A 144,179-nucleotide genomic window follows, 5' to 3' on the forward strand; every position below is an offset into this window, starting at 1 on the left:
CATAGTTTAAGTGTTGCTCTCTTCAGTAGGGATTATATTGTGTATAATGTGTATATGTACATATACATACAAGGGGTTATTGCAGAACTGGGGTTATGCTCTTGTAAGACCTTCATTTAGCAGTGCTGGGAAGCAGCATGGCCTAGTGGAAAAAACATGGGCTTGGGAGTCAGAGGACCTGGATTTTTTCCTGACTTTTCCTCTTGCCTGCTCTGTGACACTGAATAAGTCACTTAACTTTTCTGGGGCTCAGTTTCTTCATCTGTAAGATGGGGATTCAATACCTGTTGTCCTTTCCCCTTAAACTCTGAGTCCCTGTGGGACAGGGACTGTGTCTTGATTATCTTGTATCTACCCCAGAGCTTAGTACAGTGCTTGGCATATAGTAAGTGCTTAACAAATACTGCAGTTATTATTATTATCATTAATATTTGTGTTGCAGTACTCATTTCATGTCTGACACTCTGTGCAGGTACACAACAGTTTCTTCTGATACCACACTGCACTGTACCTAAACAGATTGTGCTGTTAGAAGAATGTTCCCTAATTGTGTCTCTATGTTTGAACCAGAAAAAGCATTCTCACAGCACTGAGCGTATTTGCACATGTATTTACATGAATATTATATATACATATGATTTTAATAGTATTTGTTAAGTGTTACTCTGTGCCAATCACTGTTCTAAGCATTGGGATAGATACAAAGCAATCAGGTTGGACACAGTCCATGGCCTTAATGGGGCTCATAGTCTTAAACCCCATTTTACAGATGAGGTGACTGACACCCAGAGAAGTTAAGTGACTTGCCCAAGATTACACAGCGGGCAAGTGGCGGAGGTGGGATTAGAACACAGGTCCTCTGACTTCCAGGCTTGTCCTCTTTCCACTAGGCCATGTTGTTTCTAACTTATCCTTGTTCCAACTCCATGGGTCTACCTGGGGCACAGAGAGCATGTATTCAGGTAGATTCAGTATATAAGGGAGAGAGCTCACACAGCATAAGTAAACCATAGCAAACCAATTCAAATTATCTTTCAACTTTCCTAGGATCAAATTTTAAAATAAAAATGTTTCCTCTTTGACTTTCACACTTCTATCACAGTGTGGCCTAGTGGATAAAGCACAGGCCTGGGAGTCAGATGGACCTGAGTTCTAATCCTGCCTCTGCCACTTATTATTTTATTATTATTATATTTGTTAAGCACTTACTACATGCCAGGCACCATACTAAGTGTTGGAGTGGATACAAGCAAATAAGATTGGACACAGTCCCTGTTCCGCATAGGGCTCAAATTCTTAATCCCCATTTTGCAGATGAGGTAACTGAGCCCCAGAGAAGTGAAGTGACTTGCCCAGGGCCACCTTGAAGACAAGTGATGGATCTGGGATTAGAACCCATGACCTTTTGGCTCCCAGTTCCACGCTCTATCCACCATGCATGCTGCTCTGTGACCTTGGGGAAGTCACTTCACTTCTCTGGGCCTCAGTTCCCTCTCCAGAACTTAGTACAGGGTCTGACACATAGTAAGCATTTAGCAAATACCATAGTTATTATTACTTGCTTTATGTTTAGTTGCTTCCCTCTGCCCTTGGTCATAAGAGTCTGTACACTAACATGAGGTTGGGGCTCTCTAGGAGAAATAAGGCACAAGTAGAGTGCTCTGCCACTCTGTCAGAACCCAGTCTTCTCGGAGTATTTTAATAGGTGGGACAGTGGCCCCAGCAAGTCCACAACCAGAGCAGTTGTAGTCAAAGACAAGTAAGAGGAGAAACTCCAGCCACTGCTGCTTTTTTCTGCCTCTTGCCCTTCTTATCTTCTGATTCCGAGGAGTTCTCAGGCTCTCTGGAGTTCTTCGGCTCTGTGGATTTCTCAGACTTGGCGGGAGGTCTCAGGGCTCCCTGGAGTTCTCAGGCCCAGCTGAGTTCTCTGCTGTCTCCCAGGGGCCCTGTGCTAACGTCGTCCTTCAGGAGCTCTGGGGAGTCAGCATCTACAGTGGCGCTGGTCTCAGTAAAGTCTCTTTACACCTTGTTCAGCTGCCAGTCCATTCTGAGGACTCCCGCTCTGGTGAATGTGTTTGCGACTGCGTGTGGCAGAGGGAGTGATGTGAGTCTGTGTGATGCTGAGAGATGTCCTTGGTCTCCCTCTCTCTTTGCTTCCAGCGCTCTGTCTATTTCTTTTCAACCCCGGTTGAAACATGGGCATCCCATTAATAGTTACGTAGCTGTCCTTCAGAATTGAAATGATTCTCCCGTTAGTGGGATTTTGATGCATGTGTGCCTCTGTGATCGCAAAGACCGATGATCTACTGACAAGCCCCTCCTCCTGGCGCCCTTAAAGACAATCCTTTCTTGGGCTGTTGATTCTGTGGCCAAGGCAGCTTCCCAGTGGTCCTGATCTGGTCAACCTTTTCCCAAGGTATTCCTTTGGTGAATCCTCCCAACCTTGGGTCTGCATACTGCGCGCCCAAGACTTCAGCAGCCCACAGGTAATGTGCTTCTCTGGGAAACCCATTACAAGCGAGATGGGGAAGAAGGGGACAGTATTTTACTTTCCCAAGCACTTAGAACAGTGCTCTGCACACAGTAAGCACTTTATAAATACATTTGAATGAATGAATGAAGGAATGACAGGCTGGCAGAAAGCTCTCGCAATCTGAAGGAGAACTGGTGGAAAAAGAAGCCCAAGTGGGATCCAGGCATGTGATTCCCAACCCAAACCAGACTTTCCTTGGCCTCCGCTAATACATTTCTTTCCTTACTTTATTCCAGAGAGAACTCCAACCGATTCCCTCTGGCCTTTGCCAACAACATTACATAACCTAAGTACCGTTGACTTAATGGCATCATAAAGATGCACATGAAAAGGTTCTTTGAGGAAGATCTCAGAACTTATATAGCTGCTGAGCACGTTACCAGATAGGCCCTGATCCTCTCCATTGCTCCTGAGCTATTAAACCCTGTTCTTAGATCTTCCTGAACAGGAACACTGCTTCCAAGGTGCAGGATTTGGTGGTAGGAGGTGAAGCAGAGAGAGACTTGACATTTAAAATAAAAATACCAGACACAAAGGCAACAGATGCCATGTAAATGCCTGAGGGTCCAGACCAGCTGAAAACTGAAGCAGCCTGGCTTAGTGGAAAGAACAAGGGACGGGTAGTTAGAGGACCTGGGTTCTAAGCCCGGCTCTGCCATTTGCTGGTTGTGTGACCTTGGGCACATAACCTCACTTCTCCGGTCCTCATTTTCCCCATCTGTAAAATGTGGATTTAGTTCTCCCTCCTATCGAGACTGAGCCTCATGTTGGACAGGACTGTGTTTGACCTGTTTTTCTCATACCTACTCCAGGGCTTAGCATTGTACTTGACCCCTAGAAATCGCTCAACAGAAAAACACAATTATTATTATTAATGATTTGGGCTGTCAGGTATAAAACTGGATAAGTGGCTGTGCTATTCCCTGTTGTCCGTCAGACCGGTTACTTTTGTTTCTCAACCTCTTGTTGGAGCTTCTTGTTTACTGTTCTCTTTGAACTTTGCTCAGGTGTACATAGTCCATATCCACACATCACAACAGTTTGGCTTTTTTCTGTCCCCTTTAAACTCTTTGTCCAGGTGCCATCTTAGGAATTTCAATCAAGATATACTTCACATCCACCTCCACCTCCTCTCCTTCCCTACCCACCAAATCATTTTCTAATTTATGCTTTTGCAAACCCATGTTCTTTTACAAATAATTTTGTTGGGCCAAAAGAAATGGACAGTGAGTAGTGAAGAAGTAGTGAATATGAGAAACCATTATTTTGGCAAGTCCCAAAGAAAAGACGTACTAGAAACCAATGCTCGCCAGAAAGACAAATGGTTCTCATCTAACAGGACAGAACTTCAGGACAGGTCTTTATTTTCAAAATCACCAAAAGGTTTACCTCCTCTAGCTGGCTCAGGCTCTGACTAGCTTGAATTCCTATAGTGGCCAAATTAGCACTAGCAGTGACCATTTAGCAGACCCCAAATGGAAGCACTGAGATTTCCAAAGAAGTCAGAGGCAAAAAATTCTCATCAGGCTCATAGTAAGCGGTGGGGGGGGAGAAAGGAGGGAGGAACAGGGGAAGCAGCATGGCTTAGTGGGTAGAGTGTGGGCCTGGTAGTCAGAAGGACCTGGGTTCTAATCCTAGCTCTATCACCTGTCTGCTGTAGGACCTTGGGCAAGCCACTTAACTTTTCTGTGCCTCAGTTATCTCATCTGTAAAATGGGGATTAAGACTGTGAGCCCCCGTGGGACATGGACTGTGTCCAGCCTGTTTACCTTGTATCCACCCCCACTCTTAGAACAGTGCCTGGCACATAGTAAGTGCTTAACAAATACCATAAAACCTCTCCAACACCCCTCCCCGCCCCCCTGCAAACAGAGCCATTATCATCATTCTCATTGGTTGCCCAGAGCCCAGGTAGCAGCCCATTACCAGTCCAAGTCTACCCTATTGTTTATGAAAGGCAAATTTATCCTTCCCCATGTTTTGACATCTAGACCAGTGGAGTAGAATCTGCAGGACCAGGGTGGGAAGGGAGGGTAACATTCTGGGGTTTTCTTTGGTACGACTAGCCTTCTTATTATGTGGATTTTCACTAGCTGTTGGGGAATCAGGAAACATTCACCTTGCCTCATGCCCTTTCTAGATCGAATATGATGTGGTGTTAGAAGGAATAGACATGTTCTTGTGAGTGCTGTTGATCAATTGATCAATCAATCAATCAATACTATATGTTGAGCGCTTTCTGTGTACAGAGCACTGTACTAAGTGCTGTGAAAGCACAATACAACAGAATAGATGGGATCCTTGCCCATAGGGAACTTACAGTCTATGCAGTGTTGATCAAGGTACACATAAAGCAAATTTTCCTTAATTCATGGTTCATCAAGAATGTAATCACTTCACTGCAAGAGAACTGAGTGCATATTGTGATCGTTCTATGCTTTTCCCATTCTTTTCCCATCTGGAAGATGCCTGTAGGCCGTAAGCTTCTTATGGGCAGGGATCACATACCAACTCTGTTGTATTGTACTCTCCCAAGTCCTTACTGCAGTGCTCTGCACACAGTAAACATCCAGTAAATACCATTGATTGATTGAAGGCTGTCCTGAACACATTTGTTTCCATTTGGATGGCTGCTGGAAATCTGAAGACCTTCCTTTAGTAGGTAAACACCGTGGTGGCCCTTTGGCAGTTTGCAGGGAGTATGCAATAGCACTCTTTTAGATTACAGGGATATATTTGTAAATTCTCATGAGTTGTCTTGTTCCTAAATCAATCAATCATATTTACTGAGTACTTACTGTGCACAGAGCACTGTAATAAATTCCTGAGAGAGTACAGTATAACAGAGTTGGGAGACATGCTCCATGCCCAAAATGAGTTTACAGTCTAAAGAGGATTACAGACATTAATATAAATAAATTAATTCAATTACTGATATGTATGTAAGTGCTCTGAGGCTGAGGGAGGGGTGAAAAAGGGTGCAAATCCTAGTGGCAAGGGTGATGCAGAAGGGAGTGGGAGAAGAGGAAATGAGGACTTAGTCAAGGAAGGCCTCTTGGAGGAGGTGTGCTTTTAATAAGGCTGTGAAGTGGGGTGAGGGATAGTCTGTTGGATATGAAGAGGGAGCGCGATCCAGGCTGGAGGCAGGAGGTGGGTGAGAGGATGGTGGCTAGATAAACGTGATTAAAGTACAGCGAGTAGGTTACAGGCACCAAGTGTATGGACTGGGTCATAGTAGGAGAGCAGTGAGGTGAGGAAGGAGGAGGGCAAGGTGACTGAGCGCTTTAAAGCAGATGGCAAGGAGTTTCTGTGCAATGCAGAGGTGGATGGGAAACCATTGGAGGTTCCTGGGACAGAAAAAAACATTTGGGCATCAGTGAGAAGAATGGACTGAAGTGGGGATAGGCAGAAAGCAAGGAGGCTGATGCAGTAATCAAGGTGGTAGAGGAAAAGTGCTTCGTCCTAAGAATGCATATTATTCCCTTTGTAGGAAGTGAACTTCCCTGAGCAGATTTCCTCCTGTTGGTTAGAAAATGAGCCACTTCCAAGCCTCTTTATCCATTCCTATGCACCCTGAAGAAATCCTCTTCCAGATGAAAACCTCCCTCTGAGACAGAATAAAATATAGCTCTGAAGGTGGTTAATTAAACAAGATGCTGCTGTTACACAGACTTATTTGGAATCTATTGAATCATATTAGAATGTTTATTAGATTGTGTCATCCCACAGAGCAATTCAACTCATTATGAGGAAGCTTATCATATGATTATCAAGGGGGTACTTATCAAGAATGATCAAAGAGCTGGAGAGATAGGCTCCGTTTCCCCCCAGCAGAGTATTATTATGACAACTCTACTTGCCTGGAGTTGGCTGAATAGAAAGAGTCATTGATTGTGCATTGTTATCTGTATCGTTTCCATATTGGATTTACTTTAGAATTTATAAAGAGTTTTTCTCAATTTTTCTGAGTAACTCTATTTCACCAGCTGATCTACTAAAAATAACCAAGCTTTTAATCTCTCATTTGAAAATTTTATGAGAACTATTAAATGAAAGACTCTAGATTTCTGGATTTGGATTCTCTTCCTTTTTTTTAAAAAATGGGATTTGTTAAGCTCATACTATGAGCGAGACACTGTACTAACCTCCGGGGTAGGTACAAACTAATAAGGTTGGATACAGTCAATGTCCATCGTGGGGCTCACAGTCTTAATCTCCATTTTACAGATGAGGTAACCAAGGCACAGAGAAGTTAAGGGACTAGGACAAGGTCACAGAGCAGATATACTAAGTGCTGACTATATATCATAGATTATAGTCATAGTCATACATACATACATACATATATATCATAGACTATATATCATAGATTGAATTGTGGAGGGGAGGTCCACGGAGTCCATGAAAATGCTTAAGTAGCTGAATGGTTTGGATCAAGTAGATCTATTTTATTTTTGTGGCCAGGTCCTCTTTTTCCTGATTGATTTTCACTGCTGATAGATACATTTTTCTTGTGTTCCCTGGTTGTTTCTTCATTTCCTGACTACACATTCTTTGGCTTCTTCTACCTAGCTCTGCTTTCTATCACTTTGCTTTAATCACCCCAGACAGTAGCACAGCAAATTTCAAAGCCTTTTCCAGGCCATGATGGTCAAAATCCTTCTGAACTTTAATGCTTCTAATAATGCTTCTGGACTTAGAGGAAAGACAGAACAATGGTCATTTAATGGCTTGAAATAGTTGTCAGTCTCCAAAGGTGTTGACCGTATTACGGCCAATCATCCCATTTTACATGGACAGTCTAGTTTTCAGTTGGTTTGTCCCCTGTCCGGTATGGAAAAATGGCACCAGAGAGCTTTATGTCCAAACTTTTCATCTTTACACTGTCTCCCCACATCATGGATCTTCCCATGGGTTTTATCGGTTGAAAGTGGCAGCTGGCATGGTATTCCTCTACAAAATGGTATGTGGGACAGCAGCCAAGTTCTCCATCACCTTGACCCCTACCTCACTTCCCTTTTCGCCTTCTACAGCCCAGCCCGCACAGTCCGCTTCTCTGGTACTAACCTACTCACTGGGCCTCGTTTTCTCCTGTCCTGCAGCCAACATCTGGCCCATGTCCTACACCTGACCTATAATGTTGGTATTTGTTAAGCGCTTACTATGTGCCGAGCACTGTTCTAAGCGCTGGGGTAGACATAGGGGAATCAGGTTGTCCCACGTGGGGCTCACAGTCTTAATCCCCATTTTACAGATGAGGGAACTGAGGCACGGAGAGGTTAAGTGACTTGCCCACAGTCACACAGCCGACAAGTGGCAGAGCTGGGATTCGAACTCATGAGCCCTGACTCCAAAGCCCGAATGCCCTCCTTCCTCACATCCACCAAACTAGCACACTTCCCACTTCAAAGCCCTACTGGAAGCTCACCTCCTCCAGGAGGCCTTCCCAGACTAAGCCTCCCTTCTCCTCTGCTCCTCCTCCCTTCCCCATCGCCCTGACTTGCTCCCCCTGCTCTACCCCACTCCCTACCCCACAACACTTCTGTAAATATGTACATATTTATTATTCTATTAATTTTATTAATGATGAATATATATCTCTAATTTGATATATTTATATTGATTCTATTGATGCCTGTTTACTTATTTTGAAGTCTGTTTCCTCCCCCATCTAGACTGTGAACCCATTGTTGGGCAGAGATTGTCTGTATTTGTTGCCGAATTGTACTTTCCAAGCATTTAGTACAGTACTCTTTACACAATACGTGCTCAATAAATAGGATTTAATTAATGAATTCCTCTGTGTACCTGGCAAAACACGTGATGTCCTATGTGTTAAAATGTCTGGAACTCTTGAGTGCCATGAGAGCCACCAGAGCCATGGAAATTCTGTCATTCATTCATTCATTCACACAGGATTTATTAAGTATCCACTCTGTGCAAAACACTGTATTAAGCACAGGGAAAATATACTTATAAGAATTGCTACAATGTCTGGATGACATCCCCATTTCCCTGTACTCCCAAACTTATTCCTTAGTGATATGAAGCTTAGAGTTTTAATGAATTGGAAACATAAGGCCAGATTTTTTAACTGGTGGAACATTTCAGTAAGAAATCTTGAGAAAAATTCCAGGTCTTGCTATTCTTATTCTAATGTTTATCCAATAAATAGTCAGCAACAGCAGGGTGCTTCAGAAACAAGCTTAATATGATTATGTCTTATTTTATAAAATGCTGTTATTTACTGGAAAAAAGAGAAGAGAAATAAAAATAAGGAATGTAAGGGAAGGAAGTGGGAGGGATCCAAATAACTGAAGATCCTTGGACTACAATCTGGAAAAGGGCAGACGGAATTTGTTAGAACAAAAAAGTTATTAGAAAATTATGTATGAATGTTGTCAGATTGTGCTAGACTGAAAGCAATATTTTCCAGTACCCTCAGCAAGTATTGGAGGAGTGATGTCAAGAAGAAGCCATTGTTAATTTTATGCAGACTTTTTTAAGTTTTATCAGAATTGAAACTGGTCCCTGAATAACAAACCAAGACAGAAAAATAGAATTATTCAAAAAATAAGAGCCACTGAATAATAATATCCATTAGTGAAAAGACCCCCTAATAATATATAGCACATACTAAGTCTAGAGATGTAGAACAAATTCCATTTTTGGCACTACAAGACTTTAAAGATGAAGTTAGTTATGTTAAGAACTAATATTCAGAGAGCACTAGTCAGATAGGCCCCTAGCAAAATGCAAACATGCTATGACCCATTAATATTAAATCTTTGTGATTATGCTGTGAATTTCATTCATTTTCTGGTTTATCTTCAAAGGCCTTCTGTATCTAATAACGGTAATAATTATAATAATAGTGGTATTTGTTAAGGACTGACTGTGCACCAAGCACTGTACCAAGTGCTGGGTTAGATAACGGATAATCAGGTCCCACGTGGGGCTCCCCAGGGTAATAGGATGGAGACAGTACAATAAAAGTACTATTTAGAAATCCTCCAGAATTTTTATTTTAATTGTTTGGAGGACCTAAACTTTAAGTTTAGTAACTGAATTAAAAATTCATGTTCATTGAGAAACGTTTACAAATGTGACTTGTTGAGCAGTGGAAGACAGATTACATGGGATCACTGAAGCCACAGTTCCTAGCTTTCAGAGCAGAAAAGAACTCTGTTCTATCCTTCCAGTGGTCTTTTAACCCTATGCCCCGCAATCTAGAAGAAGATGGTGAAATTCACCTATAGGGATGTGATTGAAAGGTCAGTGTGGGACCTTCAGTCTTGGCCATGTTGTGGACAAAGAGTATCCTATTGTTATTTGCAGTGCCTTGTGCTTATTTTGCTTTTGTCTCCTAGTCAATAAGTAATTACCGTAATATATCTTAGAAGTACAACAGGTGCCTTGCTATCCATACTGGAACTTCTATTCCCTGTTAAATCGTTATCCTTTTAGCTTTCTACTTGTCTTACAGTATACTGTCTGTTCAGGTAAATTATACTCCCCCTGACATTACTGCATTTTTAAGTACAGGGATAGCATGGCAATAACAGACAAACCTTAAACCTCAATTTAGCCACATTGCCACTTCCTAGGGAAGACAAGTTGACTTAATAGAGTTTCTCCTCAACTATTTTCTACCAAGTGAGCTTTGAGATGGCCCAAAGATGGGAAGTAGGAAAGAGAAGCGAAGGGCCTGGAGACTCCAAAACTTGGATAATTTTGGGAGGCAACATGGCCTTGTGGAAAGAGTATGGAACTCTGGTTCATTGGACTTGGTCTCTAATCCTGGCTCCACCACTTGTCTGCCATGTGACCCTGGACAAATTATGTACCGCTCTGTGCCTCAGTTTCCTCATTTGCATAATGGGGGTAAAAAACTCTCTTAGACGTTGAGCCCCAAATGGGACAGGGACTATGTCCGAGCTGATTACCTTATAAACGTAACCCAGTGCTTGGCACATAGTAAGCACTTAAAGAAGAGTCATCATTATTACTATAATAAATCCTTCAGTAATCAAGGGCAGATTCCATTGATATTCACAACAGGGTTGTACCAGTCATTCACGATAACATTATCTCTGATTGCAGCTTGAGTGTTGGGTTGATGGAGAGCTGAAAATCATTCCTGACACTAGTCCAATAATAATATAATATTATTTGAGATGTTTGTAAAGCACTTGCTATTTGCCAGGCATTGTATTAAATCAGTGGGATAAATAACAGTCCAAACAGACACAGTCTCTGTCCATTTGGGGCTCACAGGCTAAGAGGGAGGAGCTGAGGTATTTAATCCCTATTTTGCAGATGAGGAAACTGAGGCATAGAAAAGTTAAGGGACTACCCCAAAGTCACACAGCCAGCAAGTCAAATGCTTCACTATCACTTGAGGTGGCTCTGAATGCTCACCGAATAGAAGAGAACCTACCAGAGTCTATTATTTTCTGAGTCTAATTTTTAGGGGATGAAACAGGCAATTGAAGGCAATTCCCCCCACTCTCAAAGCTGATATGAAATTGTCAGTAAAACTTGGAGATCAAAAGCAGCAAAGATACCTGGTAACTCCAACATTATCAGTTGTTTTCTGTGCTCTGAGATTAACTATAGATACCAAACGTAGTCTGTTTTTAGCTACAATCCACAGGCAGAAAGAAAGGAATCTGAGAAAACTGCATTCTAGATGATGATGAAAGTGGTAATGAGGATTAGGGATTGTTTCTTGGGAAAGAGAAATGAGTTGTAATGTTTCTGAAAATCTCTTCTTTTTGAAAGATAACAACTTCCTCAACAGTCCCTCTGAAGAATTTTCTGAACTACTAAGCGGGATAGTTCCATCCCAAAGTTATTAGCCAAATGTCAACTTGAAGCCCCAAGATAGGTGATGGATAACATCTGAAATCCAGTGGAAAAGCAGCCTGTTGGAAACCTATTTAGCAATTTTGGAAATGTCAATGTGATCCAAATCATCCTAATTTTTGTATCCAAAGTATAAGAAATTTCTTCATAGCCAGGAAATATCAACTTCCTCAGAAGTCTAGAAAGCTCAGAACACTCTCAGAAAATGAGATCTTACAGATGGTAGGGTGGAGACAATAATACATTTTCTGGTCTTTGCCTTAGTCATGGCTTGGATGTCATAAAGTCCTTACTGGACAGTTGTATCAGAATCACAAGGCTTTTGAGTTTCTTATCTACAAAGATATTGAAACTCCCTTCTTTTGTGAAAAATTACTAATACCTATTAAGAAACAAATGTGACCTTAAAGTAAGTTTATATAGCTCAGTGAACAGTGAAACAAAACCAGAATATCAAGTCAGTGCTGATAGAAATCATTTTAAAATTAAATAGGGGAAGAACCATGTGTTGTTGGTTGTGTGTTATGTACGGACCATTCTTTGTTATTTAATTCAGACACATATGCTGGTAAAACTCAAAATACAGGCATTTCAAAATATTACTTAGATTAAAAAAAAACTTGCCCACCTCTCTGATGTAAGTTAGAAGTAAAATCAGTCAATCAGTGCTATTTAATGAGTGCTTAGCGTGTGCAGAACATTGTACTAAGTGTGTGGGAGAGTACAATACAACGGAGTTGGTAGACTCATTCCCTGCCAACAAGTAGAAATAAAATCCACTGTGATAAAATGGGAGACAACCTGATAAAATTGGGATAAAATCGTACTTCCTCCTAGTTTGATTGTGAGCCCCATGTGGGACAGGGATTGTGTCCAACCTGATTATCTAGAAATACAATCCACTGTGCTAAAGTGCGAGACAACATTATAAAATGGGGACAAAATCCTCAGTTCAGCTCAGTTCAATGGTTGGCACATAGTAAGTGCTTAACAGATACCGGAAAAAATGAAAACAAAAACACAAAAACATCGTCTAGTGGAAAACATATGGGGTGGCAGTCATGAGACCTGGGCTCTAGTCCTAGCTCTACCACTGACCAAATGCATGATCTTGAGCAAGTCACAACTCTCTGGGCCTCAGCTTCCTCATCTGTAAAATGGGGATCATGATACCCTCCTCTTCCTATCTCACATGGATCTTGGGAGGATAAAAATTAAATGACTGATGTGGAAGCACTTTGGAAAAATAAAGAGTGCTATACAGAAAACAAGATATTATTATTATCATCATCATAATTATAATGTAGAACATGTAACGGTAGTGGGAAAGGTGTAAAGGTGCTGCTAATTAGTAGAAATCTGGAGCACATTGCCTCAAAGCAATCAAGGCAGCCGATTGAATATTCGGATGCCCAATGGGATTTAGCATATGTTGGTGAAGATAGTTGTACCTTTGAATTGTATTTGTGCAGCTTGAGTGATGGAGTCACACTAACAAGTGATACTGAATACAAAATTGAAAGGATGAAACGCAGGTCAAAACTATGTAACTAGCGATTAATTACACTTATAAGTGGAGACTAGCAATTGAATTATTTTTAAATTGCAGAGTGCAGGCATGAATTTATTACCACATATAATATTAGGACCTTAATATTGGAGTGTCTTTAAACTCCTTGTGGATCAGGCACTCATCTTGTGCTCCTTTAAACATTTTAGTGTGATGTATTGTGTTCTGTAGGCTGGGGTATTTTTGATATCGGTAGCATTTGCTGAGCACCTACTTGAAATGGTTCACTCTTCTAGTACAGAATGAAGCTCAGCAAAGCTACTCAACAACCCCTTTCTTTAATGAAACAATTGCAAGATCACTCTTTTGAAGTTCAGTCATTCAATTCATTCAATCGTATTTACTAAGCACTTACTGTGCACAGAGCATTGTGCTAAGCGCTTGGGAGAGTACATTACAACAATACACAGTCACATTCCCTGTGCACAGTGAGCTTACAGTCTAGAGGACTGTAGTCTAGAGGTCATACTTTAGAGACTGTGTACTCTTTACTATCTTGTATCTACCCCAGAATTTAGTATGGTGTTTAGTAAGTGCTTAAATAGTACTATTATTATTATTATTATTTTAATGTAGTCATAATAATTCTTCTAACGGTCCAATGATAATGAAGGGAAGAATCATGGCTACTAATTCTATCAATGCTTCCAGTGCTTACAACGTGGCTTAGTGGAAAATACATGGGCTTGGGAGTCAGAAGACATGGGTTCTAATCCCAGCTCCGTCACTTGCCTGCTGTGTGACCTTGGGACAAGTCACTTTACTTCTCCGAGCCTCAGTTCCCTCATCTATAAAATGAGGATTGAGACTGGGAGCCCTTTATGGGACAGGGACTGTGTCCAACCAAATTGACTTGTTTCTACCCCAGAGCTTAGTATGGGGCCTGGCACATAATAAGTGCTTAACAAATACCATAATTATTATATTATTATTACTCTTCCTTTCACCTTCTCTGACTTGGGACACTTAACAGAGAAACAGCGTGGCTTAGCAGCAAGAGCCCGGGCTTGGGAGTCAGTGGTCATGGGTTCTAATTCAGACTCTACCACTTGTCTGCTGTGTGACCTTGGGCCAGCTACTTCCCTTCTTTGGGTCTCAATATATAGCCCCCCGAATGTAGTTTGCCTACATAAAGGCTGCTGAAAAGGGTCTCTTCATGATACAAAAAAAGGAGGGACTCAGATCTTGGTCTGGAAAGTAGATGATGATGATGATGGTATTTGTTAAGCACTTACTATGTGCCAAGCACTGTTCTAAGCATTGGAGGGGGGATACAAGGTAATCAGGTTGTCCCACGTGGGGCTCACAGTCTTAATCCCCATTTTACATATGAGGGAACTGAGGCTCAGAGAAGTGAAGTGACTTGCCCAAAGTCACCCAGCTGACAAGTGACAAAGCCAGGATTAGAAACCATGACCTCTGACTCCCAAGCCCGGGCTCTTTCCACTGAGTCACGCTGCTTCTCTAGATTTGGGGAGGACATAATATGACTTCTTTGGGTCATGAAAGTTTTTATGTTTGTTACGCAATGTGTACATTACATTATTTACATGGTTTCACTCCATGACTGGCAGGTTTTTATGTGCACAGAAAGTTCTGTCTGCAATGGCACCCCAGACTCAAAGTAAAATAAAGCATGTTCTTTTCCGCCTTTTCCTGCCTGGGCAATACAAGAGTCCATATAGAATTTTTTTTGTTTTTTTCAAATTATATTCCCTTCCTCAAATTTTAATGGGAAAAAAGCCACCTGAGTTCTGGCTAAACTTAGACATCTTACATTACCAGAGTTTCCACTGTGTATTGCAAAACAAAACCCTGAGTAATAAAGACTCTGCAGTAGGAAACCTGCTGTTTATATAGTTACTGGGTTCTCTCTCCACCCTATCCTCTCTCTGAGGTAAGTGGATGGGTGGGGGGACTGAAAGTGTTTCTCCATTTGTTCGGCACACCCAAGGAAGGTGCAGATTGGTTTCTGAATTACTTCCCCTGGCAGGTACTACCAGCCTTCCCTTCGGCAAACTAGAGAAACAGGGTAGAGGTTTGTATTGATTATTTTATTAAAGGTCTGCTCTGGATAGCTGTCAGATGGTTTGGATACTAAACCTGGGGATTGAGTAGGGGGATTAGAAGGGCTTCTTCCTGGATTCTTTCCCTCCAGTCCCGATGAAAGGAGAAATGGGTAGAGTTGAGGGGAGGAATAGGCCTGCAGCTGCCACCGCAAGGCAGCAACCCCAAGGCAGTGCTTCTCTGTCCTGTCATTCAGTCAATTTTACTTACTGAGTGCTTATGGTGTGCAGAGCACTGTACTAAGCTCTTGGCAGAATACAATATGACAAGTTATCTCATCTGTAAAATGGGGATTGAGACTGTGAGCTCCACATGGGACAGGGACTGTGTCCAACTCCATTTGCTGGTATCCACCCTGGCGCTTAGTATGGTGAATGGCACAGAGTAAGCCCTTAAATACCATTATTATTATTATTATTAGCCAAGGGTAGACAGGCAGGCAAAGTCAGTCGTATTTATTGAGCCCTTACTGTGTGCAGACTGCTAAGTACTTGGGAGTGTACCACAATAAACAGACACATTCCCTGACCACATTGAACTTACAGTCTAGAGGGGGAGACAGTCATTAATAGAAATAAATAAATGACAGATATGGACATAAGGGCCATGGGGCTGGGAGGGGTGTGTGAATAAAGGGAGCAAGTCAGGGCGATGCAGAAGAGTGAGAGATGAGGAAACGGGGGTCTTAGTCAGGGAAGGCCTCTTGGAGGAGACGTTCCTTCAAATAAGTCTTTGAAGGCGGGAGAGTCATCGTCCGTAGGATCTGAGGAGGGGGAGCTTTCCAGGCCAGAAGCAGGACATGGGTCAGAGGTTGTCAGGGAGATAGATGAGATGGAGGCACAGTGAAAAGGTAGGCATTAGAGGAGCAAAGTGTGCCAGCTGGGTTGGAGTAGGAGACCAGAGAGCTGAGATAAGAGGGGGCCAGGTGATGGAGGGCTTTCCAGCTGATGGTGAGGAGTTTCTGTTTAATGTGGAGAACTCTTGAGAGAAGATCCCTCTCCTCCCCGTCACAACCCTCCTGGAATCTCGGGAGCCTTCTGCCCTGTCCCCCAAGATGAGTTACCTATATTTCTCAATAAAATATTTCCATTTCATGGGTGAAAAGAGCCTGGGCGTCAGAGATCTGAGTTCTAATTCTGACTCTGCCACTTGTCAGTTGGGTGATTTCGGGTAAGTCCCATCACTTCTTTGTGCCTCAGTTACTTCACCTGTAAAATGGGGATTAAGATTGTGAGCCCTACCTGATTACGTTCTATTTGCCCCAGTGGTTAGAGCAGTGCTTGGCACATTGTAAGTGTTTAACAAATACAGTCATTATTAAGTGTATATATATATATATACCTATAATTCTACTTGTTTCTATTGATGCCTGTTTGTCTTGATGTGTATGTAGCTACAATTCTACTTATTTCTATTAATGCCTGTTTACTTATCTTGATGGGTATATACCTAATTCTGATTATTTATATGATGCCTGTTGGCTTGTCTCGGTGCATATATATCTATAATTGTATTTATTTATATTGATGCCTCTTTACTTCTCTTGATGTGTATATGTCTTGATTCTATTTATTGCTATTGTTCTTGTCTGTCCGTCTCCCCGATTAGACTGTAAGCCCGTCAAAGGGCCGGGACTGTCTCTGTTACCGATTTATACATTCCAAGCACTTAGTACAGTGGCTCTGCACATAGTAATTGCTCAATAAATACTATTGAATGAATGACTATATCTATAATTCTGCTTATTTCTACTGATGCCTCTTTACTTGTCTTGATGTGTATATAACTTTAATTCTACTCATTTCTGTTGATACCCATTTACTTGTCTTGATGTCTCCCCCCTTCTAGCCTACAAGCCTGGCGTGGGCAGGGATGGTCTCTCTTTATTGCTCAATTGTACTTTCAAAGCACTTAGTCCAGTGCTCTGCACATAGTAAGTGCTCAATAAGTACAACTGAAAGAAGAATGAATAATAATAATAATTGTGTTGGTATTTGTTAAGAGCTTACTATGTGCAGAGCACTGTTTTAAGCACTGAGGTAGATAGAGGGTAATGAGGTTATCCCCCGTGAGGCTCACAGTCTTAATCCCCATTTTACAGATGAGGTAACTGAGGCACAGAGAAGTGAAGTGACTTGTCCACAGTCTGGGATCCCACAGATCTGGGATTCGAATCCATGACCTCTGACTCCCAATCCGGGGCCCTTTCCACCCAGTCACACAGTGCTTGGCACCCGGTAAGCCCTTAGCAAGTACCAACATCAGCATTATAAGAGAAGCAGCGCGGCTCAGTGGAAAGAGCCCGGGGCATGGGAGTCAGAGGTCAGGGGTTCCAATCCCCCCTCCGCTACTTGTCAGCTACGGGCAAGACACTTCTCTGCGCCTCAGTGACCTCATCCGTCAAATGGGGATTAAGCCTGTGAGCCCCACGTGGGACAACCTGATTCCCCTGTGTCTACCCCAGCGCTTAGAACAGTAAGCGCTTAACGAATACCAACATTATTATTATTATTATCTGCAAAATGGGGGTGAGGACTGTGAGCCCCACGTGGGACAACCTGATCACCCTGTCTCCTCCCCAGCGCTCAGAACAGTGCTCAGCGCCGAGCAGGCGCTTAACAAGTGTCATGGGCATCATCATCATTAGGGGCACAAGTTGGAGCAGGGCGTCGGGCGCAGACACACACCCCGTGTGCAACAGTCTCCGGACAAGAGGCGGGCGCGCGCATGCACGCCCCCCCCCCCCTCTCGGGCGCGCGCACACAGGTGTAGGTGCACGCGCATGGAGGGGGAAGGGAGCGGGCGGCGAGAGCGGCTCTGCGGCGGAGCGGGGCGGACAGACGAGCTGCGCGACACCCTCCGCGACACGCTCCCCATGGCCGACCAGGGCTTCATCGACGACTCCGCGCCCCTCCCGGGCAAGGCCGAGGAGCGGCCAGAGGAGGTGGTGGAGGAGCAGCAGGAGGAGGACGAGGGCCAGGAAGAAGAGGAGGGTCTCGAGTGGGGCTACGAGGAAGGTGAGCGCGGGGAGCAACGATAGCGCCGGCAGAGGCAGGGGAGCGCGGGGAGCAATGATGGTGCAGGGAGCGCGGGGAGCAATGATAGCGCCGGCCGAGGAAGGAGCACGGGGAGCAGTGATCGTGCGGGGAGCAATGATAGCGCTGGCCGAGGAAGGAGCAATGATAGCGCCGGCAGAGGAAGGGGAGCACGGGGAGCAATGACAGCGCAGGGAGCAATGATGGCGCTGGCCGAGGAAGGAGCAATGATAGCGCCGGCCGAGGAAGGAGCACGGGGAGCAGTGATAGCGCGGGGAGCAATGATAGCGCCGGCAGAAGAAGGGGAGCGCGGGGAGCAATGGTCGTGGAGGGAGCGCGGGGAGCAATGATAGCGCTGGCCGAGGAAGGAGCCCGGGGAGCAATGATTGCGCCGGCAGAGGAAGGGGAGCACGGGGAGCAATGATGGTGGAGGGAGCGAGGGGAGCAATGATAGCGCCGGCCGAGGAAGGAGCACGGGGAGCAATGATAGCCCGGGGAGCAATGATAGCGCCGGCAGAGGAAGAGGAGCACGGGGAGGAATGATAGCGCAGGGAGCAATGATAGCGCCGGCCGAGGAAGGAGCACGGGGAGCAGTGATAGCCCGGGGAGCAATGATAGCGCCGGCAGAGGAAGGGGAGCACGGAGAGCAATGATAGCGCAGGGAGCAATGATAGCGCCGGCCGAGGAAGGAGCCCGGGGAGCAATGATTGCGCCGGCAGAGGAAGGGGAGCACGGGGAGCAATGATGGTGGAGGGAGCGAGGGGTGCAATGATAGCGGCGGCCGAGGAAGGAGCACGGGGAGCAATGATAGCCCGGGGAGCAATGATAGCGCCGGCAGAGGCAGAGGAGCACGGGGAGCAATGATAGCGCAGGGAGCAATGATAGCGCCGGCCGAGGAAGGAGCACGGGGAGCAATGATTGCGCCGGCAGAGGAAGGGGAGCACGGGGAGCAATGATGGTGGAGGGAGCGCGGGGAGCAATGATAGCGCCGGTCGAGGAAGGATTAATGTTGGTATTTGTTAAGCGCTTACTATGTGCAAAGCACTGTTCTAAGCGCTGGGGGGATACAAGGTGATCAGGTTGTCCCACGTGGGGCTCACAGTCTTCATCCCCATTGGACAGATGAGGGAACTGAGGCCCAGAGAAGTGAAGTGACTTGCCCAAAGTCACCCAGCTGACAAGTGGCGGAGCCGGGATTAGAACCCAAGGAGCAGTGATAGCGCAGGTCGAGGAAGGAGCGAGGGGAGCAAAGATAGCGCCGGCAGAGGAATAATAATGACAGCATTTATTAAGCGCTTACCAGGTGCAAAGCACTGTTCTAAGCGCCAGGAGGGGGGTTTACAAGGTTGTCCCACGTGGGGCTTGACAGTCTTCCTCCCCATTTGACAGATGAGGGAACTGAGGCCCAGAGAAGTGACTTGCCCAAATGTCACCCAGCTGACAAGCGGAAGGAGTGCGGGAGCCCTCATAGCGCCGGCCGTGGAATAATAGTGAGGGTATTTATTCAGCGCGTACTATGTGCAAAGCACTGTTCTAAGCGGCTGGGGTGGATGCAAGGTGATCAGGTTGTCCCACGTGGGGCTCACAGTCTTCATCCCCATTTGACAGATGAGGGAACTGAGGCCCAGAGAAGTGAAGTGACCCGCCCAAAGTCACCCAGCTGACAAGCCGAAGGAGTGCGGGAGCCCTGATAGCGTCGGCCGCGGAATAATAATGATGACATTTATTAATAATAATAATAATGTTGGTATTAAGCGCTTACTATGTGCCAAGCACCGTTCTAAGCGCTGGGGTAGATACAAGGGGAATTAGGTTGTCCCATGTGAGGCTCACAGTCTTCATCCCCATTTGACAGACAAGGGAACTGAGGCTAAGTGAAGTGACTTGCCTAAGGTCACACGGCAGACAAGTTGCAGGGTCAGGATTAGAACCCACAACCCCTGACTCCCAAGCCCGGGCTCTTTCCACTGAACCATGCTGCTTTTCTATGAAGCGCTTACTATGTGCAAATCACTGTTCTAAGCGCTGGCAGGGGTGTTTACAAGGTGATCAGGTTGTCCTATGTGGAGCTGACAGTCTGAATTCCCACTACAGATGAGGGAACTGAGGCTCAGAGAAGTGAAGTGACTTGCCCAAAGTCACACAGCTGATAAGCGGAAGGAGCGTGGGAAGCACCAGGAGCAATGACAGCGCCAGGCATGAGGAAGTCCGTGCGGTAAGGGGTCTCTTTGTGCCCCCTGCCCGCCACCGCCCGGGTCTAGGGGTCAGACATTGACCCCTCACTGCCCCCCGCTAAGACCCCTTTTGCGCGGATTTTGTTGGGCAGGTGGGCAGATTGTTCCTCCAGCAGCAGCAGCCCCTAGTTTGCAGCCCCCCCAAGCAGCAGCCCCTAGGTTGCAGCCCCCCAAGCAGCAGCTCCTAGTTAGTAGCCCCTTAAGCAACAGCCCCCCAAGTAGCCCCTGGTTTGCAGCTTCCCAAAAGCAGCAACTTCTAGTTTGCAGCCCCCCAAACAGCAGCCCCTACCAAGCAGCAGCTCCTACATTGTAACCCCCCAAACAGCAGCTCCTACTTTGTAGCCCCCCAAGCAGCAGCTCCTACTTTGTAGCCCCCCCAAACAGCAGCCCCTAGTTTGCAGCCTCCCAAAAAGCAGCCCCTACTTTGCAGTCCCCCAAAAGCAGCACCCAGTTTGCAGCTTATCAACCAGGAGCTCCTAGTTTGTAGCTCCCCAAGCAGCAGCTCCCAGCCTGCAGCATCCCAAACAGCAGCTTCTAGTTTGCAGCCCCCGAAAGGCAACCCCTAGTTTACTGCCCCACAACCAACAACTTCCAGCCAGCAGCCCCCCAAATAGCAGTTCCCAGCCTGTAGCTCCCCAAATAGTAGCTCCCAGCCTGCAGCCCCCCAACAGCAGATCCTAAACAGCATCTCCCGGTCTGCAGACCCCCAGTCACCCTCTCCCATCCTGGGGGGCAGCCCCCAAACAGTCCTTCCAGCCCCTGAATGATGCAGTGGCTGGTCAGCGCGGCCCCCAACTAGTTGCAGGAGTGATTGAGTTGGGAGAGCTTGAACACCCAGCCAGGAAAGCCAAGGCAAAGACCTTTATGTAGGGGAAACCAAAACACATTTGTGGGTCTTTTGAGTTGCTCTTTCTTTTGACATTTCAGTATTGATGGTTGAAAGTATTCCAAGTTTTGCACTTTGAGTATAGTAGGCTCCAAGAGCTGGTAGGTATCAGGGATCAGAAACCATCTGGGCAAGCCTCCTGCCTTCAGGCCCATGAAATACCCAACCACTCAGGACTCATGGATTCTTTCCATAGTTTTCCCCTGATAGCCAGAAAACTCCCCTTTTATAGTACCCCTTTACCTTGCTTTTTTTCCCACAATTCCCCTAAATTTCAAATGGGAAAAAGTTGGTTTATCTGGATCCTTTCCGGAATTAACTTATTTCCCCCCCATACATGATTAGGTCATTAATGAAATTATCTTGTGACTGAAGTAAACACTCTCCAGAGTCTTTGTAATTTTATATCAGAGAAATCATAGATATCGAGTCCTCTGGAAGAAGTAGAATGCGTTGCATGTAATGAATACGTCTGGCCAGATGTTTATGAATAAATGTTTGTGAATTAGTGCATGGGGAATAGACCCTCTTAACCAGCTATAATCAATCAGTGGTATTTTTTTGAGTGATTGCTATTTGCAAAGCACTAGACGCAGTCCTTGTCAGAAAATAATAGTGTTGGCGGTTGCATTCCCTGCCTATCAGGACCTTACATTCTAGAGGGCTGTAATTAATGTGTATAGATATATTCATAATGATTGTAATTTGTAAACATTATAAATATATGTCATAAGGAAAGTTGGTTTATTGGAATTAGAGCTATTTGGCCATCTTGAGTTTCAAAAGGTATCTTTATCTGAGACCATAGATGTCATTCCAGTTTTCACTGAGTAAATATAATTATCCTGGGGGTTTGAGGGAAGTACTGTAGATAGATGGATTGATAGATGTTTCTCCAGTAATTTCAGTATTTTCTGTTCAGGCACTTCCAAATCATATCTACCTTTATGGCACAAATAAAAAAGAACAACTTGTGCAGGACATTCATCCAGTTATTTTATAATTAGTGCTTTCCTATAATATGAGATTATTTAGATAAACAATGATCAGGGTTATATGTATTTTTCAGAGTTTCATCTAAGGATCAAAGCATAAATTACAAGAAATGAAATTCAAGGATCGTTCTACTTTTATTGTTTAATGAAACCTGGTATTTATATAGCATTTACATTTTTTTCAAAATGTCTCCACATCAATTATTCCACGTTCCCATGTACATAGTACAGTGCTCTGCACACGGGTAAGTGCTCAGGGAATGCTGCCACTATTATTTCATCTGCATATGGTCGAAACTAGGTGTGCCCTAATCATGTCAGTTCCAAGATGATAAAGAAGAAAAGTTTGGCATACAGTCTTATGCCAGAATTATTTCTTAATTCACATACCTTTAGAGGAATTTGTGTTTTTATTAAAAGTCATTTTGCCTTAACCTAATCATAGTTTTTTTTTAAACCTTGTTCTTAGGAGTTGAGTGGGGATTGGTGTTTCCTGATGCTAATGGAGAATACCAGTCTCCCATTAACTTGAACTCAAGAGAAGCCAGATATGACCCCTCGCTGCTGGAAGTGCGCCTGTCTCCAAATTACGTAGTTTGTCGTGACTGTGAAGTAACAAATGATGGCCATACAATTCAAATAATCTTCAAGTCAAAATCAGGTATTTAAAATACTTTCCCTCCACCCAACTCCCTACCAATAAGTGAGCAGTTATATTTATTTGATGCTAAAAGTACGTACAAATATATCAGCGGTGCTAGAAAAAAATGTACTCACTGTATTTTGGAATTTGTCATAAATTGCTTTTTATGGTTTAGTTGTTTTTTTTAAGAAAACTAGGGGTTTTATAAATATATTGGTACCTGTTGTCTGCTTTGAAATTCCTTGAAGACAAAGTTCATGAAATTTATAACATAAATTTTGTGGAGTCTTATTTGTAGATGGGCCTACTGATATTTCCAACTCTATTCATGATGGGCTGGGTAGAGCTGGCCAAATTTTTTTTTATCAAGTTAGGAGAAAACATCACTTACAAAAGTAAACAGCTGACTGCACTTTGTCCATAAAGATGTATTTTTTGAGTATTTCTACATAATATCTGTCCCCCTCTAGACTTTAAGCTTGTTATGGTCAGGGAAGATGTCTACCAACTCTGTGTTGTACTCTCCCAAGTACTTATTACATTGCTTTGCACACAGTAAACACTCAATAAACACCACTGATGATGATTAATGTAGTCAAAGAATTGTCCGATGTAAGCCTCCTGAAGGCAGGAAAAGTGCCTTTTGCTCTTATTCTACTCTAAGTGCTTTGTACAGGGCTCTGCATTACATTAGTCAGTCAATCAAAGTTATTGGTGGATAATGGAAAGCAAAAAGAAAACACAGGCAAAAATTCAGAAGGCATTTTTTTTTCCCCTTCAAAGGATTTCTGCCCTTTGGCTATTCCAAGGCTTGAGTTGAGGGTGATACACATACCCATTCTCTTTCCAGAGGCCAGTTGGAGCGGGAGTTTTAAAAAATTGCAATGATTTACATGAAGTGCCTGCTAGCATAGTCCAAATGTGTTTAAATTAATTCAGAATCAATAATTATGACATTTTGAGTGGTGCAGTCTTTGGATGTGGCCATTATGTGGTGTTGGGATTGATTTTCAACCATAGATTTGTCATTAATCTAGAAGACTTTTGAACTTTAAGGTTTAATATTTTAGCAAAATCACAGATTGCTTTCTTTCATACCTGTCCAATTTGTCCAGGATCTTTGTACTCTACCAGGTATTTGATGGATCGCACATTTGTTCAGATGTGAACTGCTGTTTGTTCTTTATTACACACTGCATATTTCAGACTGGTTTTAATACGACAACCATTGGGACAAGGCCTGCTTGTTTTAACCTGATGTTTCATCTCAGTTGATTTGGCCTGGACACTACTACAACTTTTAGTAGCAAACTTTTTAGTTTGCTGTGAAGCATAAAGCCAACAACCTGTCTGTTTCCCAAAGGACAGGCTGATTTTAAAAATTTGAATATGTATTTCTCTGCCCATCTTTTCAACATTTGATTGCGCAGTACCTCCTTAGCTGAATTGGGTGACAGCATCTGCCTCTCTGTGGCAATGATGATCCTTGGGGTTTCTTTTGTGTGTGACTTGCCATGTGTAGATCAATGGATAGTTTGAATCTTTGGCAAGCTTATCTTGGTCTTTAGCTGCATTCTCTTTCCTCTAGATTGTAATCTCCCTGTGGACAAGGAGCATACCTACCAACAAATCATATTTAATGAGTGCTTACTGTGTGCAAAGCACTGTACTAAGCACTTGGGAGAGTACAACTCAACAGCAGACACATTCCCTGTCCACAATGAGCTTGCAGTCTAGAGGGGGAGACAGACATTAATATACATAAAGAAATTACGGATATATACATATGTGCTCTGGGGTTGGGAAGGAGGATCCAGGACGTCTCCACCTGGATGTCGGCCCGCCACCTAAAACTCAACATGAGCAAGACTGAGCTCCTCATCTTCCCTCCCAAACCCAGTCCTCTCCCAGACTTCTCTATCACCGTGAATGGGACGACCATCCTTCCCGTCTCTCAGGCCCGCAATCTCGGTGTCATCCTTGACTCGTCTCTCTCGTTCACCCCACACATCCTATCCGTTACCGAGACCTGCCGGTTTCACCTCTACAATATCGCCAAGATCCGCCCTTTCCTCTCCACCCAGACGGCTACCTTACTGTTACGGGCTCTCGTTATATCCCGGCTAGACTACTGTGTCGGCCTTCTCTCTGACCTCCCTTCCTCCTCTCTCGCCCCGCTCCGGTCTATTCTTCACTCCGCTGCCCGGCTCATCTTCCCGCAGAAACGATCTGGGCATGTCACTCCCCTTCTTAAACAACTCCAGTGGTTGCCTATCGACCTCCGCTCCAAACAAAAACTCCTCACTCTAGGCTTCAAGGCTCTCCATCACCTTGCCCCTTCCTACCTCTCCTCCCTTCTCTCTTTCTACCGCTCACCCCGCACGCTCCGCTCCTCCGCCGCCCACCTCCTCACTGTCCCTCGATCTCGCCTATCCCGCCGTCGACCCCTGGGTCACGTCCTCCCGCGGTCCTGGAACGCCCTCCCTCCTCACCTCCGCCAAACTGATTCTCTTTCCCTCTTCAAAACCCTACTTAAAACTCACCTCCTCCAAGAGGCCTTCCCAGACTGAGCTCCTCTTCTCCCTCTACTCCCTCTGCCATCCCCCCTTTACCTCTCTGCAGCTTAACCCTCTTTTTCCCCTTTTCCTCTGCTCCTCCACCTCTCCCTTCCCATCCCCACAGCACTGTACTCGTCCGCTCAACTGTATATATTTTCATTACCCTATTTATTTTGTTAATGAATTGTACATCGCCTTGATTCTATTTAGTCGCCATTGTTTTTACGAGATGTTCTTCCCCTCGACTCTATTTATTGCCATCGTTCTCGTCTGTCCGTCTCCCCCGATTAGACCGTAAGCTCGTCAAACGGCAGGGACTGTCTCTATCTGTTGCCGACTTGTTCATCCCAAGCGCTTAGTACAGTGCTCTGCACATAGTAAGCGCTCAATAAATACTATTGAATGAATGAATGAATGAAAGGATGAATGAAGGAAGCAAATCAGGGCGACACAGAAGGGAGTGTTTAGTACAGAGTTCTGCACACAGTAAATACCATCGATTGATTCAAAGGGGTTAATAGTAGGTCTTCAGGATGTTTCTTCAGATCACAGCATTCAGCATGGATGACAGCCATGAGGGCATCTAATGATGCCTATAACCTGTCACCTTGTCATATGCTGAACATGAAAACTTAGAATATTGTACTAAGAACAATTGTGCTGAACCAGAATGACTGTACTAAGATAGTAGCTGCCCAATTTTGATTCTACTTAGTTGCCATTGTTTTTACGAGATGTTCTTCCCCTTGACTCTATTTATTGCCATTGTTCTTGTCTGTCTGTCTCCCCCGATTAGACTGTAAGCCCGTCAAAGGGCAGGGACTGTCTCTATCTGTTGCCGACTTGTTCATTCCAAGCGCTTAGTACAGTGCTCTGCACATAGTAAGCGCTCAATAAATACTATTGAATGAATGAATTTTGGCATGTCTATGCTTCATGAGCCCTCTGAAAATGGTGGTCCCATTGACAGTCTTCAGTCGTACACTAGTGCTTATCAATCAATCAGTGGTATTTATTGAGTGCTTATTGCGTGCAGGACACTGCACTAAGCATTTGAGAAAGTACACTGCAATAAAATTGATAGATGCTATCCTTGTCTGCAAAGAGATTGCAGTCTACAAGGGGAGACAGCATTACATAGAGTGTACGAGTTCTGTATAATTTCCACAGTGTGGAGTCAAAGTCCTTGGCTTGATGATGGCTAGCAGAGACCTGTAACTCTTCAGCTTTGGCACCCCATCATGAGTCGTGTGTGATCTGCAGGAATCACTGCACATTTTGTTACAATCATGCAGCTCTGCAAGATGTTGCATTTCTTGCTTTGCTGTGAGTAACTTTTTAATCTGAGTCACTTTCATTGAGCCAATCTTGGCGATGCCATCTTGGCAAACCTACAGTCTTGACGATGCCTAGGAGACAATTTTAGAGATGTTCCCAATTTGCTCTTCACTTTGGCTCTCGTTGCTGGAATTTCTTGCTCCAGTAGGGCTGCCAGAATGCCATCACAGATCCCTTTGTAGGAGTCTTTGTTATTCTTGAGCTTGACATTGAGCTATCTCGACGACTTGGGTAGTACTTTCTGATCTATTAGTTGTGTACATGGAGCATAGAAGATGATGGTTAGGCCAACACTCAGCATCGTGTGTGGATGTAGTGACACATTTATCTGTTAAGTCCTGCTGCCAGGCTATTGCTATAATCAATGAAATGTCGTGGTGGAGATCTTGGGCCAAACCATGCTTTCTTTCTTTAATTGGGAAGGAGAAGAACATTGGGGTGATAAGATGTTGTTACTCTTACAGATTTATTTACTCACCTTAGTTTTTAATCACAGCTTTGCCCAGGTAGTTGCACTGTTCCCGAGTTGAATTATTTCCCCCTAAAGAATGTTGCAGTGTGTTTACATTAACCATTTTAGCCTGTGCCTGTCTCCATTACAGCCACTGCTCTGTTACATAGCCAAAACATTATGTTTTGTTATCATCACATGTACTTTTGGAAGAGTAATCACTTAGACCTACTATTAAGACTTTGGTTTTTCAGATGTGAATTTTTCCAAAAGGAATCTTTGTATTTTCAAATCACTTTCAGGTTAGAGTACTGGCGTAATTTATCAATCAATCAAACAGTAGCATTTGTTGAGCACTTACTGCGTGCAGACAATTGCTTAATGCTCTGTTATATTGTATAACAGAGTTGATAGACATGTTTCCTGCCCACAAGGAGCTTACAGTTTAGAGACTATGTTTAGAGTGTTGGCAGATTTTGGACAAATTCAGTGTTGCCAAGGTGAAAGACAGCTCATATTCCTGTCTCTTCTTACCATTTACCATCCCCAGTCGAACAGTCAATCCGTGATATTTCTTGAGTACTTGCTGTGTGCAGGGCACTGTACTAAGAACCTGGGCGAGTACAGTGTAGTGGAATTGTCAGACACAATCCGTGCTGTCAAAGAGCTTACATTTAGAGGGGGAGATAGACATTAAAATAATAGATAAAGGAAACGGGAGAGTATAAGTGTACATCCATAAATCTTGCGGGGCTGGGAGTGGGGTGAATTGTAGTTTGATACTCACTCCAGCCCCACAGCACTAATTGTACAAATCCTTATACTCTACTACTTCCCTTATTTGTAATTTATTATTATGTCTATCTCCTCTTGTAGACTGTAAGCTTCTTGTGAGCAAGGATCATATCTACCAACTCTATTGTATTGACTTTCCCAAGTACTTCATACAGTGCTCTGCACAAATGAAGAGCTCAAAAAATACCACTGATTGCTGTTAATCCAGAAGTGCATAAGAGATGGGTGACAGGAAGGTGGCATGACTGCAATATGTTTCTTAATCGTTTTAGGTAGAAACAATTTCAGAAAAAAAAATAATTGTGGTATTTGTTAAACACTATATGTCAGTCACTGTACATAGCACTGAGGTGGATACAGGCAAATCGGGTTGGACACAGTCCCTGTCCCACGCGGGGCTCACAATCTCAATCCCCATTTTATAGCTCAGGTAGCTGAGGCACGGAAAAGTGAAGCAACTTTACCAAGGTCACACAGTACACAAATGTCAGAGCCGGGATTTGAATCTACTACCTACTGATTTCCGGGGCCATGCTCTATCCACTACACCATGCTTTCAATATCAGAGACTGGTATTCCCCTGGATGAAATCAGAATTTTTGAAAGATCCAGTTCTATCATTTTAAGGAGGGGGATCTCTAAATTCCCATTTGATATTTTTACAAATTCACAAAAGCAAAAGCATTTTTAATAATACTGGAAAGAAATGCCATTGCTTACAAAACAGGATTTTAAAAAATGGAGGTGTTCTGAATGTCACTGTTTTTTTTTCTGATTTTGGCCCAAGTGGCTGATTTCAAACAAACCCAGTATATTGTCAGTACAGAATTTCAGGATTATTATATTGGACCACACTGTTCGGAATCTAATAATCCCAGAAGAGTGTGCCTGATAGATTACCACTTGTGAAATCTGAACAGTGGAAGATGCTGGAGAGTCGTATGTTTGGTTTGAACCGTATTAGACCATAATAGCTCCAAATGGTGATAATAATTATTGAGAAATATACCAGAAAGGAAATTTCTTCAAATGGGTGGAACATAGAACTACTGTTCAGTGTGGACAGGGAATGTATTTACCAATTTTGTTGTATTGTACTCTCCCAAGTGCTTAGTACAGTTCTCTGCATACAGTAAAGTGCTCAGTAAATACCATTGATAAACACATTCCCTCTCGGAAGGTGAGCAGGCAATGCTTTATCTAGCATGAATCTAGCTGACTCTGATGCCGTTTGTCAGGGTATGAGCCCTTCTAAACCACCTATCCCTGCCTCTGTCTGTGGGGTAAGGCCTTCTGCTGAGAGAAATATCACATCCTCCACACCACTAGCCACCCACCTCTCTCCCTGCTCCTATTTTCTCCCCTTATTTTCTTGCTCCCATATTCTGTCTGCTTCTTGGCCTCTTCCCCTTCTACCCCCCTAACCACCCCCCCACCCTCTGGCGTAAAATGATGATTCAGTATTCTGTCATTATCATAGCTTGGTTCAGGTGTGAATGGGTTGGGTGACTGTGGCGTATAAATAGAAAGTATTATTGAGGCCATTTTCCACCCTTGTCACAGCAGGGAGGGGGCTATCATAAATCTATTGTGAATGCAGCCAGATGGCTCAAACCTCTTTGGATTTTTTTTCAGTGGTATTTAAGTGCTTACTATGTATTAAATACTGTTGTAAGCACTGGGGTAGATTCAAATTAATCAAGTTGGAGTCAGTTCCTGCCCCGTATGGGTCTCTCAGCTTAAGGAGCAGAGAGAACAGGTATTGAATCCCCATTTTGCAGTTGAGGAAACTGAGGCACAGAGAAGTTAAGTGACTTAAGTGATTGGAATTTCAACTATGACCCTGACTGTAGCCCTTCTCATGCTAACATGGTAAGTTAATATGATAACCCCTGGGGAAGACTAGATATTATTATTATTCTTATATTAAGCACTTACTACTTGTCAAACACTGTTCTACATGCTGGGTAGTTACAAGTTAGACACAGCCCCAATCTCACATGGGGCTTCCAGTCTAAGGGGATAATAATAATGATAATAGTAATAATAATTGTAGTATTTTGTTAAGCACTTACTATGTACCAGGCACTGTACTAAGTGCCAGAATGAATATAAGCAAACTGTCACAGTCTTCTCCATTATACTAATGAAATAACTGGCACAGAGAAGTAAAGTGACTTGCCCAAGGTCACACAGTGGACAAAGGGAGGAGCCAGGTTTAGAACCCAGGTCCTCCTGTCTCCCAGGCCCCTACTTTATCCACTAGGCCCCACTTTCTCTCTGATTCATCCCCAAGTGGACCAGGCCAGCTTGACCATTGTGATTCTTTTGGAGGTTTCCCTCCGACTTCCACTTTTCCTCAACCCTTTTGGTGCTGTCTAGAAAAAACCTCACCAGGGGACAATGAAACCCCCAAGGACACTGAAAAGAGAAGCTTCACCCACTGCTTGTTTTTTCCCTAAAAGATGCTGCTCTTTGGGAAATTAAACAAGACAGTGAAAATTGTGGGTGACTCCATCTTCTGGCAATAAAGAAGCCTTGGAGGGTGGGTTGGAGGGCGAATCTTTGCCCTGACAGTGAGTACTGCAGGTAAAGCTCTTTTGGAGGGCGTCCAGAAGCAGTGCCGGGCCCATTCTCCAGGCTGTGATCAGTGGGAGCCTAGTAACGCTCTCCTAAGTGTCAAGGGGAGAAAAGTATAGCTGTCCTCCTTTTCTTCCCAAGGCCAGTCTAGCCATCCCAAGCAAAATGAAGTTGGACACATTTGTTGAATTAAGAACCAACAGTCAGTCAAGCCAAGTCAGACAGCAAAGATGACCAGCTTCATTTTCACTGTGCAAATGCTTTAGCCTGCTGCCTTGCTCTGGTTGCACGGACATAAGATATCTTATTAAAACCAATTTAGAGAAACTGATCTCCCTACTGCTCATGTCTACTGAGCAACGTGTTTATTGTTTGGTTTTTTTAACAAGGAGAAGCAGCATAGCCCTAGTGGAAAGAACGTGGGGCTGGAAGTCAGAGGACCTGGGTTCCAATTCTGGCTCTACCACTTACTGGCCTGCTATTGTGGGACCTTGGAAAGTCATTTAATTTCTCTGTGCCTCAGTTTCCTCATCTGTAAAATGGTGATTAATTGCCTGTTCTCCCTCCTTCTCCTTAGGCTGGCACACGAACTGGGTCTGACCTGATTTTCTTGTATCTATCTCAGGGCTTAGTACATTGTTTGGCACATAGTAAGCCCTAACAAATATAACTTTTATTAGTTATTAATATACAAAGGACTAAGTTTACAAAAAAAGTGTTATTTTTCAGTCCTAGCAGGTGGGCCGTTGCCTCGAGGGCACGAGTTTGAACTACATGAAGTTCGATTTCATTGGGGAAGAGAAAACCAACGAGGCTCTGAACACACTGTTAATTTCAAAGCTTTCCCTATGGAGGTAAGAACAATATTTTACCTTGTGGAAAACATTTTGGGAGAAGGTGTTAAGCAATTTACTGAGCGCAGTTTAGTTTATAAGAGCTCACTTCAACCTTATATTAATCTTAAAAATGTATCAAGGTTGTAACAGTAAATGGTGCTTCACATCTGTAATAATGGGCTTCTGTATGCATAATCTTGCTCCATAATTGGTCATAAAATTAAACTGAAGCATTACTGATTTTTGTTTTAATAATGCAGGGTTTTAAATATTTTGCCATTTCAGCAAAACCTGAGTCATTTTATTGGATAATGTGGGTAAGCAAAGGGTTGAGAAATGACAGAGCTACCAGAAAACTCTCAGTGGTCAGGAATAGCATTGTTTTGAGGTATGAAAAGCAGATGCACTTGGTCTTAAACAGCTTGGGTTTTGTATAAGTGAGAAAAACAGTATAGAGAAGCAGCATGGTTCAATGGAAAGAGCACAGGACTTTTAGTCAGGAGACCTGGGTTCTGATTGCAGCTCTGCCACTTGTCTGCTTTGTGACCTTGGGCAAGTCACTTGACCTCTTGGTGCCTCAGTTTCCTCATATGTAAAGTGAGGATTAAGTACTTCTCCCCTGTCTTCCCCCTTAGTCTGTGAGCCAGTGAAGGACAGAAACTCTGTGTGATGTGATTGTTTTTTATCTGTCCCAGGGCTTAGCCCAGAGTGTGGCACATAATAAAAATTTAATACATGCATTGGTTATTATTAACATTTAATTATCTCCAGGTTTAATGAAAAATGTATTTTCACAGCAACAGAGATGCTTTAGTAATCCTCATGCCAGATTTCTACCAATTGCCACCAGAATTGAAGGAAGTTAGAATAAACTCTGAGCTTTGGGTAGCTCAGAGGGTGGAATAGTTAGAGAAAGTGTAAGTCTGCACACACAGATGAGCAAGAGAGGAATTTCCAGGGGGTGGATGGTTTTGGAGGCAGCCGTAGCCTAATTTTTGCATCCTTTCCTTTAAGTTGCAAATTTAGTCTATAAAACAAAAAAATTTTGGAGAAGCAGCGTGGCCTAGTGAAAAGAGTGCAGGTCTGAGAGTTAGTGGGCCTAGGTTCTAATCCTGACTCATCCATATACCTGATATGTGACCTTGGGCAAGTCACTTAACTTTTCTTTGCCTCAGTTCTCTCATCTGCAAAATGGGGATTCAAGAACTGTTCTCCTTCCTACTTAGACTGTGAGCCCCATGTGGGATCTACTTATCCTATATTCAGTAGTATTTATTGAACGCTTACTATGTGCAGAGCACTGTAGTAAGCGCTTGGAATGTACAATTCGGCAACAGATAGAGACAATCCCTGCACATTGGTGGGCTTACAGTCTAATCACAGGCTTAAAGTCTAATCCTATGTCTACCCCAGTGCTTAGTACAGTGTTTGGCACATAGTAAGCACTTACCAAATACCAAAACTATTATCTGTTTGTCATATGCACCTCAGTTGCATTCATTTGTGAATTGCAATGATGTGTAGTTTATTCTAGACATAAATCATTTCAAAATGCTACTGCAGTTTTCACTTTTCATAAAAACCTTTCAGAAGCTGACACACTCTCCGGACTGTTCATTTTCTAAACTACGCTTGCAAAGTCAGGTTTTACAAAAGAGAGTAACATTACTCTTGTGTTCTGTTGGTTTTGCTAAATACCTGGGACCTGAGAGGAGAGCTGCAGATATCAGAACAGTCAGAAGGTGAATAGGGGTGAGTGAGAAAGGACATAATGTTGGTATTTGGTATTTAAGTGCTTACTATGTGCAGAACACTGTTCTAAGCGCTGGGGTAGATACAGGTAATTAGGTTGTCCCACGTGAGGCTCACAGTCTTCATCCCCATTTTACAGATGAGGTAACTGAGGCACAGAGAAGTTAAGTGACTTGCCCACAGTCACACAGCTGGCAAGTAGCAGAGTGGGGATTTGAACTCATGACCTCTGACTCCCAAGCCCATGTTCTTTCCACTGAGCCACACTGCTTCTCACAGAGAACCCCTGGTAGAGAGCCATGGGTAGCCTCTGCATTAATCTGACACCCACAAAATCCTGAAAATGCAGGCAGTTGCTTGGTTTCAAGGCACTTCATTCTGGTCGTGCTGTCTGTTTCTCTGGCCAGTTTATAATTAGGATAAAGTCAGAGTCAGTGGCTTTTCAGATAGGAGAACAATACCTCTCCTTCTCATTCTGGTCTCAATGTATCAATCAGTTAATAGTATTTATTGAGCTGCTACTATGTCCTTACATGGTACTGATAAGGGTAGAAGACACAATCTCTGCCAGCATCTTAATGCAGGGGTATTTTATGATTGAGTTTTCTGGCTTCAAGGCTCTCCATCACCTTGCCCCCTCCTACCTCTCCTCCCTTCTCTCTTTCTACTCCCCGCTCCGCATGCTCCGCTTCTCTGCTGCCCACCTCCTCACCGTCCCCCGTTCTCGCCCATCCCGCTGTCGACCCCTGGGCCATGTCCTTCCGCTGTCCTGGAATGCCCTCCCTCCTTACCTCTGCCAAACTAATTCTCTTCCCCTCTTCAAAACCCTACTTAGAGCTCACCTCCTCCAAGCGGCCTTCCCAGACTGAGCTTCCCCTTTTCCTTCTGCTCCCTCTGCTGCCCCTCTATGCCCCCCTTCACCTCCCCTCAGCTAAGCCCCCCTTCCCCCACTTTCCCTCTGCTACTCCCTCTCTCCCTTCCCCTCCCCTCAGCACTGTGCTTGTCCGCTCAATTGTATATATTTTTATTCCCTTATTTATTTTGTTAATGAGATGTACATCCCCTTGATTGTATTTATTGCTATTGTTTTTGTCTGTCTGTCTCCCCCAATTAGACTGTAAGCTCGTCAATGGGCAGGGACTGTTTCTATCTGTTGCCGATTTGTACATTCCAAGCACTTAGTACAGTGCTCTGCACATAGTAAGAACTCAATAAATACTATTGAATGAATGAATGAATGTCTTCGGAGTAAGTGAAGGATGCCTGTGTTAGAGTTTCCACATTGATGGATCCACAGTAGAGAATGAAGGGTACCCAAATGATCTTTTTGGATTGTTTATGGGGAATCATTGGTTAGGTCTAGATTAGTAGAGGAGGTGGAGAATTTAGCCATGTATCTGAAAATTTAAAGGAAAAAGCTTTTTTTCTGGGAGGGACTAATTTTTTTTTTTTAGTTTAAATCTGAATTTGTAGTTTACTTAAAGCAGAAAAACCCAACCCCAATAAGTGGTAGTTTCTTTCTTTCTTTTTTTTTTTTTAACAATTGTAAATATTTTATGAGTGTGTTCCAGTCCTTAACATCATCCTGGAAGATTATTGGCACAATTCCATTCCCATTTATTCATACATTTAAGATAATAGATTATTTAGATATTTACATTACTTAAATACGTAGTTGTTTTTGTGACCTTAGACTTTCAATGTGACTGCTGAGTTGTTTTTTTCCATCTTTGAGTATAAAATTTCACATCTTCAGGCTCTGCTGGTGAAGGTGACATAGTCACCATGGGGTTTTTGATTTGGACTTGAAGTCAGGGTCGAGGATTGATGCTTCGGCTAATAAAGAGCTGTCTTTACTTCAAGATGGTTAGCTAGGCATCTAATTTGCTCTGTACAACAATGTAGCTAAAATGAAAATTGCTACTGGAAATGTACTTGGGAGTAATATCCCACTCTAGTGTTGACATATTGAAGCTGAACTGTAGTGTTGAGTAATTATTAAATCTGATCAATGTAAGCAGCCTAAATAGACAATTAAGGCTTGAACCACCTATCTTTCTGTATTTGCAAGGTTTTTTTTTTTGAATGCCCTAGATATTCACTTTTACACTTCAATTTGTCTACAAAGATAGCCTTATAATTTCAGGAAATTAAGTAGAGAATTCAGGCGAAATCATCTTGAATGGTTTAAACAGACCAAATCCATCATGTAATTGCTCACATCTCTACTTTACTTTGTCCTTGTAAAGACAGTCCAATTTTCCTCTGGATGAATTTTCTGTTCTCATTTTTATTCCTTATCTGACAGGTGAGGTTCACATTGCAAGGATTGCCTATGTCCTGGCTTTATATTATTGATGCTGAATATAATAATCAAAGCAATGTCATCTCTATTGTTGCTGTTGTGCTTTCTCATAGGCGAATGACTATGAGTTCTTATTAGTTCGGTGCCATATCTCTTTACGCATTCTGTTCAGAGAACCTATTGTTATGTATTATGTACTGTAACATCAACTACTGATGACTCATCAGAACACCACCTGTCCACGAAAATAAGAAACAGCAGCGTGGCCTAGTGGCTAGAACATGGGCCTTGGAGTCAGAAGGATCTGGGTTCTAATCCTAGCCCCTCCACTTGTTGGCTTTGTGACCTTGGGCAAGTCATTTAACTTCTCTGGGCCTCAGTTACCTCATCTGTAGAAGAGGGATTAAGATTGTAAACCCCATGTGGGACATTGTCATTCAGTCATATTTATTGAGCACTTACTGTGTGCAAAGCAGTGTATTGAGTGCTTAGCACTATACTACATGGACTGTGTCCAACCTGATGGAGCGCGGGTTTGGGAGTCAGAGTTCACGGGTTCTAATCCCGGCTCCGCCGCTAGTCAGCTGTGTGACCTTGGGCAAGTCACTTAACTTCTCTGTGCCTCAGTTACCCCATCTGTCAAATGGGGATTAAAACTGTGAGCCCCACGTGGGACAAACTGATCACCTTGTATCCTCCAGCGCTTAGAACAGTGCTTTGCACATAGTAAGCGCTTAACAAATACCACAATTCATTTCCTTTTTATGTATATCTACCCCACACTTAGTAGAGTTCCTGGCACGTAGTAAGCACAAATGTCCGCTAATTCTGTTGTCCTCTCCCCAGTGCCTAGTACTAATAATTATGGTATTTAAGCACTTACTCTGTGCCAGGCACTGTACTAAGCATGGGCACTATATAGTGCTCTGTACGTAATAAGCACTCATTAAATACAATTGATGGATTAACACATGCCATTAAAAAAAAAGGTTTTTCTGAAGGGAAGGATCCTTAGTTGATGCATCATGACTGCCAAGGTCAAAATCCTCTGCTCTTGCTTTGCTGTTGGACATTGCACAAATAGGAAGGAGCCTCAGTGTTGTTGGAGCCCTGTTGCTTCTCTTCCTTTCTAGTGAAGAGTGGAATTTGTTAGTTCATGGTCATAACCACATTATCAGGGCTTGTTAGACATTTTTAGAGCAGATGTTAAGTGACTGGCCTTAAGTCAGAAATGCCAGAGCCAGAGTTATGGCCTGGCTTTGAGAAGCATTATGGCCTAGTGGACTGAGCACGGGTCTGGGAGTTGTAGGACCTGGGTTTTAGTCCCACCTTTGCCACTTGCCTGCTATAAGAGGCCTAAGTTCCTACATCTGTAAAATGGGGATTCAGTACCTGTTCTCCCTACAGTGTGAGCCCCATGAGGGACCTGATGATCTCATATCTATCCCAGCACTTAGTACGGCGTTTGGCGCATCGTAAGTGCTGAACAAATACAATTATTATAATTATTATTATGGCCATTCCCTAGCTGTGCGGCAATATAAAGGATGTCACAGATTTCACGTGCCATGTGATCACAGTGTGAATTTACCAGTCATTTAATGGTAGATGAACATCATGCAATATCAAGTTAGTCCTAAACAGATCATTCAGTCAATCAGTAGTATCTATCAAGTATCTACTGTTTTGTGCAGTCTACTAAGTACTCAGATACAGTAGAATGAGAATACAGATCTAGACCCAAAATAGAAGTTTTATCCCTGAAAAATCCTCTTGAAACAATGCACTTGTTCTGACCATCCAGACCCTAGTATTCTAAAACCTATCTTTTCAACCGTTTAGGATTCTGGAGAGCAGCTGTGCATAATAATAATAATTATGGTACTTATTCAGCGCTTACTAGGTGCCAAGCCTGTTCTGAGAGCTGGGGTTGATAGAAGGTAATCAGGTTGGACACAGTCCCTGCCCCACATGGGCCTCACATTCTTAATCCCCATTTTACTGATGAGGTTGGAATGTGAGCCCATCATTGGGCAGGGATTGTCTCTATCTGTTGCTGAATTGTATGTTCCAAGCACTTAGTACAGTGCTCTGCACATAGTTAGTGCTCAAGAAATACTATTGAATGAATGAATGAGGTAACTGAGGCCCAGAGAAGTGAAGTGACTTGCCCAAGGTCACACAGCAGACGTATAGCAGAGTATAGCTGTGCCCTCTCAACTAAGCCACGTTGTTTCTCACAGGTTCTCACACGCCGCCTTCTTATAAGGCCCTATGCTAAAACAGAAGGGAGTTAAAGTGGAATGTGTGACTTCAGGCAATGTTCCTACAACCTAAATGCCCATGTTCTTGGTTACAGGACAACATTTAGCCACTGTTTGTCTCTTGACTAATTGCATCCATTGTGAATTACTTTGTTGATCAAAGGTTTAGGGACATTCTGACCCATGCCCTTCCCATACGTTGAGGAAGGGAGGAGCCCACTCTTGTCAGGGCCCGCAATGACTTTAGGCAGGGGACAAAGTCACTTCCTTCACTGAGGGTGCAGGGCTGCTATGCAGTGGCCTGGTAGTTCATTCAATTGTATTTATTGAGCGCTTACTGTGTGCAGAGCTCTGTACTAAGCACTTAGAATGTACAATTTGGCTGGGCCCCCTGGTCTTGAAGTGGGTGTAGTTCAGGGAATGAGTGAGGCGGGCCTGTAGCTCACACAGAGTGGGTGTGTCGGAGGGGGGGTGCTTCTCTATGGCTGTTATGAGGGGCAGTTGCTCCGGGTTTGCCACTCTGGAGGACCACCACAGCCTCCCTCATCACTTTCCAGCTCTTACCTCAGTTGGGCCTTGCAGCGGGGCTTTAAAAAAGCCAGCAGTCGGTGAGGAGTCCCAAAGGCAGGATCCCTTCGAGCACTCTGAGTCAGGTAAGGAAGGGAATTTTGGCACAGAGGATCTGGATGGCCACTAAGATTTTAATGTGGCTTTGCCTATTAGGCCTCTACCTGGATCAGGCTCAGCCTGGAAGTCCAGAAGGACCCAGGGCCGGGTCAAGTCATCATGAAGTCCAACTTGGAGGGGCTTGAGTTATGTTCGTTTGTCCCAATGGTCCTCTGGTGCTGCCATTTCTGCTGGGTGTCCGGGTGCCACCCAAATGGAAGAGAAACCACAAGTGACTTGCAAACGTACTTCAGGTAGATGTTCAGTGTGGGGAAGTTACCCAGGGGCTGTCAGGTTGTTGGGATGACTGGGAACATGTGGTGGTCCCCCCAGCGGTGATTTTTGAGCAGCATTCCTCGGGTCACTTGCACTTTGGCAGGGCCTCCACTGCACACTGTGGCTGCTGTGGCCTGGCCGGTACCTGTTGGGACTGTATTGGGCCAGGACCAATATTGGCCTGGATAATGATGATGGTATTTGTTAAGTGCTTACTGTGTGCCAAGCATTCATTCATTCATTCAGTAGTATTTATTGAGCGCTTACTATGTGCAGAGCACTGTACTAAGCGCTTGGAATGAACAAGTCGGCAACAGATAGAGATGGTCCCTGCCGTTTGACGGGCTTACAGTCTAATCGGGGGAGACAGACAGATAAGAACAATGGCAATAAATAGAGTCAAGGGGAAGAACATCTCGTAAAAACAATGGCAACTAAATAGAATGAAGGCGATGTACATTTCATTAACAAAATGAAACAAGCACTGTTCTAAGTGCTGGGGTAGATACAAGGTATTCAGGTTGTCCCACGTGGGGCTCACAGTCTTAATCCCCATTTTACAAATGAGGTAACTGAGGCACAGAGAAGTTAAGTGATTTGCCCAAAGTCACATAGTGGACAAGTAGCCGAACTGGGATTAGAACCCATGACCTTTGACTCCCAAGCCCGTGATCTTTCCACTAAGCCATGCTGCTTCTCTGCTGGATGCTGAAGTTTTGACCTATGCAAGGCTCTATTGGTTGGAGCCTACATTACAGTGTAGATGCCATGACTTTTAACCTATCCAGTGGGAAAAACAACATTTCATACTGCTTAAGGAAAAATGTTTTCAATTAATAATCAGAACATAGGAAGATAGTATATTGCAAAAATATTAACCAACTGCATAAATTGTATTTTTTTTCCTTAAAGCAGACAGTAACTCCCCTAATCCATACATCCCATCCCACCCCATCCTCGGGGAAGACTTGTGTCCGTGTTTCCCAGGAAGACACTTCCTCGGGAGCCTTGAATTGTTGCTGCCAAATCCTACTGTGAGCTGAACTCCTTTTGGCTCTCTGTTACCTCACTCCACTCCTCTCCTGTTCTAGAAGGATGTTCATAGGCAGCCACACACATGTACTCAGCACATACACACACACACACACACACACACTCAAGGAGCAGATACTCCGATAAGCAGCAGGGCCATGTCAAAGAGACCCCTAGGCACATGAAAATGCATTTGGACAAGCATCTACAAAGTCATACAAGAACTGAGAGAAACACAGGGACACACACACACGAGCAGTCCCAGAATGACATAAAGGGACACACAAACAAATGGGGACAAAAACACATCCAAACAGTGACACATTTGCTCACGTAGAAGTACACACTCGGGGGATGCCCTGCGCACACAAACCTAACAATCAGGGCAAATAGGACCGAGGCCCCAGAAGGGGAAATGGAGGTTGGCGTGGCGCAGTGGAAAGAGCTCGGGCTTTGGAGTCAGGGCTCATGAGTTCGAATCCCAGCTCTGCCACTTGTCGGCTGTGTGACTGTGGGCAAGTCACTTAACCTCTCCGTGCCTCAGTTCCCTCATCTGTAAAATGGGGATTAAGACTGTGAGCCCCACGTGGGACAACCTGATTCCCCTCTGTTTACCCCAGCGCTTGAAACAGTGCTCTGCACATAGTAAGCGCTTAACAAATACCAACATTAATTAATTAGGTTGGGGAAGCCAAAATGTCAGAGGGACAAGGAGGAGGAGGTCACAAGGACAGAGAGTGGAAAACTGGAGGTTAACTGGGATGAGAAAAAGATTGAGGAGGGAAATGAAAAGAGTGAAGAGCCTGAAAAGAGGAAAAAACCAACAACAAAAAATCCTTTAGAATATATCAGGGATCTCATCTAGTTACAGTACAAACAGAATACATTACTTACAAAAGTTGGAAAGTTTGACTTCTTTGGGATTTCACCTTTGATATGACTATGTTGACTAGAATAAAGAAACATTCTGTATCTTAAAATGAAACCATTTATTACTTTTTATTTGACATTCTGGCATCTTCCACAAGGTTACTGTACTTAGGGTCATGGCTAATAGATTAGAGAAACCTTTAAGCTGGGACCTTTGCAACAGACACAGGGAAATGGCCTCGTTTCAGCAAATATGCTATCAAAAGCTAAAATTGTATTTATTGTTATAATCTGAATTTAGTGTATGCTTGCTTATCTTTTCCAGTTCCCCAAATCAGGAAATAACAATGCCTGAAGTCAGTTCAACTCCTATAGTCTTTCTTTCTATGAAACATCCATAATAGAGTAGCTTAGCATAGTTGGATAGGACTGTAAATGGTAATACTAGAGTCACAGTCCCTTAAATTACTGCAGGATGTTGAAAACTCACTTCTCAGAAAAGAACACAAATACAAATTTGTCTTTGGGCAAATAAATGAAAAAAATAATGTTACCAATTTTGGAACTTAACTTGTATGTCGTATAGTTCCAAATAGCTCTGTCAGTAACCTTTGTTTGTTTTAGTATGATGATAAATTAAACATCCTTTCAGTAATGAAAGTGTGTTTTAGAAAAACAGCATTTGAATGACAAATGAATGTTTACAGTTAAATGCTACTGTTGAGGGATAAAAATAGGGGAAAATAAAGAACTGACCTTTTTTAACATTAAGAAGTGATGGCCTAAAGATATAATTCCTTCAAAAGATGAGCTGGAACAGGTTTAATTGGCGATAAGATTAATTATAGAACCCTTTGCTAGAACATGCAGCTTATAAGTTACATGTCAAATATTGCAGTTTGGGTTGTTAGCCTACTTGTATTTGAAGGATGACTATAAATTGGGTACTACACATATTTCCATAGTAGACATATAGTCCACCAAAAGCTCCAACAGGGAGGCTGATCACCACGTCTTCAAGGGTTAAGCATTTGGATTTACCACCATAATTCATGTTTTTTTAAAAATGATATTTGTTAAGCACTTACTAAGTTCCAGGCACTGTACTAAACTCTGGGGTAAATGCAAGCTAATCATGTTGAACACAGTCCATGCCCCACATGGGACTCTGTCTTAATCCCCATTTTACAGATGGGGTAACAGGCACAGAGAAGTTAAGTGATTTTTCCAAGGTCACAGCAGGCAAGTGCTGGAGGCAGGATTAGAATCCAGGTCCTTCTGACAACCAGGCCCACTTTTTATCCACTGGCCCACATTGCTTCAGGGGCTGGGCACTCCCACTGTTCTGTTGATCTTCATTTTGGTTTGAAAAATCACCGAAAGGACATGGCACCCTCCCATTGTTTGCTTTTTTGTCAATTAGATTATCATTGAACATTAAGCCATGTAAAAAGTAAAATTTGGTGACAGCTTTCAGCTCTGCATTGCTGATGAAAATCCCTGGAGCAGGCAGGTACACATATCCATGGTTTTCCTTGGGTCTGTGATTAGATCGCAGTTTTCTACAAGTCATCTTCCTTGCCCTTTTGAAGACAGTAGTGTCTTGGAACTATGGTGTCAGTGCTTCTCATCTGTTGTATATGGATGCCCAGGCTTTTCAGAGCCATGAAGTGGTCTTTAGTTTGGTGGTGCTCTGCCTAGCATGAAGTTCATTTTAACTCAAGATGCTACTGACTGCATCTAGACTGTAAGCTCACTGTGGGTAGAGAACATGTTTGTCCACTCTCGTATCCTCCCAAGCTCTTAGTACAGTGCTCTGCACATAGTAAGTGCTCAATAGATGCCACCGATTGTGCATACTGCACAGTTTTGCTTTCATGTCCCAAAGCGGATCTCTCTTTGTCAATGTCTTTCTCCCCCTCTAGACTTGTAAGCTCACTGTGGGCAGGGAATGTGTCTGTTTTATTGTTATATTTTACTCTCCAAGCACTTAGTACAGTGCTCTGCAAACAGTAAGTGTTCGATAAGTACAATTTACTGACTGTAAGCATACTCTTTGCCAGTCCAAGGTGTTGACAAAGCTTTACTTGCTTGGTTCCAAGTCACACCATGATCTCTTGACTCTTTGTTGCCAAATTAGGCCTGGTAGTGTCTTCTAGCAGTGCCAGGATTGATGGCTCATTAGTAGACAGAATCTTAGAGAAACCTGTTAGAATGTAAACTCATTGTCGGCCCAGCGTGTCTTGTGCTTCCATTGTACTTTCCAAAGTGCTTTGTAGAGTAACCCGGTAAGTACAGTACAGTAAGTGCTTAATAAGTAACCATTTCTCCCGGACTTCCAGGTGCTTAATAAGTACCATTACTCCATACGCCCCTCCCCCCGACCATTCACTCTCCATAATGCTTCTGCAAGATTAGGATCCTGGCCCTTTGTTCAAGATGCTCCTTTTTTTATTCTTCAGAATTTTTAAAACTATCTTTCTTGATGAGACACCGACCAGCATTTTGAAGGGCGGCAAGCCATTCTGATCAACCCACAGCTTCTGGTTGGGGTGCTGATGTCTGGATTGATAGCCGGGCTGTATCTTCAGCCACTCAAGTTCTCTGTCGCAGCTGCTACCTCCAGGGTGAGATCACCAGTTGCGAGACCTGTGTGACAGGGCTGGGTCATCCTGCCCCTCCCCTAGTCTTGCATGAGCTGCACTTGAGCAGTAGAAATGCCATGGGGCTTCTGTGACAGTGGCATGGTTTCCCGAGTAACATCCTTCCTTAGTTCCTCTAGACTGTAAGCTCGTGGTGGGCAGGAAATGTGTCTGCTAACCCTGTTGTATGGTATTCTCCCAAGCACCTAGTGCAGTACTCTTTGCCCATAGTAAGTGCTCAATAAAAACCATCAGCGATGAAAAAGCTAATTGTGCCCCTGCTATTGCCTCCTACACCAAAGGAATTTGAAAAGAAAGCCAATTGGATATGTAATTCATTCATTCATTGTTGTATTTATTGAGTGCTTACTGTGTGCAAAGCACTGAAATAGATCAGGTGTGAGGTTTAATTTTTCTGGTTTGTGCCTTTCTAAAGGGGTGTCATAGTTTGATAGATAAGGATCAGAAAAGCACCCAACATTTGAATCAGCTCAACATTGGGTTACTTTTTGAAGATTCAATATCTTTTAAATCTAAGTTAGAGATAAATACCACCTGTCCTTAACAACTTCAAGAAGTGCTGGAGTGATTAATGAGATCATTTGGGAAGTGCTTTGAACTCCTCAGAAAATAATGTGATGATAATAATATTGAACAAAACCTGCTTCAATACAATTTACTACAATGAATTTCATTCAAATTATTCTCCAAGATGCTTAAAGGACATAATTGCATATTTAAAATTAAACTGTATAAATTCTGGCACTGCTGATGAATTCATCCAAAAGTATTGCTTGGCGTGATTGCCTCATACAGCCACTCCCTTGAGAAAATTCTGTTCGGTTTTGTACTTGGTGAATTTTGGAGTGCTCAGTGTAAATGTGATGTTAAACTGGTAACATTGATATTTATCACCATTAGGAGTTTTCCAACTACAGCACTTCATGGATAAAGCAGCATGGCCTAGTGGCAAGAGCACGGACTTGGGAATCAGAGGATGTGGGTTCTAATCCTGGTTCTGCCACGTGTCTGCTTTGTGACCTTGGGCAAGTCATTTCACTTCTTTGTGCCTCAGTTACTGCATCTGTAAAATGGGGATTGTGACTGTGAGCCCCATGTGGGACAGGGACTGTGTCCAACCTGATTACCTTGTATCTACTCCAGTGCTTAGAGCAGTGCTTGGCACATAGCAAGCACTTAACAAATACCATTATTATTGTTATTATAAAACTGCTCAAATTGGAAGCAAAGTAGCTACTTCCTTGTTAGTAGATCACTCTACCTGGAGGTAATAGATCCATCGCTATCATTTGTTGAGGTTCTGCCAGTGTTGCCATGTGAAATCCCTCCAGCAGGTTGAATTCTCTAGAACAGAAATCCTGAGAAATCCTGGGGACTTGATTCTCTAAGTAACTCCAAGTCACTTTTTCAATAATTTTTTTGCACTGTAAAAATGTTGCTTCTCTAATAGAAGATGCTCTAACTCGCCTCTCATTGTGAATTCAACAAGACATACTGAGATAGACAGACTATAACAGTATTTATTGAGTACAAAATACTGTAGAGCCACTCTGAGAGAAAATATGTAAGAATTAAAGGCATCATCCATGTCCTCAAGGGGCTTACAATCTGATGAATCAGACAATCAATCAGTGGTATTTATTGAGTGCTTACTCTGTACAGAGCACTGTACTAAGTGCCTGGGAGAGTACAACATAACAGAAATGGCAGACATGTTCCCTTCTCAAACAAGCTTACAGCCTAGAGGAACTAAGGAAGGATGCCATAATCAGGTTTGGCAATACTTTAGAGTGTTATTAAGATTTGTGCTTTACATGATTCAAATTATTTTCTGACTGGTAGCTTACTGAGGTTTAAGGGTTAAATAGTCCTACTGAGCTAAGGGTATATATTTACGGGTTAAATTGAGAGACTCCAGTGAGCATTTGGAAAATGTGGGGAGGATAATCTCTTCTCCCCTGTTTGCGGTGACAAATTTGCATATGTCATCGGTATTCATATCCTAGCATTATTCCTCGACTCCCAATGACTTTTCAAATCAAATGTGAAAACTATGGGTCAGAAGCCATCTATTTTTGTCTTGGAGGCTGCCACCTTTTCTTTTAGATGCAGGTCTCATTAATCCATGGTTTAATAACTTTTAATTAGATCACAGCAAAATGCTCTACTTGGGGATACCCTAGAAAAACCACCTCATTAGAGCTCGCCTGAAAATTAGCTAGTGCAGAATGCAGCAAGTGATTCCTTTGAGGACACTGGCTTCAGGAAAGATTTGTAGGCCTTCTAGACCATCATTTGCATTTGAAAGCAATTCCAGGTGTTAAATTGGGCCTTAAACTCAGGGTTTAAATTGTGAAAGATCTCATAGAATCTCTGCTTTTTTTTTTCTCCTCCTTCTCCTCCTCTTCCCCATCCCTCCCCCTCCCACCATTTCCACCTCCTGACGATGAGACTTGGAAATCTATCCTGGCCTGGTAAGGAGGAGGAAGGAATGCTTCACCCCTATTATTTAAACAATTAAATAACAGTAACAACGACCTCTTTGTCAAATCACCCTCATCACAACTGAAACAGCTAATCGTTTCCCCAGTCACTTTGAGGTGAAGTTCACTGGAGTTCTCTAGGGAAAGCTTTCCTGTTTTAAATTCACATTCCCTTCTTTTGTCCCGTGAGTCTTCTTTATTGAACTTCACAGAAGAGTGTATCTGTTTGCTCGCTGTTTCCTAGGCCTAGCAAAAGCTATTCCTTTAAGGCCTTCCAGTGGAATTTTTATTGCAGGACTGTTTCTCCTTGCTCCTGCTTCCCAGTCATTTCTCTGTTGGTTTTTCCATCTCTCCTCTCTTGTCACTCCCTTTTCTTTTCCCCATCTCTTTGTTTTTCCCCAATTCTTCTTGAAGTGCCCTGTCTTACAGTTTTTTAGACCCTATGCAATTGTAGAGTCTGTCTGTAGTTTTTTTTAGAATTTTGCAGTTTTTAAAAATCCAAGTAAATAATAACATATTCACAGGGAAAGCACAGCCCCCCTCGAGAGACAGAGAGGTTGTAAAATGGTAAGACACATATATCCATGAATTTCTCTAGTGCCACTTGCTGACATGTATTTTCTCTTTGGCACAAACAAAAATGTCTGCACGAACTTGACAGGATAGAAGCAATAGTCTGGATAAAAAATGAAAGTGTCTGTGAAGGGTTATGACTCTCCCTTCTCCCTGAATTTCAACTAGAGCAGATTACATTTTTTAGGTGCTGCTGGTAGAGAATGTAAGTAAACTAAATTGATTGTTAGATCCTAATGGTTGCAATTAGTCATTGCTTCACTTAACTGATGGTGCCTTTAGGCTGATGGTATTGTAGCAGAACAGGCAATTTTCCAATTCTCCACCTCTTCTTCTTCCTTTCCTCACTACTTCCCTTCATTCTCCACTCCCCTCCCCACATTCCTCCCCTTAACCCACTTTGCAGCCTTTGATTTGTAGGTGAAGCATTTATTATGTTGAGGTTGATTTGACTGGAAAGTAGTATTTTGGGAAGTCACTTTTTTTTTTTACTGGTATTTGTTAAAAGCTTACTAGGTGCCAGGCACTGTACTAATCGCTAGGGTAGATACAAGAAAATCAGATTGGACACATTTCCACATGTCACTAACAGTTTTAATCCCCATTTGACAGATTGGGCACTTGAGGCACAAAGAAGTGCCCAAGGTCATAGAGCAGACAAGTGACAGAGCTGAGATTAGAATTCAGGTTCTCTGATTCCCAGGCCCGTGATTTTTCTACTAGACCAAGCACTGCACATGAAAGTGAGAAAAGCACTATAAATAAACTGAAAACCAACTTTCACTCCATTACAGACACAAATAGATGAGATATGGATAAATGTTTTCCCAAACTTTAGGAGCATTGAGGAAAGGATTAAAATACCCTTTAGTCCCCTTCCCTCCCCAATAAAGTTCTTTAAAGAGCACATACATTTTGCTGTTTTTGTTAGTGATAGTAATGATTGTATTTCATTCACTCAGTAGTATTTACTGAGTGCTTACTGGGTGCAGAGCACTGTATTAAGCATACTAACAATAAACAGACACATTCTCTGCTTACAACGAGCTTACAGTTGTGAGGGGGAGACAGACATTAATATAAGTAAATTACAGATATGTACATAAGTGCAGCACTGTGTGGAGGACTAGGAAATATACAAGATAATTATCATTTACATTTGGATTTAAGTTTGTCAGAGAATAAGGGAGGTGGAAAGAATAAGAAATTTAAAGGTGCATATCCAGTGTGAAAATAAGTTGGAAATCTGGACAATGGATTTTTCCCTCCAGTGGGGAAAATATTGTGGTCACACCTCCACAATTCCTATTTATTGGTGAGTTGGAGTGGATATAAGGGATTTTAAGTGATTGTTGTAGCTCATTCATTATTCAGGTGAACCTTCAAAGAATTTTTGGAATATTGAAGATCATATTGGCTCCTTCTTTTTGACTTCTGTTCTGCTCTCTGATTTCTATGTCAGTCCAGCCTCTGCCCTGCTAGTTATTGTCAACCTCTCAGTGCTCTCTTCCCATGGTCCTTTCTTTCTCTCCTTTAGACCCTACCCCTTTGCCCCAGGGCATCACCACAGAGAAGGTTCTATATTAACCAGATTGTGTCCTACCTTCTGCTGGCATGCCCTATTTTGTCACACTAACAAAAACTCTAAGCTGCTTTTGTTTTCTCCAACTGGAGCAGAATTAAATTTCAGGGCCATGCTTACTTAAGTCTCTTCTTGTGGTAATATCATTACTTACTGGTGACAGTAAGTAAAGTCCTATAGAACTCTTCATGTTCCCTCCCAAACCCTGTCCTCTCCCCCGAGTTTCCCATCACTGTAGACAGCACCATCCTCCTCTCTACCTCACATGCCTCGACTCATCTCTCTCATTCAATGCACATATTCAGTCTGTCACCAAATCCTATCGGCTCTATCTATGTCACTAAAATCCACCCTTTCCTCTCCATCCCAATGGCTACCATGTTAATCCAAGAAATTATCCTAACCCACCTTGATTATGCCCCAGCCTCCCTGCTTCCTGTTGCTTTCCACTCTACTCCATTCTTCACTCAGCTGCCTGGATCGTTTTTCTACAAAACCATTCAGTCCATGTTTCCCCACTCCTCAGTGGTACCCACCCACATCTGCATCAAACAGAAACTTCTTACTGTAGGCTTTAAAGCACTCGGTCACCTTGCCCCTCATACCTTACCTCCCTGATTTTCAGTTACAACCCAGCCAGCACACTTCGCTCCTCTAATGCCAACCTATTACTGTACCTCAGTCTCAATCTTGACGCTGACCCCTCACCCATGTCCTGCCTCTGGCCTGGAACTCCCTCCCTCTTCAAATCCAACAGACGTTCACTGTCTGTTAAAGGTGCATTTCTTCTAAAAGGCCTTACCCAACTAAGCCTTTATTTCCTCTTCTCCCATTCCTTTCTCCATCGTAGTTGGATTTTCACCCTTTATTCACCCCCAGCCCGCAACCCAACAGCCCTATAGCACTTACATTCATATCTGTAATTTATATTAATGCCTGCCTCCTCCTCTAGACTGTGAGCTCATTATGAGTAGGGACTGTGTCTAGCAACTCTTAAATCGTACTCTCCCAGGTGCTTAGTACAGTGCTCTTTACACAGTAAGTGCTCAGTAAATATGATTGATCTGTTGGTCCTATAATCTTTTTGCAATCAGGATTATTTTATTCCCTTTTAGGTTGATTTGGCAAGTGCTTGCATTGATTCCTTGCTCTGGTTAACTGTACCCTCCAGATTAATCTGACATTCCCTTGACCACATGTACTGAGAAATTGATTGCCCAAAGCCTGGCAAAATAGATCTTCAATTTTTCAGATACTGGATAACTTAATAGAAGTTCATGAAGTTGCTAAATTTATAAAAAGCTCAAATTAAATTTTGATAATTTAACTAATATTGCCTCTACAGAAACACTCTCCTTAATTTGACCTAGTTTTATTTTACATCCATCAGTTGGAAGGTATAGGATGAGCCATCTTTAATGACCTTTTTAGGAAATGAGCTTGGATATAGTGTAACTCCTATTTGGAGCCTATGGATTCCCATAGGATACAATATATTTTCCACAAAGATGATGTCTTAGTATTTAGTTGCAGTAAGGTATTGATGGGAGGAAGTCACAAATCTCTGTTTGGTGGAAAATTTCACAGTCCAGTCATCCTGGAAACCATCCACTCTTCCTCACTAAGAAGCAGCGTGGTATAGTGGAAAAAGTACTGGCTTGAGAGTCTGAGGACCTTGGTTCTAATCCTGGCTCTGCCATCTCTCTGCTGGGTGACCCTGGGCAAATCACTTAACTTCTCTATCCTTCAGTGACTTCATCTGTAAAATGGGGATTGAAGCTGTGAGCCCCACTGGGACATGAACTGTGTGTTTAACCTGATTAGCTTGTTTCTACACTAATGCTTAGTACAAGTGCCTGGCAAATAGTAAGTTCATAACAAATACCAAAACCCAAAAAAGTTTAGGGAGGAGAGAAAGAGAGAGAGAGTAAGAATATGAGAATATATACATATATATATGATTGTCTGTCTATAGAAGGAAGCAGAAGGAAAGCAGAAAAAGCTACTTCCCTTCCTTTCCTCCCTTTTTTTGCCTTTCTCCAACTCTGATTGGGTGCCTTTTGCCCACTTGGCTCTCTTCTTCTGGCTCTCCTTCCTCTGCCAGTCTTCTCCCACTTTCCTTTCATGAAGAATCTTTCCCTGGCATCCAGCCACCTTCCCCAGTTCCCTTGGGCTGCCCTCTCCAAATCCCTGCCTTGGAGCTGGGGCTGGGGTCTTCAGTGAGGACGTGAAGATTGTCTCCCAGTCCCTCTTTTGGTTCCTAGGTGGGCCATGGTGCTTCTTGCCTCCTCTAATTCCCCACTCTGGTCTAGTTGGGCTGTGGCCCCTCTTCCCTCCTCTGCCAGGTTCTGGGATTGGGATTGGGCCTTACTCCCAGAAGCAGCATGGCATAGTGGAAAGAGCACAGGTCTTAGAGTCAGAGGACCTGGGTTCTAATCCTGACTCTGCCTCGTACCTACTTTTGTGAGCTTGGGCAAGTCATTTAACTTCTCTGTGCTTCAGGTACCTCATCTGTAAAATGCTTAGACTGTAAGCCACATATGTGACAGAGACTTTGTCTAACCTGATTAATTTGTTTCTACCGCAGCACTTAGAATAGTGCTTGACATACAATAAGTCCTTAACATGTGAAATAGTTTTTATCATTATTATTATTAATATTATACTTACCCACCATCAATCTGGCCACAAGACTGGTGAGCTGGTCCCTTCAGACTCGGTTTGTTGAGGTATGTTAGATTTCTGACCGTAATACTAAAAAGTACTTTTTTAACCTGGGTGATTGGCACTTCTATTTCCAAGTCATGATGAATGTTTCTTACTGAGGCAAGAAACAAAAATTACACTACTCAATCACAAAGCACACAAATATGTTTTTGGCACTGACCTTTTTTTTAGTTTTGTCCCACGGAACTAGGAGTTTCTGGTAGGATTTTAAAGTGCCATCTAGGTCTGAACTGTGCAAAAGCAATATGCATTTCTCCACAATGAACCCAATTGTGAAATAGTGCACCACAGGGAAAAATTATTTCCTGATTATAATCTGTGACTATTTTATGTCCTAAGTGTATGATTTTTAGTCATGGTATTTGAATATGTTTTCTTGTGCTCATAAATAACAAATCCATTTTTTGGACCTTGCGAAAGCATTCACTTGAGTAATAATCCATTGCTGGAAATTCACAGTTAATGGAGAGAAACAGGTCTAGTAATGGAGAGAAACAGGTCTAGTAATGAGAAAAAGATGACTATAAGATCTATTCTGCTAATGAACATATTGCATGAGTTCTTTCTATAGTAAAATCTCATTAATATGAATCACATTAATCCAGAATTAGTGATAATTCAGACACCATCATAATTACCTGTAGTTTTTTTTTGAAGGCCTGGGAATACAAAACACAGTAGGAAACACTTGGGTGAGCTCAACAGAAGCAACACACATTCCCTGCCCTCAAGGAGTTTACAACCTAATGTCAAACTTACCATTATCATTACTTTTGGCTTTCTTCCCTCTTCCTTATCTATTTTGCCTTAGGAAGGCAGACTTAGTTTAAAGAAAGAAATACTTTGTGTTGGCAATGGTAACTCTACATAGAATGTAAGGGCTAGATGGTGACAGGCATCTAATTCCATTTTCTCAGTAGGGGTCAGTTCTCTGTTGTCTTTGAGTTCCCAACAAAATACGCTGAGAAGCAGCATGGCCTAGTGGATAGAGCACGAGCCTGGAAGTCAGAAGGATCTGGCTTCTAATCCCAGCTCCTTCACCTGTCTGCTGTATGACCCGTAAATTTAGTCACGTAACTTTTCTGTGCCTCAGTTTCCACATCTGTAAAGTGAGGATTAAGATTGTGAGCCCCACATGGGACAGGGACTATGTCCATCCTGATTAAGTTATATCTACCCCAGCACTTAGTACAGCACCTGGCACATAGAAAGTGCTTGACATACACCATAAGAAAAGTCATCACAGACAGCAAGGCACAATTCACTGAAGGAAGTGCCCCTTTGTGGACAGCGATCCTCCTATCTGATAAATTCCTCTTAGGTTATTTGAATTCATGCTGCTTCTCTGAGCTGCCTCTGCTCTAGTTGGGCCTGGGATTCGAACAGGGGGTGATATAGAGGAAGAGGCAGGGTTGGGCTTCTGACACTTATAAGTCAGTGAGTGCTTACTGTGTATAGAACGCTGTACTAAGTGCTTGGGAGAGAACATGACAGAGTTGTTAGGCACATCCCTTGCCCACAAGAAGCTTATAGTCTAGAGGAATCTCCCCCGGCCAGCCCTTTCTCCCCAGTGCAGGCAGCTCAGCCCCACGTTTCCACCCCATCCCGAGGAGCCAAGAGCTGCAAGACATGTGACCATGGTAGCCACTGGGCTTATAGCTTATGGAGTGATCTCCCCTCTTCTGGCCACCTCCACCCGCTCTCCCCCATTGTACTTTCCCAAGTGCTTAGTACAGTGCCCTACACCCAGTAGGTGCTGAACAAATACCAATGATTGACTGTGTTCTATATGGCACTTCTGAAGTTAAGGGTCATGATGCTCCAGACAGTCTCTAAATCTCATGACTTTGGAAGCAATCCTATGAAATAAGTTAGAAAAAAGGAGGCAAAATTAAGGTCATTTTGCCTAAAAGACATTTAACTTTAAATTTGGTGTATTTTTGTTTGCACATTGCTAAGAGGGGGGAAAAAAGTAGCCATTTCTTACCTCAGACATATGTCATTGTAGACTTCTTTGTAAATGTTAAAGTTTTTTTTTTTTGAAAAATTCTCATTTTATGGAGCATTTTAAATCACTCCTTCCCTTTTCATCCTTTCTCCCATTCCTCTAATCAGTTTCATTGCTCTTCCCTAGACCTTTTGTACTTTTGACAATCTTTTGAAGGGATCAAAAGTAAATACCATGTGTTCTCAAACCAGAACAAGAGAGGACCAGAGCTTCAATTTAACATGAAAGTAAATCTATATTCTTTATTCTCTTTCAGTAAAACCTAGTTTTGGTTATCACTGCTCATTGCACAGATGTCTTCACTGTGGGCATGTAATAATGGTTTGATCTTTCTCCCAGAGAGATTTCAGCTAATTCCGAATCCACTGTGGTGCACAAACTCTGTTGGAATTGTTCAGAACAATCCAATATGTATTGCTTTTGCTACGTAGCTTTGAATTTATTAGTATGGTGCTTTTTTTTTGTCCCAAAAAAGTTCCCAATCACTAACTTCATTCCTTTTTTGTGGAGGTTTTCCGAAGCAGAGTGTTTGTGGACTGGTTTATATAAATTTATACCATTTGCCAAATTCTCTATTATGTGCAGTCCTCCAGAATCTAATCATTTCAGTCTTCTAATTCTTTTTCCCCTCTGATACCTTTTCTCTCTCCTTTTCTCTCCTACATCTTTGCCTTTTTTCCTCCCCTCTTCTTTTCAATATACTTTTTAAAATCTCATCCATGTCATGAATTTATATTTTTCCCAAACTCCCCAATATTGGAACCTTGTTGATGAAAACGATACTGGTTTTCATAGCCAGGTAACATGATATTTCTGTCATGAGTTTCTCCATGATGGTGGTCTTAAATGTCTTCTTAACTGTTTGCTAAATGGATTTAAGATCCTCCACTAGACCCTAATATCCTTGAGGGCTAGGATTTTTTTTACCATCTCTGTGGTAGTGTACTCTTGAAAATGCTTAGTCCAGTGTTTTACACACAGTAAGTGCTCAATAAATACTATTGACTGAGTGGGATGAACTCACCGGTGAACATCTGAAGTTCCACTAAAGGTAAAGCTGGGAAAGAACTGCAAAAGAAGTTTACTCCGTAAAACAGGGATTAACCACAAAAATCAGAAAGCCAGAAAGGGTCTCAAGAAGTTTTCTGGTCTGCTCCCTATTGTGGGGTAGGTGAATGACTTAAGCAGGAACAGCCTTACGCTTTACGTTTTTTAGACATGATTTGGTTAAGCCCTAGCTTTCTGGCTTGCTCTTCTGAATATTTAGGGTAAAAGGATTTTATTCTGCCTCTGTATTACTCTGCAACTGTGACTGTGGTTTTAGGCCACAACCAGAAAAGCTTTCATTTCACCTCCACAGAGGAGCAGAGGATGGTGATGAAAATCAGGCTCCTGTTCATCACTGGAGGGTTTGCTTTTTTTTAAAGGCTTAACCGCTTGAGTGCTTACTATACCAGACACTGAACTAAACACTGGGGTAGATGCAAGCTAATCAAGTTGGACCCAGTCCAAGACCCACATGGAGCATCTCAGTCTTAATCCCTATTTTACAGATGAGGTAACCGAGGCACAGAGAAGTGACATGTCCGAGGTGACACAGCAGACAAACGGTGGAGCCGGGATTAGAACCCAGTTTAGCAAGTGTCCGAAAACCTTGGGTTTTCAAATAATGATCCCTTGTGCAATCTTTCAAATGACTTGTTTTGCAGAGGAATCAAGGGTATTCAGTCAGTCAATCAATCACTGGTATTTATTGAGCTATTACTGCATACAGAGCACTGGACTGAGTGCTTGGTAGAATAAAATACAGTTGTTATCATCCCTACTCACAAGGACTAGTATCTAGAGGGTGTTTGTGTATTATGATTTTAAAGTAAATCATCAAACTTCTGTAAATAAGGAAGGGCTTAGTGGGAAACCACAGTGTATATTTTTCTCTTTTATTTTGCCTCTTTGGTAAGGATGACTTTTCAGTTTCACCAAGTAATATATGGGCAACAGCACACTAAGTGTGTCAAGGTTAGTGTTGAAATTTGGATTTTGTTTGGCAACACTCTTTCATTTCACAACATCTTAAAAATAGGGTATATTTTGCTTCCAATAATTTTTTGTAGGTGGTTTATCTAGATAAGATGTAATTCATGGTGTTTAAACAGTGTAATTCCAACTTTAAGGAGGCTCTGATTTTTGGGAAGCAGCGTGGCTCAGTGGAAAGAGCCCGGGCTTGGGAGTTGGAGGTCATGAGTTCGAATCCCAGCTCTGCCACTTGTCAGCTGTGTGACTGTGGGCAAGTCACTTCACTTCTCTGGGCCTCAGTTACCTCATCTGTAAAATGGGGATGAAGACTGTGAGCCCCACGTGGGACAACCTGATTACCTTGTATCTACCTAGCACTTAGAACAGTGCTCTGCACATAGTAAGCACTTAACAAATACCAACACTAATAATCACAATTCAAAAAGTGAAAATCACCTTCTGTTATGTATTATAAAGAGACAAGTCATTTTTTCTGCCTTGGAAAGGTTATAAATATATATAAAGTAGTTTTTCATCAGAAATGATACTTTAGCAGAACTCTTTGGTCTTCATTTGAGGTTTTTTCAGTGAAACTTATGTTTGATCAGAAAATGCAAACTACTAGTAATTAGACTATTAATACATCTAAAGTTAATTTGAGTATCCTCATAAGTGTGAAAATAGTAAGAATGTATTCCATAGTCTGAACTGTTTTTTCAGGTGTTTATGATGAGAAATGATATCAGAAGTTTTTTAAAAAGGTAATAAATATATCACTAATATTTTCCTCAATACCCAAATCATTGCTTCAGGAATAACCAAAGCATTTAGAAGCAAAAAGTCATTCTTTCAGCTCACTTGGGGACTGGGGATATGTTAAAAAGTAGCACAGCCTAGTGGTTGGAGCAGGGGCCTGGGAGTCAGGAGGACCTGGTTCTAATCCTGGCAAGACACTTAACTTCTTTGTGCCTCAGTTATCTCACCTGTAAAATGGGGATTAAGACTGTGAGCCCCTTGTAGGACCTGGACTATGTCTAACTTGACTAGCTCATATGTACCCCAGCATTTAATACAATGCCTGTCACGTAGTAAATGCTTAACAGATACCATTAAAAAAAAAATAATTTGTGAAATGCTGTCACTGTCATTTTTATCAACGAGTATCAACAACAATAGATATTGGGCTGTCCTCTGGTGGGGCCTAGCCCAGCCCATCCCAGTCCATTCTGAGGCAAGGTGGTCTGTTCCTGGTCTGGTTCTTAACGGGTCTGACTTCACTTTTCAGGGGTGAGAGTGGGGATTGGAGGTGGGAATGGTCCGGGTGGCTCACATATTTGGGCTGCTGGGACATTAGTTCTGTCACCTGCACAGTGACTCCTGTGACATGGGTCACTCAAGTCAATTCTCCTCCTCATCTCCACTATCCTCGCTCCCCTCCCACTAAACCCCGCTCATACACTTGGGTCTTCTCAAGACAGCATACTCACTGCCTTGTTCTTATCACTCTCACCTCTGACCTCTTCCTCACACCCTCTTTTCTGCAGGGAGCTTTTTCCCTGATTAAGATCTAGCTCCCCACACTATTTCCTCCCTACTGAGCTTCAGCCCCTCTTTGTCATCTAAGCACACAGGCACTCACCCACTGTCCAATGCACTTACCTACACATCTTTATACTCTATTGCTTCTCCCTACTGTAATTTATTTTAGTGTCTGTCTCCTCTGCTGGATGGTAGGTTCTTTGAGGGCAGGAATCATGTGGACTGTCTCCGTTATACTCTACCAAGTGCTCAGCAATCAATCAGTCAATCGATCGTGTTCATTGAGCGTTTACTGAGTGCAGAACACTCTACTTTGTGCTCTACATAACACTATAATAGGCACATTCTCTGCCCACAATGAACTTGCAGTCTAAAGGGGCAAACAGACATTATTATAAATAAATTACGGATATTCATTCAATAGTATATACTGAACGCTTAGTATGTGCAGAGCAGTATTCTAAGCACTTGGAATGTACAGTTTGGCAACAGATAGAGACAATCCCCACCCAATAATGGGCTCACATGTACATAAGTGTTGTGGGGCTGGGGGAACAGTGAATAAAGGGAGCAGGTCAGGGTGACACAGACGGGAGTGGGTAAAGAGGAAAAGAGAGCATAGTCAGGGAAGGCCTCTCGGAGGAGATGTGCCTTCAATAAGACTTTGAAGGTGCGGGAGAGTCACTGTATGTCAGATTTGAAGAGGGTAGGTGTTCCAGAGCAGCAGCAGGATGTGGGTGAGAAAGAGATGAGATAGTGGTTAGGTGAGAAAGCTAGCATTAGAGAAGTGAAGAGGGCGGTCTGAACTGCAGTAGGAGAGTAGTGAGATGAGGTAGGAGGGGACAAGGCAATTGAGTGCTTTAAAAAAGGTATGTCAAATGGCTTGCAAAGAATAAACGCTCTGTAATTACTATCAGTAATGATGATAACGGTGGCAGTGCCCAGCCGTAGGGCCCTCCGCACAGGGACAATGGGCCCCACAGCTACATGAGCTAGACCCCCAAATCTTCCTCATCCCAGGTCTCTAAATTTCCAATCTGAGTTGTTAAACACTCTTTTGGTCTAGTAGTCTTGTCTTATGCCGTTGAGTCGTTTCCGCCCCATAGCGACACCATGGACACATCTCTCCCAGAATGTCCCGCTCTCCATCTGCAATCGTTCTGGTAGTGGATCCAGAGAGTTTTCTTGGTAAAAATCTGGAAGTGGTTTACCACTGCCTTCTTCTGCCCAGTAAATGAGTCTGTGCCCTCGACTCTCTCCCATGACGCTGCTGCCCAACACGGGTGAGTTTTGACTTGTAGCAGATGGCCTGCCACTCACTAGCCACTGCCCAAGCTAGGAATGGAATGGACAGGCCTCTGCTTGACTGTCCCTCCTGTAGTTGAGACTGGCAGAGTACTGGAAACTCTCCAGGTGCCACCCTGAGAGGGTGGTCTAGTAGTAGTAGTAATAATAATAGAAGCAGTAAAATCTACTTCTAATAATAATTATGGTACTTGTTAAGCACTTACTATGTGCCAAGTACTGTTCTAAGTGCTGGGGTGGAAGCAAATTAATCAAGTTGGACACAGTCCCTGTCCCACAAGGGGCTCATACTCTTAATACCCATTTTACAGATGAGGGAACTGAGGCCCAGAGAAGTGAAGTAACTTGCCCGAGGTCACACAGCAGACATGTGGTGGAGCTGGGATTAGAATCCAGTTTCTTCTTACTCTCAGGTCCATGCTCTATCCACCTAGCCAACGGTGCTTACTACTACTTTAAAAAATAATTATGGTATTTGTTAAGCACTTATTATGTATCAAGCATTGTCCTAAACCCTGGGGAAGATGCAAGTTATGAGAGGCAGCACTGCCTTCTGGAAAGAGGACAAGTCAGGGAGTCAGAAGGACCTGGGTTCTAATCCTGATCCACTTGGGCAAGTCACTTCACTTCTCACTGTTCAGTTACTTCATCTGTAAAATGGGACTGTGAGCCCCCATGCAAGACAGGAACTGTGTCTAACTTGACAACTTTATCTCTACTACAGGGCTTAGTATCCTTCCTGGCTCATAGTAAATGCTTCACACATACCATTAAAAAAAAGTTAATCAGGTTGAACACAGTCTCTGTTCTACAGGGGGCTCACAATTTAAGTAGAAGGGAGGAACTCTGCCTATAGTAAGCACTCAATAAATTTGATTAAATGAAAGGTATTGAATCAACATTTTACAGGTGATGAAACTGAGGCACAGAAAACTTAAGTGACCTGCCCATAGTCACACAGCAGACAGTTTGCAGAGCCAGGAGTGGAACACTAGCCTTCTGACTCCCAGGACCATGTTTTTTCCACTAAGCCATGGTGCTTCTCTACTATGTGCACAGCACTATATTAAGCACTGTACACTGAACTAAGACTAAGGCCTATTAGATATTGAAATCCTATCCCCTTTCAGACCTCATTCCCCCTAAAATCCTTTCCTCCTTTTTGCCCCCAAACTCTAAATGAAAAGTTGGCCCCTATGAGTCCAGTGTTCCACTAAGCCTTAGATCTCATCTACCAACCTGTTATATTGTAGTCTCCCAAATGCTTAGTCCAGTCCTCTGCCCATAAGTGCTCAATAAGTACCATTGATTGATTGAAATGCACTTTAAACTTCAGGCACAGTCTCTGAAGTTAAGGGGAATCTTCTGGACTGTAAACTCATTATGGGCAGGGAATGTGGCTGCTAATTCTGTTGCATGGTACTCTCTCAAGCGCTTAGTATGGTGTTCATTCAGTCATATTTATTAACCACTTACTGTGTGCAGAGCACTGTATTAAGTGCTTGGGAGAGTACAATAACTAACAGACACATTCCCTGCCCACATTGTGGTGTTCTGCAAACAGTAAGCACTCAATACCATTGATTGACTATTGATCTCTTAGAAACTCAGGCAAAAAGATCTCAATCCCAATCAATGAGCATGGCCTTAAAGTTCCTGAATTTCTGAAATAAAGATGTTGCTATGGTTTAGATGCATACTAATGCCTCTGCTGTCCTGGCCCTGTTGGCTAAGGAGGGAAAGGAAGCCAGAACTATTGAGTGATAGACTGCCAAGGCTCTCACCCAGAGTTTTCTCAGCTGCTTCTCACTGTCCCTGGCCAAATCTCAAAAATTGGCTCTGCTTCCATAGGACACTTGGGCAGCAAATAATATCCGTGCCAGCTACCATCTTGTGTTGACAACCATTTGGCCAAGTTTACCATCACACCATTTTACTTTTAAAGGTCAAGAAGTTGAGACACAGGGAAATGAAATGACTTGTCCAAAGTAACACATCATTAGCTGCAGACAGTCAACTTAAGGGAGAGTCCAGCAAACGGATATCCATTCCTAGCTTGGGCAGTGGCTAGTGAATGGAAGGCAGTGCTGGGCAGCAGTGGCACGGGAGACAGTCGAGGGCAGAGACTCAAGTTTACTGTGCGGAAGGAGGCAGTGGTAAACCACTTCCATATTTTTACGAAGAAAACTCTATGGATATGCTACCAGAACAATTGCGGATGGAGGTGGGGTGTTCTGGGAGAGATGTGTCCACTGCATCGCTATGGGTCGAAGATGACTTGACAGCATAAGCCAAGTTACTCGATAGCAGTCGTCATCATATAAGTGATTTGTCTGCTATGTTCTTTCCCATCTACACTAGATTTTAAGCTCCTCAAACCCTAGGATTGTGTGTTCTAACTCCATTGTACTCTCTCAAGCCCTTAGTATATGTGATTAGTCTACTCTGTGCAAGCACAGGGAAAATACAATCATGGTGAGAATAACACAAAGCCACTGGTCCCAAAAGCTACACCATTTTAGTGTAAGTGGGAGAGGAGGAACTAGTGACAGCTCTGAGGAAAATTTGCCTTTTAAATGGTGACACCTGGCTGTAATGAGCTCATTCACTGTAATTCCTATGATGCTCCTCTATCTCCACATAAATCTGAATATCTCTGTTTCTTCCTTAACACTTAATGAGCACCGATCTTTTTTTAATGACATTAGTTAAAGCGTTTATTATGTGCCAGGCACTGTACTAAGCGCTGGAATACATACAAGTTAATTAAGTTGGAAACAGTCCATGTCCCACATGGGGCTCACAGTCTTAATCCCCATTTTATGGATAAAGTGAGTGAGGCACAGAGAAGTTAGGCGACTTGCCCAAGATAACGCAGCAGACAAGTGGTAGAGTTGGAGTTAGAACCCACATCCTTCTCGTTGTGAGCAGGGAATGTGCCCATTTACTGTTGTATTGTACTCTCTCAAGTGCTTAGTACAGTGCTTTGTACACGGTAAGCACTCAATAAGTACGATTGAATGAAAGGATGAATGACTTCCAGCCCCATCCTCTATCCCCTAGATCATGCTGTTTCTCTGAGCCAAGTGACCTGAAAAGCATTTAGTACAGTGCTCTGCACACGGTAAACATCCAATAAATGTGATTGATTGAAAATTAAAAGCCTTAAAAGTGTGCCATATTATTTAGAACATTTTCTTGAATGATGAGACTCTTTTTCTGGTCCATTTCAGAACATTTTCTCATTCAGTCTTCAGAGCTACACTGCTATGATACTATTTATGTTTTTAATAAGACGTCCCATTCACGTTTAAGATAACTGACTATTAAGCTGCCGGGAAGCCCTCACTAATTTTTTCAGTGAGAAAATAAATGATTGTAAGGTCAACAGTACAGCAGTCTCAGTTTCATAACATTAAAGATGTGTCCATAGTTCAGAGTTAAGCACATTAGGATTAATATCCTCCAAGCGCTAATAAAATATCTTTATCATCAGACGTGATATCTCAGTATTTGATATCCGCAGCATTGCTATGGCCCCAAAAGATTTTGGCTGAAAGATTTTTATATATAGAAACTTTAATAACACTAGATGATCCGATTATGTAATCACAAACAATTGTAGAGGTTTTGAAATATGTAATGGTTATTGCCATTTGAGAATGTTACATTGATTGCTTCCGGTTATTTTAGAAAGCATGAGCCTATATTCAGGGTTGATTAATTTCCCTGCTCTCCCGGTTTTATCCCTCCAAATATCATCCCAACACTTTGTGCCAATCACGATTTATGTATTCACAACTTCCCATAGCACTTTTGTACACACTCTATTATGCCCCCCCACTTTCCTTCTTCCTCTTTGTAAATTATTTTAATTTTGTCTGTCTCTCCTTCCCCACCCACACTAGTTTTTAAGCTCCTCAAAGCCCAGGATCATGTGTTCTGGCTTCACTGTACTCTCTCAAACTCTCAATAGAGTGCATTGCATGCAGGCACCTAATAAATATGACTGACTGAATGGAACTAAGGATAAGTGAAAGAGACCTGGCATATTTATCCCAGAGTCTTTCTGGTAATTGACAGTTGGGTTACTTATTTATAAAAAAAAATTACGAGATATTGTGTTTATGAGATACCATTATTAAATGCTGTTTACCTACTAGTTTACCTACTAGTGAGAGTAAGTAGCTACCATCAGTGGGAGAGGTCATGTGTATAGGAATTAGTGTGGCCTAGTGGATAGAACACGGGCCTGGGAGTCAGAAGGACCTGGGTTCTAGTCCCAGGTCCACCACTTGTCTGTTGTGTGACCATTGGCAAGTCACTTAACTTGTGTGCCACAGTTTTCTCATCTGTAAAGTGGGGATTAAGACTGTGAACCCTATGTGGGATATGGACTGTGTCCAACCTGATTATTGTATCTACTCCAGCACTTAGAACAGTGCTTGGCACATAGTAAGTGCTTAACAAATACCATTAAAAAAAAATCAGGCCTCAACAAAATAGTGCTGAAAGAAAACAACATTGTACTAATACCCAACCAGAACTTTTTGGCTGTCTCAGGGACTTAAACTTCAGAACGACACTGACTAATTCCAATTTGTGTTTGTAATTGTTTGGTCAACTTTCCTTCAACTCTTATTGCACTTTTGTTTTTATTTATGTCCATCCTCAACTCTTGTATATAGTTGCATATTCAATATCTTTATATCTCTCCAGTTTCAGGTCCTTGGGGCAGGGAGCATTTCTAACATGTCTGTATATCTCTCAAGTGCTTAATATAAAAATAATTGTGGTATTTGTTGCATGCTTACTATGTGCTAGGCACCGTGCTAGCCTCTGGGGGAGATACAACTCAATCAGATCAGATACAGTTCCTTGTCCCAGTGCCTGGTTCTCAGGAGATGCTCAGTAAATACCATTGCTATTGGCTTGTAATTAGGAAGATACAGATTAAGTATATTCAAGTTTCATGTCTACCAACTCTCTTATATTGTACTCTTCCAAGCGCTCTGTACAGTGCTCTGTGCACAATAAGTGCTCAATAAATACCACTGATTGGTTGATTTCTCTTCTCCCCATAGTGGCAGGTGACCCTTAGGTAAAACACATGCAGGACTTGGCCACCCTGGTATGGGAAGGACAGTTTCCCTTGCAACACAGTTCTTTTTAACGGGAACACCACGCATGTATTTACTTTGTTCAACTGTTGACCACAGGGAAGAATTAGTTCTGCCTCTGGAATCCGCCAACATTTCCACCCTAAGAAAAGTCACTAAAGTGTTCAGTGCCAGAATCAAAACTCCTGCTTTGATAAAACCAACAATCCTATCTTTAGTGAACCTTTTAGTTCACTCCTGACCACCAGGGTAGTACTTAGTTATTTCCAACTTACTGTTTTCAGTTCATATGTTAGTTCCCTGCTCTTCTGGTACCTTCACTAGCGTGTTCCGTTGGCCAGCAGTGTGCCATCCTGATAGCATCACAAAGCAAGAAAGTGTATGTCATAGAGCGATGTCTCTTACTTCTCTTTTAGAAGTAAGAAAAAGGCAAGTGACACATTTACCCAGTCATTTAAAAGCTACCTTGGGCTGAGATTTTTGCAGTTCATTTCTTTAAGATGGTTAACAGATGGGTCTCTGTCTTTCCCACATCTACCCATAGAAAGAAAGACTCAATACAAAACTTTTCTGATGGTGAATAGAGGGGTCGTAGGGTGATGTTTTCATGTTTTCTGAAAAGCATTGCCCTGGAAGGAAAACCTTTATAACCACTGTCTTCTGGTTGTTTAATGGTCTGCCCTACAACATTAATTTTCATATCGTGTTCCTGGAGCTTCACAGACTCCCTCTTGTGGCTAATTTAAAATTATTTGAGACAAGATTGAAAGAAAAGTTAATCCGGGAGATAAATTCAGCAACAATATGCTCAAGCTACTTGTCTGTTATCATATTTTTGTCCTTTTAATGTTTTATATCACTTGCTGACAAATCATGGGGGTTGAATTGGTAGGTATAAGAGCTAGAGTTAAGGATTTTAAATAGTCTAAGTAATGAAAGTGGGTAACTGGCCTTAAAAATAGAGCAGTGAAAATAGCTGGATAAAAGGGTTCCAGTGCTAGCCCCTTTAGTAAGAGCTATGCAAATTGCTGACTGCTTGACTTGACCACAGTGTAATTGTAGCTGTTTCATCTCTGCAGACTAACCACTCACAGCTTGTAAAAACACGGGAAACAGCCAGGCTTGTTGGGGACATAGTTTTTCTGAGGAGTTGTCCATTGCTGTTTCAGAGGAATTTGAAATTAGAACATTTCTTCCCTCAACATTCCTGTGAGATAGTGTAGTGTCCATATCTTATCTCCATTTTTAGTTGAGGAAGTTGCAGTCCATAGAGATTTCAATGATGCGGCTCATGGTCACCTGGCAAGTAGGTGGCAGAACTCCAGAGCACAAGTGACTTTTCTTTCCACTTGCCACTGAGAGCTACTAATTGCCTGGTCTTAATCAGAAAGAACTTTTACTAAGCACTTGCAATTTTTTAATGGTATTTTTTAAGCGCTTACTCTGTGCCAGGCACTGTACTAAGCACCGGGGTAGATAAAAGCTCATCAGGTTGGATATAGTCCATGTCCAACAGGGGTTCACAGTCTTCATCCCCATTTTACAGATAAGGTAACTGAGGCAAAGAGAAGTTGAATGACTCTCCCAAGGTCACACAGATCAGTGGCAGAGCCCAGTGTTGTAATGTAGGTCCTCTGACTCCCAAGCTCGTGCTATTTCCACTAAGCCGTGGTGCCTCATTACACTTGCAATGTTTAAAATGCTGCACCAACTGCTGGGGAATAATAATAATAATAATAATGTTGGTATTTGTTAAGCACTTACTATGTGCCGAACACTGTTCTAATTGCTGGGATAGATACAGGGTGATCAGGTTGTCTCACATGAGGTTCACAGTCTTATTCCCCATTTCACAGATGAGGTAACTGAGACACCGAGAAGTTAAGTGACTTGCCCAAAGGTGGTGCAGAGATACCGATTCAGTCATGGTAATGGATACACAAGGGGTTCATGGTCTAAAGGAGGAATGAGGGATGACAGATATCAGACATCTGGGGAAGGAGGGAAGAAAAAAGAACATAATCTAAAAGAAGCCAATCAAAAACAACAACAGAGACAATAACAGTTGATTGCTGGTTAGCGGAGGATAGTCTCTTCTCTCCCCAGTTCCTATCTGCTCCAATCCAGGTGACCTACTCCCAATAAAGTCCATAGCTTCAGGACATATGAATCGAGTGAGGCTTTGCCCAAGAGCCACTCTAAGTGAAAAGGGAAGGTACTGTATTATCCACCTTTGTGGGAGCCAAGTGTTCGCCTCACTTTTACAAAAAAAAGAGAAAAAGATGAGGGCCAAACCCCTGAGAGATTTCATCCCTTTCCCTTATCTAAAGACTGTAAACCTGATTCCATTTCGTAATGTCACAGTACAGCAGCAAACTATTTTTATGTGCACATGTTACGGAATGGATTGTTGCTGAGAAGCAGTGTGGCCTAATGGAAAGACCCCAGGCCAGGAGGTGAGGGACCTGGGCTCTAATTCCAGGTCCACCATTTGCCTGCTATGCTACCATGGGCAAGTCACTTTCCTTCTCTGGACCTCAGTTTTCTCATCTGTAAAATGGGGATTAATACCTGTTCTCTCTCCTACTTAGGCTATGAGCCCCATGTGGGACAGGGACTGTTTCCAACCTGATTATTTTGTATCTATCCCAGTGATTAGAATGGTTCTTGGAACATAGTAAGTGCTAAGTAATATCATAATGATGATGATGATGATGTTCTCAGGTTTTTTATAACATTCCTATACCCAGATAAAGCTCAGTAGTATAGCATCCTCTTGCTAGAACTATAACTCGAAGTCTGCCTCCTTTGCTCTTGAATATGAAGGTGGTGTATGTTTTATTTGGTAAATTCATGTCACTGTTTTCCTTCAGAATGATGACCTGTCTGAATGCATTCTACCTGTTGAATTTAGAAACTAAACTGGGAAATATGGAAAATTGTTAAAGTTCCTGAGTTCCCCATAGCCCCATTCTGTTTGTATTTCAGACTCATATCTAGTGAAGAAGATTTATTGAGATTTAGTTTTTGAAGTGGTGATGTTCCTTTCACTGCCTAGTGTCATTAGACTAATCAGACAGAGTAGAAAATTGTTTCAGCTGGAAAGAGTTATAAGCAAATGTTCTAAGACTACTCATCTTCTCTCCCATAACAATGCATCCTTTTACCAACTCTTTGAATGACTGAGTGAATAAAGCACAGGTACCTAATTGCCAAGTTGCCTAAAAGCCAACAATTAATTTTCAGGTTATCAGAAATCTGCCACACTGATAATGGTCTTTTGCTATTTCAACGACTTTCATTTGTGTCTCCTCTTCAAGTTCCTGAAGCCTATCCCCATTTTTTTTTACTTTTCCAGATTTGAGTTGTAGAAATGGAGGAGAAACAGTTTTTCACTAATCATTGTTTCTGTTCAGAAATGAGAGGAAAGATAATTATGTAGAGAGTTTTTATCAATGTCAGATTTTCAATTCTGTTGTATAGTATGCTAAGTATAGGTCACTTAATCTGGTGATACCATCCTATTTCTAAATTACGAAGTGAATTACACATGCTGGTGACATTCTGTCTATATCATTTATCTTCTAGCTCCATCTCATCCATTGGAATTCTACCCTGTATAGCAGTATTGATGAGGCTGTTGGGAAAACGCATGGAGTAGCTATTATTGCTTTGTTTGTACAGGTAAATGGTTTGCAGGCATGATCATGTATTATGGTTTAGAGAGGGTAAATGATTCGCCTTTCATTTGCCCAGCAAAATATTTTTCTTGTCTTCAGTTTTATTATTTGTGATGGCATTTAAAGAAAAACACAAAACAATCAACCCACACATTCCAGTTGCTGAAACCTTTTCAAGCGTAGACTTTTTCAGAGCTGAGAAGAGTAATTCTTTGGGAGGAAAGTTTTTACCCATATTAGGCAAATGCTTTTTTTTTCCTCAGAGTTCCACTGGGCCAACAAGGAAATGATATATGCTCTTCAGAAGACAAGTTCGTTGTCCTTAGATGGGAAAGTCTAGAGAATATTTTTACACCCTACTGTAAAATCATCTTTGCTATATTAATCCATATTTTTGCCTAATACTAGTTACCCTTTTAGGACAGGTTGGTCCTAGTTAGCACTTAATACAGTGCTCTGCACACAATAAACACTCAGTGAATACCACTGATGGATTGTTAGATGTCTTTTTGTTCTTTCAGGCCCTTGGGGTTCTAAAGTAGTCCATTTACTTTGCCTGTGTGTGGGAACTTTAAGGTAGCTATGAGGTGTCAAACTTCTCAAATTCAGAGAAGTTGACTGATTCAATGCAATACCATCCTGGTATTTTCAGTTGTGTGTGACTTGTGGGACCACCGTCTGGAGGGAATAAAGTCATTGGCAATTTGGAAAGAAAACGTTTTGAGAATCATATTTTTCTAGATGGCCCTAACAAATATCCAACATGCTGGTTGTTAGGATGCTTTGATCCAAGTAGTTTTTGGGTGGCTGAGCCCTGTGCTGCTTGTTCTGTTTACATGGCCCGGCCTCTAATAACTCTTCCTCATTCCAAAAGCTAGGTTTATCCTGTGCAAATGTAGATCAAATAATAGTCTTTTTTTGTCTTAGTGGGAAATGTCTTTTATAAAATATAACACCTTTTAAAGTATTACCACAACTGGACAATCTATCCAAAAATGGCTTATGTTTTCCTTTTACCCCTCATTTGTATAAATTTATTTTAAGGGCCTGTAGAATAGTTATTCAAAGAATTCTAGGAGCTTAAGAAATCAGAGCCAATTTTGGGATTCTCTAAACACTCATGGTTCAGTGAACTATTGAGCTCCTTCCTCCTTTTTCTCCTTAGGCTGATTGCCTCTGGACCAATCAATCAATCATCATATTTATTGAGCAGTTGCTATGTGCAGAGCACTGTACTAAGTGCTTGGGAGGGTGCATTGCAAGAGAATTAGAGAATTCCCTGCCCATGAGCTTACAGTTTAGACTCCTCATTAGTAGCTTCCCAGGGAGAAGGGAGGCAGAGTAAAAACCAAACATCAGCTGCTCTGATAAGTTGACAGAGAGAAGAACTAAAAAGCCCAATGAAATATTTGGATTATTTTTGGATTTTAGTCTTCAATGCCACAACTGAAGTGTGTAATCAAGAGTTACCTGATTACAGCGAATGTGTTGTGGGCCTCCATGTAACATTAGGAGCCAATAGAATATGAATATGGAAACATACCAGTTTAAAAACTTATTGCATTTTTATAACTCAAAATTTTGAGTATTAAAAGCATCAATTATTGTTATTAAAAATTTTTAGGATTATTAACAGAGTACCATTATTAACAGAGTTACTCTGGAAAGTCAACCTGATTTGGGATTCTCTGAACAGTTTCCTGGCTCTGCTCTGCCAAAATTTTTAAGGATTCTGAAAGAGCTCTTCATATTAATGTGCTGAAAAATCTGTAGGTAAAAATGGAAAGGTCTTGATATACTTCTGGTGGGTTGGGTTTTTTACTGGTTACTTTTGAAACAAAATCACTGGGATATATTTTATTCTTGACATTTATATCTTACTGTCTCGCATTAAATGATTTAATGTGGCATACAGCATGTTCCCAACACACTACGAGATGGAATGAAGGTGAACTGTTGGTCGTTTGACATTCCTTTATTATGTCAGTTTCTGTTGTAACTTTAATATGAAGTTTTGTTTGGCTGATTATACATGATTTAGTAGCGTGGGCTAAATGCTGACCTGTAGCAGTAAACACCATTATTAATCAAAGATTATTTACCTTTTCCTCAAGCAAAAAATGTCAAGTGTATCTTTCCACCACTTTATTAGTTACTTTGAATAATAACATAGCATTGGAGTTATTCTTCCCTTCTTTTTTCCATTGTTTGTCCTTTATATTTTAGATAGGAAAAGAGCATGTTGGCCTCAAGGCAGTGACTGATATTCTCCAGGACATCCAGTACAAAGTAAGTCATGAAATGGAAAGAAAGAGGAAACATTTCATTCCCACGGTGAAGAGGGGCTGTATGTGAGTAGTGTAATTAGGATTAACAGACATGACAGGTCTCCAGAAATGTTTAACATATTTCTGAAATCCCAATGACCACTACCTGTCATGTTACCAAATGTACCTGAATAGTATTTGAAGGTAGGACTTACACACTAAAATCACTGGAATTTGTACACAGTATAGAAGAGTGTCCTAAATCCTAAAGAAATCATTCCGAAATGTTTTATTTCCCAAGTCCAGTTTCTCTACTGAATTTCTATATGTGGAACAACTGTGTGTCATCCACTGGGGATTGAATTGAAAACAAAGCACAGGTCCCGTGGAGGTCAGTCACATATAAGCTGTATGCTGTGTCCCCTAACTAGCTTCTTATTGCCAGAGGCTGGGTGCATTTTGGGGTAACCCAAGGGCTTGGTTTGGCCCCATGTGGGGATGTTGTACTTCCCTGAGTGACCAAGGGAGGCCTAGCCCGAAGACCACCTTAATCTGGTATGGAGGATCATCATCATCATCAGTGGTTTTATAGAGTGCTTCGTATGTGCAGACCAATCAATCAATCAGTGGAATTTATTGAGTATTTACTATGTGCAGAGCACTGTACTAAGCACTTGGGAGATCCTCTAAAAGGATGATTTGGGACTGCTCATTGACTTAGATTGATTTGGGGGCATTGTGACTCAAACCCCTGAGTTGGGGGTCCAAACTGACCTCACTTCCCAGAGATCATTTCTGAATTATTGGATATCTGGGACTGGAATAGGGGGCCAATCTGGACCAGAATAAACTCTCATGCCTGCTCTGGTTCAGATCCAAGCCTCTGGGTAGCCATAGAGGCTGGGGGAAAAGACTACTGGACTGCCCTCACATTGGGCTGCCCAGGAATGGTGCCTGCAGTCTGTCAGGGACGAGTCGAAGTCATATTGTTATATCGTACTCTCCCAAGTGCTTAGTATCATGCTTTGCACACAGTATGCACTCAGTAAATACGATTGAATGAATTTGTTTATCTTTCCAGAGATTAAATTACTTGTGGAGTTCTTAGTGCTCTTTGTAGATGCAGGTACAAAAAAGAAAAATTTCATGGGGTTTCAGTAGTCAGTTCCTGAAGCAACTGCTCCAGAAATTTTGAGACCAGAGTGGCCTGAGTAAATGTGAATTTTCTAGTCTCAGGATTGCTTCTCAGTCAGGCAAACGTGCTTACAGATATCAGACTCTTAATTATCTTTCAGAATGAAATCCTAGAATTCTGTAATGGAACATTAATGAGGAGAGGAGACCTTAAAAATGGATTTAAAACCTTCATTTACTCAAATATGGAGCCCGATGCTTTCTTTTTGTGTTAACAATAGATGAATTGAAAAGGTAACTAAAATAGAATAGAAATGCAGAAAAAATGCTCACTATTGTTCTTTAGCTATTATAGCCTTGCCCTCTACAGATGAAATATATTGAGACAGATTCTCCCAGAACATAAGCTATTCCCATGGAGTAACTTGAATTTGATATGATATAAAACAGTATTGATTTTTCAGGGCAAGTCCAAAACAATTCCCTGCTTTAATCCGAACACTTTATTACCAGGTAAGTGATTTCATGTTCTTTATATGTCAAGTCTTTGTTTGAAGTGTTGTCCTACGACGTCTTGTCTAGAACATGTCATTGCCTTTTGCAAGTTTATGAAATCCCATTCCCACAATAATAATGCTTCTTATTTATACTGACCTTCACTTTTTTCAGAGTTCTTTCAGATAAATGATCTAATTGTATCACATCACAGCATCCCTGTGATGTAGGGAGAGAGCAGCATAGAGGCCCACTTTACAGGTTCTAGGAGGATTGTGGCCTCCCGAGCTTTCTGAGTTAAATTTTTAGATTCCCAGTCAGTGCAGAAAAGGTCCAAAATGGTGGCTTTCCGGTCTGCTAACTTTTTGAAACATATTCCTTCCTGAGCCTCATCCTCACTAAAAAATCCCTGCCCCCGTTTTGCCCCTGTATTCCAAATATAAAGATGGCACCTATGGAGAAACGGATCATCTACATTTTATGGGAAAGTGAGACACCGGAAGGTTAAGTAACCTGTCCAGGAATGCATAATAAACCTGGGGCAGATTTGGACCTAGAATGCAAGTCCCCTGACTTAGAGTCCCACCATTCTCTTATTAATAATATTTTTCATATTTGTTAAGCACATACTATATTCCAGGCACTCTACTAAGCTCCGGGGTAGATACAAGATAATCAGGCCCCATTTGGGGTTCACAGTTTTAGTAGGAGGAATAAGAGATATTGAATCCCCATTTTGCAGACAAGTTAAGTGACTTACCCAAGATCACACAGCAGGTATGCGGTGGACCCAGATCCTCTGACTCCCAGCCCTGTGGTGTCCTGCCACTTGGCTATGCTGCATCCCTACTTTTTGTGGAAAGTGCTCTTTTCACTTTTAAAGATTTAAGTTCCTTAAGCTTCTTCTTACCATATCATGCTGCCTCCCAAACTCAAGGTCTCATTGAAGGATGGCTCCAAGTATAGCTGCGATTTCAGGAGTAATAACCTATAAACACCAATAATTAAGAGATATGTTTCACTGGGATGAGTGTTTATGTTGAAAGTTGTCACTTTTGTAAAGCAAAATAAAGCTCTTGATATGCTGGTAAGGTAACTTTGTTTGAATTGAAATGGAATTTTAGTTTTTCATTGGATTGCTATTTCAATTTTGCCTCTAATTTAATATCTTGTGTCAAACTTGTCTTTTCCACTTCATCTCTGTCCCTAGTTTGGTAGTGCAAACCCCAGAACACTCTTCTTCCCCCAGAATATATATATGTTAAAAACATGTGCAGGTGTGCTGGGAAATAATTCAATTCTGTTAAAGTAAAGTGCTCTTTTATTTAATTGCATCATCTCAGTTCATTTAAGTAATCATTCTCACTTATCTACTTCCCTTATGTAAAAGACAGGTAATACCATTAATGGATATTGCTAATTGTATTATTCCATTATGCAATTTGATTTTCATGTTTCATTATTGATAAATGAGTCAGATGAAAAACCTCAGTAAAATAGATAAATAGGTTTTACAGGCCAATTGAAGTCACCGAGTTTGGCATTCAAATATGTAAACTTCTTATTAAATTTAAGAAATGAATGAAAATGTGATTAGCAATTCAAGATGACCACACAAGTATATTAAAGAATATCAGAGGGATCATTTTTCATATGTTTCAGTGACCACCCCCTCCCCATATGGATATGGAAGCAGAATTTTGCAGGGTTCTTGTTGAAGTTCTGTCAATCACATTTTGATGACTTGCTAATTTAAGAATCTTTTCAGCCAAAATTTTCAACTGCATTTACTAAGTCTAGTAAGTCTCTTGTTTTCTGTTTTGTCCCAGATCCTCTTCTACGAGATTATTGGGTATATGAAGGTTCCCTTACAATCCCACCCTGCAGCGAAGGTGTTACTTGGATATTATTCAGATATCCTCTAACCATATCCCAGATTCAGGTAATCTCAGTACTCAGAGTCTAGTTTTGAGTTTAAGGATATAGGTTGTCAATATACAGGAGGACCTCTCCATTCTCCCTCGCAACGTCCATTAGACCAGTACCTGTCTTTTCAAATAAAGGTTAAATGTTCTGAGTCAGTGAGAGCAATTGAATGGTCAAAGATGAAAGAAAAAAAACCCAAACAGTTATTATTTATCATCTGCATTTAAGGTAAGTCTTACTTAAAAAAGAAATCTAAGCTGTTAAAATTGCAGACATTGAGATGCTACCTTTTTTTGGATATTACAGGAACATCAATTAGAAATTAATATTCTTATACTATAGAATAAAAAGGTTAAACACCTTATGTATGTAGTAGTATGTAGTATTGAACTACATTGAATCTTGTTTCTTTTCAAATAGGTACTTGAAATTGTTCATTTTAGTAAGGTTACCATATATGAAAAAGAACAAACCACCATTTTCTCACTAGTATCAACATAAAGAAAATGATTTGGTTGAACCATGCCACCTTAGCAAGCCACATTTGGATCAATTTTTTATGCAACTGGTGAACATAGGATTGGAAAATATAAATGTCACTGTTAGGAGAATCTGAACAATTTTGAATGCAACACGGTCGCTGACGGTAGAATCGCAGAAGGTCTTTTGAGAGTTTATGTTGTCTGTCATTGGTTCTGGGTAGATCTGCCTTTGACACTTTTCTGATCTCTCTCCAGAGGACATATGTCTCCATAACTTAGCTTGACAATGCTAAGTCACATGGCTTTCTTTGAAAGAGGTCTTCTACCTCTCCCTAGCTTTTCCCACTTAAGTTTGGTGACCCCCCACAGCTCAACAGACAGGGATACTGAACTTTGGGTGGGCCACAACCTCAGAATGGATGGAAATGAAACTGCATACCCGTTCCCGTGTTCTTTGTGGCACCTTTAAACATGGCTTTGTAATTACTGCTAGACAATAAATTTGGCCTACTACATAACTCTTCTTCAGCAATTGACAAACTGCCACCAACTCTTAACATTCCACTGCTGAAAACCCTGAAGACTGCCCTTTGGACAATCATTCCTATTGAGTAGTTGCCAGAGGCTAGGCCTATTAATAGCATTCAGTGCTTTTGTGAGATTGATACATCGGTATTGCCTTGGAGACTTGAGTAGGAGTTTTAGTGTTATCCTCAAAGCTCTGCCGCTGAGATTTCTAAGACCATGCCCCCTGTTCTGCATTGGTACCATGCAGTAATTTTTACGTTGCATTAGTGGGTGGTGACATGTAGAATGAGAATTCTTCAGTCAGTGCTGGTAATAGCAATACAGATGGTGTTGTGGGCTGGTTGGCCAGAAAATTGAATATCGTGTTTGACTCCAGAAACCCCCAGAGAATTTTAGCCTGGAACAGCTTATTTGGATTGGACCAGATCACCTAGTATGGACTATGTCTTATGGGGTTTTTAATAATAGGGGGCTATGGGCAAGTTTTCACCTTATTCATAATCCTTCAAGAATTGGCAGTGCTGTATGTCAATTATTTATTATTATCATATTTGTTAAGTGCTTACTCTGAGTTAAACACTGTTCTAAGCGCTGGGATAGATACAAGTTCATTAGGTTGGACGTAGTCCCTGTCCCACATGGGACTTACAGTCTAAGTAGGAGGGAGAACAGGAGAACTGAGACTCAGAGAAGTTGTGTCTTGCTCAAGGTCATAGAGCAGACAAGTGGCAGAGCTGGGATTAGAACCCAGATCCTCTGACTCTCAGTCCTGTGCTCTTTCTACTAGACCACACTCCTTCTCTGTTCCAGAGCTGTAAGATCCGTACACTAATGCTGAGTGTTGGCAGGTCCTGATTGCTTGTTGTGTCCCCAGTGACTCTCTTAGTGCAGTTTCCACCCACCGAGGAGGCTCAGTGCTTAGCTCGCAAAGCTGCCCGCCGCTTCTCACCGTCATAACAGCTCTGGTAGAGTACGCTTCTTCAGCTACAAGAGTCAGGGTAAACAGGAAGAGAGGGACTCTTTACAACTCCATCAGGACATCATTAGAATTGATTTAATGAGAAGGTCACTGGGATGAATCAGCGATTGGCAGCAAAACAAAAAATGCATTGTCAATAGCTAAGAACTTCTCTTTGTAATATGACATGTAAGATACAAATTTAGCCTACAGTGGAATGCAGAAGTCAAAGATCTCCACAATCAAATCAAAGCCTTATGTAGCCGTCTAAAAATTGTTGGCAGGCCTTCGTGTCACTTCCCTGTGCCTCAGGTCCCTTATCTGTAAAATGGGAATTAAGACTATGAGCCCCACGTGGGATATGGTCTGTGTCCAACCTGGTTAGCTTATATCTACTCAGCACTTAGTACAGTGCCTGGCCCAAGTGCTTAACACATACCATTAAAAAGCAAAATGCAAAATCAGAGAAGCCACATAGCCCTGTAAATAGAGCATGGGCCTGGGAGGCAGAAAGATCTGAGTTCTGTTTCCAGCTCCACCACTTGTCTTGGGCAAGGCACTTAACTACTCTGTGCCTCAGTTACCTCATCTATACTATGGGGATGAAGACTGTGAGCTCTGCGTGGACTATGTCCCACCTGATTTTCTTGTATTTACCCCTGTGCTTAGAACAATGCCTGACAAATAGTCAACACTTAACAAAGACCATAAAAAAAATCAATGGTAGTTTCTGAGCACTTACCGTGTGCAAAGCACTCTACTAAGTGCTTGGGAGAGTACAATACAACAGATTCAGTTGATAACCGCTGAAAAAATGTGGGGATGACTGGTAGCTTCAAATAGCCAAGCCAAGTCAGGTGTAGCTTTGTAAAAAGGGAGACCCCCTATAGAAGAAACCAAACTCTGAACTTAGATTTCGTCCTTATGACACTTTGCTTTTGAATGCAAAAGTGATATAGATGGGTGAGCTCGTTAAGGGAAGATTATCCTTTCACTTGGAATTCTGTTATTAAACTCCTTGACAAGTACATGACCCACTAATCTGGAGTGTGGTCATGTACAGTATTTTCCAAGCTTCCTCTCTTTGCCCACTTTCCTGCTGCTGGAGGAATCAAACTTGCTGGAGGCACTCTGAAGGTAAACGAGTTGAGGGAATCAATCAGTCATATTTATGGAGCACTTACTGGGTGCAGAACACTGTACTAAACACTTGGGAGAGTACAGTATAGCAGAGATAGATGTTTCACGCCCATTATGAGCTTTCAGTATAGAAGGAAGTGAATAGTCTGCAGGAAGTGAGACCCTTCCTGAATGCCCAGCTATCCTTACAGACTTGAAGAGGCAGAGACCAAAAAGGCAAATGCATACTGTAGTCAATTTGCATTTTGAAACTTAGATAATTCTTTTTTTAGTAAATCTGATGAAATCTTCACCTTTAATTCAACAATGGTGAGGTTTAGCTGCATCTGATATACATCTAGAATCGAATACCCCACTCTCGTTCACCCCACACATCCTATCCGTTACCAAGACCTGCCGGTTTCACCTCTACAATATCACCAAGATCCGCCCTTTCCTCTCCACCCAAACGGCTACCTTACTATTACGGGCTCTCGTTATATCCCGGCTAGACTACTGTGTCAGCCTTCTCTCTGACCTCCCTTCCTCCTCTCTCGCCCCGCTCCGGTCTATTCTTCACTCCGCTGCCCGGCTCATCTTCCTGCAGAAACGATGTGGGCATGTCACTCCCCTTCTTAAACAACTCCAGTGGTTGCCTATCGACCTCCGCTCCAAACAAAAACTCCTCACTCTAGGCTTCAAGGCTCTCCATCACCTTGCCCCTTCCTACCTCTCCTCCCTTCTCTCTTTCTACCGCCCACCCCGCACGCTCCGCTCCTCTGCCACCCACCTCCTCGCCGTCCCTCGGTCTCGCCTATCCCGCCGTCGACCCCTGGGTCATGTCCTCCCGCGGTCCTGGAACGCCCTCCCTCCTCACCTCCGCCAAACTGATTCTCTTTCCCTCTTCAAAACCTTACTTAAAAATCACCTCCTCCAAGAGGCCTTCCCAGACTGAGCTCCTCTTCCCCCTCTACTCCCTCTGCCATCCCCCCTTTACCTCTCCGCAGCTAAAGCCTCATTTTCCCCTTTTCCCTCTGCTCCTCCACCTCTCCCTTCCCATCCCCACAGCACTGTACTCGTCCGCTCAACTGTATATATTTTCGTTACCCTATTTATTTTGTTAATGAATTGTACATCGCCTTGATTCTATTTAGTTGCCATTGTTTTTACGAGATGTTCTTCCCCTTGACGCTGTTTAGTGCCATTGTTCTTGTCTGTCCGTCTCCCCCGATTAGACTGTAAGCCCGTCAAACGGCAGGGACTGTCTCTATCTGTTGCCGACTTGTTCATCCCAAGCGCTTAGTACAGTGCTCTGCACATAGTAAGCGCTCAATAAATACTATTGAATGAATGAATACAGTATTGGTATGCTATTCAGTATATCATAATACAATGAAGAACCAGATTTATATCATCATGACCTTTTGTGATCCTTTGGCTTCCGTTTACTTTAAAGGATCTTGGTACTGCATAGTCTTAGAGGGACGGCAGAAACAAAACTGGTCCTAAATTAATTAATTAATTCATTCAATCGTATTTATTGATCACTTACTGTGTGTAGAGCACTGTATTAAGCACTTGTAAAGTACAATACAGCAATAGAGAGCAACAGTCCCTACCCACAATTGGCTTAATCACCATCATGCTGCTCTGTCATCCAGCAAAAAGCTATAGCTCTTTTCAGAGGATGCAAACACAAAGTAATTTATATCAGATATATTATTATTGTTATTTTTTATTATTGTTCTTTTTAAACACCTATCATGCACCAAGCACTGTTCTAAGCACTGGGATAGATATAAGTCATTCATGTTGGACACAGTCCCTGACCCACATGGGGCTCACACTCTTAATCCCCATTTTACAGATGAGGTAATTGAGGCCCAGAAAAGTTGTGACTTGCCCAAGGTCACACAGCAGACATGTGGTGGAGCCAGGATTAGAACTCAGGTCCTTCTGACTCCCAGGTCCATTCTCTATCTACTAAACCATGCTGCTCCCCTTTTCCCCCATATATTAGCTCCATATTAGCTGTGACTTCTCAGGAAAAAGATTTAGGTGGTGTTCACAGACAGGTTCATGAAAACCTCTGTTCAATTGCAGCAGTGTTCCAAAAGAACAAAGAAAATGTTCACCTAGACTAAGCAGAGAACTTAAGATAATTCAGAAAATATTATAATGACAGTGTATAAAACAGTACATCCTTGGCTTGAATACTGCATTCAGTGCTACTCACAGAATTTCAAAGAAGACATGTTAAAAATAGCAAAGGTCCAGGGAGGACAATAAAGATGATAGGAGGCATAGAAAGATGTGATTCTATTCAGCAAAATGGAAAAGCCTAGTATTATTTGATTTGAAGGGGAAGAATATGATTGATACATAAAACAACAAAGGAAATGAAGAGCAGACACACTCAAGGCATTTAGTACATTGGAAGAAAGAAAATGTGAAATTCAATATAAAAAAAATACCTTTTCCTTTGATGCTAGAAGTGTCTATTGTGAGGATATTTTCGAGTTAAATAACCCACACTCGTGGTTGCACTAACAGGATTAAAAAAAGTTTTTTGTTTTAATGCTTTTATATAAACTCTGGAGCAGATTGGTTCAAGAAGGTATTTTCTTTGCTGTGGGATACTGCACAATAATTAAGAACATTATAGATATTTCCCCCTACAGTAGCTGGAAGATTTTGTTCAGAAATATGGCACTGGCAATCTGTAATTTGTCATATTGATCTGAATAATAATTGGTCATGATACTAGCTGAAAGATAAGGACACCACCGAAAGAACTATCCTTTACATCATTTTTATCATTGTATGTCCTTTATAGCACTTGTACAAGAATATAATTCTCTTCTTTCACAGTTTATAGGGTTGTGGTCATCAGGTAATTTAAAATTGATGATGATGGTATTTGTTAAGCATTTACTAAGTGTCAAGCACTGTTCTAAGCCCTGGTGTAGATACAAGCTAACCAGGTCCCTGTCCCACATGGTGCTCACAGTCTTAACCCTTATTTTGAGAAGCAGTGTGGCTTAGTGGATAGAGTATGGGCCTGGGAGTCAGAAGGACCTGGGTTCTAATCCTGGCTCTGTCACTTATTTACCGTTTGAGCTTGGGCATTTCACTTCTCTGGGCCTCAATTACCTCATGTGAAATGGGGAGTAAGAGTGTGAGCCCCATATGGAGACAGGGAATGTGTCCAACCTGACTAACTTGCATCTACCCTAGTGCTTAAAACAATGCTTGGCTGAATAAGTATCGTAATTATTATTTTACAGATGAGATAACTGAGGCACAGAGAAGTTAAGTGACTTACCCAAGGTTACACATATAAGTGGCAGAGGCAGGATTAGAACCCAGGTCCTTCTGACTCCGAGGCCCATGCTCTATCCACCAGGCCATGCTGCTTCATATACAGGTTCAATTCCAGAGCAAGCTGAGCAATTATAAATTGGTTTGCAGAGAGAATGCAGACTGATTGGCAAATGAAAGTTCAAGAAATATGGAATCTATCACTCACTAGAACTCCATCCATTAATTATTTAGGAAATGCTTATTGCTGCTCTCTGTCTCCTTCACCCCTAATGCCATTTCTCTCATTTCTTCATCTTTAGTTTCCTCTTTTCTCCTCTTCCTCCTAGTATCTTTCAAATCCATCTACTTTTTCTTTTCCCTCTTCTGTCTATTGTCCTCTACCAGCAGACTTACATTAGGTCTTCCTTCCCCAACCTCCCCAACCTCCAACCTTTTCCCCATTTATGTATGTGATGGAAGTTTGGAATTGACTTCTGAATTTTCCACTTGCCTCCTCCTTCTGGAGTTGGGGAGGCAGTCCAGGTGGGAGGAAAGGCCTGACTATGGATTGGGGATAAGTGAACCAACTGTGGGACACAATTAGTGTGGTGGAGAACACAGGCAGGAATCAATAGAAAAAAGTTTGTGTGCTTACTGGAAATCCATAGGTGTGTTCCTATATTAGGAGAAACCCAGGGAAGTCCCGATCAAGTCAGTAACTAGAATAGAACGTGGAAGCCACCTCCTTTCATCCTCACATGATGATGGAGTCTTTGGTCAGGAATGAGGGATGAGCCTCAGCCTGAAATATCAAGATCTAGAACCTGCACTGAGAACTTGATAAGAACAGGGATTATGTCTACCAACTCTGTTATATTGTTATATTATCCTCCTCTAAGCACTCTGCACACAGTAAGCGCTCAATGATTGAGTGAATGGCAGTGGTTTGGCAGCTCCAGTTGTACTCTGTCTTCCCTGTCAGTCTTGTTTCTGCAGGCGCAGAGCGCACCAAGCAAGTAGACAGTAGACCTACTTATAGCCAAAATGACTGGTATGGCAGCTGCCATATTAGCTATTTTTCAGGATTCCCGCTGGGTCCTTCCACATTGTGGGTTGCACCGGATGGCTCTTTGGATGGATTCTTCACCACTGACAGTGTAACCCCAACAGGGATTAGAACCTAGGTCTTCTGAGTCCTAGAATTACCCTCTTTCTACTACACTAACTGAAGAGCTGAGCACTGAAGAACAGGGAAAAGTTGAAAACTCTCTCTGTGTCCTCATTCTCTTTAAAATGTTTAAGCTTCAGAAGATTCAAATATGTCACAAGGTGACTATTACCCTTTTAACTACTAGATGGCATATTAGAAGATGCAGCAAACTCAGGCTTTTGTGTCCAGATTCAGAAAGCCATTTAAAGTTGGAATGCTTAATGAATGATCTGGACTGTGAATCAGTGAAGCACAGCACAAGTGTTTTGAACCAATTAGATGATGGGCTTTCATCTATGGTACAGAGAGCAGCTGCCACTCTTCTGAACTACCTGTCAGAGTTAGAGAGTCTCTAATGGGAGGATTGAATCTCTGTTCTCTCGTTTTATTTGAATTTTTTAAAAGTTTGGAAGAGTGGCAATAAAGTCACACACAAAGTGTGGCAGTGATAGTCTCCTGCCTTGCCTCGACGTTTATATTCTAGTAAAACTTTTTATCCTGATAGATTGTTCTGTTCAATTAGCGTTATATCTTATTTCAGGGCAGTAACATTCAGGCTAGGAGGATGTGAGCTCACTCACCAGGCAATTGAAACCATTTGAAGTGGCTAAAGGATTTTGAGGAGTGGATATTTCCACCAAATTGGCATTTCAAGAAAGAGGCTTTTTTCCTCCCCCCTCAATCTGAGTTGATGTTTGAAAGTCTTCAAAGCATTGGTCTGATCAGAGAAAAGTATTCCATACATCCCCAGCCACATTGCAGTAACTGAAACTGTCAGGCTGTGGATTCAGTTCAACTCAGGTAGAAGAGACCAGTTTCTTGTTCAAACCTTTTCAGGGCTTAAGTGTAACCTCTTCATTAATTTAATAGGTTTTTGGGTACTATTTAAATATTTTCATTTTATGTTTATTAAAACCTCAAAGGCTGGTGGCCTGTTAGATTGTTGTAAGGGGCATATAATTGTCTCCAGTTCAAATTTAGTGGTAGGAATCAAGGTGTTTGCATAGACTGAGATCTTTCCTATGGGCTCTTCCATTGTCTTTGTTCTTCATACAGGTATTTGCTTTATTTTTCCGGGAGCTGTTTGCAAGTGGGAGGGAGTTGCCAATTATAATTCCTAGAAGCCTGAAGAATGATTTATTTTTTGGGGTAGGGCGTGATTTATGCATATTTCCCAAGTCCTTGTTAAAAACCTGGGTTCATTTTAATGCAAGTCCCATAACGAACCTATTTGGCCTGGTTTTCATTTTCAGATAGAAGAATTTCGTCGGCTGAGGACACACATTAAAGGTGCAGAGCTTGTAGAAGGCTGTGATGGAATTTTAGGAGACAACTTTCGACCCACTCAACCACTTAGTGACAGAGTCATCAGAGCTGCATTCCAGTAGGCAAGGATGAAGGAAAAGTTCATCTTCATCCAGGTATGAATGCATGGAACAATGATAAAGACCCTTTTGGTGGACATAGTAATTCATTAGTAAAATTTGTGCAGCTATTCGATAGTGTTAGCTGAAATGGGGAACTGAAAATAAGGGGAACAGAGAAAGCCCTTTCAGGATACAGTAAAGCGCAACCTAATCACAGGTGAAAACTACAGTTTGCTCAACTGATCTTTTGCAATCAAGCTAAGATGAGCTCTTTTGAGCTGAAGTTTCAAGAAGGTCAAGGCAAAACTGGAACTACAGCTAGGCTCTGCAGACGTCAAATATAACTGCACAAGGACGATCTCTACGTGTGCACTCTGGGTGGTCTCGCATCTGTTTTTTCAGCCAGACTTGCATCCATGGGTAAACTTTGCCATTAGTTTGTTATTGCTAGGGCTTAGGTTACACTGTGTAAATCCTACCTTGTGTGCTGCTCATGAACATCAGTAATCTCAGAATACTCTTTTTAGTAAAAACAAGTGTTCTTGGCTGTGCCTGACTTAATTTTGGGTATTCACCACCCTGTGAGAGCTAAATGGATTATTAAAAACAAAATCGGAGTAGTCCTGCAAAATGCCACTTTTTTTCCTACATTGTGTGGTTTAATTTTTGTGAATGAGATAAAGTTTAGATTTTTACCAAAAGAAGTAGAAATATTCTTTGTAGGAACATCCCGTACTATTGGTAGAGCTCCTGGAGAAAGGTGATAGATATTCTGGAGAATAGTTCTCTGAGACTTCTTTAGTGCCTGTGGTTCTGGCAGGATTCTGGGAAATCTTTCTGAAAAGACTAAAACTCCAGTTCCTAAGGCTCTTATGATCACATGTGTGAGTCCTTTAATCTTGAAATGTATAATACACCTAAAAATTATTCCAGGAAATTAGACTAGAGGATTGTACTTTTTTATTTGATATGAAATATTGTAATGCCCTAAGGTAGGTAGTTCAGATCTTTGATTTGACTGTCTTGACTTTGAATTTGAAACACGGCTGTTTCATTTAAAGCATCTGGAACTGAGGATTCAAAAATCCATGTCAGTGCTTGGGGGAAAAAGGTTTTAAATAATCAGATTTTAATTGTATTTTAGCAAAATAACTCCAGGTCTTCATTTCCCAAATGACAAAATTTGCATGAAATATGCTGGGAGTTCTTTGTTGGACTCTTCCTAATTAGGGGACCTGCTTATCAGACCACGAATGATCTGTGGCTTTCTGCATTACTTCCTCAGAAAGGTGATGCTTGCTTTTGCAGTTGGCTGGATAATTAGCGTGCAACTCAACCAGGTGTTGGAAATGCAGAAGCTCCTCCTCTCCATCTGGTGTGCAGTACAGGATAGCTTTAGAATTGTGTGTGTGTGTCTCTTTTCTGTCTTCGTATTAGATTGCTTGGAGCCATCAACCTTCCTAGTTTTATACTTCAATAATTTCAATACTTCAGTTCTTTTGGGTTCCATAAAAGTATTCTTAAATGTGGATATGTTCCTAGTCTGGGCCTATACCAGGCCAAAGAAATTACCATTTTTTTTTTTACCTTTCTCCAGCTGTTTGAAAAAACCCCAGCATCAACCTGCTGCCAAAGTGTTCTAATGGTAACAGAAGCCAAAATAATTGCATTAGCATTGGAATTCCATGTTTTCTTTTTTTGTGTTGTTTAAACACAGCTTAGAGTTTAGTTAAGCATAATTTTCTCATCCATTCCAATTTTCTGAATATGTAGGGTGGGGGAAGAGAGGTTAGAGTATCTATTTTTGCCATGGGAATTCCTGCCAGTCAGCCCAAAGGCAGCTTCTTGTGATTGCCCCTTTAGTTTCTGGGAGTTCAGTGGACAAAGAGAAAGATTTATCGTAGAAAATGTTGAGGAAGAACAGGTCTAAAATTGGGCAGGATTTCAGACCCACTACTTTTTCATGGGAAGGGCAGGGAGGAGTGGAAGGATGAGAATACAATGTCTTTAGGACATGAATAAGTGGTCTGACATTCTTTAAAAATATGAACAGAGTGTGTGGTGGGGGAGGGTTGGGGGGAAGGATTCTGGCTGCAGAGCCTTAAAGACCATCCTCAGGGAGTTGATACAGGAAGGGGGGAGGATCTCATTTATACTCTGGGCTTTCTGAGATGCTAGTGGAGGGTAAGATAGAACCCAGATGGTCTGTCTGAGAGGATCTGTAAGTCTTAAGGTGCGGCAAAACATTCAAATTGAAGGTTTTCTCAATTCGTTCATTCGATCATATTTATTGAGCACTTACTGTGTGCAAAGCGTTGTACTAAGCGCTTGGCACTGTACTAATTATACTACAATGCCAGTAGTAAACTCTTTATCCTTGCATCATCTGGCTGAATCCCTGCAACAGTCAGAGAGACTAATAGAGATTCTCTCTGTTGCTGGAATTTCCAGGGATTGGAGTGAGCATCACTAGAATTCAAATCCTCAAGACGAGTCACAGGTCCGGGGCAGCATGAGAACCTCTGAGATTAAGGGTCGAAATATGGCAATGGGTGAAAATCCCCATTGGCCTCCCGCCTTGTTCAGACTTCTCCCACTTCCACCCCAGTGCTGCAGTCAACTGCCTATACAGAGATGACCAAGCTGTCTGTAAGGGAGCCCTGAAAGAATGTGTGCGAAATTACCTGTGACCCTCAACTTGTCTTTTGTGGGTAGTAAGCCCGTGGTCAGAATGGAGTAAAGTTATCCAGAACCTTTAAAATGTCAGAACCCTGAGTCAATGTCTCAATTTTAAAAAAAATTAAAAAATGGGGACTCTGGGTAAGTGTGTTAGGGATAAACACCACAATATCTTCTTGGAATATCTTATTTTGTAGATCTCCATTACTGACTGGGAGACCATCTTTCCATTTTTTATGTTCAGGGTTAGAATGTTCTACGTTTGTTTGCCTGTTTGTGTGTGGGTCCAGGATCTGTTAGATTGTAAATTCTTTGGGGGCAGGAACACTCTGTTGCTCCCTAAGTAACTTCATAGAATGCGGTGTACAGAGTGGTTATTCAATAAATGCTGTAGACTGACTGCTACTGTAACTGCTTTATGAGATATGTGGCATGCACGCTATTTTAATCAACCATATTAATTGAGTGCTTTCTGTGTGTAGAACACTGTACTAAGCACTTGGGAGAGTGCCATATAACAGCATTGGTAGACATGTTTTATGCCGTCAACAGGCTTACATTCTAGACTGTTTAGTGGAGTGCTAGTAACCTTTACGTAGTTCCTGCTGATAAACAGGTCTCTGTATTTCAGTAGCAGATTACTGGCACTTTCGCAGCTCAGATCAGGAAAGTAAATTTTCCATTCCTCCCTACTTTCCAAAACATTATGCTACACTTCACCTCCAGAACTGTTGAGCAAACATGATCATTTTAGATTATCTGCTCATCAGATAATGGGTTGTGCAGGACTCTTTTGATTATGATTTCTTTCAGCTTCATTTTCTCCTTTTTCCCTCTCAGTGTTCAGGGGGTGGTGCTGCAGGAAGGGTTCCTTACAGAAGGGGTAAATTGGACGAGGCCAATTCATGATCCAGCTTGACCTGGGGGTCTCCGCCCTAATCATCTAATATGTCGAAGGGCTAATTTGCTGCCAACCGACTGATTTAGTCTATCGAACACATACTGGGGCATTGTTACCCACCAGTAAACTTGGGGGCATGTTTTTGAAATCTATTTAGTGGTGAAAGAAAAAATGGAAAATGTTAAAGGATTTTCTAGGAATATTCCCCAGTATATTCTGCTTTAATTTAGAGCTGCATTAACATTTTAAAAGTTAGTCTCCATCTTAATTTGTTCAGGTAACAGTGAAACAGTGTGGCCTAGTAGAAAGGGCCCAGGCCTGGGAATCAGAGATCTGGATTCTAATCCCGGCTCTGCTGCGTGCCTGTTGTCACTTGCCTTGGACGAATCACTTCATTTCTCTGTGCTTCAGTTTGCCCACCTGTAAAATGGGGATTCAGAACCTGTTCTCCCTCCTTAGACTGTGAGCCCCATATGGAACAGGGACTGTGTGCGACCTGATTAACTTATATCTACCCCAGGGTTTAGAACAGTTCTGGGCACAAAGTAAGCGCTTAACAAATATACTACTACTTATAATAATAATAATGAAGCCCTCCTGAAATTAGGATTCTCTGAAGGCATGTTTGATCCTTCAAGTTCCTCTTTCTACAATTCACTCAATAATAATAATAAGATTTGTTAAGCACTTTGTGCCAAGCACTGCACTGGGCTAGATACAAGATAATCAGGTCCCACCAGGGGCTGTCTGTCTAAGTTAGGAGGGAGAACAGATTTGGAATCCCCATTCCGCAGAAGAGGGAACTGTGGCACAGAGAAGTTGAGTGATTTGCCTAAGGTCACACAGCAGAAAAGTAGTGGAGCTGGAATTACAATCCAGGTCTTCTGACTCCCTGGCCTCTGCACTCTTTCCACTAAGGCATGCTCCTTCTTTTTGCCCCTGCCATCTTAACCTTGGATAGAACACACTTGATCCAAATAGATCAAGTATTATTATTAGCTAGCGTTTGTAAAATGCTTCATTGTATATGTTGCCCCCATTTATCCTCACAGTATCTCTGTGAGATAGAGAGTGTTAAGCATTATTACCCCCATTTTATGAGACACTGAAGGATGGAGACTTCCTCAAAGTCACCTTGCACTGGGACTAGGACCCAGCTCTCCCTCCTGTCAGACTCTTGCTTGTCCCCGCAGCCCTGGCTGCTGCTTAGGTTGCTGAATTTCCAACATTCCAAGAAGCCCCCAGACATTGGTGCCTCACCATGTTGAGAGCAGCTCAGACCAGGCTCATCCACTTGGACTAGTAACTAATTCATTAAATTTTCTTTCTAAAGACAATCTCTGTAGAACCTTCACATCTAAAGTCTAAAGCCAAAAGGTGGAAAAATAGCCCAACTTCCAAAAGAACACCCCAAACATAAGCCGGTATGGCTGAATAATCACCGGTGTCAAACTTGTCTTCATTTCTCTTTCTGGGTCCTTGAAGTAACCCTTGACTGTATTGAACCCTACCCTGTGTGTGCTTTTGTAATTGATAATGTTGTCTTCTAAAGCTTTAGTTAAGATATAGCTGGCATCAATTTTATATCAATTTTATTTTATAACCTTAAAGGATTATGAGTTAGAAAATGATAAACTATGACAGAAAAAGGGAGGTGGGAGGGAGGTCAGAGAGAAGGAAGAAAGAAGGTCAGCCTGAATGACCAAATAGGTAAAAGCTATTATCCTTTCAGGATAAATGGAAAGGACCATACCCATAATTTCAGGCTGTGGTGTTTGGACTCTTCTGAATTTAATAATTAAATACGAGGCTCAGCTTTAAAGTGATATTTAAAAACAAAAATACAGATGATTTATATTTACAGTGCAAGAGGAGGGATGTCTCTTTAAATGGATTGGGTAATATCGAACAGTTCAAGCAATTTTTAAAACCTTGCAATACATTCCCAAATTCTTACAATAGCCTCATGTACTCCTCTGCAGAACTGGGTGGGCCTAAAGGTGGCATTAAGTGGATGAAAGTGTAATTTTTGAAAATTTGAGTTAAAGACATAATTTACATTTTCTATTGTACATTTCTATATTAGCTTTATCACAAATGTACTAAAAATAAATTGGGTTTGGATGAGGTTCAGGTAGAGAGGAAAAAAGGGCAGGGGTTATTCTTATACCTACCCAAAGTAAATTACAAGGAAGTGTAGACATTTCCACAAGATTACTGAGGCCTAGAAGTCATAGATTCTTGATTTTTGCTCCCCTTCTCTGTTGCTGAAGGATTGATTAGGAGTAATTCTTTTTAATGGCACGTGTTAGGCGCTTACTGTGTGCCAGGCATTTTACCAAATTCTGGGGTAGATACAAGCTAATCAGGTTGGACTCGATCCATGTCCCATGTGGGGTTCACAATCTTAATCCCCATTTTACAGATGAGGTAACTGAGACACAGAAAAGTTAAGTTACTTGCCCCAGTTCACACAGCAGACAAGTTGCGGAGTCTGGATAAGAACCCAGGGCCTTCTGACTCCCAGGCCCGTGCTGTATCCATTAGGCCACATTGCTTCACAATGAACAAAATGTAACAGTGGGACAGTGTAATGGGACAAAATGAAATAAAAATGGCAAGCAGGCTCTGAAGGGGAGAAGCCTATCATGATAAGGGATGAATCTCAATCATCATCATCATCATCTGTGGTATTTCCTGAGAGTACCTTATAATAGAGTTGGTAGACACGTCCCTTGCCTGCAAGGATCTTACAGTCTAGAGGGGGAGACAGATACTAAAATAAATTTTGAACATGTGCCTAAGTGCTGGATGGCTCAGGGTAGGGTGAATATCAAGAACTAAAAGGGTACAGATGCAAGCGCATAGGTGATCCACAAGAGAGAGAGGGTAGGGGAAATGAAGGCTTAATCAGGGAAGGCCTCTTAGAGGAGATGAGATTTTTAGAAGGCTTCGAAGGTGGGGAAAATGGTGGTCTGTCATATATGAAGGGAGATGGAGTTCTAGGCCAGAAGGAGGATGTGGGCAAGGAGTCAGCATCAAGAGAGATGAGATTGAGGTACAGTGAGTAAATTGGGGTTAGAGGAGCAAAGTGTGTGGATTGGGTGATAGGAAGTCTGAAAAATAAGGTAGGAGGGGGCGAGCTGATTGAAATTTTGATGTGATGGTGGATGGGCAATTACTGGAGGTTCTTGAGGACTGGGGAGACTTGGACTGAACATTATTTTAGAAAAATGATCCAGGCAGTAGAGTAAAATATGGACTGGAATAGGGAAAGAAACGGGAGGCAAGGAAGTCAGTGAGGAATCTGATGCAGTAGTCAAAGAGGGATAGGATAAATGCTTGGATTATCATAGTAGCAGTTTGGTTGGAGAGGAAAGGGCGGACCTTAGCAATGTTGTGAGTGTAGAACTGACAAGATTTGGTGACAAATTGAATCATTTCCATATGTTCCAGGCTCATTCACAAGAAGAATCTCTCATTTCTCCCCTAAGGTTACTTTGTAGGAATGGGCAGTATTAGTGTGTTGGAGCTCCAAACCAGGTAGAATTCAACTCTATTTGATGTGCTCGTTGTTTTTAAATCTGAAGCAGCTTAGGTGGGAGTAATTTGGATATTTAATATGGTATCTCTTCCTGTCTTTGTGTGGAAAAGATTTTTTTGAATTACATACCACTCAAGTGCTCATGCCACCCATGACACTTAGAATAGTAATATGGTAATCCTACCCACTATTTCGTGAATGAGTACTGTACTTAAGCAGCTTTATTTTTTTTATAGAGAAGGCTTCATCCCTTAACTTATAACGTGCATTTCTCAATTGCTGCTTCAGAAATTATGATTCCCACTCAAAATGATGGGCACTCCAGGTCTACAGCCATGACAGCATTTTGAAAACTAACAGAGCCTTTTTTGCAAAATATTCTGTCATAATAGCAGAAGAGGTGTTTCCAATAATTTACAGTTGAGTTGTCGCTAGAACACTTGTGCCTTGTCCAAACTGATCACCTTGATAGCACCTTTTATGTTCGTCTCTGCCACTCCAAATACAAATTTTAAAAATGAAGCCTGTGTACTTTTTATTCTTAATGTTTTCCTTTCTGCTTCTTGATCACCATCAACAGCACCGTGTCTATTTCCTACCCAAACTTACTGCCATGATATCATTTCCTTCACGATTTTCTATATATCTCCCCATCCCTAGTTACTTCCCAATTTCTAGTGCTTCTTCCTAGGCTGGCCATACAAATACTTTTCAGAAATCAATAATCCCACAGGTATCATTTGTGACGTGCAAGATGCACTTGGCCATAATTACAGTGCCCTTCTGGTGCTCATTTTGGGTATGCTCCCTATATTGTTGTGCTATGGTACTTCCAGGCTGTAAACTTTCCATTTAAGATAGGAATGAGTAGACAGGGGTATGTGGCATTATATATGAGGAGTAACAACACAAAAATCTTAGTAGGCAGGAGGTGTGCCAAGAGGAATGTGAAAACAGCTCTGTAAAAATGCTGGCACCACAATGAGAAAAAGGAGCAGGAATGGTTTAAGTGCTGGTGGCAGTTACAAGGTCAACTTTCTTCAGGAGGGGTAGAGAAAAACAGAAAAAAACATAGCTTGGCCACTACATTAAAGGACGGCACATCTGCAACTGGAATTCTTCATGGAGTTCTAGTGCCGCATTCTCTGAAAGATATAATGTGTCTACCAACTCTGTTGTATTGTACTCTCCCAAGTACTATGCTCTGCACACAATAAACACTTAATAAAATATCACTGATTGATTAATTGGATTTAGAAAAGGTACAAGGAAAAATGGCCACAGTGATCAATCAGTCATGTTTTATTGAGCTCTTTCTGAGTGTAGAGCACTGTACCAAACTCGTGGAAGAGTACAGGAGAGTTAGTAGACAGATCCTTGACCTCAAGGAGCTTTCAATATAGCATGGAAGGCAGACACTGAAATAATTTACAAAAAGGAAGAATAAGAAAATGGGGTTAGGTAAACGAGTGAGTGCTTAAGTGCCAGGGTATGTAAATTGATATGTACCAAAATGCACAGGTTATTGTTAGTACAGGAATGTGTAGTTGACAAAGAAGTGCTGTGGTGGTAATTTCGAGGATAGAACCTGGAGAGAAGAGAGATTAATCTGGAAAGGCCTCCTAGAGGAGAGATTATTTCAGAAGGGCTTTGAAGATGGGAAGTACTGTGGTCTGGCAGATATGAAGGTTCCAGGCAGGAAGAGGGGGTGACGAGGGTTGGAGCTGGGAGAGATGAAAGTAAGGTTCAGTGATTAGGTTAGCCTGAGAGGACTGAAGAGTGGAAAAGCAGCATGGTTTAGCGGAAAGAGCATGGGCCTGGGAGTCAGGGATCCTGGGTTCTAATACTGGCTCTACCAGTTGCCTTCTGGGTTATCTTGGGCAAGTCACTTAACTTGTCTGTGCCTCAATAAAATGGGGATTCAAAAACCTGTTCTCCTTCCTACTTAGATCTCCTTCCTACTTAGACTGAGAGCCTCTTGTGGGATAGGGAATGTGACTGACCTAATTAACTTATATGTATTCCAGGGCATAGAACAGTGCTTGACATAAATGCTTTAAAAATGAAATAATAATAACAATGATAATAATAGTTATAATCTCCACCAAGAGTCCTTCCCTGACCTGTAGGTCTGAAGTACTTGATATTCATCCAAGTCTCAGCTCTGCAGCACATATGTGCATATCATTATGCTGCCCTTTCCTTTCTACCTGTAATTTATTTTATCTTCCTGGTGGGCAGGGATCGTGTCTATCAACTCTAGGGATTGTACCTTTTGAAGCGCATAGTACAGTGCTATGTACAGAGCACACAGTAAGTGCTCAATAAATGGCATTAATTGATTGATTGAAAAAGATTAGGAAACACTGCTCTACTTTATCTTTCTGCCTTTATTTGGCCAATGATCATGAAGAGTGATCCCAAACACTGTCACCATCTTCAAACAAAAATGTGCTGATTTCCACGATGCACCAACACCAACACTTTGCAATATTTCATTCATCAGTGAAGTCAGTTATGCTATAACTGCTGAGATTTTTAAGGTTTGAGAATCTGTCCCACCAGGGAATTTCAGACAAGCAGATTGGGTTAGGAATTGACTGGTAAGATTTTTTTTTAAATGCACAAGCATGAACAGCATTTTCTGTTCTGGACAACTTTCACACATATAAGAAATGCACAATTTTTGTTAAATCCTAATATTTCCTGAGACTTTAGTGATGGTTACACCCAAAGCACTCTAATTAGCACTACTCTTTAAAGTGTTATCATTTTTAGTGCCACCCAGCAGGAAAATTACTTACAATGTAGAAAACATTGTAAACATGAATAATAAGGTTATTACTCATCTAAATTGGCCCTTTATGGCACACTTCTGTACTTTAAATATTTTCATAGAAAACACAATTCTAAAAGCCTACATTTACTTATAATTAGACTTAATGCAAACCTTCCCTCATTATAATGATTGCCCAAGTCCCAGTTCAACTTAATTTCATTGACTTTGATTTCTGGACCAAAAGCATTAAGCTTGAACTAGTGAAAAATGTATAATGTGTGCATTCAATTAAGAAGTAATTAGATACTCAATCACCCTTACACCACACAAGGGATTATCCAAGGAAGAAGAAAAATGTGACTCACTGTAGTGTATAAAACAGTTTTGTTAATTAGTTTAGTGCTAATTGAGATTGAGAAAGTGTCAACGTGTCATAACAGAGGTTTGCCACAAAAGAACTTTAAAAGCAAAGTTTTGTGCTACTTTTGAGCCCAATGCTATACGAATCTTTACACTTAAGGGTGATAGTCTCCAGCTTTGAGGAAAATTGACACATTCCTAACGAGATGAGTATATTAGTAAAGTAAGTGATAAAAGGGTGCAAAATGACATGACTGTTGAATTCTCCAAGGAAAGGTGCAATGTTTTAACGTAAGACTTTTCACATATCCCTTCGCCTGCAGTATGATTATTGTATCGAGGTGTGAAACTGCTTCTGTTTGACAGAGAGGCCCCACATGTGCATATGTTTTCATCGCTTTCAAAAGCAACTGTAGGTCCCAAAGACCTCCCATTACCGATTAGATTTCAAGAGCTCGCTTCTTTTTGTTCTAATTTCCCTAAATTTTCCAAAACAGAAGCTTTGTTTCTCTCCCTTCCCTGTCTCTCTTGATTGAAATGGATGGGAAAATAAACACAAAGAGATAAAGTAGCTCATTCAGTGACACCCCGAGAGTCACAATGTCAAGCTAAGGTTCGATTTTGGAAATATTACATTTCCAGTTGATATCTCTGCCCATTTAGTATGCCTCTGGGAAAGGAATGAATTGGCAATTAGATAATTGTTATTTATTGGAATACAAAATGTAGGAGTAAAAAATGTTGACTAGACTTCTTCCCTTCTCTGGAAATGCACTCTTCGGGACCATGGAGGAGAGAAACTCATCGTTCCATCCCCTCATTCCTGGTTTTTCCCAAGAACTGGGCTTAGCACTATATCAGTCCCCGGTAATAACACAAGGAGGTAATTTAATGTTTAGAAGTCTGCATGGGCTCAGCATACGGCGTACTGAATAAATGCCACAGGGCTTCAAAAAGACACCTGAAGTATTGACTCTGAAAACTACTGCTTTCCATTGCTTGTAAAATCCAAGCCAGCTTCCTTCTGGAGAGAGACTACTGAGGAATATTAATGAATTCATTATTTCATTCATTCAATCGTATTTGTTGAGCACTTACTGTGTGCAGAGCACTGTACTAAGCGTTTGGGAAAGTACAATACAACAAACAGTGACATTCCCTGCCCACAATGAGCTCACAGTCTAGAGTAGGGAATACAGAAATCAATATAAATAAAATTACAGATACATACATAAGTGCTTTGGGTCTGGAAGGGGGAAAGAGCAAAGGGGTAAATAAAATTACAGAATATCCAAACCATTCTCTCCCTGAGTTCCAGTGTGGAGACAGCAGGCATGTCAGTTATAGGAGAATTTCAGTGAATAAAATGTCCAATCTTTATTTGGTGATTACACAAAAAACCATTTGATTTGGTCAAAGGACTCAGACCCTGTTACCAATCTACTCCAGTAACAGAACCACACAGAGACATTATTCGAGAGTCTAAGGCTACTCCATGATGGTGTGCTGGCCAAATCAAAGTTGAAGGTGCCCTGTTTGACCCTTGACTTATCACAGACATACAAATAGAAGAGTGTATCCAAAGAGTGTACCCAGAAGACCCACCTGGATATTGGATGATAGATGGCTCTGAACCCAAGAGCACCAAAATTCGCTTCAAACCAAAAGCCTACCAAGTTGTGGAAGTACGACTGTGAGACCAGGACTCACTAGAGAAGGCTTAACTAGGTTTAAGCAGTTCAGCAGCATCATTTATGGTTCAGACTGAACATCAAATAGTTGGACAAGATTAACGATATGGATATTGCATATGTGATGGGAAGGAGTGTGGCCTATGGGAAGCAGTTTGGCCTAGTAGAAAGAGCACAGGCCTGGGAGTCAGAGGACCTGGGTTCTAATCCTAGCTCTGCCACATACCTGTGTGACCTTGGGCAAGTCACTTAACTCCTCTGTGCCTTCGTTTCCTCAACTGTAAAGTGGATATTCAAAACGTGCTCTTCCTCCTACTTAGTCTGTAGAGCCCCATTAGGATAGGCACTAACTTATATTTACCCCAGGTCTTAAAACAGTGTTTGACACATGGTAGGCGGTTAACAAATACCATAAATGAATAAATAATGATGAATGAATGGGAAGGGTTGAAGGAAAGAGTGCTTCCCTTCTTCCACCCATTTTATTGGAAGTTCCTTGAAGGACTTCTGTTTCCTTTGTAACTTCCCACAACGAGAATCTCAGAATGTCACGTATAGGGCATGCTCGATAATCCCAGTTTCCTCATTCGAATGATTTAGGAATTTGAGAGAGTAAAGATAAAAAGTAAGTCTCACACCAAATAGGGAGCCTTCTTCAAATCACAAACCCCATTACTAATAGAGACAAAAAAGTAGAATATCTCTGAGAGGGTGCATCATAAACTGATCTATTCATTCCACCAATCAGAGATTTTACAGCCCAGACCTTCACATAAGAAAGATGAAAGGGTAACCATTTTCTCTAGGTTCAGAGTGCTTTCTATGTGCCGGTCACTTTATTAAACCCTGGGGTAGATAGAAGACAACCAGGTTGGTTACAGTCTCTGTCCCACATGGGACTTACAGTTTAAATCACAGAGCGGAGGATTTGATCCCCATTTTAGAGGTGAGGCAACTGAAACCCAGAGAAGTTAAGTGACTTGCCCAAGGTTATACAGCAGGCAAGTGGCAGAGACAGGATTAGATCCCAGGTACTCTGATTTTCAGGCCCATGGTCTTTCTGCTATGCCACAAAAATGAGGAAAAAAAGTATTTTTGTTGAAAATAATAAATCTTTACACTATAAGTGGAATGAAGTCACCAAAATCAGTATTACGGTCAACATGTGGGAAAACTGAGAAATGAGAATATCCCAGTAAGTCCCTTTGGAATGGCAAAATATTGAGAAGTTTAGCTGAGGAATTGTGACCTGAGGTGGTGGAGGTGCATGGAGATTTTCTGTTACCTCAATAGTAAATCCAAATGGGAAATACTAATCCCAGCTCATGGACAGATACCAGAGTTCTGCTCCCAAGGGACAATTTCCACAATACAGCTGGATCAGTAGGCCCACAGAAGCTCTTAAACCCAGGGCTAACAGGGGATGTATATTAGCTCCTCAGAGCACAACCATAAAGGCGGTGCTCAGGTCTTAGGTTGCAGTTGCATATGATGTTAACAGTGTTGTGGGAATGCCTTCAATATACTGGAGTAATGGCATTAGCCTGGGCAACATCACCAGGCCAGCCACAACGTACCACTCATTCTACCGAAGAAGACAGCCCAGTGTGTAATTGAATTGGGTCTGTTTCCTTTAGTGACAAACCTCATCGAAGTGCTTTGTAAATACTTAACAATTCTACCTTAGAAAACCTGCATAAACATGATCTTCTGGTGGCTATGAGACTTGGATACCTGAACTTTTTTCTTTATTTTATTTTTGGACATTTGGAACACATTTATAATTATGCTCCTTCAAGTTTAGAGTAGATGTGAATGATAAATATTTTAATAAGCATATTTCTAAAAAAAACTACTATCGGAACCTAATTGTGTGTCCTCTGCTAAGGATACTCAAAGTTGATTAATGTTGGAGGAATAGATCATTTTATTAAAATGAAGATGAACAGATTTGCCAAATAGTTACCCTTTTGGTGGGGTGTTGTGTGTCTAGGGAGGTTTCCACCCCTGTGGAAAGCTTCTGCTTTCAGTTTTTGCTGTTTCCTTGGTTGGACATAAACAAACTTTTAGATGCACTATGGAGGAACTTCAGTAACACAATTGTTCCATTCTCTTTTCAGAGAGAGAAACAATGGTCCTACAGTGCCCTTGGATGAGGAATGGAAATTTATGAGACTGCTGCTTCAGTTTAACCACACAAGCCTGCATTGTCTGCCTCCATCTATTTGAGCCCTGATGGACAGCTGTGACAGTTGGCCTGTCCACAATGATCCAGTGAAATTCTGGGAATAGCTTTAAACTAAAAGGAAAAAAAAGCATGTTAAACCTCCAAATCATTGCTGCTCTCTTTCCTGATTATTCCATAGTGTTTGGTCATTCTCTGCACCATGAGTGATGATAGTTTTAAAAGTTTGTGAATGTGACTAGGTAATGTGCATAAAATTTCATACAATTTGGGAAAAGACTAAAACCCATACTTGAGTAATTCTCCGTTTCTAGAGTAACTGAACATTCTGCTCATTCAGAGGACAATATGATATTCTTAATAAAATCATTTGTTGTATCAGGAAAAGCATACATATTCATAGGGCAGGGATTTGATAAAGACTAGGTGTGTCAATTATTCTCACAATTATTTTCATCACAGCACTTATTTGAAATACAGTTGAAGGTTAGTTTTTTGTCTTATTTATGTGCTGCATAGAAAATAAATGGATATTTATTGACAATAGAAATTTCCTATATTCTTGTTAAAAAATTCATAGACACCCTCATCAGAACCGGTTGAGACATCAGAGGAAAGCTACGTCTTCTGAATAGATCAGCTGAAAAATATGAAGGATGCTATGATGAAGTGAGAAAAAAGATTAAGCCAGTAGGTAAACCTGAACTAGCTTGCAAAGCTCCATGTACTTTTTTCCACATACTAAAATGCAAGTTGAACCCATCAAACCTAAATTTAGGACTGTACAATTCACTGGGCTCAAAAATCACAAGTGATTTCAACTTTCGCATGAATACCCTTGTGTTACACCATTTCTCATCAGGTTAGATTAAAATGCACCTGCATAAGAAGACACACCTCTTACTCCAGTTTTCATTTCATGTAACTACTCTTGGCAAATTTTGGACTGTATTTGTTTCACAGGTATGATTAAGACCAAACAAGGGTTTGCTATTCAGTCCTATGTGTTGATTGATTTGCTAAAAAATTCCACTTGTTAGAGCATTTTTGCACTGTAGTTTACTTGGGGTGGCTAACAAATCATCAAAATTAAAAACACTACCAAAATCAAACAATCTGAAATCGATCAATAGTATTTATTGCACGCTTATGCCTACTGAACACTGAACTTAGCATTTGGGAGGGTACAACAGAAGTAAAACACATGTTTTAGTGAAATCAGACAGACATGTATTATTTACAAATAATAGGAGCAGGGGAAGAACAGAGATAATGGAGGTAGCAGCGTAAGTGTCAGGATGAAATAGCTGAAAACACGTTTGGATAGATCAGTGAAAAGATGTATCTGTGTAAATACTGAGCCTGAGTAGATATATACAAATGCTGCAGGTGGCTAATGGGTTGAGTCTAATAAATTTAATTGGATTAGATTACTGAAAAAACAAAAACAGGTCAGTGGAGCTTCCTACCACATGCTCTGTGACTTTTAAACTACTCATTATTTTAGTTTGATTTGAGGAGTGTTGAAGGATTTCAGTTAGGTGATTTGACTTTAGTTTGCTTTGGACAATTTGTCATCAGACCATTTAGCCAAAATTACTTAATGGAATTTACTGGTAGTTAAAATGGTATATCTCAGGCATTAAATATTTTCTTGTTGAAATAAAAGGAGCCCACACGTGCTTGTAGCAGGGATAAAATTCCACCCTTCGTTCGCAAGCTGTTTATTTGTGATTTAAAATTAACAAATACATGTTTTTATGCCATTACCCTGTCAAATAAATTTCTTACCAATATTGCTTTTCTCTAGGAAAGCACTAGGGCTGGTTTCTTGAACAATTAGTTTGAGACAACAAAATTTCAGGCTCAACCCAAATCTGTGTAATATATCTTTTTATCACCCGGAAGGAAACAGCTAGATGCTCATTTGCCATTCTAAATATAAACAGAGTTTATTCATTGTACAAGAACTGCAAGTGACTTTGTGAACCATATGCTCCAATAAGAACGCTAATGATCCATTATGGGTAAGAGCCATACATTGTATTCTGTAAGCAAAAACAAAATTGTATAATTAAAGTCTAAGTTGGGGTTCATTTCTCAAATACTCTTCATTTTAATTATATATACTTCATCATTCATATATTGCCATTGCACTTCGAAAGAAGACCTGAAAAAGTGCAAATTTCCCTCTGCTACGGTGGGAAATTGTCACTGTGGTATGACAAATGTTGACAGGATGAAAACTGAATGATACCCTACCAATAAAATATGTATCTTGAATTATGCTATGCACGTAATGAAAGATGAAGTATGATAGAACAAGTATGTAATGTTGCCATTTAAAAACTCCCTGACAAAAAACACCATTATTTCCCTTTTCCATGTTCCCTTCCTGTGTTTATTGTAGTTTCCTGTGATACTTTGTGCACTCAGTCTGAATTGGCAACACTAAATGAGGAAGGGAATGAGGTTATCAGATCTGACCCTTCAAACATTGTTTGAGTGGTAAAGTTGAAGAAAAATGAAAGGACTTTTACAGTGGTGAGGTTTTTTTCTCCAAAACTAATGATGCATCACAAGTTTTAAGTTCTTTGACTATCCTAGATATATTGCTCATTGGGAAAATTATAGAATGGTTTTGCTGTCTGAAAATGGAATGGATCTAGATAATTCCCACCAACCTCCCTCTAATTACCTGAATCTTCCATTCAAACACGAAGAGTTAATAAATAAAATTTGAGGAGGACATTCAGAAAGGTCCTAATCTGCCTAAAGAAGCAATGTATCCTAGTGGATAGAGCATGGGTCTGGGAGTCAGAAGGACCTGGATTCTAATCCCAGCTCCAGCACTTGTCTGCTCTGTGACCTTGGGCAAATCACTTAACTTCTCTGTGCCTCAGTTACCTCATCTGTAAAATGGGAATTAGACGGTGAGCCCTCTTTGGATAGGGACTGTGTTCAAACCGATTACCTTGTATCTACTCCAGTGCTAAGTAGAGTGCCTGGCACACAGTAAGCACTTGACAAATACCACAATTATTATTATTAGGTTTTACCACCACTCGATTGAGTCCCAAAATCATACTATTAGATAATGCCTTTGATAAGAATTAGTTACTTGGAGTTTTGTTGGAGTTCAGTTGGTCTTATGATGCAACAGTAGACCCAGTGTAAATTTCACCTGCAAATCGATGTCCGTACATAGAAGAGAGATTTTTACATAGGTATTTTATAGAATATGGCAAATGTATGGTCATACAGCCCCAACTGAATTTGACTCCTTGAGTATTCAGTTTAATTCAGAAACATTTCTTGAGAGTACGCTGGATCATTACCTTTCTGAACAGAACCTTGCAAGGGAAGATCAAGAGATTTGATTCAACAAGATATTTCCATTCAGAAAGGGTCAGGCAGTTTATGAAGGTTGCTTTTTGTTGGTTCCCAAGATGTTCACTAGCCCAGTGCCAGAGGTTGGCCATAGCTGAATGTTTTTTATAAAGGCATTTTCCAGTGGAACAATATGGAGGTGGGTCATGCAAATTTAACATCAAGCACTAACCTATCAGAAGAAATTACACAAGGCAGGCAGGATTAACATTCTCAGATCCAACAAGGGTCTCTGACAGTTCTTCATGCTGGGAGTGGTGGTATGGTATTGAACTGGCTGAGTTGGACAGTTTGAGGTGAGGAATGGGGAGTGAGGCTGTGGCTTTCTGAGGGGTTTTTCTTAGGGAACAATGCAGCCACCAGAGTCCCGACTCAAGTAGCTCCACACCAAACAGATACAATCACACTAGAAAAAACAAAGAACAACAACAACAACAAAAAACTACCTGTACCAACTTAACACTTTCTTTCAAGCTCCGCAAGCCTGAATTGCAACAAGGTTAAGTAGCAAACCTTCCTATTTGGCACATGTATGTGATGGTGCAACTTTAAGAAGAAGAGAAATGTACTCTACAAACGGTTTATCACAGTGGATTATTTGCATCCCATAGGTTGCCCTGCAGATGTGGCCCCTGACAGTTGAGTCATAGCAGGTGTTTTGAAAGGAGGACGGTTTATTAAGAGAACAGGAAGTTATAATAGCATTTTCCAATATTCATTACCTGTGAGTATTGCCTTATCTCATGAAGAGGGCATGGTGAGTAAATTACTCCTAAAAAAACTTCCCCCTTTCACTGCCATAACACAAGGGCAAAGTAGTGAACTAAATGGTATTCTGATGCCCTGGACTAGATTAATTCCAGAGGGCAACCTGCAGAAATAGTGGTGTCAATCTCATCATGATTCAGTAGAAGCCTAGAATCCTTTTTTTGGCCAAAGTCTTTTTCTAGTCATTTATTAATTCCTCCAAAAGCAAATGAGTTCTTGGCCCCATGTCTTTTGACACTTCAGTCATAACTGCCAGAAGGCCAGAATCTGTTGTGGCTGTAGTAACTCTAAATCACTGGAATCTCCTTTATTTACCTGGCAGGGTGGGGGAGGGCGGACCTGACATCCAGTAGGTACTTTCTCCATTTCTTTAGTCTTGCCCTAACTGAAATTAGACTGTAGATTGTAAACTCATTGTGGGCAAGAAATGTGTCTTTTTATTGTTGCATTGTACTCTCCCAAACTCTTAGTACAGTGCTCTGCACACAGTAAGTGGTCAATAAATAAATGCAATTGAGTGAATGAAGTTAGGCATCTTTAGAAGCTGCATCAATTCTTAGAGGGATATTGTGAAATCCCATACCTCCAGGTCATGGTAGTGCCCACTGAAGCTCGAAAGTGGTTGGTTGGTTCAAAATAAATAGAAAGGAATTATTTCATAAATGAAATTTCTTCCTACAGGAAGTTTTTCAGGAGTCAGAAGGTCCTGGGTTCTAATCCTGGCTCCACCACTTACCTGCTGTGTGACTTCTCTGTGCCACGGTTGCATCTTTAAATGGGAATTGAGACTGTGAACACTGTGCGGGGCAGGGACTCTGTCCAACCTGATTAGCTTGTATTTACCCCAGGGCTTAGTACATTGCCTGGTACACAGTAAGTGCTTAACAAATACCATTAAAAAAAACAAAAACGGATGGATAGATCTGTGACTTCAGGAAGGAGTTGGAAAAATTCACAGATAGGAGGTGCATAATGAGTTACCAAGGGCAAATTATCTATAATCACTGGGATGGATGTCAAGGAGGGCAACCATCATATGGCTCCTCCAACATCCCTATGCTCCTGTATGAGACAGAATACTGAGCTGGAAGGGCCATTAGCCAGAACCAGAACTAGCACTGCTTATCTTCTGGAAGTTATTGGTCCCCCCAGGTGACAAACTGGTACTCTTGAAACCTAAAGATCCGTTAGTAAATGGATGATCAATTAATAAGTGGTATTTATTGAGCACTCACCGTGTATAGAGTACTACACTAAGCACTTGGTAAAGTACAATAGAGTTGGTAAAAGTGACCTCTGCCCACAAGGAGCTTACAATCAAGTGGGGGAGACAGACATTAAAATAAATTATAGAAAGGGGAAGCAATAAAGTGTAAGGGTATGAACAGAAATGCTATGGGGGTAGGGGTAGGTTGAGATTGGGGGTGTGGACCTAAGTGTATATGTAATTCAGAAGGGAAGAAGAATAGAGTGGGGAGATGAGAGGTTAATCATTCAATAGTATTTATTGAGCCCTTACTATGTGCAGAGCACTGTACTAAGCGCTTCAGGGAAGGTTTCCAGGAAGAGAAGATTTTAGCAGAGCTAAGTGTATGGAATGCTTCACAAATTTGCATGTCATCCTTCTGATGATAGAAATTAGTGTTGACAAGCACACTTTGAGGCAGGAAGTAAAATGCCTTCTTCACAGGACCACAAAACTGGCCCCACAGAAAACAGGCATATATGCCCCCTAAGGGTAGTGAGTTGAGCAGCCTCACCACCAAGTGGCCGGTGAGGAAGAAATTTTAAGCACAAGTCTGCTAGACTGGGAGAAGGGATGCAGATGAGAGAAACTATATAAAGCATTTAAAGAGTCTGTGTGGAATGATGATTGGGTAAACAGATGAAGGAAAGGGTATATTGGCAAATTTCCGACATGGAACATGAATCCATGAAGCAGAGTAGGTCTCTAGGCCTTCCAACCTTCAGCACTGATTGACTTGTAGCTTTTCTAGCTCCAATAGGAAGAACGTGCACCTTAAACTTTGTCCTTGGATTAAAGGATGGGATTGAAATAATAATAATAATAATGTTGGCATTTGTTAAGAGCTTACAATGTGCAGAGCACTGTTCTAAGCGCTGGGGTAGATACAGGGTAATTAGGTTGTCCCACGTGAGGCTCACAGTTAATCCCCATTTTACAGATGAGGTAACTGAGGCACAGAGAAGTTAAGTGACTTGCCCTTAGTCACACAGCTGACAGGTGGCAGAGCCGGGAGTCGAACCCATGACCTCTGACTCCGAAGCCCAGGCTCTTTCCACTAGGCCACGCTGATGCAATATTTCATTGACTACCGTCACTGCCTCAACTAAACACTGCTTATTTAGACTTTATCTGAGGCCTAATTGTACCACATATTAAGGTGGCATCCCTTACGGGTCTGAAGAATGATGAAATGAATCTCATCAATAGTCCTCTTATGTTTAGTGAAACCGTGTGGCCTAGTGGATAGAGTAAGGGCCCGGGAGCCAGAAGGACCTGGGTTCTAATCTCCGCTCCACCACTTGTCTGCTGTATGACTCTGGGTAAATCATTTCACTTATCTGGGCCTCAGTTACCTCATCTATAAATTGGGGATTGAGACTGTGAGCCCCTTGTGAGACATGGACCGTGTCTAACCTAATTAGCTTGTTTCTACCTCCACTCTTAGTACAGTGCCTGGCACATAGAAAGTGCTTAACAAATACCATTAAAAAATTACAAAATGAGGCAATCTTTTAACAAGAGAGCAACAGATACAGCAAAATGCTTCATATGGATTCATTTTCTTCATCTTGGTGTGTGGCAGGGTCAGAAACCTCTTAATCTCACACAGAGATAAACTCACCACTGCCCTTAGGCTCCTAAATAAATATACAGTGCTCAAAGAGGCTTCCAGGGAGCTTCACGTGTAAACATCCTAGTAAGTGAACTGAAAAAAGATGAAATACACGAGAAGTTGGTACTACTACAGATGTGCTCTGTGCATCTCGTTGACTGAAGTATTTGATAGTGAACACTGAAATGCAGTCCTGTGGCTTTGCGATCTGATTAAAAAACCCAACATTTAGTGATTGCATTAACATTAGTTGGCTTCGAAATGCCCCATTAGGGAAAGGGCGAGGTCTTTCCAACAATAAGTTGAATACAGAGCGGGGTTGTGAATAGTCTGGGTCACTCTGGAATTCGGAATCTTCATTAGGTTCCCAAGGGGACCATTCTCTGCTTAGGCAGGATGCCAACTTAGGAGAGGCAAGCCAGGGGAAGGGTGGGAGGCTGCACAAGCACAGAAGCACTTTTAAACCCGGACGGGAGCATCTGGATCTCCCAGAACAACAGGGATCTTCCCACAGGAGCAGAGAGTGAAAGCCTTCCACCCCTATGAGCCTAAGTGCAGGGTTGTATCAATCAATCAATGGAATTTATTGAGCACTTATTCTTTGGAGACTACTATACTAAGTGATTGGGAGAGTACAACACAACAGAGTTGGTAGACACGATTTCTGCCCGCAAGGAGTTTAGAGGCTACAGAGGAGCTTACATTCTACAGCTCACAGTCTCTGTGGCAGCGACTTTACCTACACCCATTTTGGGAACAGGAATAGAATGGATAACATTCTTCGGCTTCCTCGTTGCTGTACCACCTTGTAATCATCACCGTTCACAGTTTTTATTGCGTGCAAAGCAATGAACTGATCATTTAGGAAAATAAAATGAAGCTCAGACCAATCAATCAATCAATCAATGGTATTTACTGTGTCCACAGCATGGTACTAAGCACTTGGGAGAATACAACATGGCAGAGTTGGAAGATTTGTTTTCCCCCCTCAGCAGGCTCACAGTCTAGAGGGGTGACCCTCGCTTTCCAGAAGTTTGCAAACTAATAGGGTGGACCAGCTGCTGGAAATTATTAACTAATAGGGGGAGGAGGAAAGCCAAGGCTGTAAGAAAAAGTGTAGGCTGTTTATCAGGGTAAAATTGCTGAAGGAATAATTGATTATACAGTACATTAAGAATACAAATAAAAATATGTGGGTTTATAAGGGCTGATAGGAATGAAATTTAGGAAATATTCTTTATTATTTGTAAATATTATTGTTAAATTATTGAATAATGCTAAATCATTACATTATTAAATGTATTATAGTAATTGTAACTTATTATTTAGTAAATTTATTATTGAAATATTTTATGTCATAAACATTATGTTGATACCTCCCCACCATTAACAAGTTAAGTGTAGGTTTGGGAAAGTGTCACTTTCTAAAGGACCTTGTCTAGTATATTGCATCTGGGGGGGGCTCAATAAATACCACTGCTACTACCACTATTACCATAGGTGGTATTGGTTTACTGTGAGGAGGGGATTATGAATCAATAAGGGAAGGCTTCCTGGAGGAGGTGGGACTATTTTTTTTTTAGATGACCCTGAAAATGAGGAGAGTTGTGGTCTGTATTTTATTTCACAGGATTGATCCTGCTGGTCCCCATCACCGTTCAAAGCCCAACCTGCCCTTTAGCTCCTCGCCTCACAGACATCCTGGTTGTCTAAATCCTTCCACTCAGGATGGGTGCGGTTTATGTGAGGATGTCCTATCTGTTCCTAACATGATTTCTGTTTTCTGAAATTCTTCCCAAGAAGAGGCATAGGTCAAGCAGAGATGTGGGAATAACGAATAACAATTCTGAAAATTCGCTGACCAGCTCAGAATTGTTACTGCATCCTGTAACCCTTTACCTGCCACCAATGCAGGATGTCACAAGGCAACTCCTCCCTAATCCTCTTTTCCCACCATCACCTAGCCTGTTCCCAAAGGCTGTCTTCATTTCTATGGTTTGAGTGTTCCTTATCTTTCTTAAGGGATTTGTTAGTACTTAACTACATGCCAGACACTGTTCTAAGTGCTGGGGTAGATATAAAATAATCGGGTTGGAATCAGTCCCTGGCCCACATGGGGCTCACAGTCTTAATCCACATTTTACAGATGAGGAAACTGAGGCACAGAGAAATGAAGTGACTTGCCCAAGGTCACAGAGCAGATGTGAGAGTCAGGATTAGAATTTAGGTCCTGACTCAGGCTCATTATCTTTCTGCTTCCCAGGACCTGGGTTCTTATCCCAGCTCTGCCACATGTGTGCTGTATGACCTTAGGCAAGTCACTTAACTTTTTTGTGACTCAGTTACCTCACCTGCAAAATGGGGATTAACTCCTCCCTCTAATTTAGACTGTGGGATAGTGATTGGGTCCAGTGTGATTACCTTGTGTCTACCCAGCTCTTAGTATAATGCCTGGCACCTCATAAGCACCTAATGAGTACCATTAAAAAACCCAAATCTCAAAAGATAAAGACACCCAACATTTTTCAGTTCCTCCCCATATATAGTTGCCACCATCAGACACAGAATCCTGGATAGGTTAGGCCATTGGTGCGACTCCATAAGGGAATTACTGAGGGTTTCAAGTTTTTAATTTGTTAAGGACAAGTAGTGGGCTTTCTCACCTTGGTAATTAATATAGGTCACCCCAGTCATCCTATACTATTCTTTCAGGGCCCTGCTTCAGGCACACACACCCACATTCAAGAGTCTTCATGGTTTCTAACATCATGAACATAATCGCTTCCTTCAATATCGCATTACACTGCATCCAGACATGAGCAGAAAGACATTCCTTGGTTCTACTGCCACTTTATCAAATTAGTGTAGTGAAAAATAAAAAGGATTCTCCCAGACCTGAGTGAACAAGGACTCCATTCCCATTTGACAAAATTAAAGCCAGAAAGCTGTTACCTATTTATGGCAATAATAATAATTTATTATTTATGGCAATAATAATAATTATTATTATGGCATTCGATAAGTGCTTACTATGTGCCAGGCACTGTACTGAGCACTGGGATGGATACAAGCGAATTGGGTTGGACACAGTTCCTGTCCCGCGTAGGGCTCACAGTCTTAATCCCCATTTTACAGATGTGGTAACTGAGGGACAGAGAAGTGAAGTGTCTTGCCCAAGGCCACACAGCAGACAAATGACAGAGCCAGGAATAGAACTCATGACCTTCTGATTCCCACGCCCATGCTCTGTCCACTACACCATGCAGTATTTTTCCTACAAGAGAAAAGTCACAATTAAAGTCTCTCAGTTCATCTTTTTTTTATTTCTGTGGGGAAAAAACTGGGGCAACACAAGGTATTGCTCAAGACGGCAAGCTAGGTTGGAGGTGCCTTGGAGACTCTGAGTCACCATGAAGGTGGAGCAATTTGGAGACAGGTAGGAGAGCAGGATCATTGGGCAACATCACAGCTCCAAACTACAAAAGGACTTCATCTTCAAAGCAGAGTCTATGAGGTAGAGGGGAGAGAGAGGACCAGAGAGTCAGACACTCTCCAAGTTTGAGAATGACTCTTCAAATGGGGTCAGAACAGTATCTGAGTACTGAGTCTCTCCAATTCCTTTTCACCTCTACATTCAGCTCTTTGGAATGGTGCAGGTGGGTGGTAAGAAAGCTACTTCCTTCAGAGAGTGAAACTCAGCCTCATCTTCCTTCTTTAGAGACTCTTTGGACTCCTCAGCCCCTCATTGGCTTCTCTTTCCCTCTTCTTCTTGCCCTGGTCTCCAGACCTGTAGCCAGTTGGGGGAGATGATCAACAGCTGAGCAGCTGTCAGAAAGTTCCAGAACCATGTGCAAACCTGGTTCATTACAGGCCCCAAAACCCCTGCTGAGGGAGCATCTCCCACTCACCTTCCCCATTCAATCCTTTATCCAATTTTGTGCTCCCAAACAGGATTTACTTTGCAATCACCTAAAATATCCCCCAACACAGAGGCCAGTTCAACCTAAGTGTCATTCTTTCAGGAATTTAGCTGCCTTCCATTTTTCTTTTTCTCCTCCTGTTGCTCTGTGCTGGCTGTGGCCACTTGGCTGAAGCTGGGGACCCCACCAAGCTGGATCCACAGAAATAGTGTGTGGCAGTAGGTAGAAAGAAAGAAAAGGCTCTTAATACTCAGGAATTCTCCTAAAATGTCAATATGAAGAAAGTTCACAATTAGCTCTACCTTCATCAAATGTGGCCTTGTTTGAGGGACTGAGGCACCCCTCCCTAGCAGAGCTAACCTCACAGCCATTTCGTGTTTTTTGTTGTTTTTTTTTCAATGCCCATGGTAGTCTGGGAAAGCGCATTCCATTTGATCCTTTCCCTTTTCCCACTTCTTAAAGGAAAACCCAGCACCTCTCCCCACATTGCTCAGCACCTTGTGAAACATTTGCAAAGGGAACAGCCTTCCCCGAGGGAAAATCCTTTTGCACTTTAGAAGACCACGTTTTAAAGAGAGACAGCTGGGTGGTGATTGAACAGGTGACTGAACAGGTGAGGCCTAATCAAAGAGACTGAGCTCTGCTCTGCCGCTGCAGCTACAAACCTGGGAGAAGAAAGCGGAGGGAAGACGCTGGGAAGCCCAGGAGATTCCCGTTGGAACTGTGTCTAAAAGGACCACGAGATAAAGATGCTCAGGTACAAGACTGTTTCGTGTTTATTATTATTATTTTTTTTTACCTTATTCTGCCTTGAATGAGGCTTGGTTAAGGCTTTGGCTGTCACGGGCAAGGGAGTCTTGGTAGTGGATGAGACAGGGTGCCCTTTGAGGGGGCTGTTGTGTTTTGTAACGTTTTTTGTGCAAGTCATTTGGATGTGAGTCATCATAATTTGTTTCACTTTGTTTTATTTATAACAAGGCTATTTTATGTTCATTCAATTATATTTGAGTGTGTGCAGAATGTACTAAGTATTTGCACTGTGCTAATTTCTTTTGAGAAGTTGAAGGTGATTTGTTCATAAGCAATAACCCCCATCACCTTTTAACACAAACAAAAAAGCTCTTCCAATAATTCAATAAATGCCATCTTCATTTCTCACCCCAAACTCCTATCCTATCGAAGTAGAAGCTGCCACATGTTGCTGTGTTTAAGATATTCTCCTTGAGTTCCTGCTATGGAAGACAGGCTAGCAAAAATTGAGAGCGTTTTGGTTTCCTCAGAATATTCTACGTGATGGTTCAGCTCTTTTCTCTCCCTAGTTCTGAAGTAGAAAATGTCTCTATTTTCCCATTGTAATTTGGACTCTTACCTTTCCCTCTCTTTCCGACCATCAGCTCTGCCCAACCTCATTACTTTACCTTCAGAGCCAGGAAAATTCATTTGATTTTTCACTAAGGAAGATCAATTTTCAAAATGTCCAGCCAACAACAAGCTGACATAAATGACCCAGACTCAAACTGACAAGCAAAGTGTCATCACTTTTGAAGCCCAAATTGTTGAGTTTTTAATCTTTGGCCTGCTGAAGGCTATAGCAGATACAATTTTGTAACTATTTCCTATATGTGAGCACTAGGAAGCATGCTTAATATACTACACATTCACATGACAATTTTAAAGTACTTATTGTGGAATATTTCATGATACTGGACGGCTCTTGCAGACTCCTATTTGGAGTCATTCAGGGGCTGAGAGAGGATGAGTGAAAAAATGGCTTAGAAAATATTCTCCAGTAGGACAATTTTAACTAAATTTCTAAAATAAAATCCAGGCAGAACAGAATTGACTTAAAAATCAGAAAAACTGAAAATGCTTTTGAAGTAATAAAGCATTTATAAAATATTTTTTACTTAAGTGCTCTAGAAATGGGCTTTAAGGAGTTTGATTAGAACTCAACATTAAAAATTGTGTTGGGTGGCTTAAAAGGAGTTGAAAGTTTATATAGAAACATCAGGCTATTTCTAGAGCCAAGTGGAATAGTTGTCTGTGATATAAGTATTCAGCTACTTTGAGAAGCAGCGTGGTCCTGTGGATAGTACTCTACTCCTCTCCTCTGCTGTTAACCTCCTCACTGTGCCTCATTCTCACGTGTCCTGCCGTCAGCCCATGGCCCATATCCTACCTCTAGCCTGGAATGCCTTCTCACCTCATGTCTGCCAAACTAGCTCTCTTCCTGCCTTCAAAGCCCTACTGAGAGTTCACCTCCTCCAGGAGGCCTTCCCAGACTGAGTCCCCCTTTTCCTTTGCTCCTCCTTCCCTCCCCATCTTCCCTACTCCTTTCCTCTTCTTTACGCCCTTCCCTGCCATACAGCACTTGTTTATATTTGTACATATTATTCTATTTTATTAATGATATATAAATATCTATAATTCTATTTACCTATTTTGATGCTATTGATGCCTACTTGTTTTGTTGTCTGTCTCCCCCTTCTAGACTGTGAGACCACTGTTGGGTAGGAATTGTCTCTGTTGCCAAATTGTACTTTCCAAGCACTTAGTACCGTGCTCTGTACACAGTAAGTGCTCAATAAATATGATTGAATGATAGAGTACAGACCTGGGAGTCAGAAGGACATGGGTTCTAATCTTAGCTCTAACAGTTGTCTACTGTGTGACTTTGGGAAAGTCACTTAATTCTCCATGACTCTCAGTGGAAAGAGCACGGGCTTTGGAGTCAGAGGTCATGGGTTCAAATCCCGGCTCAGCCAGTTATCAGCTGTGTGACTTTGGGCAAGTCACTTAACTTCTCGGTGCCTTAGTTACCTCAACTGTAAAATGGGGATGAAGACTGTGAGCCCCATGTGGGACAACCTGATTCCCCTGTGTCTACCCCAGCGCTTAGAACAGTGCTCGGCACATAGTAAGCGCTTAACAAATACCAACATTATTATTATTATTATTATTACCTCCTTTGTAAAATGGGGATTAAGATTGTGAGCCCCATGGGGTAAAGGGGGCTTCTAGCCATCCCAGCACTTAGTACAGTGTCTGACAAATAGTAAGCACCTAACAAATACCACTATTTTTAATAATGGTAATAAAAATTGTGTTCTCTTAAAGTGTTCTTGATACTAGGGAAAAGTTGTACAACTGAAATTCATAGATATTGTCCAACCTTGTTTTTAACTAACTGCTTCCACATCCTACTTCAAGAAGCCCTTTTGTGAGTAGCTTGGGGAGGTAGCATGGGCTACTGGAAAAAGCATGGGACTTGGGGTCCCAAGACCTAGGTTGTAGTTCCAGTCCTGTCAATGACCTGCTCTTTGACCTTGGGCAAATCACAACATCCCTGTGCCTTAATTTCCCCATCTATAAAATGGAGTTAAGATACCTAATCTCTCAACCTCTTAGACTGTGAGTCCCATGTGGGACAGGACTATGCCCTGATTTTCTTCTCTCTACCCCAGTGCTCAGCCCAGTACTTTGAGCACATGTTAGAGGATGGAGATGCTGGGCAGGAGTCATAAGGGACCCATTTTTGCATGGAGCAGCCTAAAAGCATTAACTCTTGGATTCCCCTCCAGCCCTCTGATTCTATTAACATAAATACATGGGAAATATGGGTCTCAAAATAAGTTGGTAGAAAAATTGGATTAGAGTCCATTTTTAAAAAATGGCTTTTGAAATAAAGGACAAAGCTGTAAATAAGCTCTGGGTTCTAGGAGTTCTGCACTGAGAATTAGGCAACTTTTCCCAATGAGATGCTAATTTATTATTTTTTTTAATCTTGGGCTAAGATTCTGTATGAAAATACACACACCCATGTTGGTTGAATTCAGGAGTGGGGCTATTGCCAGTGAAATTTACTCATGGTGGGAGTGCAGCTAAAATGTCTCTTTTAAAGGACCATGCAAACCTTGAGTACATTATTTCACTTTAGGTGTCTGAGGGTTGCAGATGGGGGAAATTTTCTGGTCTACCTGTCCTGCCTGGCTCTGGCTTTTTGGATTACCAAGATCATAAGCAACACCCTTTCTGAACTCTCGTGGGTTGTGTATGGAATCTGCTATAGGGGAAACATAGCAGATGGACTGACAAATTAATCACTCAATCCATGGCATTTATTGAGTGCTTACTATGGACAGAGCACTGTATTAAGTGCTTGGGAGAGTACAATGTAACAGAATTAGCAGCCAGATTCCCTGCCCCTGATGAGCTTACAGTCTAGTGGGGGAGGCAGACATAAATATAACTAAGCAGTAACCATTATTAGGAATTTACAAGGTGCAGTGATCTGTGCTAGGCCCTGGGTAGAATTCATGAACATTGGTACAGTCTGGCTCACAAAGCCTGAATGGAGGTGGGCAGGCAGAGAGAAACAGCAGTTTAAGGGACATGCATTTTGACTTTGATTTCAAATGTGTTGGGTTTTTTTGTTTTGTTTTTGAGGTGGACTTCATGAGACTTTACAAGAACATCAGGCAAAGAATTGAAAAAAACAAACCCCACAAAAAACCCCGAGAAAAGTGAAGTTCAGAGGAGTGTTTTTGGTTGGCTTCAAGCCCAGGGCAAGAGAGAGAAATATGAGAGAAGTCCTCAGATTCAAATTGTACTTTCAAAACAATCAGCCAGACCCAGAGGATATTGTCAGTGTGGACCACACTGATTGCTGGTTGGCTTAGAGTCATGCATTAGAGTTGCAGTGATGTGTCTTTACTCTGAAGCATAATTAAGGATAGGAGGAGACTAGAAGATTGGTCTTTCTTTCTGCAGGAGCCAGAATTGGGCACATCAATCAGTAATGAATGTTCAAGGATTTTGGTGCCTCCAATTGGAGAACAGATTAAAGAAACTCCTATGTAAGATTATTTAAGTGTCAAGAGTTACAAGAATTAGACTCGAGAATACTCCAGTAGGGTGGCTGTTTGTAATGATCGGCTTTACATTCTCAGGAGGAGATCAGTGACTTCCCCTCCAAATTTTGTTAGGTATCTTGGAAGTTGCACTGAGGGTCTAGGGATTTGTTTGGATCTGGTTTATCAGTTTGGCCTAAAACCACTACATAGGCTGGAGATATTAGGAAATTTGGCCTCCATAGTCACTAATAATAATAATGTTGGCATTTGTTAAGCGCTTACTATGTGCAGAGCACTGTTCTAAGCGCTGGGATAGACACAGGGGAATCAGGTTGTCCCACATGAGGCTCACAGCCTTAATCCCCATTTTACAGATGAGGTAACTGAGGCATAGAGAAGTTAAGTGACTTGCCCACAGTCACAGAGCTGTCAAGTGGCAGAGCAGGGATTCGAACCCATGACTGCTGACTCCCAAGCCTGGGCTCTTTCCACTGAGCCACACTGCCCTCCCCCACCACAAAATGCCATCTTGCTCCAAATTTAGAGGGCAATTGGAGGGGGCGAGGGTGGTACCTAGAACAAGATAATTTGCTGCTCCTTGGTGGAGTCAAGAGTGGGAAGGTGCTCCAATTTTGTCACCACAATTCTACGAAGCCATCATCTGCTACTAGTTTATTGAAAAATTGCTGGTTCTTAAATTCTATCGGTCACTCTTTTTTCATGCTTCGTAATGGGGTTGATCTACTTGTGTTATTGTTTCACAGGTAAAGAAAAAGTCCTATCTTAATCAGCATGTCTGGGAGATTTTTGCAGCTAGTGCATTTATGAAGTACAGTAACTTCTATGTGGCATGAAACCTATTTTTTTGGGCCAAATGACCTGTGAAATCTTGGCATTACTCTGACATTTACCAGATAGTCGTATGGCATATCTGCTTCTAAGTCACACATTAATCAAAATCATCAAAGGAAACAGTAATAGAAGTAAACCTCATTAGCATTAATTCACTGTAAAATGCATAGCAAAGCGCAGGGAGTGTATGCCCTGGACCAGAAAGCACGCTACTGCTTGTAGATATTTTCACATACACCAATTTAAAATGAATGTTGCTTCACACCTAATTCACAGCTTTCTGTTTTCACATAAGCTTAATTAATTCATAATTGACACCTTATTTATCCCATTCCAAGCACTCCTGTCACTGTTGTTTACAGATTTTTCAGCACTTACTGTGGAAAACTGTCTGTGCTAGGTTGGCATCTTTGATGCAAAGCACAGGAGAAAAAAAAATTCCAATAAGGAACCGAAGAAATGTCAGTTTACTGACTCTGAGCACTCCAACTGCCATAATTAGATGGATTTCATTACACTCTTGGCCTAGTGGGGGAAAAATCAATCATAATTAGTTTGGCCTAGTTCTGTTGAAAAATATTTCAGGGCATTCACTGAGACATTGTTTTCATAAAAATAGACTAAACGCCAAGCCCCCTTTCCCTGTTGACTCCTCATTTTGGGATTAAGGAAGCGCACAATCAGACCTGTGGTGTGACAGTGCCATCAGCTGTTCTGAGCCTATATTAGCAAAGAATCACTGGAGTCCGTCCTGGGTGTTTTTAATGTTTGTGTACTTGAGGTTTTGTCTTTGCTTCCATTTTTTGGGGGGGATTTTGGGGGGAGGGTTTTTGGTTTATTTCCTCCCCCACGCCCAAGGGTCTGTCTTGGCGAGGCAGAGCTAAGGAACAATTTGGGGGGTGTCTTACAGGCAGCAAGGACAGGACGAGCAAGCAAAGCAACCGACTCCGACCGACGCTTCCAAATCCGGCCACCAGAGGGAGTCGTAGGCACAGTTTTTGTCCAAACCCTGTGAAATCACTCAAAAACGCTGAGGCTCAGAATCTGAAGATGGGGAAAATCTCCATGTACACAGCAGTTCATAAAATGGAAAAGAACATAGTGGTGATTTAAAATATTCTCCGGTATTTACCTTACCTGTCCTGAGTCATTATCATAGTACCGTTGGGCCGAGAGATTTCAGGGAAATCTGTCAGATTTAGTCTTCTAATGGTTCGTAGAGAGAAGGGCAGGGCTACCAACACTTAATTTTATTGCAGATTCTTGCAAAGAAAGCAGCCATTTTGGTGGTGGAGTTTCATTTTTGTAACTGAGGTGCGGGACCGGGATGGGAAGGGCCTGAGAAACATTTGGGGTTCCCCCTTTTTCTAAGTCATATCCGGGGACAATATTAGAACGACTGGGGGAAAACAGAGAGCCCAGAGTTCCCTGTAAAATGAGCTGTAAAAATGCTGTCAAAGGAATGGTGAGTGCACCTGCTGTAGATAACAGCCTTAAACATGTATATCTCAGTGCAAGGTTTGTATCTGGAGCAAAATGTTAAAGACCACTTAATGGTTGAATCCTGTGTCAGTTCAAAAAGACACGCATTTGCCATAAAACCACCTTTTCTTCATCACTGTGACTTCATTAAATAGACACGCTTTTTCCTCGCGCTAGGTATAGTTGAAAATAGGTACCATGTGCCGAATTAGAAGGTATATTCATCATTTCAGTGCACATTCTTTTTCTTTCCATTTTTTAAAGCTGTTGACTTGGAATATAACTTAAAAGCATGCTAGGCAGAACAAGTATTTTTCAAATTCAAAATGTTAAATGACACCATTTTAAGAGTTTTCTTTGTATTCGATGAGGTGGGAGACTGTTTATTTTTATGGAGTTGACACAATCAAAACTAATGGGGTAGCTTGCTAGAAATGGTAGGGACACCAGCTGCAATTCCCACAGTAAAAATAGGAAATAGATCCAACTGCTCCAGCTTGTGCCACAGTAAGGCCTCATAGTCAATGTTTCTCTTTAGCAAACAGCCTCTTCATTAAAACACACATTGCTCGAGACAAATGAAGCATAAAAAAAAGTGTTAAGAAAAAAATCTAAGACTTCTCCGAAGCCCTCGCCCAGCTCCTCCTTCACTCCTGGCTCCGGAAAAGGCAGGATTGGAGGGTTTGGTCATAAACGTGTTGGGAAGTGTCAGAAACTGTTCGTGAGCGGCTCCTGAGGGAGGACTGTGAAAGAGCACAGGCAAAAATGCACGTGATTCTTTGCAATTTTTGCAGAGTCAGGATGGCGAGCCTGAAGAAGATTGGTGTTGTGAGGTCTTTTTTCATTTTTTTTTTAATGTTTAGTGAAATCATCCACCTGACTGAAAATTTTCCTTTGCATCCTTAAAGATGTGTTCTACTGCCCCGGGTAGCACACCGATCAGTGATCCCCTAATCAAATAAGATGTGGAGAAGAGAGGGATGTATCTACTAATGCCCAAATTCTCTGCACTCGGTAACTGCCATTTATTGATTAAGTATGACCCTCTTGTCCTTTGGGAGTACTTGTATTAGCCTTTTTTTGAGGCAGTGCCAAGCAAAGGTTGGCTGACAGCATGGCAATAACCTGGTGTGCAGCTCCAGAGTCCACTGGAGATTGATGGAGAGGAGGGACTATCCGACCTTCAGAGTGGATGCATAGCCTAGGCCCAATAATGGTAACTGTGGTATTTATTAAGTACTTACTGTGTGCCAGTCACTGTTCTAGGCACTGGGATATATACAAGCTAGTCAGGTCTGACACAGTCCATGTCCTACGTGGGACTCACAGTCTTAATCTCCATTTTATAGGTGTTTAGGCACAGAGATGTTGTGACTTGGCCATGGTCACACAGCAGACAAGTCACGGAGTCAGAACCCGGGTCCTTCTGAGTCCTAGGTCCATACTCTACCCACTAAACCCATGCCGCTTCCCTGTGCCTTGCCCAAGATCACACAGCAGGCAAGTGGTGGAGCCGGGAATAGAACCCTAGTCCTTTAACTCCAAGAACTGTGCTCTTTCCACTAGGCTGAGCTGTTTCCTAATGGATTTCTTGAGTGGTTTCATTAGTGTCATCTTGGAGCCGTACTAGACCCCTGAAAGGATCGCCAACAATCTAGTCCAGAGCAGTCTACCTGGACTGTTGAAATTCTCATTTTCCTTTTTTTGTACTTCGTACAGTCTTTTGCCCTCAGCTTTAGTACTGAATTCTAAATGATATTACTGCTTAAGTAGGCAGAAATTATTATCCCTATTATTATTTAAGCTTTTTCTGTGCAAACACTGTCCTAAGCACCGGGGAAGGTTTTAGAATGATACTTCAGACTTGCTCTTTGACTCACAGGAAATGCCCAATCTGAAAAGGGAGAAAAATGATGAAATTCAACAAGGAAGAGAATAAAAAAATATAGCCCCCCAAAACCCAACACTAACAACCAAGCTAACAAAACACAACTGCTTGATTTTAAATATTTATTTCACCGGACTTCTTGAAGTAACCATATGGCTCTCTTTAGCCCCTCCCTCCTCCTATTCTATATTTATATTGACTGAATGAATTTAAACTGCAGCAGGAAGGATTTGAATTGCTGGAAGAAGAATTTCCCATCACTACAGGGGTTGTAAGGAGGTAGAAGGAGCTAGAGGCATTTTCCTTATGGGAAATTTTAGGAGTAGACGACTTTCAAAAATGCAGTGAGGTGTGAACAGTTTTGTCTGGAGGTATGGAGGTACAAGATTTCTCTTGAAGGTTTCTTGCCTTGTGAGTGTGTACATTAGTGCAGAACGCTAGTGTGCGGGGGCTTGCCATAATGTACATTTTCACTCCCTGGTTTGGATAGAATGCTGTTGGGTAAATGTGGACCCTGTTTCCGATAACATGCATCCGTCCGAAAATAGTAAGCGCTGAACAATACCATAATTATTATGTGCCAGGCACTGTACTGAGCACTGAGGCGGATATAAGCAAATCGGGTTGAATATGTGACCCGATGTCTGAACATAACAGTTGTGTGTATGGCATTAGTCAGGAAGTGTCAGATAACTGACTCGTTCATTCAGTATATCAGCGTCTGACTTTCGTGTGTTTACCTTTTCATGTTTCATGATATTTAACACCAACGTCTTTCAATTTAAAAATAATGAATTCTTTACTAATCATTTCATCAACCACACATCAATTCTATGTGTTAGGTGGGAGAAGGGATTTTAATCCTCATTTTCTAATTCAGGAAAATGAGCACAGAGAAATTAAGCAGCTCTCCTAAGGTCACACAGCAATTTCAAACACATTTACACATTTATAATGTTGCAAAAATATAGGGCCACTAGAAAATTGTAAATCTGCAGCCCCATTTCCAATATCGGCCACAGTGAATCTTCTCAAATGTTTTTTTTTTTTTTAAGAATCAGAGCAGCTATTTGGATCTGGCAACAATAAAACAGTTTATTTTGAAAATTTATCACTTTATTGTGCCCTCTGAGGAGGAGTCAGTAGCAGAGTACAGATTTGGCAATTCCCCTAACCCCTGTTCCCTCCATTAATGAGGAAGAAGTCTCCCATCTCCTTGTACCCATGTGAGCTGATAATTACATGGACAGGATTAAGGCAGTTCAGTCTGTTGTATTCAAATATGTTCAGTGCTGACATAACATGATTTCTTGATTTAAATACTTTTTTAAAGGCTTAGAAAAGACTCACAGACCTTCTTGGACATCAAAGACCTCTTAAAAAGAAACAACATTTTGATGAGTCAAGTGTAAATAAATCAGAAACATGCAGATTAAATTTCCCTTGAAATATACAGAAGGAAATAAATGAAGGGGAAAAAGTGCTTGAAGCGACATTGATCCAGGGTTTTGCAAAATCCAAACCATTTGGAAAAATGTTTATTTTCTCAAACCCAACTGTTGTCAGGTCCCAAATTGAAAGCCTCTTTAGCTAATTGGATGACAGATTTCATTCAACCCCTGGTTAAAAAACGGAGCAAAAAAAAACACCAAACCTAGTTATCGAGGCACACCATATGGACAAGGGCACGGAGGTTCTCTTCAGCATGTATAGAATTCCTAATGATTGGGTTTGCGGCGAAAACTCCAATTTGTGGCAGATGTGAAGACTTGGTTCGACAACAGGGAAGTGAAGGTGCGGTTACGATCAGCTGCTGAAGAGAGCCCATGGAAGAACCTTGGTCCACGGCCATGGGCTTCACCCGAAACCACAGCCGGCTGTCTTGTAATCTTGCCCCCTCTAGACTATAAGCTTGCTGCAGTCAGGGAATGTATTCCCAATTCTGTAATATTATACTCTCCCAAGCGTTTAGTAGAGTTCTCGATACACAGTAAGCGCTCAATAAATACAACCGATTGATTGCAGTGAGTGTTGTTGGTCAGCCAGGGATGAGGTGGCTTTGTATCACCCATTGCTCCAGCTCATAAAACAGCTCCAGTACGGGGCCTGTACATGGTGGGATGACTCAAACCAAAGTCTTCCAAGTGAACCGTCAAGAATGTTGGTTAGCTGGTGCCCGAGGGAAAGTTGCAGTACGTTGCAGGACTCTGGATCGATCAATCCATCAGTGGCATTTATTGACTACTTACTGTGTGCAGAGCACAGTGCTTAGTACCTGGGAGAGAAGCAGCGTGGCGCAGTGGAAAGAGCACGGGCTTTGGAGTCAGGGCTCATGAGTTCGAATCCCAGCTCTGCCACTTGTCAGGTGTGTGACTGTGGGCAAGTCACTTCACTTCTCTGTGCCTCAGTTCCCTCATCTGTAAAATGGGGATTAAGACTGTGAGCCCCACGTGGGACAACCTGATTCCCCTGTGTTTACCCCAGCGCTTAGAACAGTGCTCTGCACATAGTAAGCGCTTAACAAATACCAACATTATTAATACAAAAGAGTATTCGATATCCAAACAACCCTACATGGATGACCTTGCTCACTTTAGCAGGGAAAGAACTGAGAAACAGGCTGGTCTCTTGCCAACTTATTATGCTTGGACTGCCTAATCAAAGGAAATACCCATTTTGTCATGGAACATCTAGATGATAAAGTTGGATAAGCACACCAGTCCCTAAAAAGGATAACATTACTAAGTGCTCAAATTTGGAATCGACCTCGTACAACTGCGTATTGTATTCTCCCAAGTGCGTAGTACGGCGTTCTGCTTTCAGGAAGCACTCAACAAATGCCACCAATTAGCTAACCCACAGAGAAAGGAGCCAGGTAAAATTTTCTCTTGAATTCATTCTTCTCCCTAGTGATGCCTATCATGTGCCAATTTTTCAAATAGTTGGAATGACTCTAGAACTGAAGTCTTGTACCACAAGCAGCGTGGCTCAGTGGAAAGAGCATGGGCTTGGGAGTCAGAGGTCATGAGTTCAAATTCTGGCTCTGCCACTTGTCAGCTTTGTGACTGTGGACAAGTCCCTTAACTTCTCTGTGCCTCAGTTACCTCATCTGTAAAATGGGGATTAACTGTGAGCCTCCCGTGGGGCAACCTGATTACCCTGTATCTACCCTAGTGCTTAGAACAGTGCTCGGCACATAGTAAGTGCTTAACAAATACCAACATTATGAGAAGCAGTGTGACCTAGTGGATAGAGCAAGAACCTGGGAGTCAGAAGGACCTGGGTTCTAATCCCAGGTTCCCAACTTATTTGCTGCGTGACCTTGGGAAGTCACTTAACTTCTCTGTGCCTCAGTTACCTTGTCTGTAAAATGGGATTGAAGACTGTGCTCCCCATGTGGGACATGGACAGTACCCAACCTAATTAGCTGTGTCTACCCCACTGCTTAGTACAGTGCCTGGAACATAATAAGTGCTTAACAAATGCCATAAAAGAAAACAAACAAAAAGCCACAATGTGAATCTAAAGGCTGTCAGCTGCCCTGTGTATCCAGAGCCACCAGTGATGGTGAGATTCCATCTGTCGGTATGGAAGGGTCTAAATAGCATGTTTTTAGATGGATTAGTTCCCTACACAGAGGACCAGGAGGAAAAATAAATGCTAAGAGGAATTGTAGTGCTGGAATACAAATAATGAGGAAGGGTTGTGGCCCTTATGTACATATCTGTAACTTATTTCTATTGATGTCTATTTTCCCCCTCCAGATAGTAAGATCATTATGGGCAAGGAATATGTCTGTTTATTGTTGTACTCTCCCAAGCACTTAATGCTCTGCACACAGTAATCACTCAGTAAATATGTTTGAATGAAAGAATGAAGTGATACAGGGCTGAGAAGCAGCATGACCTAGTGGAGTTGGCTCTGGGAGTCAGGAGGACCTGGGTTTTAATTCCGGCCCTGCCACTTGTCTGCTGGGTGATCTTGGAAGAGTCACTTCCCTTCTCTATGCCTCAGTTAAATTGGGGATTAAGACTGTGAACTTCATGTGGGACAGGGACTGTGTCCAACCTGATTAGATTTTATCTACCCCAGCAATTAGTACAGTTTCTGGCACATAGTAAGTGCTTAACGAATCCCATAAAGAAAAGCAGAAGTGCTAGAAAACCGCAGAAACAAGTCAAACATTTAGTGCATGGTAATTCGAGGGAGGCTTACTTAGTTGAAAAAAAGAGCATCAAATCTGTGGACTGAGCAACCAACAGTAGCAGTGTGGAAAGGACTGTATAGTTTTGAAAGGGCATGTGGTCTTTTCAGCCACACTCCCAGAGGTGGATGATAATGGGATCAGAGGCATTACCACTAAATATTAAGATGTGTGTGTGAATGCATGTGTATTCATCTATTTTAAAATAGATTGGGAGAGATTTTGATCCATTCTACAGGGTTTCAAGTCTTAACAAATACCAACATTATTAAATACCAACATTATTATTCTGGATGCTTGGAGCAGCCTCTTGTTTTCAGTTCATGAGAGTTCCAAGGTGAAGGCCTTGCGTGGAGAAGACGATCAACTCCAAGTGCATTTTTTCTGAGCATTTTCACATGGAAAAAATGTCACCCCAATTTTGGGGGCCACATTTAAATGAAAATAGTTCTGTTTTCTCAGCCAAGCAGCCTGTATGGCTAAAAGACAAGAAACACTTCTCTGCATGAATAAACCATGAAATATGTTTGACAATAAAATTTCCAATTAATGTGGGAATATTTACTCTGAATTTCATGGCTCTTAAGGGTTTAAATCTAAGCCAAATATTAAAAATCCATTTTATTTCATTTACTATAAATATATTTCAGCCTTTAGGAATCTGAAGCAGCTTAAAAACTCCCATTTAGATGAGTGGAATCCACTTGCTGGACTGAGGTGACCGACTTGAACTATCTTGGCTTGTCGGAACATGCAGTAAAAACCCTTCCTCCTCATAAAATGGCTATGTCAGGCGAATGGAGCTTTTTCAGCAAGCCACCAATTGTAAATGGCTGGGGTTTGATTCCTTAGGGCAACCCATGCAGCTGGATGTAGACTTGTATTTAAATCCTATGACTAGCCTATTCACAAGAGGCCATTGTAGAAGTGGTGAAGACTCTAGCCTCAGATTTCATTCATTTAAACAGATTTATCCTGTCAACCTGGGCAGCCTTCTAGAGGAATAAAGTATAAGGTGGTTGTTCACCATCTCGAATCACCTGGGTCAAACAAACAGTTGAAAATCATTTACTGAATGCATTTCTTTGAGAACCTTCCTAATTTTCCAGTTGTTTTACTTTTGGCCTTAACTTTTGCTGCCTCCAGTTAGTCCCGATCCACCCAGGACTTCACAACAGTCAATTAAGAGAAGCAGCGAGGCTCAGTGGAAAGAGCACGGGCTTTGGAGTCAGAGGTCATGAGTTCGAATCCCAGCTCCGCCACTTGTCAGCTGTGTGACTGTGGGCAAGTCACTTAACTTCTCTGTGCCTCAGTTACCTCATCTGTAAAATGGGGATTAAGACTGTGAGCCCCACGTGGGACAACCTGATTCCCTTGTGTCTACCCCAGCGCTTAGAACAGTGCTCGGCACATACTAAGCGCTTAACAAATACCAACATTATTATTATTATCTGGGCACTACATTACTTTCCTAATTTGGAAATGATCAATCGGGTCACATTTCTTAAGGTTTTCATCGAGTGAAAAAAAATCATCCCAGTCAAGTCGCCCTGGTTAATAGGTTTGTCAGTTTTTTTAGGTGCTTAATATATGTTAACTGCTGGGGTAGATACAAGATGGTGAGATTGGTCACAATCCCTGACCTTTGTGGGACTCAGTCTCTCTAATCCCCATTTAACAGATGAAGAATCTGAGGCCCAGAGAGGTTAAGTGACTTACCCCAAGACCTATAGGACAGTGGTGGAGATGATCATTAGAATGCAGGTCGCCTGATTTGCAGGCTTGTGCTTTTTATGTTAGTCCCCATTTTTGTTTGTATATGAAAGACTTTAAAAAAATGTAATCCATTTCTTCATTTTTTTTATTCTTTACTTTTTCCTATCCTTGTTCCCAATAACAATTCAGAAAGGCTTATCAGTTTGTATTTTCCTGGGGAAAACAGACCTATTTATCATGTGATTGGTCGCTTGCCATTTTACTGCAGCTCGGTTATGTAGATATGTGTGAGGCCACGGAATGGAACCCGTCAGTTTTATATGGTGTTCAACATAATGGTTCCCTTCCTGACTGTAAGTGGACTGTGAGATGCCGGAATGTGTTGCCTAGGGAGATGGTGAGATTTCCTCCCTTAGAAACCTTTAAGAATAGTAGAGGCTGCTATCGTAGGATTCTGGACGGGCAGATTGTATTCTCTATTGTCCCTCACTCTTCTATATGTTAATGTTATGATCCATCCAGTCTGTGTCCACAATCTTTTCAAAGTCATTACTCTTTTTTTTTTCTTCTACCCATGCGTGCAGAATTTGTGCAGTCACTCATAGATACACAGGGCTCCAATTATATACCCGCAGTGATTTTGGTGGTCTAAATAACCTTCCAAGGTGTCCTCTGGCTCTTCGATTCTGTCGTGCGGTTTTTGAATTCTTGGTCTGTGAAATTCTTCCATATTAAAAAAAAAATTGCTAAATATTCCCCACCAACTTCATTTGTGATTGTTGGGTTCAAGAATGAGCCCCTCCAGCCACTTATTTGGGAATTTCTGCACGTACAGAGGACTGGGATCACATGGCCCAAAATTTAATGTGTGCGATCTTCTACTCGGTGACACCAGTACTGCAAGCCAAGCAGAAATAATTAAAATATTGAAGGTGGTTGGTTGCCAGTGAAGCCCTTCGCAGGACAAAAATATGGCTTTCTACATTGTGAGTGAACTGGATTATGGTAATAAAACAGCTGAAAATAAGCAATATTTCCTTCTAAAGAGACCAGTTAGGTTGCAAACCAGTCCATCAGGGAGAACACTAGTCATGGCCTTAAGGATCCTTAATATTTTGAGACTTGGGTTTTATATGAACATTAGACTATCACCCCCTGGGAGAGACTGAGGTTCACCTGGCCCAGTATCCTGTTTCTGATGATGGCAGTGAGATAGTTGGAGGAATTGTGCAGGTTGCCCTGCTTGACATACAATCTCATGATAAGGATAACCTATGTAACATACAGTATAAAACTCCTCATCAAATTTATCTAAACCCCCCCTTGATATTTTTGGCCTGCACAGGTTTTTTTGGTAACAGATACCATAAGCTTACCCCTGTAGATGCTCATATATCATTATTGATTAAAGATGTGTCTTGTGAGCGTGGCCTCGTGGATAGAGCATGGAACTGTGTTCTAATCCTGATTCCACAACTTGTCTTCTGTGTGACCATGGGCAAGTCATTTAACTTGTCTGTGGCTCAGTTACTTCATCTGTAAAATGGGGATGAAGATTGTGAGCCTGATGTGGGACATGGACTGTGTTCAACCTAATTACCTTGGATCTCCTGCAGCGGTTAGAACAGTGCCTAGCACATAGTAAGTGCTTAACAAATACCATAAAAAAGCATCCTTTTCCTGGTGCTTTGAAATCGAAGAACACAAGATATTAGTCTCTACTATCAGCTGTAGCCTCTCTACAGAGAAGTCACAAGTACCTTTGGGCTTCACTCGCACACACATCTTTGTCTCAGGCCTATTTTTCTCTTCAAGCACTTCCCTTTCTATTCCCATTTCTAACTGCCTTTCACCTCTTCATTTGACCACGTTCTCAAAAGGAAAAAAGTCATTTTCTCTTTCCATGCCACAGCACTGGGAGGGGAAATAGCCTATTGAATTTTTTGAAATTTCTAAATTGCTCTTTGGGCAAACCCCCGAAGTATGACAGGAAAGGAAAATGGAGGCTTCACTCAGTCATCAGTTATTGCTTCTCCCTCCCCTCTCCTCTTTCTTTTCTCTTTTTCCTACCCCATTCCCACTGACAGCCCAACTGGCAGCTTCTCCTGCCTCTGCCAGCCCAGATGTGTCTGTGGAAGAGAGCCACTGTCCAATGTAACGATGGCTCCATTCCACTGAACGAGATGTGAGTTGGCATCAACTGCCAGCTGGCCGCCATGTGGAAACCATGCAGAGCAAGCTAGCGGCAGCAAGAACCACGGAGGTTAAGTTCAGATGCCGTACAGAAGTAGATGAGACAAGTCCGAGTGAAAGAAAAATGGTGTATTCATTTTATGGCTTTTCCCCTCCCTTCTGAAAGCCCTTTAAACCATTAGGAAACCTTAGACATATTCAGGCTAATCCAGTTTTTGAACTGCTAGGCTCTGGCGAGTATTTATAAAAATGAACTGTTGGGAAAATTGCTGTAATAATCTTAAACAAGAGAATCATTATGCTGAAAATTATTCTGCATTTTTCCATAAAAGATCATCTTGATTTGAAATAGCTTAATCAGCCGAACAGTGATATGTGTTCTTTTTTTATTATGGGACTTACAGAGGAAAAAAAAAATAGATTTTTTTTTTTTGAAAGGGATGAAGCATTTCCCAAACTCTTCCCTCTGTTTGTTTTCAAATCCCACACCAGGTGGACCAGAACTATTGTGGTTTCCCAACCCAGTCCCTAAACTTACAGCTGGCTGGGTAGGGAGTCATTTGGAAGGGGAGGCCAGATTTTTTCATTTTAGTAGTATTTTGTGCCAGGCACTGCACTAAGTGCATGGGTAGATACAAGGTAAACAGACTGGACACAGTCCCAGTCCCACACAGAGCTCACAGTTTAAGTCAGAGGGAGGAGGATTTAATTCCCATTTTAGAGATAACTAAACTGAGGCACAGATAAGTTGTGACACAAGGTCAAGCAGCAGACAAGTGGAGGACCTGGGACTAGAAGGCAAATACTCTGACTTCCAGGCTCCTGCTCCTTCCTGTAGACTATTTAGTTGTGTGGATTCTCAGACAGAAGTATGCTAATAGGTCCAGATACTTTGTCATTTTCTATAGTTCTTATTGCTGTAGTGATAACTGGGACAAGCATCACACCTTTATATGTTGGAAGGTTCTCTGTGTCTTTTAAAAAAATAAACCTCATCTTCGAGAGTAGAAGGTGCACTGAAGAGAACGTTGAATTTATGCTGTCTTGTCAGAGTTCCCTCCTTGTCTGAGAGGAGCCTGGAGCCTTCTTTACTCTTCAGAGGCCTCGTGATGCCAGATACCATTTCCGACAACGTGTAGAAGTTCTTGATTTCGAGGCATTCTGCATGATCTTGGATCTCTTCTGCTTTGGAATCTTGCCCCCCGTTACTCATGTTCTTTAACTTGTCTGTCTTCTCCTTTGGATTGTAAACTCATTGTGTTAAGGGAATGTGGCTGGTAGATTGTTATATTGTACTCTTCCAAGCGCTAACTCTACACACAGTAAGAGCTCAATAAATAAGATCGACTGACTCACCCGGGTGTCATGACCCAGGTTCCTCTTTACCTCACTTTTATCCGAGGCCTGAGAGACTGCATGATATTGCTGCATCTCTGCAGCCTGTGTTCTGTAGAGTATTGAAGTTCCTCCGCAGCACTATAATAGAAGTAATGTCCTGCCACTGTTTAAATCATAAATGTACCTAGGATGACTGTCTTTTGTTCAGCAGATGGTATGTGATCAAAGGACAGTATTCAGCATATTCACTTGAGTTTGCAAATCCCGTGGGGTCTTATGACTTCGTTGTGTGGGCATCATTACTGCTCCCAGCTCTGAAATTGCCTACTTAATTAGGTTGTTTGAGGTTGGCATTCCTTAGAAGAACTTGTCCAAGTTGTTGTTAGAGATCCCGGCTCTGCCCCATGTCTATGTGACCTTGGACAAGTGACTTCACTGCTTGGCAACTCAGTTTTCTCATCTGTAAAATGAGGATTAAATCCTACTCACTGATACCTAGACTGTGAGTCCCATGGAGGACAGGGTCTGGGACCAATCTGCTTACTTTATATCTGCCCCAATGTTGAGAACAGTGTTTGGCACAGAGTAAAAGCTTAACAAGTGCCATTAAAAAAAAAAAGGTCTTTTTCTTGATTTCAGTTCATCATTTGGTTGGGGGGGGGGGGGGGGGGCGAATTCATGTCCCACAAAGGGTTCACCATCTAAGAAACGGGACGAGCAGGTATTATCCCCACTTTACAGATAAGGGAATCGAGGCATGGAGAGCCAGTAGCGGAAATGGAATAAGAACTCAGCTCTTTCCACTAGGTCAGTAGCACAGTAGAACCCACTGTGCTCTACGAGGACTCTGGAGACGTACCAAGGAAGCAAAACACCATTCCTGCCTTCGTGGAACTCATAGTGTATTGGATAGTCCATAGTTTCAGAGAGACATTTATCATCTACAACAAATGGCCTAATGGATGAAATGTGGGCCTCGGAGTCATAAGACCTGGGTTCTAGTCTTAGGTCCATCATGTGTCTGCTGTGGGTCCTTGATCAAGTCACTTAACTTCTCTGTACCTTAGTTACCTCATCTATAAAATGGGGATTATGATTGTGAGCCCTTTGCGGGACACAGACTGTGTCCAATCTGATTAGCTTCTATCTACCCCAGTGCTTAGTACAGTGCCTGGCACATAGTAAAGCACTTGATACCACAAAAAAATGAGAGCTCTATAAATGCACATTTCTAGTGAACAAATTATATTTGAATTGATTTTGCTTAGGGCATCGCCTCCATTCACCTCCATCTTGTCCAGCCCTAGGCTTGGACAAAATACAAGTCTCTCACCAGTGAAATAGTGCAGTGCTCTGCACACAGTAAACACTCAATAAATACCATTGATTGATTGAAATGATTACCTTCCAGGCTCCCCCCAGCGACTGGCAGAAGCCCTCTAGCCATTCCCTTACACATTTGGGAACAATAATAATAATAATAATAATTGGGGTTTTCATCAAGCGCTTACTATGTGCCAAACATTGTACTAAGTGCTGTGGTAGATACAGGTAATCAGGTCCCTCAAGGGACTCGAAGTCCAAGTAGGAAACAGGCATTGAATCTCTTTTGCTGATGAGAGATGTATGCCACACAGAAGTTAAGTAACTTGCTGAAAGTCACAGAGCAGGTAGGTGGCAGAGCTGGGATTAGAACTCAGGTCCTCTGACTTCCAGGCCCGTGCTCTTTTCACTAGGTCATGCTGCTTCCCAAATGGAGTAGAGATTGTTTGCAGGGTAAGTGAGGAGCAGAGAGCGCACACCAAAGAAATAAGGTAGCACTACTAGGTTTTGTCTCATTTGGGCCTTGGGCCCCAGGTGCCATGCACTACGAGGATGAAAACCCTCGGACTGTCTCTGTTTGTATTCGGGAAAGCAAAGGCAGCAATTTTTCCTCTCACTTTCCACAGTAACACTCTTGACTGTCGGTGCTTGGTTGGGCAAACCTATCTTCCTCCTTCCCAATTTTTCCAATCGATGAATGTGACCGATCTTACATATGGAACAGCTCCAAAGCCATTTTGGCCAGAAGGACAAATCTCTCGAGCCCAAATGTTATATTTGGCTTCGCTTCTGTCCAGGAGCAGTATTTAAAACATTTCTAGGTGTAATGGAGAAGGACACCAAAACTCTTTCTGCCAAGTGGGTTGAATAGATTATAGACAGTCTCATTTCAAAGTTTTTCCTCTCCTGCCCAGAAATTCCAGTAGAAAATCTAAAATTGCCTTTCTCTTGCCCAGTGCATTAAAGGTGGCTCCCCACAGGCAAGACCAAATTTTATTCTATGGGAGAATGTGCAATTCATCCTGACATTCTTATTTAGCTCTATTCTCTGTCTTCTGACCAATATCTATTAAGAGTATATATGTCATAATATCTTAATCCCCAGTTGGCACCCTGTCAACAAAAGGAACTCTACTGGACTAACCAGAATTGCTTGGAATGGCAGACCTGCAGTCACAGAAATGTTTCAAATAATATCTGTGGGGCTTCCAGGTATCAGACCAAATAGACCCTGAAAATATATTTGGGGAACGTGGTCATCTCTGAAACTGTGTACTCTATATATGTAATTATTCAACCCTATGACTATGTACCACCTTGTGGAGTGTTCAAATGAAAATATAAAATTCATATCATTTTCTGCAAGGTTGGTGTTTTGTCAGGAGGAGGTACCGTTTATGACGAGGAACCATCATGATTAAACTATTACTTTTAATCCTTAAATGGTTTCCCTTAGCTAAAATGATGGACGATGGATTATCTTCCTCTTTCTGGCTGTGTTTTATTTTGTCATTTAACCGAGCTCCAGCACAGTGACTGGAGAAAGGGGCCCAGTGATTCTCCCTTTAGCTCTCCTCCAAGGTCTCCAGGGCCCCCCAACTTCTCCTTCCCACACTGATCTCACTATTTTATGGACATGATGAAGGTCAACAGATACCAACTTCGCACTCGGTCCTCTTTGCTTCCTTAATATTCTCTTGCTCCAATGAGACCCACCCTCTTCCCCATCACTCCCAAGAAATAGCCTCCTGCCTAAGAGCCACCCCTCTCTCCTGGGACCTGGATCCCATCCCTTCTATCTTTTCAAAATGACTTGCCCCCTACAGCTTTCCCACGATGTTGCCTGCTCTGACCGCCTTGAAGTTGATTCTGAAAATTTGTTGCAGGTTGATTTGGGATTTGGAAAATCATGACTACATTCTGAGCAAGGAGCTGACAGACTGCGATGAGACAGACTACAAGAGATGACAACGATAAGGTAGGGGAAAAAAATCATCATACTCCAGAACTGAGAACAGTGCTTGACAGGTAATAAATGCTCAACAATTACAGTAATAATAATGAAAAAGGGGAGACTAACAGTCTCACGTCGCAAATGATTTTGCCTTGATATTTTCGATTTGATGGCCTGTCAGTTGGCGTCTTTCTGTCTCCCTTCAGCCCAGAGAAGGTTTATTCATTGATGCAGTTGGTGTGACCACAAGGTTTTCTGCCACCCCCAATTCTTCTCACTTTGTTTCCTTTCTAGCTGGCCAGAGTAAGTCCTGGCTCTTGGAATTGACCCTAGCTTTCTTGGTTCCTGTAATGAGAGGATGTGTTAGTTCAGGCTCCAGGGGCTTCTGGCCCCTGGGGTGTGGAAGTCCATTTTGGGAGCCCCAGAGTACACTCATTCTGGATGGAAACGGTCTCTGACACAAACCATCAGCTGCTTCTTGGACCTTTGCTCTCTTTCATTTGGCTCCTGGGAGGATAGTCTTGGGGCAGGGAGAAAACAACAGTCCACCGACGGGCAGTTAAGCTAATGATCCTTAGCCCTGGTGGCTGTAAATGAGCTCAGGCAATTGGAAAGTTTTTCACTTTGGTCTCCCTGAACGACAGTCTCTCTCCTCTCGTCTAAATAGCACAGGCCTACTTGTCCTCTTGGTTTTCTGGATATCTCTGTATCTGTACCTTCTCTAGTGTCGTGTAGGGAGCCACACCCAGATAGCAGTCGATTTATGGGATGAGTTTTCTCTCCACCATCCAACCTGGACAAAGAGATGAAAAGAAATCACAGAGGAGGGAAAGCTGTCATTTGAAAGTGGGTTGGGACCTGTTTTCTAGAGGGAGAGTACCTGATTCTGCATGTGTCCATGAATTGTTTAAGCTGACTCGCTCTTCTGCTGTGTGGTCCTGTTGCTATCTATCTAAACAAGCTCCTTGAAAGTAGAGAAGGTGGTTTAATAAAACATAATCCTTCGAGTTCCTTCTAAGTCATTCGTGCAATAGAGTGCTCAACAAATATCCTTGAATGACACCTATTGTCTAATATCCAATAATCTTCTCAATAATCTTCCTTGTCCAAATATTTCCACTTTAGACATTTGGGTTTTTCCCTTCTGTGCATTTGTGTTGAAAAGTTCAGGAGAGTAGGGGAAAACTTTTTATTCAGTTGCTGGTCAAATAGGGTTTTAAGTCTATATCATCTTGGTTTTCCTAGAGCCGTTTTTTTCTATAGTTTTTCTTATTGCAGTTATTTACTTATCACACTTCTCTTCCTCATTTACTTTGGGTGTCATACATTTAGGTTGCTAGGAAATAATTCTATGGTTCTCTCTTTTTCCCCATGTGTATAATTTAAGAAGCATTTCTCAAGATTTCACTTACACTGTCCACATCAGATACCATTTCACTTTCTATGGATATAATTTTCAAGATGAATCTCTATCTTCAGTTGCCAAGATAATGGTCTTTCTTGGCACGTGTAAATTCTGCACCTGCTTTTAATAAGCAAGGATTTGCCAAATTGCAGGCCTTTAAGTAGTTCATACCTTCATCCAGCTAGAGATTTTAAGACCTGTAGAGTATCAGAACACAGGCACTTTGTTTCTAAAGTTTGCATTTCTTGGAAAAGATTACCTTAGGTTTTGTTTTTTTCATGAAAGTGAAAACATTATGACAGACTCCATCAAGTTCCACCCTGTAGCACCAGGGGAGAGCAGGTTGTTGAAAATCCTTTCTCAAACCACTCAACCAGTCCAGAAATACTCACGGATTCTGTTGGACAACCGTTGGTCAAAGGAGATGATCGGTAGTGAGTTGGCAGTTTTTATACAGTCTCAGGGAAGTGGCACTGACAGAAATCACTGCTTATATGATGCCTTCTTAGGAAACTCTATGAATGCCTTCCTTCTGAGTAGTCCAAAAACCTTGCTGGGGTCTGACAAATTTCAGAGTCCTCAGAAAATTGGTCTGAATGGCAAGGTCACGCATCCTAGTTGGGGCTACCACAGCCTGGTCCCTGCAGACTTGGAATCTCGAGAAAAGACACGGAACCCATTCTTTGGCACTGTGATAGCCTCTCCGTAACCACTGATGGGAAATATTCCTAGGCAGCATGAGAGAAAGCCATGATGGCTTCACAATAACAGTAGGACAGTTTCCCATTGTTTCCCTCTAGGTGGAAGACGAGCATGCTAACATTTAGTTGGGGATAATTTTAAATCTGCTTTTTCACTTGGTAGCATGTACTCATGGGCTGTTTTTCCTGGTTAGCATTTAAATTCTCTCTGGTGAAGTTCCCATGTGCTCCAAATAAAAGAATTGTTCCTTTGAGCTATTTGGCATGAAACATTCTTTTAGGGTTAATTATTCCTATGAGTTGAAAAATCTTTTTAAGGATGTCATGGTAACTTTTGGAGCAGAGTTTCAAGTGTGTGTGTGTGTGTGTGTGGTAGGTTGGGGGTGGGATTGGGGGGGGGGGGCGTGCATAAGGTGGAACTAAATTCTTGGCCTTGATCCTATACCACTGAAAGCCCTCTGATGGGAAGGGGAAACAGCTCTCTCGTTGACCCAGAATGGAGAAACAAAACATCATTTATCGAGCCATAACAAACTTGAAACTGAGTAGTCCCTGGCAGAGTTAGCATTTTAATAGTAAACAACTGATGTTCAAGAGATGGAACAGTTATTTAAAGGCTAACAGAGAAGCAGCGTGGCCCAGTGGGAAGGACGTGGGCTTGGGTTCTAATTCCAGTTCCATCACTTGCCTGCTGTGTGACCTTGGGCAAGTCATTTAACAGCTCTTTGCCTCAGTTTCCTCATCTATAACATAGGAAGTAAATCCTACTCCCTCTTACTTAAACTGTGAGCCACAAGAGGGACAGGGACTAAGTCCATTCTGAATGACTTGTACCTTCTGCAGCTCTTGGTACAGTGTTTGGCACACAGTAAGTGCTTAACAAATATCACTGAGAAAAGTAGATTCGCCTTATCTTCTCAGTAGAGCACAGGGGCTAGACTACCAGTGAACAATTCTCATAGCTCATATAAGGAAGCACTTCCAGAATACTTCATTCACTTCAGCTCAATACAAAGAGGCCCACTGTGACTAAATTTATATGTAATTTATTTATTCATATTAATGTCTGTCTCCCCCTCTAGACTGTAAGCTCACTGTGGGAAGGGGATGTGTCCATTTATTGTTACGTTTTACTCTCCCAAGCACAAATCACACAATAAGTGCTCAATAAGTATGATTGAATGAATTAATTGCGTGGCCACTGGTGACATTCAAGAATACTGGACACCCCTTTGCCAAACCCCCCCACCTTCTCCAAAACCAGACAGGCCAGAATCAAAGCAAATTATCTTGAATAGAACTGGGTGAATGGCCATCCTAATTTAGAAGACTAATTTTACAAATGATGATATCATCAAAGGATTAAGTTTTTTTTTTGAACAAACTATTCCACTTCCTTACTAGATTGTAAGCTCTTAGAAGTGTTCAATCACTGATACTTTTGAAAGAGCATAATAGAGTTGGTATACATAATGCCTGCCCTCAAGAAACTTACAGTATAGTGGGAGAAACAGGCATTAAAATACATTACAGGTAAGGGAAGGAACCAAATACTAAGATACATACATAACTTTTATGGGGTTGGAGTAAGTGGCAAAGTAATGAGGGGACAGGACTAGAGAAACAGTGTAGCCTAGGGGAAAGAGCATGGGTCTGGGAGTCAGAGGACCTTGGGCAAGCCAATTCTCTGTGTCTGTTACCTCATCTGTAAAATGCAGATTAAATCCTATCCTCTCCTTAAACTGTGAGTCCCATGTGGGGCAGATAATGTGGCAAACCTGATTATCTTCTATCTACCCCAGTATTTAGAATGGTGCTTGGTGCATAATAAATGCTTAACAAGTACCATAAAAAAAAGTGCATGGTAGAGGCAGTAGGCAGAGAAGATAGGATGAGGGGATGAGCACTTATTCCGGGAAGGCTTCCTGGAGAGGTTATTTTAGTAGGGTTTTGAAGATGGGGAGATTTCTGGACTGTTGGAGATGTAGGAAGAGGGAGTGCCAGGCAGGAGGAAGGATGTGAGCAAGGGGTTGGTGTGCGGTCTTGCACTTGTACAGTGCTTGACACACAAGTGCTGAATAAATACCACAAAAATTATCACCATTTTGATTACTAGTACTATTATTGCTATTACTATTATTACTGTTATCATTACTATGCATCTCCAAGGCCCAAACTTGGAACAAGATAGGCACTTAATCAATACTCTGAATGGATTGCCTCACTTCAGCCTCCAGCCCACTCTTGTGAAATAAACTCCTTCAGGAGTGAGATGCTGATGTTGTTGATCCAGTTTAATTCAGTTCCTCGTCAATCCTCTGGTCCATTCTGTCTCCACTTTTGACAGACCGAGAACAAGGCACTCATTCCCCAGGGAATATCACTTGCTCACAGACTGATATTTTTATTTTTCCAAATAGTCTGCTCTTTATAAGAACTAGCTTTGACATTTTCCCAAACATTGTATCTTCATGTTTCATGACCTCAACTACCAATAACTCTCTCCCCTCTTGGGAAACATTGGGTTCCCTGGTAACTGGTATGTTTTTCTGGCCTGTGGTGTCTGCCCTATTTCAGTTTCAATTTTAGCTTCAATTTCAATAACTTTATTGGCATGACAAATATGTGAGAGTTGCCAAAGTTAATACAGTAGAGCTTGTGTTTAGCACTCAAGGTTCGTAAATGTTAATGGGGTTTTAAACTATGGATTCCCACTTCCTGTTGCTATCCCTTATTGGTGAGAGGCTGCCACAAATTGTGAGGCTGCATCAGTCCTTGCTTTCTTTCCTCCGATGTTCTGCAGGGTTTCTGATCTTTACAAATGAAATGCATAATTGTACCATTTCCAAAGACAAAACTTTTTTTCTTCCCTTCTTTTGTATTTTGGTCAGGCGGGAGTGTCTTTCAATTTCTCGCCATGTAGATTATGAAGGCTCCTTTTCATTTTTAACATATGCTCTTTGCATTTACTCTTGGTCAGCACTGCCCTGAATTTTCCATATTCAACTGCAGTAAAGAAGTTTGCTCTTATAATGGACCATATAAAAACATACTCTTAGCCCAGGAGAGAGTACTGGTTTTGAGGAATGGTATTTTTTTTCTTTTGATTGGGCTAATGTTTCCAGTTTAGTGTTGGCATATCATAGATGCTTCTTCTTATCTCAATAAATTTATTTCTAAACAGGACTATGAATCAAAGATACTGTACCCCTTTCCTCCTTATCTCCTTCCATACGCTCTCCCCTCTCCCCCTTCAACCCCAGCCCCCTCCCAACAGATGTCTCTGGCTGTAAGAGCGAAAGATCCTGGGCCTCTTGAGATGACAGATTCAGATCTCTGAGATGTTCCTTCTCCCTCTTCTTCAAGGATTTCAGATTGTTTTATCCTCAGACCAGACTTTCTTTGGGATCCTTAGGTTCTTTGGGCAGTTCTCCTTTTCCTTCCCACTCTTAGCAAGCACAGTTTTGCCATTCTGTGGGATGAAGACAAAATTACTTTTTGGAGCCCCCAGCCTGAAAGGGGAGAGAGGGAGACAGCCCTCCTCTTCAGTATAATAATAATAGTAATTATGGTATTTGTTAAGCACTTACGATGTGCCAGGCACTGAACTAATCACTGGGGCGGATACAAGCAAATTGTGTTGGACACAGTTCCTGTCCCCTATGGGGCTCAGTCTCAATCCCCATTTTACAACTGACGTAACTGAGGCCCAGAGAAGTGAAGCGACTTGCCCAAAATCCTCAGCATAGAAATGATGGAGCCGGGATTAGAACTCTTGATGTTCTGACTCCCAAGCCCATGCTCTGTACACTGTAACATACACTGTCTTCATCATCATCATCATCATAACGGTGCTGGGGTAGATAAAAGATAATCAGCTTGGAGACAGTCCATGCCCCACAAAGGGCTCGTAATCTAAGAGGGAGGGAGAAAAGGAATTTCTTCTCCCTTTTTACAGATAAGGAAACTGACACCCAGAAAAGTTAAGTAACTTGCCCAAGGTCACCCAACAGGCAAGGGACAGACCTGGGATTAGAACCCAAGTCCTCTAACTCCCCGGCCTGTGCTCTTTCCACTAGGCCACAATGCTTCCTCCTATTTCTAGAATGCAATGTGGAGTTCCAAGGTTGAGCTCCACTGCCAAGCCCACCACCTAGACTAGGCAAACTGGCCGGACATTAGTACATTTGAAGACCATTGGAGGGCACCAAAGTGTTCTATTCTGTGGCTCCAGGGTGATGCGTGATGGTAATGAACGCAGTTTGCAATCCAGTTCACAGGGATATAAGACGTCTGTTTCGGTGACGTTAAAGGAGGCCAAGCCGCCTGTTTTTGGTTAAGATGGGAATGGAATTTATTCTTTGTATATTGATTAATGGATGGAATTTTCTTAGCTTTGCTCCGAGTCTATTATTTCGATCCTTACTCTACTCCAAATAGTCCTTATTCACGGCACAGCAAGACAAGTTTTATGTTAGCTATTTCATATCTTTTTGTATAAATCTGTGATGATTTGGGCTCAGAGTTTTTTTAACATATGGTAGGATGAGGTGTCTGTCCAAAAAGATTAACGTGTATCTCCAGCTCAGTGTTTAGAACAGTGCTTGACACATGGTAAGGACATAACGAATAGCAGAATAATAATTAGGGGCCTCATTATTGAATAGAATCGTTGCTAATTTGGGAAGATAGACTGTATCTAGATATTTTTTTCAATACGAAAGAAAAAGTTCCCAATTTTTTTTTCTAAAGCTAGTTTCATCTTTCCTAATGTGTCTATCTCTGACCCTCTAGTTTCTCCCTTCCCCATTCTTCCTAGATTTGTGAGCTTCTTGGGGACCAGGAACAGTGTCTAATTCTCACCCAGTACTATATCCTAGCTCTCGGCACCTAGCTTTGCACACAGTAGACTCTTTATATTATTGAATGAATGAATTCCCTTGGCTTCTTATTGGGATGTCCATGTATAGCTAGGCAATCTCCACTGTGAACTATTTCTGTCCCTTTAGCAAAAGGAAGCAGGAGTTTGTTTCTGGCTCTTGCTGATTTTGTTAAGTGAAACTGCCAAAAAACCCATTCCAAGATATAAAGAATTTTGTGGGGAAGGGGGCAGTGTTTAAAATCCTGAAGCCCCATGTTAAAGTTTGTCAGCCAGAGGACCTGGTATTCTGCTTTAGCATTACTCTGAGGAAATTGTGCTCAATATCAGCTGTGGCAGCTGTGCCGAAGCAGTGAGAGAGTGACTCAGAGCCATTTGTCCTTCCACTGTTTGTCTTCAACAGACCCTTTAAATGGAAGAAAGGGACCTGTCAGTGCTGTACTTAGTGAGGCACAGTGGAGAAATGAGTCAGCATACCTCACAATTAGTTCTCTAAAGAGCTTATTTCCAAAAAGAACACATAGGGTGACTCTAGTACAGCTTCACTCATTCAACCCTTGGCTTCTCCTCACCACCAAGAACAGTATTTTTGGAGGGTCTCCTGTGAGAGGAGGGTTGTATCGGGCCTTAGGGGGGACATACAAAAGTAGTCAACGTGATCCCTGCCCTTGAAGAGCTCATGGTCTAGAGGGGAAAGCAAGCAGATCTGAGGTGATGAAGCAGTAGGCTAAAGGGGGAGAATAAATATGAGTAAAATGAACAAGTGAATACATCACTAGCAAGTGAGTGATATTTGGTTTATCTGGACTAAAACAGTTTAGGAGAGACTATGTGCCATATCTCGATCTCGTCTCTGTCCCCCTGACCACATTCCCCCTCTGGCCTGGAACTCCTTCCCCCTTCATTCTCATGAGCCACCAATCCTCCCACCTTCAAAGCTTTATTAAAATCACATCTCCAAGAGGTATTCCTCAATGAAGTCCTCATTGTCTCTACTCTCTCTCCCTTTTGTTTTGCTCCTGCACTTGGATCTATATGCTGAATAAATCATATTTATTGAAGGCTTACCACAGTGTGTGCAGAGCACTGTGTAAAGTGCTTGGGATAGTACAACAATGAGCCTACGGTCTAGAGGGGGAGGCAGACCTTAATATAAATTATTTATTAATGATTAGGTGTTGTGGCGCTGAGGTAGCAGGTGAATAAATCCAAGTGCAAGAGCCATGCTTGATCTTCACCCTTGGTCCCACAGCACTTATGTACATATCCATAATTTAATGTCTGTCCTAGACTCTAAGCTTGCTGTGGGCAGGAAACATGTCTACCAACTCGGTTATACTGTACTTTCCCAAGCACTTAGTTCAGTGCTCTGTACCTAGTCAGCAGTCAAAAAATATAATTGATTGATATGTACAGAAGTGCTCTGTTGTGTGTGTGTGTGCAATTGTCTGGCGTGCTGAGGTGTTCAAAGGGGGTATGATCTGGAGAGAAGAAAAACTTAATCAAGGAAAGCCTTCTGGAGGAAATGAGATTTCAGAAAGACTTCAAAGGTGGAGGCCTGGCTGATTTGAAGTAGGGTTGAGATCCAGACAGGAATAATAAGGAATAAGAGAGTAAAGAATGAGATACAGTGAATAGGTTGAGGGAATGAAAAGTGCAATCTGGGGTGTCATGGAAGAAGAGAGTAGAGAGAGGTAAGAGGGAGAAACCTGAAAGAGATTTTTGAAGTCAGTGGTCAGGAATTTGTATTCGATGCAGAGAGAAATGGACAACCAGTGGAGATTTTTGATAGGTAGAGAGATGTGTGCAGATTGATTCTTGAGAAGAATGCTCCTGACAGCAGGTCAGAGTATGGGTTGGAGAGGGGAGTGACTCATTCCTATTCCTAGAAATACAGATTTTTGTGGAAAGGGCCAGTGTTCAAAATACAACGAGCCTGGGAGTCTGAAGGACCTGGATTCAAGTCCCAGATCCGCCACCTGTCTTGTGTGACCTTGGGCAAGTCACTTTACTTCTCTGTGCCTGTTTCTTCATCTGTAAAATGAGATTAAGGCCGAGAGCCCCAGGTGGGGCAGGAACTGTGTCCAACCTGATTAGCTTGTATCTAGCCCAGCACTTAGACTAGTGCTTGACACGTAGTAAGTGCTTAACAAATACCATCATCATCATCATTACAAGGCAAGAGGGGGTGACTAGAGTCAGGGAGACCAGTGAGAGAGACTAATACTATGGCCTTCATTTTTTTCTGACTGCTCAACATTGTACTGGTTAATAGAAACTATCTTGAAAATTCAGGTTGGAGTGTGAATCACACTCAAGAGTAATATTTTTGGTACGCTTAACCTGGACTTTCTGGCTTGATCTGAAACTGAAAGCAGAAGTATCAGAATATTACAAGAAAATTTACTGTCATATTTCTGTCCCAACTGAAACTTTAATCAAATATCCAATTCCTCACAACTCTACATTAGTACCCAGGGACAGTGCGGGGTGGGGGAGGGGGATGTAAGAGAAGAGAAGGTGGAATGAAGCACCTCTTTTCCTGATTGTTACTCCAGCTTGCATAGAAGGATTGGCCCAATTGTTATAGAAAAAAATCACTGAATTATAAATGCTGATTTGCAATTCAAACATCTCTGCTCACTTTGGATGCTGTAAGCCAAAATCTTCGTCAGCGTTTTTTCTTTTTGCTGATCCTGAATATTGGTGTGGCCCTGGAGGTCTGTGTGCATTCTGGGTCGGCTCTCTTTTGAACAGGGGGCAAACGTCCTCCATTCTGGGGAGACTGAATGGGTGGGGCATCAAAGCACGAGCTTGGAAATGGCCATTCAATCCCACCATCTAACCTTGAAGTTCACTTTGGAGCAAACTACTTCTCTGCATCTTGAGACCCCTGGGACGTTCTTTGCTATTAGATCGTTAGGCAGGATCCCTCCTTTTTTTTCTTTTTCCTCTCCATTTCTTCCCCACTTTCTTCCTTTCTGCTCCATAGTTCTTCCTCTCCCATTATTAGCCAGTTGGTGTCTAACAGCAGGGTTCTGCCGGTTGATGTGGCCAAAGTAGGATCAAAGTTGACGCTCCAGACCAATGTAACATCTGGTAATACTGGATTCCAGCTTGACCAGATGATCCCTTTTTCACCATTGTCCTGTTCTCTCTTCTCTAATCCATCAATCAAACACGTGCCCATAGAAATATGTGTTGAGCTAGGGCTTTGTTTTACTGAAAATTGTTGTCCCAGAAGGTCGGTTACTCTTTAAAATCTAGCCCCTCCTTTTCTCTGTACGGGGATTCTTGTCTTCCTGCTGTGGACTTGACTGAGCAACCACTAAAGTCTGCTCCCTTTCTCCACTAATATTCTCAGGAGACAAGTTTGACTTAGACTGAGAACATCTCTATGGATCCGAAATGTATATTTCCCCAGTATTGTCTCTGACTTTAAGATCACTGTAGACCATGGACATTTTCTTTCTCTCTCCAGGTCTAAAACATACTGCAGCCTTACTAAACAAGCATGGATTGTGCCACGGCATGTCTTGAGTAATGGCAGTCGGAATAGAAATTGTGCCAACCACCTCAACGTTGTCATTAACAGACTTCTTAATTAACCTGCCAATGCAGTCAATAAGATAGCTAACTGCTGTTTTAGAAGCAAGAGCTAAATACACTCTTCTTCCTTTCCTCTTTACCTTACTCTAAGCATTACAGGACTCTGGGGGAAAAGCATTTTCTTTCCCCAAATAAGCAAAAATTTGAGAAATAGCCCAAGGTGCTTTTTCATTGCTTAAATTTGCTGCTGACTCATTTCTTCCCTGGTAACTGACTACTTCTTTTACAAATAACTTTAATTGCATCAATCACCCAATGAAAAACTGCTATCCTCCCCCCTTTCACGATCCCTTTTGGCAAAATACGAATGTTTTCATGTTGGGTCATTGGTCTTATCTGCCTGAGACAAGTAGCTTTTGTTTTATTTTTTAAAGGAATTTTCTCTGTGAAAAATTACATTTTTGCTCTGAATTGGTAAATTGTCAAGTTCACATTAGTAGGGATTGACCTGTACAGACAAGACACTACTAGGTAGATCTCCAGATTCTCTCAGAATCTTGACAGGCCCACATCTGGCATGTCAACGGAGAAGTAGTGTGGTCTAGTGGAAAGAGCATGGACCTGGGTTCTAACGCTGGCTCTGCCTCATGTGTGCTGTGTGACCTTGGGCAAGTTACTTCTCTGTGACTCAGTTACCCCATCTCTAAAATAATGATTAAATCCTACTCCCTACTTCTTAATAAATGTGATATTTGTTAAGTGTTTATGTGCAAGGCATTTACCAAGTGCTGGAGTTGACACAAGCTAATCAGGTTGGATGCAGTTCATGTCCCTCATGGGGCTCACAGTCTTAATCCTCATTTTACAGATGAGGTAACTGAGGCACACAGAGAAATGAAGTGACTTGCCCAAGGTCACACAGAAGACAAGTAGCTGAGGCAGAATTAGAACCCAAGACTTTCTGACTCCTAGGCCTGAGCACTATCCACTACGCTGTGCTGCTTCTCGCTTAGGCAGAGCCCCATGTAGGACAGTAACTGTGTCCAACCTGATAAACTTATATCTATTCCTTAGAACAGTGCTTGGCATATACTAAGCATTTAATGAGTATCATAATTATTATTATTATTTTTATTACTCTTATTATCAATAGACAGCATTTCAGATTTTTCCACCGCTGCACCTCAGCCCACCGCCCTAATTAGCTTCAAATCTGTCCCCAAGTCCCAACAAGCTGTAACTAGGGTGAAGACCCCAGAGCTGTCGATATCCCAGGGTGATGGTTGTCCACTGATCAGGCTCCTGGCCGATAGGAAGGTAGTTTTATATGGAGATTGGGGGGTGGGGAGGCAGGATAGGGAACACTTGGGTGGAATTGTGGCAAAATGAACCAGTGGCAACTAGCTGGCTGATGAATCAGAGATCACTGGGGCTGTTGAGAGAAATGTGTTTTCAGCTCTTGGTAAACCGATGTTTCTCTGAAAGTTGCAACCATTCAGGATCATAGAAGCGAGAGCTGGAAGGTTTTCTGCTTCCTTATCTCTGTCTCATACCTGAAATACCTGAGAAACAACATGGCTTAGTGGATAGAGAGGGGGTCTAGGGATCAGAAAGAGCTGGGTTCTAGTCCCTGCTCCGCCACTTGGGCAAGTCACTTAACTTATTTGTGCCTCAGTTACCTTGTCTGTAAAATAGGGATTAAGACCGTGAGTACCATGTGGCCCTGGACTGTATCCAAACCTAATAGGTTGTATCTACCCCAGTCTTAGTACAGTGCCTGGCACACAAATACCATGAAAAAAATCTGCTGGAAACTAGACGTTTATTGCATGATAGGCAGTTGAATGTGAAGAGGTGCTTCCTTGAAGTATAACTAATCCAAGTACATTTCCTTCTATCTTTACGCTGACTTGCAACTCCCATTAAAAGGCAAATTCTTCATTTCGAAAGATTGAATAGAATTGCCCCATAACATTCAGTGCTTACAATGTGAAAGGCATTGTGTTAATTGCTGAATGAACATATGGTTAGTAAATCAGACAGTTTCTGGTCCACAGGGAGCTTCCAAATACAGAGACTATAGACATGGGGCAAGATGGAGAGGAAAAGGATGAAGTAGCAGTTCACTGTTCCTGAGGCTTTAGTCGTGGGGTCCCTCAGTCCACCGGTGGGGCTGTCCTTGGGAGAAAAACCCACGTAGGAAGAATTTCTCAGTCTTTATACTTCATTTGATTGTGACTCGGTTATATTTTTTGTCACTTTAAACTCTTGCCTCCTAGTGTTTTGTTTTTAGTCACATGCTTCTTAAATGACCTTGTTAGGTGCATTTTTCCATTTGAAGAAGATCTCCTGCTTGCTGATGCATTATAATAGTTGAACCTGTGAGAAATGTGGATATTTTTCCTCCATGATTTGCTTTCTCAGGTATCGATCTGGGCTCTTTACGTACCGTAGTGGATAGAGCACAGGCCTGGGGGGAGGTCATGGGTTCTGATTCTGGCTCCACCACTTGTCTGCTGTGTGGCTTTGGGCAAGTCACTTCACTTCTCTTTGCCTCAGTTATCTCATCTACAAAATGGGAATGAGACTGTAATCCCCATGTGGGACAGGGACTGTCCAATCTGATTTGCTTGTATCCACTCCAGCACTTAGTACTGTGCCTGACACTTAGTAAACGATTAACAAATACCCCAATTATTGTTGTTATATTATTTTTATGTCCCCCGATTTTCTCCTCTTTGAAGTGATTTGCAAAAAGAGAGAGGATCCTGGTAAAGAGGGGTCTCTCCCTTGTTGATTTGCATTTTAGGAAATTTGGAAGGCCAGGGGGCCCTTGGCTTTTAACTTCCACCCAGCCTGAGTTTGGGCCTAAGCGTAGGTTGGGCCAGTAGGCCTGCGGTCAAGTGTTTTTGAGCCCAATTAAGGTGGCGCTCCCATGCTACTGGTGGTGGTGACCCTTCTCCAGCTAACGCATCCTGCTTGCTTCCTCCCACATTATTCAGCTGCACTCCAGAGTGTCCCCGTGTCTCAATGAGTTCTGGTCACAGGCCACATCTTGGCCCTGGGCAGGGAGGTGGTTTTAGCATTCCACACGAGACCAGGAGAAGGAAGGGGTTGCCATGGTTACCCTCCCCACCCCCTTCTTCCTCCTACAGGTGTTGCTAATTAAGATCACATCTGGACAAAATTGGCAAATTAAGATTAGCGAGACAAACTGATATTGCAAATTTTAGGAAGGTCCATCAGAGCATAACTCTCTTATGATATAGAGACTTCCACATAATGGTCCCCAATGCTGCCCAGCTCTGAGCCTAAGAACTTAGTACAGTGCTCTGCATACAAGAGCTCAGTAAATATGATTGAATGCACTGATGACTCCTTCAGCTTCCTGCAAAATATGCTTGATGGTCTTCCCGCTTGACATCCTGCTCATCATGCCCCTCCATTAGTCTTCCTCATCTACTTTCTTTCAACCCTTCTCTCACTTGCAGAAGAATTAGACCTATTGATCTGTTGGTCAAAACTGTATGGTGGGAATTTTCAGAGTGAGGAGGATATTCAAAATGAAGAATCTACAATTCAGTAGAAGAGAATGAATTTCACAGCTCTAAAAAATCCTTTTATGCTATGACTCATGGTCACGGTGGTGATTCTATTCATCAGATATGTGTTTGCAATAGATAAGGGTGTGTACCTGAAATCACTGGCCATTTGGTTTGCAAAGTAAATGCATTTAATAATAATACTTGGGAAATGTCACCCCCATCCCCTGGTACGTCTTTAGTTTTTACAGTTTTGAGGTAGAAATAGGATAAGGGAGGAAATTGAAGTAAATAAGATTAAAGAGCAGAGCAGGGCTTAGATTCCCATTTTATTTTGTTAGACCAGATAATTATGATCTGCCTTACTTTAAATTGGAATCCTACAAAAATGTGATCTCTAAGAGTCCCTGTTTATAAATCCAGTCTGTATTCAGAGAGTGTGGATCTTTGATTCATTTTTGTATTTGTTCACTTAGGATGTAGCAACCAGAGAAAAGATAATTCAGTTTCTTCTATGTGCATAACTCCTGCCAGTTTTTGAACAGATTGACTATACTTTTAATTAATTTAACTTTTAGACACCCTGCCGTCACAGGCTGAGTTCCTAGCAGGTCACATGCAGCCAATACTCTTCTCAGGCAAGTAACTTGCCCTCTTGCAGGTTACTAAATTGGGGACCCTTGGCTAGTATTTTGGAAATCTAGAGCCCAGCATGTGTATGTTGCATGGTGTAGCACTGGGTTATAATTTCAGCAGATTTTTTTTTTCAATCCCTTCCAAATCTTTAGAGAACCTAGAGTTGATCCTACATTCATCCATCTGCCATTCCATAAAGGGAGCTTTTTAATTTAAACTATTTGTTAAGGCACAGATGAAGATTTTAGGTCTGGGGTGGGTTTTTCTTGTTGTTTTTCATGTGCAATCTCATCTCATTTCTGGGTCTGTTCTGTCCAGTGTACTGTGTTATCACACAATATTCTGAGCTCTACAGTGGCCTTAAGATGCTAGAATAAGAGTGTGATGGCTGCCCCACTTGACATTTAATCTCCTTGTTGTGGATATGTCATGTAATTATCATAATAATAAGTATGGTATTTAAGTTCTTACTATGTGTCAGTCACTGTACTAAGCACCGGGGTAGAGACATGCTAATCAGACTAGACACAGCCTCTGTCCCATGTGGGGCTCACAGTCTTAATCCTCATTTTACAGGTGAGGGAAAAGAAGCCCAGAGAAGTGAAGTGACTTACCCAAGATCACACAGCAGACAAGTAGTAGAGCTGGGATTAGAACCCAGTCCTTCTGACTCCCAGGCCCATGCTTTATCCACTAGGCCATGCTGCTGCTGCTTAGCCCAGTTGTTGGCACATACTAAGTGCTTAATAAATACCATCCCTATTATTATTATTGTAGCTAGTCACCTCTCCCAGGTGGATGCACCTGCCTCACTTGCTCCTGGCCCTATATAATATCTTTGCTTGTCCCCCCACCTACCTTACTAGCCTCTAGTATTGTGTTATGGACTTTCTATCCATGAATGTCTCCCAATCGCTCTGGAACTTACACCGCTTCCTCTGGGAACAAATTTCAGATGCTGGCCCTTTACTACACCTTCCCAGCAGCAACAAGGCAAAACAGCACCAACTACAATTAGCCTATGGGCCAGACATCTTAAATTGGGCTCGGGAATTTTTCCCCATGAAACTGAGTCCTTTCAAATAACTTGCACTCCACTTTTTATGTTTTCTCTTGTATGCTAATAATCTAAATATCCATCCCCAAACTGACCAGTTATTCAAATTTCCCAAGGACTTAGCCAACCTCCATTTTGTTTGGTGAGTTAAATCTTCAGTGATCTGAACTAGCTTTAGTCCCTATTAGTCCCTTTAGTCCCCATTAAACGGTCCATCCCCACTGGCTATTCTCATGTGAAATTTATTTTGGCATGGCCAACAATTAAATAGACCTTTGTGTAAATTAGCTGATTGCTGTGAGACAAAACACATCCACTTACAAACTCGGAAGTGTGCAGTTCTAAGTACTGTAAGTTGTAAATGTCCACTAGGTTGTTTGCAGTGCAGCTCTTAATTATAGGATCTTCCCTATTGTCCCAGAACTGGTCCTGCCACTGTCGATTACTTTTAAGACACTTTTCCCCCCCTAAAATGACAGTAACCTGACAA

At 41.9% G+C, this 144,179-nt stretch overlaps 1 protein-coding gene and 1 non-coding gene across 2 annotated transcripts; one reads left to right on the forward strand and one right to left on the reverse strand.

Annotated features, from left to right (window-relative positions):
- Positions 1 to 17,790: 17,790 nt before the first annotated feature.
- Positions 17,791 to 97,277, forward strand: CA8 (carbonic anhydrase 8). Its single transcript, XM_029069503.2, has 9 exons — positions 17,791 to 18,055; positions 22,658 to 22,849; positions 31,283 to 31,407; positions 66,159 to 66,254; positions 68,477 to 68,539; positions 70,116 to 70,164; positions 71,976 to 72,088; positions 80,926 to 81,093; positions 95,114 to 97,277. The coding sequence occupies exons 1-8, from the start codon at positions 17,821 to 17,823 to the stop codon at positions 81,058 to 81,060; spliced, it is 1,008 nt and encodes a 335-aa protein (XP_028925336.1). The 5' UTR covers positions 17,791 to 17,820; the 3' UTR covers positions 81,061 to 81,093; positions 95,114 to 97,277.
- Positions 57,439 to 57,576, reverse strand: LOC114813408. The gene has a single exon (XR_003761129.1). It is a non-coding gene; the product is annotated as a small nucleolar RNA SNORA7 (small nucleolar RNA).
- Positions 97,278 to 144,179: the final 46,902 nt, after the last annotated feature.

Source organism: Ornithorhynchus anatinus, chromosome 7 (assembly GCF_004115215.2).
Source record: "Ornithorhynchus anatinus isolate Pmale09 chromosome 7, mOrnAna1.pri.v4, whole genome shotgun sequence".
NCBI lineage: Eukaryota > Metazoa > Chordata > Mammalia > Monotremata > Ornithorhynchidae > Ornithorhynchus > Ornithorhynchus anatinus.

What these genes read in the sequence shown, in the direction of transcription:
- CA8 (XM_029069503.2), top strand. Translation starts at nt 17,821, where the DNA reads ATGGAGGGGGAAGGGAGCGGGCGGCGAGAGCGGCTCTGCGGCGGAGCG. An exon ending in TTATTGCTTTGTTTGTACAG is followed by an intron (nt 66,255 to 68,476) that starts GTAAATGGTTTG and finishes TTTATATTTTAG; the next exon opens with ATAGGAAAAGAGCATGTTGG. An exon ending in TCCAGGACATCCAGTACAAA is followed by an intron (nt 68,540 to 70,115) that starts GTAAGTCATGAA and finishes TTGATTTTTCAG; the next exon opens with GGCAAGTCCAAAACAATTCC.